The sequence below is a fragment of the Macaca nemestrina genome, chromosome 14, assembly GCF_043159975.1.
Source record: "Macaca nemestrina isolate mMacNem1 chromosome 14, mMacNem.hap1, whole genome shotgun sequence".
NCBI classification, from domain to species: Eukaryota; Metazoa; Chordata; class Mammalia; order Primates; family Cercopithecidae; genus Macaca; species Macaca nemestrina.
Window position 1 is genome coordinate 18,167,102 of NC_092138.1, and position 121,896 is coordinate 18,288,997.

Genomic DNA, 121,896 nt, shown 5'->3' on the forward strand with positions numbered 1-121,896 from the left:
AAACGGGCAAGTGGAAAAGTAACACCTGTAAATAGCAGGGGGTATCCTGCCGGTTCAAAGATTAGAGAACTGGCTGGGGACTTGGGGCAGCCAGGTTAACAGTCAAGCCATGGGGAGTACAGTTGACACATGCTGGTTTCTTCTACCTTCCATAGGGGAGTGTCTCAAATACACTGTGGTTCTGACTGGGCTTATCAGCCTCCTCATGCCCTCCAATACACACACACACACACACACACACACACACACACACACACACACACACCCATTGAGGTTTGGGGCCTCTGTCTTCTAAAGGGAGAGAGCAGCTTAAGTTTAATTTAAAGGGACTGAGCCCCTTCCTCCAGGGGCAAAGTTTGTTCATGGAGATCGCATGTGGAGAAGAACTTGCTTCTTATTTGTCCCCCATCACACCACCTGTGTGTACCAGGTGGGCCTCAGGTGCTCTTTGTGAATGGGGGACTATAAGTGTGACCAGTCACAGCGTTTGTGGTGCTGTCCCCCACGACACCATCTGATCATTGTCCTGGTGGCCTTGGGTGCTTGACTGCTGTGCCAGCACATGAAGGCCTCTCATTATAGCTATGGTGGAATTCACTATAGATGCACTACCTGTGTTTTGTCCAGGTGAGCCAATCATGGACTGATGGAAAAAGGAACCACAAGGACCTCCAACAATAGGAATGTGGTTGCCTCTTCCTGGTGCAACACCTGGGTTCTGGTGCGGTGCATGCCAGGTATTTGGCATGAAGGTGGAACAAGCAGGGATGGTGCCGGTGTTTGTAGCCACAACCAATGTGGTGTGAGCAGGTGAGCCCCAGGCTACCTGACCAAATGGGGGAACAGACTGGTGCTGGCTGTTTCCCTCCATCCTGGTATAGTTTTCGGTGTTCTTGATGTGGAACTGCGGAGACGTGCTAACCCCAATGTTTTCACCATGTCTAAGGTCTCCAGGTCTCATTATCCCCCGTGGGCCTAGAGTAGAACTGTTGACTGATGCAGTTACTGTCTCCGGTACCAGACATCCTGGTGGTATCTCTAAATGTAGATGACTTGGCTGTGCCAATGAGGAAAGCACTTGGGTTTTTAATCATATCTGGCTGCACATTGATAGGCAGGCCAAATGCAAAATATGGTAATGTCACAGTGGTGAGATCTGCTGCCATTACACTGCCACTGTGTGGCTGGGCTGCAAGAACACCTTAGGCCTATAACTGGTGCTGGGGTTGCTGGGTTTCCCAGAATAAAAGAATGCTCTGACTTATCCTGCCCCTGAGAAGCCCCAAATATGGGCTGGGAAGTGGAGCATGGATTTACAGCATGATGGGAAGTTGGGATCGGACCCATGACTGACTGTGCAGGTAAATTGGTGAAGATGTGGGCTGAGACAATGTTGCCACTGGGTTCATGTTCCAGAACCATGAAACACCAGACAAGATAGGATGCACTTCTTCCTTGAGATAGCAGCAGACTGAAAGACAACAGCTTTTCAATAAGGAGTCGTATCCACAGTGCTGCTGCCAATGGTAGGAATGGATGATGATGATGCAGAGGTTCTACTCCCTAAACTGGAGGTGTCTGGAGGAGCCATCACGGGAAGGCTCAGGTACTGGGGAGACAGACTTTCCAACGCTGTCCATCAGGGGCCCCCAGTGTGAGCTGAGCGGTGGCTCCCGGATTTACAATGTGATTAGAAGTTACAGTTGGTCCTATGACTGACTGTGCAGGCAAACTGGTGGAGATGTGAACTGAGGCAATGTTTCTATTGAGTTGTTTGTCTGTAGAAGCAGAGAGCCCCAGGTTAGACAGGATGCACTTCTTCCTTGAGACAGCAGCAGAGTGGAAGATGGCAGCTTTTGAAAAATGGGTGGTATCCATAGCCTCGCTGTCAATGGTAGGAAGCAAAGATGATGTTGCAGAGGTGCTGCTTCCTATACTGGAGGTGTCTGGGAAGTCTCAGAAAACCACTGAGGAGAGAGGCTTTCCACTGCTGACCATCAGGGGCCCACAGTGTGAGCTGAGCAGTGGCTCCCTCATTTTACAGTGTGGCTAGAAATTACAATTGGTCCTACCACTGACTGTGCAGGCAAACTGGTGGAGACACGAACTGAGGCAGTGTTGCCACTGGGCTGTGTATTCCCAGAACCAGGGAGCCCCAGATGAGACAAGGATACACTTCTTCCATGAGACAGAGGCAGACTGGAAGATGACAGCTTTTGAATAAGAGTGGTATCCACAGCACTGCTGTCAATGGTAGGAATGGATGATGATGTTGCAGAGGTGCTGCTCCCTAAAGTGGATGAGTCAAAATGGGATGACTCAGAATAACAGGGGTACTGGGGAGACAAGCTTTCCACTGCTGCCCATTAGGAGCCCCCAGTGTGAGTGGAGCGGTGGCTCCCAGATTTACAGTGTGGTTAGAAGTTGTCATTACTCTCATGACTGGCTGTGCAGGCAAACTGGTGGAGACTTGGGCTGAAGCAATGCCCAAGTCAGGGGTGGGAGGAGGAGCTGGGACCTGGGAAGTGTAGGTGGCCAGGCACAGGGAGTATGAAGTCTCTGCAGGTGTGGAGACAGCAGGTGCAGGCTGGGGGGTGCTGCAGTTTGCCTTGGCCAAATCAGGGGTCCCAAATTTGGGCTGAGGGGTGGGACTGGGGAATAGAAATGTAGCTGGGTGGATGTAGGTTGAGTCTTACCAGGGGGCCCCTGCTGTGCATGGCTATCAACTTGGGAAATTGGGAGAGCTCTCATCCTGGAGCTTGAGGAAGTTCTGAACATTACAGCCGTAGGTGGGAAAGTGGTGTCCCTATCGAGGACCTGAGGATCTGAAGGAGGCTGCAAGGTCTGGTGGGCAGATGTGTTTGCTGTGATGGTGGAAATGACTGCTGTGGAATTCATCTGCTTGCTGGTGATAACAGAGATCCTGGTGGAAGGTCCTGGAAGAAGAGTAGGAGAGGAAAGAGGAGGAAGGGAATGCACACACGTGGCTGAAAGGGACTCGCTTCTGCAGGGAAGCTGGAAGGAGAAAGATGTGGGGCTAGGTGTTGGGGGGTCAGAAGTGGGAGGGACTGAAGCTACTCCAGAATGAGAAGAACCTCCTTCCTCATTAGGTGCAGCCCCAAAAATGGGAACAAGGTCAGTGGGAAGAGACAATGGAGAGTTAGGGATTTGGGATATTCTTGGTGTGAAGGACAGGCAGGATGGGGGATCTGGTAGCCAGCTCAGCCAAGTCAAGAGTGGATTTCCGCATGTGGGGAGACAGCAGGGCCAACCTGGATGGTGCTGCAGTTTGCCTTGGCCTCTGTTTTATCCTCCAAGGTTTCCGTTTTATCCTCCAAGATTTTGCTATTCTGTTTACACCCCATGCTGTTCTCCAAGTTGCCCAGGTATCCCTCAATAGACAGGCAGGGAAGCTTAGCAGGTGGAGACAGCTCACCTCTATTCCACATCAATCACAGGCTGGGGCCAGGGGCAGCAGCGGTAGAATCCACATTTTCCTTTTGCAGGGCCTGTTGCTGGCAGCTCTGGGTGGAGAAGAGTTCCATGATGGAAGAGCTGAAGGCTTCTTGCCCTGCATCTTCTTCCCCTACATCAGCAAGCTTGGAGAGCCGCGTGGGTGGTCTTCATCCAGCACCTTCCTGGCCACCTTCACTGGCAGCAGGGAGCAGCCCGGCGCCGGGGCCGGGAGCACTGCTGGGGCTGGGTCAGGCTTCCCAAGGGGAAGGCCACCTCCAGCAGGGCTGTGTGAGCTGAGGGCTTTGTGGCCCTCCCAGAAGGAGCTACTCATTGGAGACACCTGGGCCTTCTCTCTCAAGTGGTTTTCCGACAAGTAGAGGTGGGCATTTCCCTGCAGAGGCCCTGGCCTGCACCTGAAAGATGTGAGGTCTCCCTGGGTCTCCAGGTCCCTAGTTGTGGATGACGTCTTACTGCCGTGGTTATAGGGGCCCTTTTCTTGTCATCCTGCCCCTGGGTCTCTACGTGATGCTCCTGCGTCACTGTTCTGGGCTCCTCTTTGGCCCTTCCCTCGGTCTCCTTCGGGAGCCTGGCTGGGACCTGCTCAGGTGGTGAAGGCAGCCGGAGAGCGATCTTGTGGCCAGGAGGATGCAGCAGCCTCCGGGAGTTCCTAGCAGGCGGCTCAGAGGTCACAGCCTGCAGGAACCCCAGAGGGTCGCCCTTGTCATGCGGGAGAGGACAAGGGGTGCCACACAAGCTGCCTGGAGAGGAGGGCCTAGGAGGCCGCCGCGGGTTGAACAGGCAGAAAAGGCCTGGGTGTCCCAGGCAGGCGCAGAGGCCTTGAGGGTGAGGGGCGCGCGCTGGCCTGGGAGCCTGCAGCGAGACCAGGGAAGAAACGTGTGAAGTAAATTGCCCATCTCGAGCGAAGGACAGAAGCAGAGGCGACGAACCTCCATCCGGCTACAGGAAAGATTGAGAAAACACCATGTCTCCACGATAAGGAGTCACATGGGCCAGAGCTGAGCTGTGGAATCACACAGCCCGGGTTCACAGCCTGGCTGGGCCACTGCCACCTGAATGACCTGGAGAAGAGTCTCAGGCCCAAATGTTGTTTTAGCAACATCCAGTACAAAACGAAGGAGTGTTGTAGCAAATTTGTAAAAAGAAGCGAGCACAACTCGCTCGAGATGGGCAATTTACATGTATTTTCTCTGGGTACTTTGCATGGTGGCATATATGTAATAAGCATATACACTCCCAGGATGAGGCCTTTACCTCAACTCATAAGTTGACCCTGGCCCGCACTGGGCTCCAGTCCACTAAGAAAATGTAGGGCAGGGACCAGCAGTTGTCACACGGGGTCATGCCACATTTCTCTTCTAATGGAGCCTTGCAGCCCAGATGATCTTTTTGGTCCTGTGTGAAGTATCTAAGTATATAAAGATTATGTTCTAGATCCATTATGGTCTATCCAGAAAGAAATTCACCAGTGGATTATTTCTTATGGATAAGAATCCATGTTCTCCAGTGACAACAGTTGGACACAGGGCGGGGAACATCACACACCGAGGCCTGTCGGGGGGTGGGGGGTTGGGGGAAGGATAGCATTAGGAGAAATACCTAATGCAAATGATGAGTCGATGGGTGCAGCAAACCAACATGGCACATGTATACCTATGTAACAAACCTGTACGTTGTGCACATGCACCCTAGAACTTAAACAATAATAAAATAAAATAAATAAAGAATCCATTACTTGCCAGTTAATATTGGAGTAATGTATTGAATTAAAATATGATCAATACAATTTGGTCATTGTGAGCATGCCAGCTGGACCTACTCTTCACCACACATTATTGTCACCTAAGCATCACTCTAAACCTTCTTAAGCCCAAGAGAGGAGACATGATCTTCAGTGTCAGGACAAGAGAAATGTGTGTGACTGTCCTAGGAACTAGAAGCTTCAGCATGACAAGAAAGATCTGAAAATCCTACAGGAATTTGTCTAGTTCAAATCTTATTTCTCAGGCTTATTTCAGTGATGTGTTTTTCTCTCTTAGGGCTGATGTGGTGTATGAGATATATGACATGCAGAAGTTTCAGAACCAAGAACAGAGCTCTCTAAAAATTTTTCATATAATGTTACATTTTAAAACATCTATTTAAAATAACATTGGACATAATTAACATACTATAAAATTGGTTTTAGCCCTCTCCTCATAAGACTCCTTTTATAGCATGTCAGAGCAAATTCGGAGTTCTATTCCCAACAAGGCTGTGGTTGGTAGAACACAAAATGTTTTGCTCAGTCCCAAATTCTGTTTGAAAAGAGAAGAAATATTATAAGCCCTTTCTAACCAGGATATAAATGGATTACAGTTATGGCATTTAACCATAATTCCTTGCTATCATTTGGAGAGAGTTCAATTAGGAATAATCTCTTGATTTTGTTTTCTGGAACAAAACAAACTGGTACAAATTTTGGACAAAGATTTCCTAGAGGAACTATGAAGAAAGATAATCATATGTCAGACTTACTTACAAATAATAAATTACTATGATATTATTTTCAGTTTTTTTCTCCAAAAAGAAAAAACATTATTAAACATATAATGCATATTTGGACTTCAGGACAATACAAGGAAATTTGGACAAGGATGTTCCACAAAAAATCACCTCTTTCTTTTTTTGAGGGAAAAAAGGAACAATTTTCAATCATAAAAAATGAACCTGGGGTTGGCCAGTTTGGGATGGAGTTGTGGTAGTGACAATAAACCATAGCTGGCAAACTGTGGTTGACACTCTTACTTGCCCTTTTCTTGTCTTGATCACCAACAATCCATTGTAAGTCATATAGAGTCAACATGGGGACATACTGAGTCCTCTGGACTTTACTGACCTATGGAGTTCATTAAATAAACTTTTTCCTCTAAAATACCTTTTGCCTCCTTGCTGTCAGTCACTACACATTCCTCTCCTATGAACAAAAGTTCTCTGAACAAGGAATTTGGTGGAAAGATACTTTATTCCAATGAATAGTTTGGAAACTATAGCCTCCTGTACAAAAGAAAGGAGTGTTCCAGACAACAAAGAGAAGGACTAGGATGGGTTTTAGGTTTGGTGTTGCTTTTATCTTTTTATGTTAGATTTCAGAGGCACATGTGCAGGTTTGTTACCTGGCTATATTGTGTGATGCTGAGGTTTGGGGTACAAATGATCTCATCACCCAGGTACCGAGCATAGTACCTAACAGATTTTAAAGTCTTGCCCATCCTCCATCCGTCACCCCTCCAGTAGTCCCCAGTGTCTATTTGTTGCCTTCTTTATGTCTAGGAGTACCTGAGGTCTAGCTCCCACTTATAAGTGAGAGCATGCAGTATTTAGTTTTTCTGTTCCTGCATTAATTTGCTTAGAATAATGGCCTCCAGCTGAATCCATGTTACTGCAAAGGACATGATTTCTATTTCTTTTTTATGGCTGTATATTGTTCCATAGTGTACATGTACCACATTTTCTTTATTCACTCCACCACTGATGGGCATCTAGGTTGATTCATGACTTTGTTATGGTGAGTAGCACTGAGATAAACATGTGAGGGCATATGTCTTTTTTGTAGAATGATTTGTTTTCTTTTGGATATGTTCCCAGAAATGGGATTGCTAGGTTGAATGGTAGTTCTGTTTGATGTTCTCTGAGAAATCTCCAAACTGTTTCCCACAGTGGCTGAACAAAGTTACATTCCCACCAACACTGTATAAGTGTTCTATTTTCTCCCCAGCCTCACCAACATCTGTCATTTTTTTTTTTTAACTGTTTAGTAATAGCCATTCTGACTGGTGTGAGATGCTATCTCATTATGTTTTTAACCTGCATTTCTCTGATGATTAATGATGATGAGCATTTTTTTTCATGTATGTTGGTTCCTTGTATGTCTTCTTTTGATAAGTGTCTGTTCATGTCTTTTGCTAATTTTTTATGGGGTTGTTTTTTACTTGTTCAATAGTTTAAGTTCCTTATAAAATCTGGATATTAGACCTTTATCAGATGCATAGTTTGTGAACATTTTCTTGTATTTTATAGGTTGTTTAGTCTGTTGAGCTGAGCAGAAGCTTTTTACTTTAATTAGGTCCCACTTGTCAGTTTTTGTTTTTGTTGCCATTGCTTTTGGGGACTTAGTCGTAAATTCTTTTCCAAGGCCCATGTTTGGAATTGTGTTTCCTATGCTTTCTTCTAGGATATGTATAGCTTGAGGTCTTATAGTTAAATCTTTAGTCCATCTGGAGTTAATTTTGTCCAGTTTTATTCTTCTGCATGTGGTGAGACAGCTATCCTAGCACCATTTATTGAATAGGGAGTCCTTTCTCCATTGCTTATTTCTGATGGCTGTAGGTGTGCAGCTTTATTTCTAGGTTCTTCGCTCTTTTCCACTGGTCTATGTGTCTGTTTTTGTGCCACTACCATATTTTTTTGGTTACTGTAGCCTTATCATATAGTTTGAAGTTGGGGAATTTGATGCCTCTGGACTGTTTTGTTTTGTTTTTTATTAGAATTGCTTTGGATATTCTGCCTCTTTTTTGGTTCCATATAAATTTTAGAATAGTTTATTTCAATTATGTGTAATTAAGCTCTGATTTTAGTGAATTTTTTTCTTCTACTAGCTTTGAGATTCATTTGTTCTGTTTTCTAGTTGCTCGAGGTGGGGTAGTAGATTATTAATTTGACATCTAAGTATTTAAGTTAGACCTATAAACTTTCCTCTTAACATTGTTTTTGCTATATCTGAGAGATTTTGGTATGTTGTACCTCTGTTTTCATTTCTTTCAAGTAATTTTTTTTATTTCTGCTTTGATTTTGTTGTTTACCCAAAAGTCATTCAGGAAAAAGTTGTTGAATATCCATGTAATTGTGTAGTTTTGAGAGATCTTCTTAGAATTGATTTTATTTTTATTCCGCTTTGGTCCAAGAGTATGGTTGGTATGAATTCAGTTGTTTGGAATTTATTGAAACTTGCTTTATGACTAAGCGTGTGGTCAATCTTGGATTATGTTCTGCGTGCAGATGAGAAGAATGTGTATTTTGTTGTTGATACTATTCTGGAGATGTCTATTAAGTCCAATTCATCAAGTGTCAAGCTTATGTCCAGAATTTCTTTGTTAGTTTTCTACTTTGATGATACCTGTCTAATGCTTTTAGTGGGGTATTGATGTCCCCCACTATTACTGTGTGGCTGTCTAAGGCTTTTAGTAGATCTAGAAGTACTTGTTTTATGAATCTTGGTGCTCTAATGTTGGGTACACATATATTTAAGATATTTAAGTCTTTTGTTGAGCTGAACCCTTTATCATTATGTAATGCTGTTGTCTTTTTTTTTTTTTTTTTTACTATTGTTGGTTTAAAGTCTCTTTTATCTGGTATGAGAATAGCAACCCCTGCTATTTTTTGTTTTCTATTTGTGTGTTAAATCTTTCTTTAACTCTTTACTTTAAACCTATGGGTGTCATTATGTTGGAGATGGGTCTCTTAAAGGTAGCAGATAGATGGGTCTTATTTTCTTATCCAACTTGCCACTCTATGCGTTTTAACTGGGGCATTTAGCCCATTTATATTAAAGGTTAATATTGATATGTGAGGTTTTCATCCTATTGTGAAGTTGTTAGCTGTTTGCTTTATAGTTTCTATGGGGTTTTTGCTTTATAGGGTCTGCGGGCTATGTACTTAAGCGTGTCTGTGTGGTAGCAGGTATTGTGTTTTCATTACCATGTTTAGAACTCCCTTAAGGATCTCTTGTAAGCCAGGTCTGATGGTAACAAATTCCCTTAGAATTTGCATTTCTGGAAAAGATTTTATTTCTCTTTTGCTTATGAAGGTTAGTTTGACAGGATATGAAATTCTTGGCTGGAATTTCTTCTAAGAATAGTGAAAATAGGCCCCAAATCTCTCCTGGCTTGTAAGGTTTCTGCTGAGAAGTTTGCTGTTAAAATGATGGGGTTGCCTTTCTTCATAATCTGCCCTTTTTCTCTACCTGTCTTTAAGATTTTCCTTTAGCATTGACATTGAATAGTTTGGTGACCATGTGCCTTGGTGATGTTCATTTGGTATAGTGACTTACAGGTGTTCTCTGGACTTTTTGTGTGTGCATGTTGATCTCCCTAGAAAGATTAGGTAAGTCTTCTTCAATTATTCCCTCAAATATATTTCCCAAGTTATTTGCTTTTTCTCTTCTCTCAGGAATACCAATAATTCATAGGTCTTGTTCCTTTACATTATCCCATATTTGTTGAAGATTTTGTTCATCTTTTTACATTATTTTTTCTTTATTTTTGTCAGACTAAGTTAGTTCAAAAACTGGTTATCAGGCTCTAAAATTTTTTCTTCTGCTTGATCCAGTCTATTGATAAAGCTTTCTATTGTACTTTGAAATTGCTTAAGTAAAATTTTCAATTTCAGAAGCTCTGGCCTTTTCTTAAGATGTTTACCTCTTTCTTCATTTCCCAGATTGCTTCTGCAGTTTCTTTGTGTTGATTTCCAACTTTGTCTTGGATCTCATTGAGCTTCCTTGCAATCCATGCTTTGAATTATTCACCTGTTAATTCTGAGTTTCCATTTTGGTTAAGAATCAAACCTAATTAAATCTCTATCCACTGATGGATAGCTAGTGCAATCCTTCGGTAGTGTCACTACATTCAGATTTTTCATGGTTCCAAAATCATTTGACTGGGTTTCTTCTCATCTGGAGACACTGGCACTTCTAACTTTTGTAATTATTTCCATGCAAGTTGTATTTCTTCTTTTTCTTCTTTCTTTCCCTATAATAATAGTATTATTGTTTATTTATTTATTTATTTATTTATTTTTCCCTTTCTACCCTCACCCCTCTTCCTAGGGTCTAGGGGGTGTGACTGTAGAGAATGCTGAGCAGAATCTTTTTTTTTTTTTTTTTTTTTTTTTTAAGACAGAGTCTCACTGTGTCACCCAGCCAGGCTGGAGTGCAATGGCGTGATCTCGGCTCACTGCAACCGCCTCCTCCCAGGTTCAAGCCATTCTCCCGTCTCAGCCTCCCGAGTAGCTGGGATTACAGGTGCCTGCCACCATGCCCGACTAATTTTTTTGTATTTTTAGTAGAGATGGGGTTTCACTATGTTGGCCAGGCTGGTCTCAAACTCCTGACCTCATGATCCACCTACCTCAGACTCCCAAAGTGCTGGGATTACAGGCATGAGAATATAATCTTTTGACTTTGCTTCTATAGCCCCATGTAATTCTCTTGGTGGGTTTTATATTAGGCTGCACAGTTCAACCTACAAGGAAGGCTTGAGTTTTAGAGCAGAAATGTTCTGTCTAGGTTCCCATTCAGGTCCATTTACACAAATGAAAGGTTAGAAACGCTTAATTCAAATTGATCAACACAGCTGAGTTGCAATAGTTTGATGTAACTGAACTCTAGTTAGCTGATGCAGACAACCCCTGCCTGGTTCATACAGCTGAGCCCTGATTGGCCTAGGCAGGCAAGCTCTAATTGGTTGGTTCAGGTGAGCTCTGAAAGTTCCAAAGTTAAAAATGGTGTGGATTTTGAGGGAATTCAAAGTACCTGTGTGACCTCTAGTCAGCCAATGGATGCTTGGATGTATTTTAGATTTAGGCCCAGGTAGCCGATCAGGGTCCAGGATTGGATCTTTCAGGTTCACTTTCTTCACACGCTTCTGCCTTTGACTATACACAAGGTTCAGCAAAAACAGACTGGCTTTGTGCCGTTGCTTCTTAAGATACTCTTCTTGATTGTTTTATTAATTACCCCTCCAGTTCGCTTTTTGTTTTCCAGACGTGTAACAAAACCTTTCTATGGTTGATGACTTCCACAGTCTCTTGACTTTCATTGGTCTACTAATTTTGGTATCTCATATTTTCAGGAGGAACAAAAGGCTAATATGTGTTCATGGTCTATCCTTTTTTACTACAAGTGCCTGCTGATTTTAGTATCCAGCGTTCTCACAGGAGAAAACTAACCTGGGTTAACAGATGTAGCATTTATGATTTCAACTTTTTTTGAGCAATCAATCACTAAGGATTTAGAATACAGTAATTTCTTCTTATTATTATTATTATACTTTAAGTTCTAAGATACATGTGCACAACGTGCGGTTTTGTTACATACGTATACATGTGCCATGTTGGTGTGCTGCACCCATTACCTCATCATTTACACTAGGTGTATCTCCTAATGCTATCCCTCCCCACTCCCCCCACCCCACAACAGGCCCCGGTGTGTTATGTTCCCCTTCCTGTGTCCAAGTGTTTTCATTGTTCAATTCCCACCTATGAGTGAGAACATGCGGTGTTTGGTTTTCTGTCCTTGTGACAGTTTGCTCAGAATGATGGTTTCCAGTTTCATCCATGTCCCTACAAAAGACATAAACTCACCCTTTTTTATGGCTGCGTAGTATTCCATGGTGTATATGTGACACATTTTCTTAATCCAGTCTATCATTGATGGACATTTGGGTTGGTTCCAAGACTTTGCAATCATGAATAGTGCAGCAATAAACATATGTGTGCATGTGTCTTTATAGCAGCATGATTTATAATCCTTTGGGTATATACCCAGTAATGGGATGGCTGGGTCAAATTGTATTTCTAGTTCTAGATCCTTGACGAATCACCACACTGTCTTCCACATGGTTGAAGTAGTTTATAGTCCCAGCAACAGTGTAAAAGTGTTCCTATTTCTCCACATCCTCTCCAGCACTTGTTTCTTGACTTTTTAATGATCACCATTCTAACTGGTATGAGATGGTATATCATTGTGGTTTTGATTTGCATTTCTTTGATGGCCAGTGATGATGAGCATTTTTTCATGTGTCTGTTGGCTGCATAAATGTCTTCTTTTGAGAAGTGTCTGTTCGTATCCTTCATCCACTTTTTGATGGAGTTGATTTTTTTCTTGTAAATTTGTTTAAGTTCTTTGTAGATTCTGGATATTAGCCCTTTGTCAGATGGGTAGATTGCTAAAATTTTCTCCCATTCTATAGGTTGCCTGTTCACTCTGATGGTAGTTTCTTTTGCAGTGCAGAAGCTCTTTATTTTATTAGATCCCATTTGTCAATTTTGGCTTTTGTTGCCATTGCTTTTGGTGTTTTAGACGTGAAGTCCTTGCCCATGCCTATGTCCTGAATGGTATTGCCTAGGTTTTCTTCTAGGTTTTTTATGGTTTTACGTCTGACATTTAAGTCTTTAATCCATCTTGAATTAATTTTTGTATAAGGTGTAAGGAAGGGATCCACTTTCAGCTTTCTACATATGGCTAGCCAGTTTTCCCGGCACCATTTATTAAATAGGGAATCCTTTCCCCATTTCTTGTTTTTGTCAGGTTTGTCAAAAATCAGATGGTTGTAGATGTGTGGTATTATTTCTGAGGGCTCTGTTCTGTTCCATTGGTCTATATCTCTGTTTTGGTACCAGTACCCTACTGTTTTGGTTACAAGATACAGTAATTTCTAATAAGGAAATTATACCTATCCCAAGGAGTTGATTTGAAAGTGAAATGAAATAATTAACATGAAAATGCTTTGTAAAATTATAAGTTCCATAAAAATGCTTTGTGTTATTATTTTTGTTATTACTATATCAATTTTATGTATGATATTGTCTAGGTGACACAGTGCCTTTTTGTTTGTTCTTTTACAAACCAACCATATTTTTCAATATCTCAATGGAAATGTATGACATTGTGAAGGTTGGGAATGAAACCATAGACATTTCTTGACACATCACTTCACAATGTTTTTAGCAACTATTTTCTCATGTATTCCTCTTTCCAATTTTATTGAGGACCTACATCCAGTTATATCCTTTACTTGAAGATTTAGCAAATATTTTCTAGACTTTAAATATTTTAGGCTTTGTAGGCTGTATACAGTTTCTGAAGTTCCCCTTCCTCCTCCTTTTTCTTTTTCTTCGACAACCTTTCAAAATGTAAGAATCATTCTTAGCTCACAGGTCATACAAAAAGATCTATGGGCCATTTTTTGCCCATCACTGATGTATTTCTTTACTGAATAGAAAGAAAATCTTTAAATAAATCACTTCTGTAAAGGAATTGATCTCCCTGATCTTTTTTTTTTAACTTTTCTACAATTTTTAATCAACATTGCATCCAGAGAGATCCTGTTAAAACCTAAATCAGATTGTATCACTCGAACCTCTATAATGGCTTGCTCAAAGCAAAAGCCAAAGTCCTCTAAATGCCTCCAAACCCCTAGCAACCCATGCTCTCCGTTTCCTTGCTGACATCATTTCCTTCTCCTCTCCACTCTGATCCCTCTCTCCCTCACACACTGATGCCCTTTCTGTTCCCTAAATACTCAGGGACACTCTTGCCTCATTGCCTTCCCATTTGGCTGTTCGCTCTGCCTGTAACACTCATTTCCCAGATAAGCCCACTGTTGTTTCCTGGAACACCCTCAGGTTCCTTCTTAAATTTCACCTCCCCCATAATTTCAAATTGCAACCTCCCTCCACCATCTAACACTCTTTATCTCCTTTCCCAGTTTTCTATTTCTCCGTAGCAATTATCTGATGTACTATTTATTTTACCCATCTATTTTTATTCATATATTTATGCCTATGTTTATAAGATTGTTCGTTTGTTTATTTTTGTGTCCCCCTCCAACTACAAGGTGAGGATATTTATCTTTTTTTGGTTATGGCTATATTTCCTCAACATACCTGTGAAACATACCAAAGGACAGTACCTGACATTTGGTAGGGGATTAATAAATTATTGAATGAATAAATGTGTGCATGGATTAGTGAATGAATCCCCATAGTGTCTGAATTGAAGACTAGTGTGAAGAAGAAGGTAGCATGGTTGGGACAGGGTACTGCAAGAAGCAGTGTTTGGAGTTCTCTTCTATGTATGTAAATATATAGGGTTTTGTTCGTTTAGATAATTTTTTTTTTTTTTGAGACAGAGTCTCGCTCTGTCGCCCAGGCTGGAGTGCAGTGGCGCGATCTCGGCTCACTGCAAGCTCCGCCTCCCGGGTTCACGCCATTCTCCTGCCTCAGTCCCCCGAGTAGCTGGGACTACAGACGCCCACAACCGCGCCCGGCTAATTTTTTTTGTATTTTTAGTAGAGACGGGGTTTCACCGTGGTCTCGATCTCCTGACCTTGTGATCCGCCCGCCTCGGCCTCCCAAAGTGCTGGGATTACAGGCGTGAGCCACCGCGCCCGGCCATTTAGATAATTTTAATGGAGTTTGGAACTATTTGAGAGAGACCCATCACCATTTTTTATAGTGCATTCTATAGAATTCATTTTAAGTGCTTGTAAATATTGGAAATATACGCAGGCATATACACATCTATTGAGTTTATTATAAGAGGCCCCTTGAGGTAGACACAGCAAGTATAAGTATCTTTCTTTTTTTGTTTGTTTTGTTTTGTTTTTGAAAATTGAACAACCATTCTTTTATTTAAAAAATAATCTTAGCAAACTAGGGATACAAGAGAATTTCCTCAATCTGTTGAAGGGCATCTTTAAAATATCTACTGCTAACATCCTATGTAATGATGAAAGACTGAATGCTTTCCCTTAAGGGTGAGAATAAGACAGAGATGTCAGCTCTTACCACTCCTATTCAATATTGTACTAGAGATTCTAACCACTGCAATCATTTTTTAATTGGGAGTGGGGAGAAAGAGGGAGGGAAGGAGGATAATAAAATGCCTTTAGATTGAAAATAAATAAGTAAAACTGTCTATTCACAGATATTATCATCTATGTAGAAAACCAAATCCATTACCAAGTTACAGAAACCAACCAGTGAGTTTTGCAACACTGCAGGATGTATAATCGATATACAAAAATCAATTGTGTTTCTATATATTAGAAGTAAACAATTAGGAATTGGAATTTTAAAAATAATACTATTTTCTGGCCGGGCACGGTGGCTCAAGCCTGTAATCCAGCACTTTGGGAGGCCGAGACGGGCGGATCATGAGGTCAGGAGATCGAGACCATCCTGGCTAATATGGTGAAACCCCATCTCTACTAAAAAATACAAAAAACTAGCCAGGCGAGGTGACGGGCGCCTGTAGTCCCAGCTACTCGGGAGGCTGAGGCAGGAAAATGACGTAAACCCAGGAGGCGGAGCTTGCAGTGAGCCGAGATCTGGCCACTGCACCACAGCCTGGGCGACAGAGCAAGACTCCGTCTCAAAAAAAATAAATAAATAATACTATTTTCAATATCATTAAAATATAAAATTATTGGGAATAAACCTGACAAACTATGTGGAATATCTGTACACTGATAACTAAAAAGCACTGCTAAGAAAAATTAAAGAAGACCTAAGTAAATATCTTGTTCATAGGTTGAAAGACTCAACATTGTTATGATGTTAATTCTTTTCCATATTCATCTATAGATATGAAGCAATTTCCATCCCAAGCCAAGCAGGCTTTTGTTTTGTTTTGTTTTGTAGAAATTGAAAACTGGTTGTAAGATTCACATGGCATGCAGATGATCTAGAAGATTCACAATAACTTTCCTGTTGTGTAGCCTGGTTCCTAACAGGTTATGGACCTGTCTGTGGCCTGCAGGTTGGGGACCCCAGTTATAGAAGATCCAGATTTAAATTCAGAAGAAGCTTCATCTACTTCTGTAGTTTCATTTTCTTGCAACACCTGCTCCATCAAACTTGAACTTTGCAGGATTTTCTGAATCTGCTCAATTTGGTCATCTTACTTTTTAATTGTATTTCTTAACATGGAATTTTCTATGTCATGCTTTTGTACATGGCCTTGCGTCTCCTTGGTACGTCTTATAGTCGCTGTAAGTTGATCCTGTATTTCTTGAAATTGACTTCTCATCAGGCCTAATTTCTCCCTTGAATCCTGCATCTCACATTCCAAATGGATGCAGTGACGCAATGAAGCATCCAGCAAAGCTTTTGTTGTTGTTTGTTTAGGACATCATCCCGTTTTGTTGACGTTGTCTCACAACTACTCTTTCTGCTTTCTATCTTTCATATTGACATTGTTTGTCTTTCAAATGATTAAATTCATTGATCAACTTCTTATAGTCTTCTCCTAGCAAAAGATGGTGCTTTCTGCACTCAGTTTGAAGGTTTTGTACTCTAGCATCACATTTGGCTTGAATATCAATTATCGTTTTTTCTTGATTGTCAGCTTTGTTGTGAGCATCATTCAGTTACTGTTGAAGTAACATATTTTGTCTTTGTAGTTGACATAATTTTATTTGCTTTTCTATGCACTTTTCTACTTCCATTTTTGTACATTTTTTCAGTGTCCTTCATTTGACACTGTGTTTGGTTTAGTTCTCTTTGTACGTGTTCAAAAACCAAAGCCTTTTCTTTCAGAGCCTCTCTTGTGTAATGGAGCTCAGTTTTGAGGCCCCTGGACTTACTCTCAGCTTTAGAAAGTTGCTGAGAAAGAATCAGAATAGGAGAATTCAAATTTTCCTGTAAATGACACAATTTATCTACTGTGTAAGTATCTTTCTTTTACAGATGAGCTTAACTTGCTCAAGGCTACATTACAATTTTGTTATAAATGTAATACGAGACTGAGAGTTTTTCAGCAGATCTTCCCTAGAAACTTGCAACTTATAAAAGTGATCCTGGTAACCCACAAAGATTTATTCAGGTTTCAACAATATATACACTACAGATTCAATTATAGCCCATCCATTTTAATGAACGGAAAAAATTATTTAGCAGAAAACAAAGAGTATATTAAATGTTGTACTATATTAATTAGTAATGGGAAATAGGCTCCATCTCTTGTAACATAACTTGAGCCCATCATATCCACATTATGGTCATGTTGATATTTAGTCAGGCTGCCCTTCTCTGTCTCTAGAAGAATTCTCATATAATTGTACTTATTGAAACAGATAAGGGATATTGGGTATTTAAGAGTTTGTCACCTTGATTTTTCCAGAAGTCTTGCCTATAAAGCAAAGATAGTTGGTTTGGACACTTTCAGCTACAAAGAGATTGTTAGGTTCTTAATTTTCATGGTAAATGAAGTGAGCTTATTTCGTCTCTGTAGCCTTCCACATACCTATATTCAGTCCTTGTTCTATGTTTGGAAAGAAGGAAGTATAAATTAAAAATGAAGAAAAGCAAATGATAACTTAAATGATACATGGGATATTTTATTGATTTACATCAGTATACACTGATGTATGCGTGTCTGCATGAATGCAGATGTAGATGTATGCGTGTCTGCATGAATGCGTGTAGAATTCAATGTGATCTAGTTGAAAATTTTATTTTGTTTTAGAGTTGTAGTTGGGGTGGAGCCTTCAAGGTACCAGAAGACAGCAATTCAACTATCCTATTAGAAACTACAGTCCTCATACACCTTTATTTACCAGTTTTGCTCATCTACAGTATCAGAGGTCTGTATCCTACTTTGTTTTCAGAATTTTCCAAATGCCTCTTACTACTCAGTGTGGCAATTTCAATATTGGCAAGCCCTGTACCAGTTACATAGGACAGAAGGATTTTATTTTCTGTTTATGCATCTATGTTCAGGACCCAATGAAAGAACAATTGTGTGGAATTGAGGAGGTCTAGGTTTTTGTCCCAAGTTGGCCAGAAAATAATTGTGGCCCCTTGGAAAAATCAGTTATTCTGGGGCCTCCTTACTTTTGTTTCCACAGAGTCTACTAGATGACCCCAAATAACATTTGTGTTGTCTGCAGTAATAGTTTAGATGTCCTTGGTATTCTAAGATAAATGAACACAATTATACATAAAGCTGTGCAGCATCTCTCACTATGTTTTTAGAGCTTCCTCCATTTTATAGATGATAAGCTGACAGAAATATAGCAGAAGTGAATAATTTGACCAGAGGCTCCATAGTAAATGGAACTAAAACACAAGTTTCTTTCCCTTCTTGAGCTCACATAGCCAACACATAGGTTGTTGAATATTTAACTGTGTTTTAAACGAGGCTATTATTATAGACTTTCCAACCAACAGCAGAAAGTATTGAAATTCCTGAAAGATCCCTAACTTTGTGAGATTTCCAGCTCTATATTCATGTCAAGCATGTTGTATAAGTATCAGATAATAACTTCTCAATGCTTCTCTGAACTAAAGTTCTGAACCTGTTGAGGTTTGCTCCTTACTAGCTTAAGTTTATCCCAGATAGCAAGGAGCAAACCAAGGAGAAAAGAGAAGTTTTCTATTCCAAAATAGAAAAGTGGTTAACTGGGTTTTGATGCCAAACAAGTATTTATATGCTTACCTATAACACATTAATTTATTGTACCTACTACTTGTGTTCTCTCTGGGAAATGCAAAGGTATTTGAGGCATAGGCTGTTGGTTTTTTTCTATTTTTCCGCAGACTGTAAGCTTCTCAGGTAGAACTATATTTCACTAGCATCTGTAACCAGAACCTAACACGATATCCATGAAACAGTCAATAAATATGCAACAGATAAGTTAACAGATAGAGACATGCCTTTATTTCCAAATGATCACATTATTAAGAAAGATCCAAGGCATAAGCAAAGAGAAAAATTGTATTTCCAGTCACAGAGTGGCAACTGATATATAAATGATAGAGATAAGAAGTGCTACAGCGATTTGAAAGAGACATAAAAGTTCTTACTGGATTTCCATAGGATAAACCATGTGAAAAAAAAGGGAGAGATGGATTTTGAGTTATTGGTGGGGGTTGGGGTAGTCACAAACCTAGTCTTGATTTAAAATCAAATTTGCAAAGTGATTATATTACAGGTAATGTAATGACATAACTCACTATACTGAGACTTGCAGAGTTTATGATGGTTGTCCAAGATACAAAAACAAGTAATTGTGGGCCAGAATTTTAACCAAGTCCTGATGATCTCAAAACCCCAAATCCTTCCTCTGTCATTAAGTTGCTTTTGACAGTAATTTTTGGTGGAATGGTAGAAACTGGCTATAGGATGTGGATGGAAAATAATAGCATTGAGGACTGGTGAAATATATATAGGTGGTGCTTTAGAATGAATGGCCCCTGTCCTGTTATCAATGAATGAGGAGAACTCATTAAAAGTTTCAACGAAAAGACTGACAAGAGTGACATTAGCAAAATGGCAGACTGGGAATCTCTAAGCTCTGAAAACACCAAAAACACCAAGGAAGAACCAGAAACTGGCTAAACTAACCTTATAGAAGCTCTGGAAAAAAGTCAAAGATTTACAGCAAATGAATGTTTGCTCAATCAGGAAAAAGCCACCTTCATATGGTAGGATATTTTATGGTGTTTTCACGTGCCTTTGCCCAAATTCCCATCTCCCTTCTTTGTTTCATGGTCTTGGCCTAGAAGAGGTAGCAGCCCAGTTACCAGTTCTCCCCCTCAAACTGGAGAGAGTGGAGAAGATTTTATTTGCAATATTCTAAACTGTCCAGGGGCTGCTCAAAGGCCTGGTTTCTATTTCTCATAACTCACATCTTAGGTGGTAAAAGTATCAGATTCCACTTTTGAAAGCTGCAGGGAGACTTCAGACCTGATGATGTCTATGACAAAAGATTATAGGTGGAGACATGGAATAGACCATCTAAGGCCCTGATGAGAATCTAGGGTAAGACTCTTTGGAAAATTAGGACATTTGAGAGAAGTCATGCATAAGAGTTGAGAAGGCCAATTTCAGACCCTCAAAAGATGAATACTCAGAAAATACCTTAAACTTCCACCTTTAGCTGATCCCTAGGCTCAGAGAAAATCCAGCTAATCAGTGAAGTACTATCCTAGACAGAGTCTTTCTTCAAAAACTGGAAGATGTGTCTGTTTTTCAGATGCCCAGTTTTCAACAATTACAACAAATTACAAGGCATGCAAAGAAACAAGAAAACATGACCTATTCAAGGGAACAAAATAAATTGTCAGAAACTACTGATGAGAAAGCCTACAAAAAAGAATGAAAAAAGTCAAAAAGGCTGAAGATACCTATGGCATCCCATTAAGAGGACCAATATGTGCATTATGAGAGTTCAAGAAGGCAAAGAGAGAGAACAAAGGGCAAAGGGATTAGTTGAAGAAATAATGTCTAAAAATCTCCAAATTTGATTAAAGGTATGAATCTACAAATCCAAGAAACTCAATAAACTCTATGCAAGCTAAACTCAAAGAAACCACACTGAAACACATCATTACCAAACTGTTGAAAAATAAAAACAAGGAAAAAGAAAGGAACATGAAAACAGCAATAAAGAAGTGATTTATCATGTGCCAATCATTAGCAGTAAGATTATCAACCAATTTATTAGGAAGAAACTTTGAAATCCAGAGTCAGTGGGCTAATATATTTAAAGTACTAAAAGAAAAACAAAACTGTAAACTGAGAATTCTATGTGCAGCAAAACTGTCCACCACAATGAGGGAAAAATTCAGACATTTTCAGACAAGCAATAGCTGAGGGGTTTATTCCCACTAGCTCTGCTTTACAAGAAATGATAATGGGAGACTTTCAGATTGAAATTGAAGGATGCTACACAGTAACTCAAAGCCAGGCTTTATCAAACTTTTCTAAAACTCAAAGAGCAGGAAATCACTTTCTACCTTTTCCTATGGGGCCAGTATTATCCTGATGCTGAAGCCAGACAAAAATGCTACAAAAAAATACAGATCAATAAGTCTTGTGAAAATTAACATAAAAAAGTTTAAAACTTCAACAAAATATGAACAAACTGAATTCAGCAGCATATGATTATACACCTGTGATCAAGTGGGATTTATCTCTGAAATGCAAGGATGTTTCAACATATGAAAATTCATCAAATACATCATATAATTTAGCAATTCCACTTCCAAGTATATATGCAAAAGAATTTATATCAGGGACTTGAACATATATTTGTAAACCAATGTTCATAGAAGCATTATTCACAATAGCTAAAAGCTGGAAACTGACCAACTGTCCCATTATGGAATAATGGATCAATAAAATGTGACATATACATGCATATCTTATTTTATTAAAATTTACATTATTGTGCTTCACAGATATTGCATTTTTTGCTAATTGAAGATTTGTGACGACCCTGCATCAAGTAAGTCTATTGGTACCATTTCTCCAATAGCATGTACTCACTTTGTTTCTCTATGTCACATTTTGATAATTGCTACAATATTTCAAACTTTTTCCTTACTATTTTATCTATTATGGTGATTAGTATCAGTAATCTTTGATATTGCTATTATATTTAATACTTTTATAGGTCTGCCATAACAAAACTCAGTTGCCACTCTATATTTGGGGGAAATTGGTTCCAGTACCCCATGAATACCAAACTCCAGGGATGCTCAAGTCTCTTATATAAAGTTGCATAGCATTTATTAGTATAGAACCCAAAAATGCAAAAGCCACAATTATGTTTGCACCAACCTAGTAATTGCTATGGAGCATCACAAACTTCATCCATATAAAATAGCCAACTTAATTAATAAATGTTTTATGTGCTCTGACTGTTCCACGACCAGCAGTTCCCCTGTCTTTTCCCCTCTCCTTGGGTTTTCTTATTCCTTGAAACATAATAATATTGAAATTAGGCCAATCAATAGCCATACGGTGGCTATAAGTGTTCAAGTGAAAGAAAAAGTTTCAAGTCTCTCATTTAAATCAAAAGGATTATGCTTAGTAAGGAATGCATGCCAAAAGTTGAAATAGGCCAAAAGCTAGGCTTCTTGTACCAAACAGCCAAGTTGTGAATGCAAAAGAAAAATTCTTGAAAAAAGTATTACTGCAGTGATAAGAAAGTGAAATAGCCTTATTGCTGATATGGAGAAAGTATTAGTGGTTTGGATAGAAGATCAAACCAGCCATGACATTCCCTTAAGTCAAAGCCTAATCCAGTCCACATCCCTAAATGTCTTCAATTCTTTGAAGGCTGAGAGAGGTGAGGAAACTGCAGAAGAAAAGTTTGAATCTAACACAGGCTTGTTCATAGGTTTAAGGAAAGAAATCATCTTGTAACATAAAAGTACAAAGTGAAGCAGTAAGTACTGATGTAGAAACTGCAGCAAGTTATTCAAAATATCTAGCTAAAATAATTGATGAAGGTGGCTACACTAAACAGCAGACTTTCAATGTAGATGAAACAGACTTCTATTGGAAGATGTCATCTAGGACTTTCATAGCTAGAAGTCAATGCCTGGCTTCAAAGCTTCAAAGGACACAGTGATTCTCTTGTTAGGGGCTAATGCAATTGATGACTTTAAGTTGAAGCCAATGCTCATTTGCTATCCAAAAATCCTAAGGCCCTTAAGAATTATGTTAAATCTACTCCGTCTTCGCTCTATAGATGGAGCAACAAAGTCAGGACAACAGCACATCTGCTTACAGAATGGTTTACTGAATATTTTAAGCCTACTGAAGAGACCTACACTTCAGGAAAAGAAAGATTTCTTTCAAAATATTACTGTTCATTGACACTGCACCTAGTCATTCAAGAGTTCTTGAATGGAGATGTACAAGGAGATTAATATTGTTTTTATGCCTGCTAACACAACATCTACTCTGCAGCCCATGGATCAAGAAGTAATTTCAACTTTCAAATTTTATTATTTAAGAAATACTTTTTGTAAGGCTATAGCTGTCATAGTGATTCCCCTAATGGATCTGAGCAAAGTACATTGAAAACTTCCTGGAAAGGACTCCCCATTATAGATGGCACTACGAACATTTGTGATTTATGGAAGGAGGTGAAAAATCAAAAAGAACAGTAGTATGGATGTTCTTATGCTAACACATTGCCACAGTCACCCCAGCCTTCAATAACCACCACTAGGATCTGTCAGCAGCCATCAAAATCGAGGCAAGACTCTCTGCCAGCAAAGATTACAACTTGGCTGAACAAGGTGGCTCACGCCCGTAATCCCAACACTTTGGGAGGCCAAGGCAGGCAGATCACTTAAGGTCAGGAGTTTGAGACCAGACTGGCCAACATGGTGAAAACCTGTCTCTATTAAAAATACACAAAATTAGCCAGGCATGATGGGGCACACCTGTAATCCTAGCTACTCAGGAGGCTGAGGTGGGAGGATGGCTTGAACCCAGGAGGCAGAGGTTGCAGTAAGCCAAGATCCCAACATTGCACTCCAGCCTGGGTGACAGAGCAAGACTCTGTCACTTCAACTAGGTGGGAGGGAGGTGGCATCTAGGACCAATCTCTAGTTGACAGAGCTTAAGATTACAGCATCACAGATCTAAATAACCACAGCAGAGTCAAGAGTACTTTTTATCCAAGAATTGGAGAGGTTAGTAGAGTAAGAAGATTTCATTAAGAAGCTCTCATTTAGGTAGACTAGAAAAGAGAATAGAGATGCTTGGAGCTAGTTTAATTTTTTTATTTTTTGGAGAGACAGATTCTTGCTATTCAGGCCAGGTTGATGTTGAACTCCTGGCCTCAAGCAATCCTCTTGCCTGGGCCTCCCAAAGTTCTGGGATAACAGGCATGAGCCACCACACCTGGCCTATTTGTGTTTATTTTTATAGTGAACAAAAATATACCACACCAATTCTACTCTTTGCTCTTTAACAATTAAACTGGAGAAATACAAATTTATTATACTTTAACAATTCATAAACATTATTCAAAGCTTTTTATACATTTCTTGCATTTTGATAACCAGCATTTCTGGTTAGAGAGACTTTTGCCACAACTTTTTACTGGTGGAAAGTTGTTTGGAAAAACTTTCTTCCCACTAGTAAGATAGTGATCTATTAATATTACACAAATTTGATAACTTTATAAGCAGGAATTAAGAGAGCCTCCATGGTGATGATATTTCAGTCTAAATATCTCTGTTGTCAGCTATGATAACACAAAAATAACTGAAATCCCATTGACAATATCAACAATTTTATTGCTTATAAATTTAATTGACTTAGTCGTAGTCTTTGGAAGGTTGATTTTTTTTTTCTTGAGCTTTGTCAAGATGGCTGACTACAAACAGCCAGGAAGAGCCTCTCCCATCAGGAGAGACCAGACCATCAGGTAGACTGGTACACTCTGAGCAGATCTGAAAGTAGTTTCTGAATGACTTTTGGGCATTGAGAGTTGACAGAGGGAGGATGCAGGCTGCAGGCTAAAAGGAGAGGTTGCTGGGAAACCTGCATGGGGTTGCTAAGAACCAACACTCATACCTCACCCTTAGCAGCTCCTAGGGAAGGAGCAAGTGAAACAGGTGTGGACTGGCCAACTGTAGCCATGGTCCTCTGGGATTGTAGCTGCAGGAGACCCCATGATCCCCACAGACATCTGAGCTGATAGGGAGAACTGCCCAGAGAGTTTGCACAGGCAGAACTCCAGCCTGCACAGAGCCCAGGAGGTTTGGCATGGGAATGGCTGCAGTGGAGAATGTTTATTGGTGCCCATCCTCCAAAGGTCAACATACTCTCCCAGGTGGCTTTAGCTTTTATTAGCTGCTAGACCTGGACAAAGCCAGGCTGTCTTGCCAGTGGGGTGAGGCTGGAGTGATCTGAACATCCCTATATCTGCCAGCCTCTCCCAGGGTCCCTGCCTGGCTGCACCCATTAGCAGCACAGCCCTGGCTTGCTAGCGGCCACCACCACAGTTCTTTCACTGACAGACATCACCTACCCATCACAACACTTTTGAAGTTAGATCTCCACCAGCATGGACCCACCCACAGCCTTCCTTGTCCTGTGCCCACTCACACTCAGCCTCCCCACAACCAACCCATTGCTGCACATATGCATGGGGCCAGCCACTGCCCCATCAGCATGCATACATGCACAGACTTACAGATGCACATGCACCTGCAGATCCACAACCAGTGCACATGCACACAAGGACCCCTGCTGCTTTGCTGGCATGCATATGTGAGGGAGGTCACCACTGGCCCCCTGGGGTGCTTTTGCCAGCAGCCTCTATTGGAGTTTTGATGCCAGCAGACTGGGAACCCCTTAACCCCTCTAGTGCAGCAGGTGCTTAACCTTGAGGGGACAGAGAACAAAGCTGCAGGTGACCTGATCCCAGCCCCCAAGAGTTAGGGTTTGCAGCCCAGGAGTGCCAAGATAAAATTTGGTCCCCTAAAAGCATGTAGAAATGATGCCACTTGACTAAACCCAACCCATACCACAGTCAAATGCCCAAAGGCATCAAAGAATACAAAAAAAGCCTCATCCAAAAGACAACAACTTCAAAGAATAAGGGAACATTAGACCACCCAGATTGAAATGAACCAGCACAAGAACTTTGGCAACTCCAAAAGCCGGAGTATCTTCTTACCTCCAAATGACTGCACTAACTCCCCAGCAGTGGTTCTTAACTAGGCTGAAATGACAGACATAGAATTCAGAATATTGATGGCAAAGAAACTCATTGAGATAAAATAAGGTTGAAATCCAATCCAAGGAAAGCAATAAAATGGTCCAACAGTGTAAAGATGACATAGACATTTTAAGAAAGCACCAAACTGAACCCTTGGAAATAAAAAATTTGCTATGGAAATTACAAAATTCAACTTGAAGCATTAATGACAGGATAGACCAAGCTGAGGAAAGAATCTCAGAGCTCAAAATTCCTTTGAACTAGAAAAGGCAGTCAAAAAAAACTTTAATGATTTTTAAAAATGAACAAGAACTCCAAGAAATATGGAATTATGTAAAGAGATCAAACCTATGACTCTTTTGCATTCCTGAAATAGATGTGGATGAGAAAACGATTTGGAAAACATTTGAGGATACTGTCCATGAAAATTTTGCCCACCTTGCTAGAGAGGGTGACATGCAAATTCAGGAAATTGAGAGAAGTCCTGCAAAATACTGTACAAGATGGCCATCCCTAAGACACGTAATCCTCAGATTCTACAAAGTCTACACAAAAGAAAAAATAATACAGGCAGATAGAGAGCATGGGCAGGTCACATGTAAAGAGAACACCATCAGGCTAACAGTAGACCATTCTGCAGAAAACTTACAAGCCAGAAGAGATTGGGGCATGTGTTCAGCATCCTTAAAGAAAAGAAATATCAACCATGGCATTTCATATTCAGCAAAGCTAACCTTCAGAAGTGAAGTGGAAATAAAATCCTTTTCAGAGAAGCAAATGCTAAGGGACTTCATTATCACTAGTCCTGCCTTACAAGAGTGCTTAAGGGAGTGCTAAACATGCAAACAAAAAACAGTTCCCTGCTACCACAAAAAAACACTAAGTACATTGCCAACTGACAGTATAAAGCAACTACATAATCAAATTTACGTAACAGTCAGCTAACAACACAACAACAATATCAAATCCTCACATATAAATATTAACATTGAGTATTAACAGGTTAAATGTCCCATTTAAAAGGCACAATGCAACAAATTGGATGAAGAACTAAGACACTATTGTATGCTGTCTTCAAGAGACCCATCTCACATTCAATGACATCCATAGGCTCAAAGACAAGGAATGGAGAGAGAGCTATCAAGCAAATGGAAAACAAAGAACAGAAGTCACCATTCTTATTAAAAAAAAAAAAAAACAACAGATTTTAAACCCATAACAATAAAAAAGACAAAGAAGGGCATTACATGATGATGAAGGGTTCAATTCAATAAGAAGACTCAACTATCTTAAATATATATGCACCAACACTAGGGCATACACATTAAAAAAGCAAGTTCTTAGAGACCTAAGAAGAGACTTAGGTAATGGCACAATAATAGTGGGAGACTTGAACACCACACTGATAATGTTAGACTGATCATCAAGATAGAAAACTAATTAAAATATTTAGGACCCAAACTCAACACTTGACCAAATGGACCTAACAGACATCTACAGAACACTCTACCCTAACAGCAAGAGAATATATATTCTTCTCATCTGCCCATAGCACATACTCTAAGACCAACCCCACAATCGGCCATAAAAAAATTCTCAAAAATTCAAAAAAACCAAACTCGTACCAACCATACTCCTGGACCACAGCACATTAAAAACTTAAATTAATACTAAGAAGTTATTTCAAACCACACAATTAAACAATAATTAAACAGCTTGCTTCTGAATGACTTTTGGGTAAAGAATAAGATGAAGGCAAAAATTAAAATTTTCTTTGCAGCTAATCAAAACAAAGATACAACATACAAGAATCTCTGGCATGCAGCTAAAGCAGTGTTAAGAGGAAAGTTTATAGCATTAAATGCCTACATCAAGAAATTAGAAAGATTTCAAATTAACAAGATAACATCACACTTTCGAGGAATTAGAAAAACAAGAGCAAACCAAAAGAAAAGAAATAACCAGTATTAGAGTTGAATTGGATGAAATTGAGGTAGGAAAAGCCATACAGAAGATGAAACCAAAAGTTGGTTTATTGAAAGAATAAGATTGGTATATCTAGACTAATGAAAAAAAAGAAGATTCAAATAAACACAACCAGAAATGACAAAGATGACATTGCCACTGACCCCACAAAAATACAACAACAAAAAAAATCAGAGTTTCTTATGAATACATCTATGCATACAAACTAGAAAACCTACAAGAAATGAAGAAATTCCTGGAAACATACAAGATCCCAAAGTTGAACCAGGGAGAAATTCAAACTCTGAACAGACCAATAACAAGTTCCAAAATTGAATCAGTAATAAAAAGCCTGCCGATCACAGAAAACCCTGGACCAGACAGATTCACAACTAAATTCTTTCACTTGTATAAAGAGCAGGTGCCAACCCTATTGAAACTATTCCAAAAAATGAAAATAAGGGACTTCTCCCTATCTCATTCTATAATGATAGCATTATTCTGATACCAAAACCTTGCAGAGTCACAGTGAAAAAATAAAACATCCAGCCAATATCCCTGATGAACATAGATGCAAAAATCCTCAACAAAGTATTAGTACACCAAATCCAGCAATATATCAAAAAGCTAACTTACTACAAACAGGTAAGATTTATTCCTAGGATGCAAGTTTTGTTCAACATATGCAAATCAACAAATGTGATTCATCACATAAAACCTAACTGAAAACAAAAAACATATGATCATCTCAATAGATGCAGAAGAGGCTTTCTATAAAATTCAACATCCCTTCATGTTAAGAAAAAAATCCCCAACAAACTAGGCATTGAAAGAATATACCTCAAAATAATAAAAGCCATCTCTGGCAAACCCACAGCCAACATCATAGAGAGCAGACAAAAAATGGAAGTGTTCCCCTTGAGAACCAGAACAAGAGAAGAATGCCCACTCTCACCATTTCTATTCAACATAGTACTGAAAATCTTAGAGCAGTCAGGCAAGAAAAAGAAATATAAGGCATCCAAATAGGAAGAGAGGAAGTCAAACTATCTTTCTTCACAGATTATATGATTCTATACCTAGAAAACCCCATAGTTCTCCTCAGAAGCTCCCAGAATAAAGAACTTCAGCAAAGTTTCAGGATACAAAATCAATTCTATATACCAATTACATCCAAGTTGACTGCCAAATCAAGAATGCAACCACATTCACAATAGACACAAAAATAATAAAATGTCTAGGAATACAGCCAGCTAGGGAGGTGAAAGATCTCTACAATGAGAATTATAAAACACTGCTGGAAGACATCAGAGATGACACAAATAAATGGAAAAACGTGCCATGGTCATGAATAGGAAGAATCAATATTGCTAAAATGGCCTTATTGCTGAAAGGGATTTACAGATTCAATGCTATTTCTATCAAACTACCAATGTCATTTTTGACAGAACTAGAAAAACTATTCTAACCTTTAGATGTTACCAAGTAAGAGACGTAATACCCAAAGTAATCCTAAGCAAAAAGAACAAAGCCAGAGGCATCAGATAACCCAACCTCAAAATATACTACAAGGCTACAGTAACCAAAATGGCATGGTACTGGTACAAAAACAGACACATAGACCAGTGAAACAGGATACAGAACCCAGAAATAAAGATGCACATTGACAACTATCTGATCTTTGGCAAAGTCATCAAAAACAAGCAATGAGGAAACGACTCCCTTTTTAATAAATGGTGCTGGGATAACTGGCTAGCCATATGCAGAAGATTAATATTAGACCCCTTCCTTTTGCCATATACAAAAAGCAACTCAAGAGGGAATAAAGACTTAAATATATGACCTAAAACTATAAAAGCCCTAAAAGAAAACCTAGGGAATATCATTTTGGACGTAGGCCTTGGCAAAGATTTCATGATGAAGATGCTGAAAGCAATTGCAAAAACCAAAAATTGACAAATGGAACTTAATTAAAATAGAGCTTCTGCACAGCAAAAGAAACCAGAAATAAACAGACAGCTACAGAATGGGAGAAAATGTTTGCTAACTATGCATCTGACAAAGGTCTAGTATCTGGAAACTATTAGGAACTTAAGCAAATTGACAGGCAAAAAAAAGAAAATAAAAGAAACCCAAATAACTCCATTCAAAAATGGGCAAAAGGACATGAACACTTCCTTAAAAAGGCATGCATGTGACCAACAAGCATATGAAAAAATGCCCAGCGTCACTAATCTTTGGAGAAATGAAAATCAAAACCACAATGAGATACCATCTCACACCAGTCAGAATGGTTACTATGAAACAACAACAACAACAACAACAAAAGAAAATAACAGATGTTTGTGAGGTTACAGAGAAAAGGGAACACTTATACACTGCTGGTGGGAATGTAAATTAGTGCAGCCACGGTGGAAAGCAGTTTGGAGGCTTCTCGAAGAACTTAGAGCTATCATTCAATTCAGCAATCCCTTTACTGGGTATATACCCAAAGGAATATAAATCATTCTACCAAAGGACACATGCACACATATGTTCATTGCAGGGCTATTCACAATGGCAAAACATGGAATCAACCTAGATGCCCATCAACAGTGAACTGGATAAAGAAAATGTTGTACATTTATACCATGGAATACTACATAGTCATAAAAAAAATGAGATAATGGTGGCTGGAGGCCATCATCCTAACAAATTAATGCAGGAACAGAAAACCAAATACTGCATGTTCTCACTTATAAGTGAGAGCTAAACATTGATTACACATGGACACAAAGAAGGGAACAATAGGCACTGGGGCCTATCAGAGGGTGGAGAGTAGGAGGAGGGTGAGGATCAAAAAACTACCTATCAGATACTATGCTTATGACGTAGCTGACAAAATAATCTGTACACTAAATGCCTGCAACATGTAATTTATCCGTGTAAGAAACCTGCACATGTACTTCTTGAGTCTAAAATAAATGTTGGAAAAAATGAATCCTATAAAAAAAAAAATAGACATTGAGGACTGCTAGAGAGGTAAGTGAGGGAGGGGAAAAAGTGCTAAAAAATTACCTATTGGGTACTATGCTCGCCACCTGGGTGACAGGGTAATTTATACCCCAAACCTTAGCATCATGCAGTATAGCCATGTAACAAACCTGCATATGTACCCCTTAATCTAAAATAAAAGTTGAAATTATAAAACAAAAAGTAGTGCTGAAATTAAGAAACCCTGCTCTAGGATACTTAAAGAGCTAAATCATGACTCGCTCATCATTGTATCTCCAGAATGGTGTCTGGCAATAGAAGGAATTAGATAAATCATTTAAGAGGACCAAAGGCAGTAAGTACTCCATAGAAACTCATCATTTAGGGAGTTATTGAAAAGAGCATGCACTTTCAGGTCATCTGATTTTTATGTCATTTACAACATGCTCTTTCCATTCCAATCCTTTAAATGGTAGGGACCCTGAGAATTTTCTCATTGGTCCTTTTCTTTTCTTGTATTCTCTTATTTCCTCTTTTCCTATTCTTTTTGGAGTCTCATGCTCATAGACTTCCTAAATAATCTCTTCCAATTGTATAACTCACTATGAAATATATATTAAAAGACCACAAAGTTCTATTTTCAGCTCAGACATCCTCTGGGGCTCTAGTATTGCCTACTCACATGTGAACGTTCAGTCTCCTTTCTGTACAGAATCCCTGTACACACCACTCAGGATGAGTACAAGGCATATAAATCAGATCTCCCTCCAAATTCCCTGTTTCAGCAGATGAAGGACCAAAAACCCTGTTTGTTGCCCAACACCGAGACTCTTCTCTGATCTCTCAACCCCATTCTCAATCCTTACCATGTGCTGTAAATTCTACTTCTTAAATAGACTAAATTGATGGTGAATTTATACCTTCTCTTCAGCTTGACCCCTAGAAACACATTTCTTACCTGGATCCTGTCCACTGTCTCTTAGCTTGCCTTCATGTTTCCATTTTTCCTCTTCCAGTTCCTTCTTAGAGTCACCTCCTCGATCTTTCTATAAATATATATCTTCTTATATCCCTCTCTGTCTTAAAATTCTAAGATTTAAGTATATAGATAAAATCTAAACTTCCTAGCTCTAAAATGCAAGACAACTTATGATTTTTTTCAGCTCACCTTTATAAATCTTTTCCTTCTCTCTGAGTTCTTTCTTTCTTTCTCTTTCTTTCTTCCTTCCTTCCTTCTTTCCTTCCTTCCTTCCTTCCTTCCTTCCTCCCTTTCTTTCTTTCTTTCTTTTTTCTATTTTTGCCACCTTCCATCCCACCTGCAACACTCTGACTTTCTTTCAGTGCTTCTGCGCACATGCTGTTCCCAGTGTCTGAAACACCCTCTGCTCACAGTCACCTAGTTAGTGGAGAAAGCTGGATGTTTTCCTTACCATTTGTGATGGTCCATTTCCTGTATCAACTTGGCTAGACTGTAGAACCTAGTTATTCAAACACTAATCTAGGTGTTGCTGTGAAGTATTTTGTAGATTTGATTAATGTCTATAATTAGTTGTCTTCAGAGAAGGGAAATTATCCTGGATAATCTGGGTGGGCTTCATCCAAGTAGTTGAAGGCCTTAAGAGCAAAACTGAAGTTTCCCTGAGGAAGCAAAAACTCCCCCTGTGAACTGTATCAGCCACTGGTTGAGATTTTCAGTTTGCCCTGCCTGATGGTCCACCCTACAGATTCTTGATTAGCCTAGTCAGCCCCCACAATCACGTAAATCTCATTTTACACACACACACACACACACACAAAATGTACATTCTACTGGTTCTGTTTCTCTGTTGAAACCCCGGCTGATATACTACTCATGCCTCTCAATCTGACATTCTGCACACAGGAGGAAGCATTATAATAAACACTTAGGCTTGCTCTCTGTCTTGCTCTCTCACTCTCTCTTGCTGTCTCTCTCTCTCCCTCTCTCTCTCTCTCTCTCTCTTTCTCCCAACTGTCCCCCAAGCTCACTCTTTTCCAAGGAAAGAGGTAGTGACTATGGTAACCAATTTAAATAGCCAGGGCTGGTATTCAAAGGCTCATGCTGTTTTAACCAATGAGTGGAGTTACTCTGTCTAGTAAACTGAAGCAAGACTAGCATCCTGCTCAAGCATGTACACCTGGGCGGGATGCTTCTGTGGTTTAGATATGATTCGTGTGATCCCTGCCAAGTCTCATATTGAAATTTGATCCTCAGTGTTGGAGATGGGGGCTGATGGGAGGTGTTTGGGTCTTGGGAGTAGAATCCCTCATGAATAGCTTGGTGCCATTCTCATGGAAATGAATGAGTTCTTGCTTGATTAGTTCTTATGAGAACTGATGGTTAAAAAGAACTGGGTACCTCCCTGCCTCCCCTCTCTCACTTCCTTTTTCACCACGTGATCTGCACATGCCAGGTCTCCTTCACCTTCCACCGTGAATGGAAGCAGCCTAAAGCTCTCACCAGAAGCAGATGCTGGCACTATATTTCTTTTACAGTCTGCAGAACTGTGAGTTAAATAAACCTCTTTTCTTTATAAGTTCCCCAGCCTCAGGTATTCCTTTGTGGCAACAAAAATGGGCTAAAACGGAAGATTGGTACCAGGGAGTGGGATGTTGCTGTAAAGATACCTGAAAATGTGGAGCAGTTTCAGAACTGGATAATGGGCAGAGGTTGGAAGAGTTTGGAGGGCTTAGAAAAAGAAAGGCAAGGGAAAGTGAAATTTCTTAGAGATTGGTTAAGTGGTTGTAACTAAAATGTTGATAGAAATATGGACAGTGAAGGCCAGGCTGACAAGGTCTCAGATGGAAATGAGGAACTTATTGGGAACTGGAGTCAAAGCCCCTCCTGTTACACTGTAGCAAAGAACTGGGCCACATTGTGTTAATGCCCTAGAGCTTTGTGGAAGGCAAATTTATCAATCTTAATATCAGCCTTCCACAAAGGCTGGAGTGTACAACATGTTCACCTAAACTCAATTGGAAAAATTTTCCATCATGAGGTTCAACATACTGCCATATGCTCCTACCTGAGCCTTACATAAGGCCAAAGCTTCCTCGCCTGAGCCGCTGCTGAGAACTTTCTTGTTTTGAATCCTGACAAGTGAAGGCCTCTGCCTGCCATGGGATTCTCCTCTCAAACTTGCAGGGACTGTGGATTTCTTTAGCTCCGTCTGGCTGACACAACCTCCCCAAACCTGTGGCTCAGTGGTCCCTGAGAAATAATGAACCTGAAGGCTTTTCCTTTTCTCAATTTTCTGGAACAAGAAATGTCTAAGCAGCAAAGCATTCAAGAAACGTCATAGCTGTTTTTAGCAGCTTATGATCAGATACAGGAGCAAAGAAATGACCTAAAATTGGAATTTATTATTAAAAAGTAAACAAGAGTGTAAAAATTTGGAACAACTTGCTAGAGAGATTAGCAAGAATAAAATGGAGCCAGGTGCTAATAGTCAAGACAATAAGGAAAAGGCTCTGAAGGCACTTGAGGAATCTTTGAGGCTACCCTTTCCATTATAATCCCAGAGGCCTAGGAGGACAGAACAGTTTTGGGGAACTGGTCCAGGGTGTCACTGCCCTGTGCCACTTCAGGATGCCGCTCCCTATCTCCATGCCACTCCAGCTCCAGCCACAGCTCAAAAGGACCCCAGGTATTATACAGGCTGCTGCTCCAGAAGGCACAAGTCATAAGCCTTGGCAGCTTCCATATGGAAGCTCTTGAAATCTGCAGACTCCCAGAATTCAAGAGTAATGGAGGCTTAGCAGCTTCTACCTAGATTTCAGAGGATATATAGAAAAGCCTGGGTGCCCAGGTAGAAGCCTGACACAGGAACCCACTAAGGCAATGCCAAGCAGAAATATAGAGTTGGAGCTCCCACAGAGAATGCCCTCCAGAGCCCTGCCTAGTGGAGCTGTGGAGAGGGCTGCCATGCTGCAGACCCCGGAATGATAGAACCACTGGCAGCAACATGCACCCTCAGCCTGGAAGCCGAAGGCTCCAGACTCCAACCCATGAGAGCAGCCACATGGACTGCACACAGCAAAGCCATGGGGGTGTGGATGCCCAACACCTTGGGAGCCCACCGCTCACACCAATGTGCCAGGATATGGGACATGGAGTCAAGGGAGATTATTTTGAAACTTTAAGAATTAATTTCTTGGCTGGGCACAATGGCTCATGCCTGTAATCCCAACACTTTGGAAAACTGTGATCAGAGAACTGCTTGAGGCCAGGAGTTTAAAACCAGCCTGGGCAACATAGTGAGACCCCATTTGTACAAATGGCTTTTTGTTGTTGTTGTTTAATTTTCCAGGTGCGATGATGCACGCCTGTGTCCCAGATACTCGGGAGGCTGAGGTGGGAGGGTTGCTCGAGCTTGGAGATTGAGACTGCAGTGAGCCATGATCATACCACTACACTCTAGCCTTGATAACAAAGCAAGACCCTGCCTCAGAAAAAAAAAAAAAAAAAAAAAAAAAAACAAAGAAAAACATTTAATGTCTGTCCTGCTGAGTTTCAGTCTTGTGTAGGGCCTATTGCCCTTTTCTTTGGGCTGATTTCTCCCTCTTGAAATGGAAATGTTTACCCAATGTCTGTATCACCATTATATCTTGGAAGTAAATTACTTTTTATTTTACAGGCTCACAGTTTAAGAAACTTGCCTTGAGCTTTAGATGCAACTTTACACTTTGGACTTTTGAGTTGATGCTAGAACAAGTTAAGACTTTTAAGGACTATTAGGATGGATGATTGTATTTTGCACGTGAGAAAAACATGAGATTTGGAGGACCAGGGGCAAAATCCTACGGTTTGGGTATGATTCGTTTGGCCCCATCAAGTCTCATGTTGAAATTTGATCTCCAATATTGGAGGCAGGGCCTGATAGGAGGTGTTTGTTTTGTGGGTGCAGATCCCTCATGAATGGCTCCGTGCAGTTCTCAGGTAATGAGTGAGTTGTTGCTCTATTAGTACTTGTGAGAGCTGGTTGTTAAAAAGAGCCTGGCACCTCTCTCCCCTCTCGTTTCCTCTCTTGCCATATAATCTCTGCACACACCAGCTCCCCTTTGCCTTCCACCATGAGTAAAAGCTTCCTGAAGCCCTCACCAGAGACAGATGTTCGTCCCATGCTTTCTGTGCAATCTGCAGAATGAAGAGCCAAATAAACCTCTTTTCTTTACAAACTACTCAGCCTCAGGTATTCCATCATAGCAATACAAACTGGCTAATACTGACACATATCTGCATAGGACCCACAACTGTCTTTTACAGGCAAGCTTTTCGTCCTTGTTTATGGACAAAGGACCAGAGATTCATTTGACCACTTTTAGTAGAAGGCAGGTCTCCATGCTTCCAAAGCAGAAACTAAATGATCAGCTTCCTTTTTCACTCTCACATGCTCAAGAGAAGCATGAGCTTTTTTCTAGTTCCATTGGTTATGGTGAGTGACATGCAGGCCACACTCCTCTCTCTGTTCCAATTCTTCTGTTGCTTACACTGTAGATCATTATGGCAGCTCTAGAAATGACTAGGCCAAGAATCTGGACCTAGCAATCATAGGCCCCAGCAACTGAGATTCATCTGCATCCGTGCCAGGGATCCTAATGCAGTTGGCCACGGGTAGAATCATAACTAAAGGAACTCACTGTTTATTTGGAATATCAAAATGAATAAACAGGGATTTGGTCTGGAGCAGAGATACAGACTTCTCATCTGGCATCAGTTAAGTTTTCTTGGACCGTCTAATTTCTCCAGGAATTCAGGATCTCACAGGGTCTTTCACAGACTACAGCCCTAGAAAGAATAAGGCCTTAGGTCAGGCACAGTGGCTTAAGCCTATAATCCCAGCACTTTGGGAGGCTGAGGCAGGTGGATCACCTGAGGTCGGGAGTTTGAGATCAGCCTGACCAACATGGAGAAACCCCATCTATGCTAAAAAAAAAAAAATACAAAATTAGCTGGATGTGGTGGCACATGCCTGTAATCCCAGCTACTCGGGAGGCTGGAGCAGGAGAATCGTTTGAACCCAGGAGGAGGAGGTTGTGGTGAGCTGAGATCACGCCATTGCACTCCAGCCTGGGGAACAAGAGCAAAACTCTGAAGAAAAAGAAAGAAAGAAAAGGAAGGAAGGAAGGAAGGAAGGAAGGAAGGAAGGAAGGAAGGAAGGAAGGAAGGAAGGAAGGAAGGAAGGAAGGAAGGAAAAGGCCTTTAATAGAGTTAAAGAAGACTCATCTCAAAGGGCCTGGAAACATTCAAATGTTGGAGAATTGACATGGATGAGATGTTTGGAGAGTTGAGCAAGTGAGAGGCAAGGTTACTTGCTTAGTTTTTCCCTTTCGTTCACTGCTATGGATTTAACGTATCAGGACATGGGTTGTTGACAAGGGATTTTGTGCTGCCTCTTGGGCAGCTAAATTTATTCGAAGCCTGGGGGAATTAAGAAAACAAAATTGGAAAAAGGAAAAGCTTTTGGGGTTCTTATTCCTCAGGGACCACTGAATCACATGTTTGGGGGTTTATGTCAGCCAGAATGAGCTAAAGAAATCCACAGTCACTGCAAGTTTGAGAAAAGAAGCACATGGCAGGCAGAGGCCTTCACTTCTCAGGATTCGGAAAGAGAAAGTTCTCAGCAGCGGCACAGGCGAGGAAGCTTTGGCCTTATGTAAGGCTCGGGTAGGAGCATATGGCAGTATGTTGAACCTCATGATGGAAAATTTTTCCAACTGAGTTTAAGTGAACATGTTGTACACTCCAGACAGCTGGCATAGAGTAACTGGCACACAGGCAAATCCAAAGACAAGATGATTTTTCCTTTCATACTTTTTTTTTTTTCCTCTGTGCTACTTCCTCCACATAACAACACCAACTCTCTGCTTTGATCCATTGCTGGCTAAAGTAAGAGGGGAACATCGCTTCTATTTGTGAAATGCTTTTGCTGTGGGGATTATGTATAAATGGTGTTTGTACGGGTCTGATGCTCTGATCAATCATCTTATGAGTCAGGGTGACTTTTTGACCCTTTGGGAACCTGGGACACACTGGAGCTCTGGGGTTGGCTGAATCGACTCTTAGGAGGATACAGCAGCTGCAGCACTTCCCTAGAAATCAGAGCAGCCTGCAACAGCCAGGCAAGACTGACTCTGAGCAGAATGGGAGATGGAGGAGGAAGGTATTTTAGAATTATACATCTTTGGTTGACAAGGGAAAGGGGAGTTCCATTTTTATTTCACTTTTGAGGTCTAATTTCTTCTAGGACTTTAGTAGGGAAGTAAGTTATCTATTCTTGATATTGGGGAATCAATATTGCATTATTTTGATCCAGTCCCTAATCTTGGATAAGCTATTTTGGTTAGTGTGCCTGAGTATTGGCTGAGGAATGAACTCAGCCTAAAATTCAGCTTGGCCTTTGAAATAAGTTAACATCCTTTTGTTACTCTTCTCTATTCTGCTGGAGTAAAAACTGAACTGAAGTGCATGGCACTCTAGGGCCAGGAGACAATCCTCAGGGTCTTGTCAGGTATTGGGCAGTGGCCCAGGAGAAGGAGCAGAGTGGCCCTGGTGCTGCTGACCCCTTTTCTCTGGGGACAGCTGTGTCCTTGGCTGATCATACGTTTAACCATCAATCCAGAGGTGTGAGAGAGAACAGAAAGCTGAGGAGAATTTGGGAACACCTGGCCGCCTCTCGACCTGTTTGTGCTCATGCTGTCTCACCATGCGGGGAAGCGTTGGCAGGAGAGACTCTGTTTTTTCTCCACTCACGTCTTTATCCACTCACCCTTCAGGGATGGAGAGGAAGTCGCTAGCCTAATAGGTGAGAATTTGAGAACCTCAGTTTGCCTCATAGCACTAGTGGGTGCAGTTACTGAACTCACACTCCCACCCCAGCGTCTGGGCCAAGGAAGTGAGATGGTGGGTACTGGGAGATGATAGGAGATGTCCATGTTCATGTTGAGGAATGTTCTATCCCAAACATTGTCTAGAGGTGTCAGAGCATGATGATAATATGAAGCAGAGGACTCTGAGTCAGTACTACCATTGTCTTTAAATTCTCTCCAGACAGTGCACCCCCTATGGCAGGCACCAGGACAGACCACGCCCACTGCCCTTCCTGGGTGCACCACTGGGTAGAGGTCCCCAAGGCTTCCCTCTCATACACCACATTATATTCCAGATTCACCCAGCCCCCTCTGTCTCTTTCTTGCCACCCCTAGCTACCACCATCGTCTGTTTTCTCTTTGGACTTTTTTTTTTTTTTTTTTTTGAGATGGAGTCTCACTCTGTCTCCCAGTCTGGAGTACAATGACACCTTCTTGGCTCACTGCAACCTCTGCCTCCTGGGTTCAAGCAATTCTCCTACCTCAGCCTCCCGAGTAGCTGGAATCACAGGTGTGTGCCACCAGGCCTGGGTAATTTTTTTGTATTTTTAGTAGAGACGGGATTTCACCATGTTGTCCAGGCTGGTCTCGAACTCCTGACCTCAGGTGATCTGCCCACCTCGGCCTCCCAAAGTGCTGCAATTACAGGCATGAGCCACCATGCCCAACCTCTTTTGGACTTCTATAAGATAAGGCCTCCTCATTGTCCTTCCTTCTTCCTATTTGCCCATTTCATTCCATTCTCCTCATACCAAGCAGAGTGAGAATTCTAAACTTAACCTCTGCCCCCCGTAGTGTCCCATCACACTGAAAACCACATCCAGTATCTTTCTGATAACCCTCAAAGCCCTGCTCATTCCAGCCTTCTGTTACCTCCTGGTCACGTGGCTTCAGCCACACTGGTTGCCTTAATCAGTTCAGGCTGATTAACAAAATACCACAGACTGTGTGGCTCACACAATAGGCGCTTATTAAATACCACAGACTGCGTGGTTCACACCATAGGCGCTTATTAAATACCACAGACTGTGTGATTCAAACAATAGGTGCTTATTAAATACCATGGACTGTGTGGTTCAAACAATAGGTGCTTATTAAATACCACGGACTGTGTGGTTCACACAATAGGCGCTTATTAAGTACCACGGACTGTGTGGTTCACACAATAGGCGCTTATTAAATACCACAGACTGTGTGGTTCAAACAATAGGTGCTTATTAAGTACCACGGACTGTGTGGTTCAAACAATAGGCGCTTATTAAATACCACAGACTGTGTGGTTCAAACAATAGACACTTATTAAATACCACCGACTGTGTGGTTCACACAATAGGCGCTTATTAAATACCACGGACTGTGTGGTTCAAACAATAGGCACTTATTAAATACCACAGACTGTGTGGTTCACACAATAGGCACTTATTAAATACCACAGACTGTGTGGTTCAAACAATAGATGCTTATTAAATGCCACAGACTGTGTGGTTCAAACAATAGGCGCCTATTTTCTCACAGTTCTGGAGCCCGGACATCCATGTCAAGGTGGCTACAAGTTTAGTCTCCTCACAGGGTCTTTCCTCTGTGCACATACATCCCTGGGTGTCTTCCTATAGGGATACCAGTTCTATTGGATTAGGGCCCCACCTCTATGACCTCAGAAAACTTTACCACTTTAAAGGCCCTGTCTCCAAATACAGTCACATTGAAGATCAGGGCTTGAACATATGAATTTTGGAAGAACACAGTTCAGTCCCTAACACTGGCTTCCTGCCCCCCAGGACCTTTGGCCATGCTGTACCCTCTGCTTGTAGGACCTCTCCAGGTCTTGGCATGGCCAGCTCTCTCTTGCCATTTAGCATTTAGCTTGAATGTCGTAACTCTGGAGTGACCCTCTGGTCACTGATCCCAATATCCCCCAGCCACTTGCCATCACTTCGCCTGTTTTGATTCCACCACAGTACTTGCTCTCTCCTGCTATTGATCATGTATCTGTGTGTTTGCTTGTTGCCTGCCTTCCTCCATCAAAACAAAAATTCTTTGAGAGCAAAGGCCTTGCCTGCCATGCCCACTGGTCGCTACTGTGTTCCCACAAGCACACAGCAGATGCCCAACAAACATCTATTAAATGAATGAAACAAAATTGCCTTTGCCTTCAGAGTTAAATAGATACATGGATTCATAATGAGGTAAGTCAGACAGCTTTCCAAACTGAAAAATAAACTATCATTGGTGCCCAAAGAAGATCTTCCTCTGATCTAGCGAGCAGAGTGTAGCTCCAGGCCAAGTTGCAGGGCATTAGAAAGTTAAAACACTGGCAAAATTCTTGCTGAAGTGCCTTCCAAAACAAGTGAGATGGTTCACACCACCATCAGGAAGGCACGCGTATGCTGGGTTCCCACCCTCTCACCAATGCCATGTGGGATCAAACTCATAAATATTTATCAATTTTTACCAGTAAAATGATATCCTGTTTTAATTTTCATTTCTTCAGTGATGAGTAAGATTGTGTATCTTTTCATTTGCTTATTAACCCATTGTATTTTTTCCCTGCTGCTTATCTTTTCCTTTACCTAGTTTTACATTTTTTAATTCATCGTTTACTTATTGGTTTGCTGGAACACTGTGAACCTAAAATAAAATGCCTTATTTATCTAACCAAAAATATATGCGTACATTCTTTAAACCAGAAATTATACTTTTAGGCGGTTAACTCGGAGATAGATTTGCCTTAGCGCACAAAAATACATCTGCACAAAGTCCACCGCAGTTTTGCTGTAGTAACCACAAAATAAAATCCACCTAAATGTTCATCACCAGGGACAGGTTGCCAAAAGCTGTTCCTATTAATGAAACTGTTCACAGTGGTTAATAGTTACAGTAATAGAAGAGGAAGCAGGTTAGAAAGAGATCTTAAAGATTCAAAGGGTTTTATGTTTTTTATGACTTTTTTAGAGCAATTCTAGGTTCATAGCAAAATTGAGAGGAAGATACAGAAATATCCAATATATCCCTTGCCCCCATAATGTGAATACAACCTCCCCCATTATCAGCATCCTCCACCAGAGCAGTACATTTGTTGTAACTGACGAACCTACACTGACACATCACATCACCCAAAGTTCACAGAATACAACAGGGTTCGCTCTTGCTGTTGTACATTTCATGGGCTTGGGCAAATGCATAATGACACACATTCATTATACATTTGTGTAATTACAGTATCCTGCAGAGTATTTTCACTACTTTAAAAGTTATCTGTGCCTCACCTAGCAACCCTAACCCCCAACCCCAAACCCTCTGGCAACCATGGACCCTTCTACTGTCTTCATAGTTTTGTCTTTTCCAGAAGAAAGTCATAAAATTGGAATTCTACAGTATCATTTCTTTTTTAATACAGGCCTTAAAGAAGCAAATCTCTTTCCAACATCCCTCTAGCTCTGCAGATATTCAAAATTGCCGATAGAGTTTTCTCCATTACCTATTTCTTTGAAAACATAGAATAGTTCTTTAAATTCTAGAATCAATCTTGACTCATTAAAAAGTATTAATTTTTGCATCAGGCCATTCTCCTGGCACTTATTAAGCCTAGCTGTGAGGGAGGAAGTGCATTAAGGCTTGTAGCTCTGCATGCAATATTATGCCACTAAGGGCACATTACAAGAATCCTACCTGCATTCAAGCATTTCCACACAAAGCAGTGGCTCACATACAGTGTGAAAATTGAGTGTGCACAGCTCTCAAAACTCGGAATTCTTGCCAGGGTTGAAGAGGTTTCCACTGGAGCTAGCTGTTCTGAAAGTATTTGGCATCCGAGCCAACTGCTTTTTGGTAGCCCCCTCTCTGCAGTCCAGGTGTGCATCCCCAGAAAACTATGCACTATTGCATCCTCGGCACACTCCTCACACCCAGGACCTGTGCTCAAGCCACCAAACCATGCTGGTTCCTAAGAGCATCTCTGCAAACCAGACGTCTCTTTGTATGAAACGTGCTGGGAGGATGAGTGGGGCACCAACGTGGAATGAAGTGGTCTCTCCTCCTAGAAATTATACCAGTGAATGCACTTGAGGTGCAACTGCTTGATCTCACAACAACGAAAGGATAAATGGACACAAATTCAGCTGCTTTTGATATGCTGAAGACAGGCCCCTACTTTGATTTATTTCTGAGGCTTAATGATGACAAGAATAGAAAAGTGGAACTATTATTACCACCCTGTGACTTTTGAGCTGGGCATGGTTTGGGGCATTGAAATTAGAGTAGCCTTGACTCATCTACTCCTCATTTCCAACACCATTTTCCATTGCACACTTTCAAAATCTACTCGATTGAAGAGCCATCCACACATCCAACTGAAAAAGATTAACCTTCCCTGGTCTCCACACCTCTCCGAGATTTCCAAGCAGGATAAGACTGCCATCCGTGGCCCCACATCACCACTGTCAGGAATAAAGAGAAAGCCTCAGAGCACTCCCAGCAAGATCCCATCACTCACTGCCCTGCAACACTCCCAGCCTTCTCCTCAGTGCTTACATTGAGAACATCACGGCAAATCTCGTTTTGCCATTCTCTCATGTACATCAAACTTCACAAGGAACCTGTAGCTCCCAATCAACTCTGATCTTCCTGGCCTCTTATATCTATAGTCTCTCTTTTATCAATTATCTCTATAGTCTCCCTTTTCTCATCCACTCTGCCACTCATCCCAAATACCTGAAACCAGTCCACACTGTCTTCTGGAAGTCATGCTCAATTGTTAGCTTCTCCTTACTTCTTCTCAGAACTTTTTTTCACTTCTTGCTGTAAATGGACAGACTCTCAGGAAACCACTTGCTTTTACCCAGCAGTCTGAAAGTGGTAGCTGTGGTGTCTTGCAAGGTTCTCGTAATGCCTGATCTGGAGGTAGGGGCAGGTGTTCTGCTTTCATACTGCCACTTGAACATCCTTTTTTCCCACCACAAGAACAAATAACAACACAAAGTTTTCATCTTTTAATACCATGTGATTAGTCCTTATCAATCACCATTTTAGCTTACTGCTGTTACCTACAGACCCACAGGTCACTCCCCTAATTCCTTGAAGATTTTAGCACCTAACTCACCACCACTTCTCCAACATATTTGGTAATTTCAATATCCATATATATATGATCTTTCCAATGTCCTAGACTCTTGGTTTTTCGAGGCCCTCTTTTCCAGCTCTCACATTTTCCACCCTGCCTCAACCACTCTCTCCACAAGCCGTACTCTGGCCTTATCATTACCAGCAAAGCCATCCATAATTGCAATTTCAACCATTCTGTCTTTCCAGCTCACTCTCACCAATGTCCCAACTCCAAGAAACCCTGACCCCACTAGGAGCAATTAGCCATTGACTACTTAAGCTTTTCTTGGTCCCTCAATTTTCTCCCCGGCCTAGATTAGATCTGATGGTCCATCATCTCACACTCTTGCATACATTCTTAACAATCTTGTCAAGAAGATTAACAAGACCCCAGGCCAGGTTAAATCAACTCGGTTTACTCTGCACACCAACACAGATGGCCATGGCTGGAGAAAGCCACACAGCTTGCTGACTGATCTCATTTTAAGTTGATAACCCTTACCTTCAAAAAGGTCTCAAGCTCTGCCCATCAACCATTCAATATTTCCATAATCCATTCATTCTCCTGTTACTCTAAACTGATGATTTTCAAACTTGAGGCTGCCACAGAATCATCTGGAGGATGTGTGGAAACTCAGATTGCTAGGTCCTGACCCTTGAAGTGTCTGAATCAATCTAAGGTGGACTGAAGAAACTGCATTTCGAACAAGTTCCCAGATGATGCTGACCCTGCTAATCTGGACCATGCATTGATAACCACTGCCCTAGATGATTATTTCATGACTTTTTCTTTCTTCTCAAACTTCCAACACATATTTTTCCATCCTTACTCTCCACTGATGACTTAACTTGCACTCACGCACATGCACACATACACACATCAGAAAAGAGCTTCCCAAGCTCCTGACCCCAAATCTCCTTCCTTACTGGGAACAGTGTCCATATGTTTGTCCTTCCCTCCTGCCGCTGCAGCTGAACTGTCTAAGCTTCTCCCTAAAGCCAACACTTCACATGCGTCCTAGATTCCATCTCCTCTCTCTCACAGAAACCTGACTCCTGAAACTTCTCCTCTCCCATTGCTCTCCCTACATCAAGAATTTCTTCCTCTCTATTGGGTCATGCCCATCAGTGTCAAGTGTCTTATAAAGAACCCCTTCCTTACCCCCATATTATCCTCTAGTTCCCCTTTACAGCAACATTCCATGAAATTTGACCTCCTCAGTTTTCTTCCAACTCAACCAGGTACACCCTTACCTCATGGTCTTTGACCAGATTTGTCTCCATTCCGAAGATTCTATAAGGCTGACTTGAAACTCTCCTTCAAGGCCTTAATCAAATGCCATCTTGTCAATGACATTGACCAACCCATTAAAAATGGCAACATCTGTTTCCCAATGGCCAGCAGCTCCCACCTCTCAACCCCACCGACCACCAGTCTCCACTCCTCCTCTCACCTTTACTACTCACAGTCTGAAATTCAATCGCAGTTGGAATTAGGTAATAATTGGCATTAGGCAAAACTAACATCTTTCAGACAGGGCTTCTAAGAATGCTCTTTGACAACATCTAAATTGGTTAAGGCCTTCCTATTGTTTCATCCTCTTTGTTTCCACACTTTGTGATGAAGTTCATGACCAATTGGACACTTCATGGCTTTGTCTTCAGTGATATTTAAATGCCACTGGGCCTGGGAGACTAACAGATTTCTCCTGAGGCCTCTTCAAATGTAGCTTAATTCTTAATGTTTTTGTGGCTTTTGTTAATTTAAAAGACAGATCTGTAAGACCTACCTCGTCTTCCTTTCTGTCTACTCATCCATCTCCATATTAAATCCTGCCTGGATACACCAGGAAAGAAAAAGAAGAAAAAAAAAAAAATGGCATATCCTTGTCCTAAAAGAATCACCATGGCAGTGGTGTCAGAGGAATTCCTATGTCATTCAAGAGGTGCTCAAGTACTCTTAAGAAGTCTAGCACTGGCTTCGAGCAAGATCCCTGGTACATCACAACACCTTCCACACAGTGAACCAGAGGGGAATGAATTTAGCTGAATCCAGCAGAAAAGGTATGCTGTGTAGTACTCGGGAAAGAAAATAATCAAAGTGACAAAACCAACAGATCACCCTGAAGACTGAAGGGCATGCAATTTCTCCTCCGCACAGTGCCCAGATAAAGGAGAGGTCATACGAAAACCCCAGACATTAATGAAGGAAAAAATGATAATTAAAACATTTGCGGACTCTCTTTCTAACAAGAACTCTACCACTTTAGCTTGTGGGGGTAGTTGGTCAGCAATAAGAAAAAAATGAAATCTCCATGTAAAAGACTTAAAAGTTAGGTGAATTTTACATACCATGGTTTCTCTACTTGAGTGATCTAAAAAATAAATAAATAAGTAAAGACTCACTGAGGCTTTAAGTGCCACAAGTACCCCAGGCAGAAAGATCAGGCTTGGTTAAACTATTACATAGTCCGCCATTTGTGTATCATGTCATCGAAGGTGTCAGGGAGGAAAAGAAATGTACCTCTTCCTTCGTGTTGGCCAAAGTGACAGAAATCGGTGTTCAGAACTGAAATGACAAACCCTTCAGTTTAGAAGAATGCACATTAGAGCATAGACCTTTCAGTTCTCTTATGTTAAAACAAAATAAATAAAATAAAAACACAAAATTTTAAAGGAAGAAGGGAAAATGCTAGGGCAATCTGATCAGGAAGATAAAATCTCCCCCTCTGGCAAGGTTCAGGAACATTCTGCAGCAGAAGTTCTCCACTTGTCAGAAGAATTTATTTTTCCAATTCCTTTCTCTTGGGGAGCATGCATTTCCCCAGCAGATATGAGAATGACCTGATTCTCCCAAGGTAGCAAACTCTCAACTGGAACTCTGTTGCAGTCGCTCGTAGAAAATTTCCTGTTCCATTATTGCACCAAATGAGCTCTGGGCTAATCAGACCCTCTAGGGAAAGGATAAAAAATAAAAAGCACCCATCCCCTAAAGCGAGACTCTGAGCTGCTTTGAACTACATTTACAGCCTTAATATAACCCAAGAGATTTCACAATTCACATGAGAAGCTAAACCCTTCTTCTAATGAAATATTTATTGGGTTCATCATGGAGAAAAGGAGAACAATTTTTGATGAGCATATTCTTCTATTTATTGTGTTCATTAGAAGTGCCAGTGAGAGGTTTCAAAGTAATTTTTTTTATTGTTGCTTGGGATGAAACATATAATTTTCATCATAAGCAAGATGACCGTAAATAGAATACAATTCTTGCTTGAGTGCTGCCCAAGTGTTTGGTGAAGAGGAGGGAAATGTATATCAAATGCCTCCTCCTGCACCTTACTGACTAAGCCTTATGTTGGCAACTCACCCCTGGTATGCACTCTCTGCATTCTGTAGCTTAGTGAAGGATTTTGTCAGGCCAAAACAAAATGACACTAGCAAAGAAATCAAGATCCCAAAGCAAGCGACTAGTGAAAAACACACTGGGGAGACGGTGCTGCTTGCCCCTGGAGCCTTGAGAAGACAGAGGGTTGCAGCCAAGCAGTCCTGGTGTCCACCGGACAGGAGAGGGAAGCTTTAAAACTCCACCGATTTTGTGGTGCTCTCTTTTGCCTAATAATATGTGTATGTTTCACCCTCACTTCATACTGAGAAAAAGTAACAGACTCATTATTTTATTACAGGCAGATATTCGTACTCCGTTTTTTTTTGTTTTGGTGAAAAGTGTGCCGACACAGCACTGAGCGTTCCTCGGCTTCCAACTGCCACCTCTTCTCCCAAGGGGTAAGAAAGCTGTTATCACTTCGATGCTAATAATAGAAAATTTAGCACAACTGCCTTCCCGTCTTTCAAACCACTTCAATATTTTAAAAACAAAAAACAAAACCCCCTTGGCTCAAGAGGAAGAAAGAAAAGAAAAATTAGATTCCAGTTGATCAGATCTGAAAGCAGTTGTCTAACGTCTCTGTGCAAGCTTTTTTTCCTGTAATTAAAAGAGAAAATTTTTTGATGTCTCACTTTTGTCCTATCAATTATGAGAAAACTGAAGCACCCACATTATACTCCTTGTCCTGCATTTCCTGCCTGTCCCACCAGGCTGTTATTTATTTTTTCCTTAGACATCAACTCTCACCTAATGAATGGGTGCTGTTATGAAAAAGAAATTTAATTTATATAAACATTAATGTAATACCCAAGGAACTTGCTGAAAAATAATGGTTTTTTTTTTGTTTTTTTTTTTTGAGATGGAGTCTCACTGTGTTGCCCAGGCTGGAGTGCAACAGCGCAATCTCAGCTTATTTCAACCTCTGCCTCCCAGGTTCAAGCGATTCTCCTGCCTCAGCCTCCCAAGTAGCTGGGACTACAGGAGCCTGCCACCAAGTCTGGCTAATTTTTGTATTTTCAGTAGAGATGGGGTTCCACCATGTTAGCCAGGGTGGTCTTGAACTCCTGACCTCAGGTGATCTGCCTCCCTCGGCCTCCTAAAGTGCTGGGATTACAGGTGTGAGGCACCGTGCCTGGCCAAGATATAAATTTTAAGTTCATCTCTGGTTCATAGTCCAAGTAAGTACAGCTCACTGGGTCATGTAAATTTTTTGTCCCTCAATATTAAAATATAAGATTATTACAAAAATATAATCATGGCACTATTTAGAATTTAGATGACACCTTTCCTCTTAGGAAAAACATATCTGGAAATAGATGGTCTTATTTCATATTCATTACAGTCTTGTATGTTAGAAGAGGTATTCTATGCTAGTATCCCTATATCATAAGGAAGAAAGAGGAGTCTTAAAAACTCAAGCATCTTACATACTAGAATGGAATTTGAGCACCAGAGTTAAAATATTGCATGGGAAATTCATAGAAGTAAGGCTACTCAGTCATTCATTGAGTTCAGGGTTTGTAATGACCCCCACATGGTGCTAAAAACTTAAACCTCCAAAGTGTTCCCAGTCCTCCAGACCAGCACATTTGTCTAAAGCAATTTTTTGACCCAAAGAAGGACCAACTGAACCAACTGAATTAGAATTCAACATGGTCCAATTAGCTAGGCTTGGTGCTGCATGTTCTTCCCAGGATGTCTGGCTGGCAAGAACTCTACCCTCACTGGCAAAATGGGGGATGGAAGGACTGTAGAATTAAGCTCTAAGGGTAGAACAAAAACTGCTCTGAATATTCACGTTTCCTTTCTTTTGTCTCTCAAATGTTATTGTAAATGAAGTTATGTCAGAGTAAAATACTAACAAACCAAAGTGGGTTTTTGTTTTCCTACTACGGAGAGCAACCAGTCAGCTTTACACTAGCTAGATGTGGTTTTCCAGTCCTGGTTTAAAAAGCAATGCAGGTATGTAGTCATTTACTTTCAGCCTGCAAGTCCTTTTGATAAAAGAAGCCCTTTGCAAGAAGCATTTCTCTCCTGTCCTTATAAATCAAATAAATAAAAATAAAAATTTCTGCCAAGCCATATGCTTCTGCTTCTCTCCTTCAACTGGCCTAAAATAAAAAAGATTACCCCTCTCTGTTCTTTTTCCTATCCTTCTACTTGAGGGGGAAAAAAGAGCTAGAGAAAGAAAAAGAGAGAGAGAGAAATCAAACAACTGTCTAAACAAATCAATCCAACATTTCCAAGGGCTTTTGACCTGCAGCAATGTCAATCTCATCTTTTTTTCCCTTTCTTTCTTTGAATCAACATAACCTATGATTCTGATCACTCCAATATGTCAGTGCCTGCTGAGGGCACGTTTTATTGTTCATAAAGCCCCAGACGATAATGAAAAATAAGCAGGGAAATGATAAATTCATCAAAGTTGCGAGAATATTCGAGGAAAAAAGGAATTTCCCGAGGTAACTGTCCTTGACCCGGCTCTTTAATCGAGTGAAATTTCATCACTTTATCTAATATCATGCTTCATGCTTCAGGCTCCCAGCAATTCTATTTTAGTGTGGTCTAATGGGCAGCTGACACATCCACTCAGCACCAGACGGCATAATATGTGCTGACACACTGTGTGGCAAACTGCCTTGCAGGGGCTGTTTATTTGAGCCTCGCCAGGAAAAATGTCATCACAAAAAGGTTCTTTATAATTCTGGCCTCAGCTTTCCGGGACTGGGTGGACTTCCCACTTTAAGAGGTCTGGGAGCCCTTGCGGGAAGGCAGGCAGTGATTTGGGTGGCTGTGCACATTTGACTTTGGGTGAGGGTTGGGAAAGCCCCGGTTATGGTTGTCTGAAACCTGAATCTAGATAGTGTAATGAAGAGTGTCATTCTAACGGCTTTGCAGGCTGGTCTTCTCAGAACCTCTGATTCAATTTGATATTCTGAGGTTAACGTGCTGTATTGGGCCTGAAAACAGGAATGCACATGAAAAGCTTTTATACTTATTCAGTTCAGTAAGCATGGCAAACTCATCAACAGCTATTTGTACACTGTAGGCATGATGGGACTTACTTTGATGTTCTGATTTATGCTTGCTATTTTCCCCTCAGTGTTACTTTGGAGTTGAAATGCACTTAAAAAAAAAAAAAAAAAAAAAAAAAAAAAAGTCAGCTTTTGACATAATAGCTAAGGATATTATCATAAATGAAGCAACACACACACACATGCACACACAAATATAGAAATGCCACAATCTTTGACTCTAAATTTCCAATGTAGACAAACTTCAAATTTGAAAAAAATATAAAGGAGATTAAAGATAACTAGATGAAATGTGTGACCCTGGGCTGAATTCAGTGCCACAGAATGGAAAAAAATGCTATCAAGGACGTTATTAGGACAACTGACAAAACATGAACCGTAGATTAAAGTATTGTATCAAATGATAAGTTTCCTGAATTTAATTACTTGTTGTGATTATGTAAGAAAATGTGTTTTCTTAGACAATTCACAGTGAATTAAAGCTACTAAAGAGTATGGGGCATGGTGCATACAAATTACTCTCAAAGGGTTCAGAAAAATTTAATTAGAGAAAGAGGGAATGATAAAGGATATGTGGCAAAATGTTAAACATTACCAAATCAGCAGAGCAATGCAAAGTAATTCTTGTCGAGAAGGAGTAAATAAATTCTGTCAAGTAGAGGTTCAATTGTCTTCCCTCCACTTCTGCAGAAGAAGCTAGTTTGCATCCATATGCAAATGTATTTCGATATTCCTGATCTATAAATGAACCTTTGAACTAGCTGTAATAGTCGCCTGTTTCCCTCACTAAAGATGAGCTAAAACCTCTAGCACATGTTCCTTCAAAATAAAATTGGTTAATCCAAATAAAGTCTTTAATTCTCTAAACCAGTCTTGTGACACTTTCATAAGTCTGAAATCATTGCAAAATAAATATTTTCTAAAATTACTATAAACAGAAAATAACTATGAGTGGGGAACTGGTGTAAGAATAAATACCTGCTGCATGTGCACGTATTAAATAGAAATGTGCTTTACAGGGAGATAATGTGCTTACTCCAAAACTGTGGCACCAGTAAGGTTAAGCAAGCTATGGTCAGTCTAATACTACCACGACTCTGATCATAATGGAGTTCTGTGATTTGTGGCCTCATTAGAACCCTGGGATGGCTATTTAGATCTCCGTGTATGCTATGCCTTGCTTCACCTCACAACCTTTATATTTAAGAAACTGAAGTAGAGTCGCTTTACATTTCCCAGAAAGATCAAATTTAATCTCAAATGGAGTAAGACATTTCTATCTTATGCAAAGTAAGAAGTCACACTGGGACTGGCCTAGTGATCCCCACAGTCTATCTACAGAGGAAGAGTCTTTTGTCACAAAATACTGGTAGTTGCAGTTAGGGAGGAAGAGCATGGTGGGGTGGGATGTTAAAGCCGCAAAGACATCTGTCCATCAAAAGGTTGAAAGCAGGGCATTTCTTCAGTGGTGAAATAAGAACATTGTTCTGTCTTACAAATGCCAACATTTACACCACAAACATCTTTCACTTTAAGCAGGAGTGCTTTGGTAAGGCCGATCAAATATTCCTTCCCCAGTGATTTCCAGCTTTGCTTTTTCTAGAAAGGAATTAGTACTGGTAGCAGTATAATAGGAGCCATAATGAAAATAGCCTTTATATTAGATTGAGCCCTTACAATGTGCCATACACTCTGTCAACAACATCACATTACCCCTTTATTCTTCACAGTTTTCTGAACCAGATATTATTAGCCCCATTTCACAAAGCAGTAAACTGAGGGACAAGGAGGCTAAGTGATTGTGAGCTAAGCTCACAAGAGCTAAGCAGTGGCAGAGTTAGATTTCATATTAGGTGAAGTCTGGTTCCAAATCCAGAATGCTTGCATTTGCACTACACAACCTCTAGAACGCAGACTTGATGAAAACAAGCTTACAAATTGCTTTATTAAAAGCTCATTGGTTCGGGTGTGGTGGCTCATGTCTGTAATCCCAGCACTTTGGGAGGCCGAGACGGGTGATCACCTGAGGTCGGGAGTACAAGACCAGCCTGACCAACATGGATAAACCCTATCTCTACTAAAAATACAAAATTAGCTGGGAGTGGTGGTGCATACCTGTAATCCTAGCTACTTGGGAGGCTGAGGCAGGATAATTGCTTGAACTCAGGAGGCAGAGGTTGCAGTGAGCCGAGATTGTGCCATTGCACTCCAGCCTGGGCAACAGGAGCAAAACTATTCAAACAACAACAACAACTCATTGAAGAAAACAATACAAATTAGGTGTTCACAATATGGTACTGTTCATGTCATGGCCATGGTGATCAATGGTCTTGTGGAACATCATGCCAATGAAATAACTAGTTTAAATAAAGCAGTTTGATTATTTTGAACAAATAATGCAGAGCAATAAAAAGGTTATTTCCTTTTATTTCCTTAGATTAGCTAAAGTTACTAAGAACAGAAAAAAGGAACTACTATTTAATTTTCCATTTTGAAGATTTTTTCTTTCCTCGAGATGGCATCTTGCTCTGTCGCCCAGGCTGGAGTGCAATGGCACAATCTAGGCTCACTGTAACCTCTGCCTCCTGGGTTCAAGTGATTCTCCTGCCTCAGCCTCCCAAGTAGCTGGGATTACAGGAACGCACCACCACGCCCGGCTAATTTTTTGTATTTTTAGTAGAGACAGGTTTCACCATGTTGGCCAGGCTGGTGTTGAACTCCTGACCTCATGATCCGCCTGCCTTGGCCTCTCAAAGTGCTGGGATTACAGGCATGAGCCACTGAGCCCGGCCCATTTTGAAGATTTTAATACTCTACTTGGAGAGACCCTATATTTTCTAAAACTACAAAACAAAACTGTCAAATTATGAGAAATTTTTAAAAGCAAGCTTCAAGTGTTGTTGTTTTAGTAATGGTAATAAACTATATCAACATTTTTTCTAGTAAAAGCAATAATTTTTCTAAAGGGGAAAACTTTAATTTATAAAGACTTTCACTAGTCAAATCATGGCTAGAAGTATTTGGGGTCTGATATTTTAAGTAAATTGATTGTATCTCAAAATTAATCCTGTCCACCATTTTATGTGAATGCCAATTTTCTTTAATTACTGGAAAGTATCAAGTCTTATCAATGAGACTTTTAAAAAGTCTAAGAGAACATAAGTCAAATAAAACGGTGACTTTGGATATTATTTCATTTGTTGTCTGCCTGTTGGGTCCTTCGTTCAGCTAAGAGACAAACACTTATTGAATGTGTTTTGATTCTTGCTCTCAATAATCTTAAAATACAAAGATGAGATACAAATAAACAGTTGGCTGTAACAGAGGGCAAATGAAAGTACCCAATAGAGAATGTAATGAATAAAAACTACTTTTTTTGGAAAACTGTTTCTCACTCTACATGATTCTACCTGTTCATCACATGACCCAACCTCCTTCATCATAGAAACAAGCTTATGACCTGGACTGGCCAATCAGAGAACCCAGGCTTCCCAGAAACAATGATAGCCCCAAGATAGACACATGCCCCACCTCCAAACAATCCAAGTCATATGAAGAGTTGATATAAACGCTGTGAAAGAGGATTTCTCTCCTTCGGAGACTGAGAGCTAAAAATACTATGTAAATCTGGAGCTTCTGAGAACCGCTTTCCCATCATGTATGAGTGTAGGGTCTGCTTAAGACTGAACCCAACATGGAGAAAACCAGAGCCAGGAAATAAAATAAGGGACAGATCTCTGAGAACATTAGCCAGGTACTGAATTCAGACAGCTCAACTACTGGATTTTCAGTTACACGAGCCAATAAATACATATTTTATTTACCCTCGTTTGTATCTTTCATTGAAAACTAAATTGCCTCTCCAATACCAAGATGATCCCTGAATGGAGATGGATTGAAGTGTAAAACTTTTTCCATCTCTAACATCATATTAATTTACTTCACATGGGGGATAGAGGAAAGAACAATTACCTTCAGCTGAGTAATACACTCAGGGTTTCATGGAAGAAGTGATATTTGAGTTGAGCTAGGATTTCCAAAACTGTAAAAGCAGAGTAAGGACTTTTGGGATGAGGAATTAACATGAACAAAAACAAAGAAATATGAAAGTATCCAGTGCATTTGTGTAACTCAGTGGTACAGAAATATAACAAGGAATGGAGGAGAAGTTGAGAATGGGAAGGTATTTGAGAAGTCAATGATAAAAGATCTTGAATATTTGCCAGGTAGTCCTAACTCTTATTATATAAACAAATGCAAACCATTGAAGGCTTTGGAAGAAAAAAAAATTCAGGATGTGTCGTATTTCCTGGGAAAATAATCCTGCTAACAGCCTAAAGAAATAATTAAATTAGTAAAGATTGGAACAGAAAGCAACCTAGGACCTTGGTGAGAGGTGTTAAGGACATAAAGAAAGTGCCTAGAGGGATGGATAAAAGCAGATATATTCAAGAGACATTTTAGAAATAAAATTAATAGAGCAAGGTAACTAAAGTTAAACCTTTTAAATGATAATATCTGCCAAGAGAGAATTTTAAAAAAGAAATTGTGATCTGATGAAGTTTTGAGGCAACAGTTTTTAATGGTTCAAAACACGATCTTTCAGGCAAAGTGGAACTAACCTTTGAGAAATGCTTAGAAATGATCCAAAACAGGCAGATGTACTACGCTCACTCTAGTATCAGGAAGTGAAAGAATTTTACTTCTAAGTTTTGACTTTATAACACATTTTAAACTGCAGACAAATGAGCTGGCATAATGATAGAGTCACAAAATGAATTGCAAGTTGAATGTTAAATGATGCTTGCTTCCTTTGGGTTTTCATGTGGTCGGGCTTAATCTCAGGACAGCAACCAAATGTGGGTGCAGACTGTCTTCATTTCCTTCCTTCCTCCCTTCTCTTTTCTTCCTCTGGCTCTCTTCCTTTTTTCTTTTCTCTTTCTTTCTCAGTCTATCCTCTTACTCCCCCATTATCATTAAATTCGTAGCCACATTTAGACAGAAAACTTTTTATTTTCATAGTGGAAATTAATCAGCATGTTGTTTCAAAACAACACAAGAAAAATTAGCAAAGTTTTCCATGACTTTAAGAGTGGGTGACCTTTTAAATTTTAATGAAGCAAATATTTATAGAGTGCTTACAATGTGGCAAGCACCGTGCCAAGTGTAGTCATTGTCTCCAAAGACTCAGTGCCCAGAATCTTCACTTAGAGAGTGATGATTTGTCAAATTTAATAATTAGAAATTTTCTATTTCAGCAAAATTACACTTCTAATCATAATACGAAATTTTAGGATGATTTTCTTTCCTGAATTGACTATATTATCATTTGAATTCAAATAGGGAGTATGGCAACATTCCAGAAGTTTCCATACTAATTTTTATAAAGGTATATGCAAATGTTGATTTCAAGTTGTAACCCCTGGGATGGGGGGTGGTGCTTCATAGCCAGTTTTTAACTTTCAGGTGGATAGTAGGCATTAATTGGTCATATTTAGGCAGGCATTGAACTTAATAACAAACTGTAGTATTCATTATGTACTGTGAACTAACAAGTGCTCGGGGCGGGCGGGGGGGGCTCACGCCTGTAATCCCAGCACTTTGGGAGGCTGAGGCTGGCAGATCACCTGAGGTCAAGAGTTCAAGACCAGCCTGACCAACATGGTGAAACCCCATCTCTACTAAAAATACCAAAATTAGCCAGGCATGATGACACATGCCTGTAATCCCAGCTACTGGCAAGGCTGAGGCAGGAGAATTGCTTGAAGCCAGGAGTCAGAGGTTGCAGTGAGCTGAGATCGCACCATTGTACTCCAGCCTGGGCAACAAGAGTAAAACTCCGTCTCAAACAAACAAACAAACAAAAAAACAAGTGCTCATGTCAGGGAGGGACAGTAAGCGGTAACTACAGGATGACCGAAGTTGAAGGGAGAACAAAAAGGAAATCTAGTTGTCAGTACCAGAAATCAGTTGGCAACCATCATCCATTAGCTACCTCAGTGATTTATTTTTTTCTTTTTTTTTTTTTGAGACGGAATCTCGCTCTGTCTTCCAGGCTGGAGTGCAGTGGGGAGATCTCGGTTCACTGCAACCTCCACCTCGCGGATTCAAGCAATTCTCTGCCACAGCCTCTAGAGTAGCTGGAATTACAAGCGCCCACCACCACACCTGGCTAATTTTTGTATTTTTAGTAGAGACAGGGTTTCACCATCTTGGCCAGGCTGGTCTTGAACTCCTGACCTCATGATCCACCCACCTCGACCTCCCAAAGTGCTGGGATTACAGTGATTTTTTTTTTTTTTTTTTTTTGAGACGGAGTCTCGCTCTGTCACCCAGGCTGGAGTGCAGTGGCCGGATCTCAGCTCACTGCAAGCTCCGCCTCCCGGGTTCACGCCATTCTCCTGCCTCAGCCTCCCGAGTAGCTGGGACTACAGGCGCCTGCCACCTCGCCCGGCTAAGTTTTTGTATTTTTAGTAGAGACGGGGTTTCACTGTGTTAGCCAGGATGGTCTCGATCTCCTGACCTCGTGATCCGCCCGTCTCGGCCTCCCAAAGTGCTGGGATTACAGGCTTGAGCCACCTCGCCCGGCCTACAGTGATATTTTTAACTGTACCTAAATCTAATACCATTTAAAAAAATAAGAATTAAAATTTTCTTAACTCATAGTATCTTTTCAGGTAAATACCATATACTATTATTATTACTCTAAGTAATCATCTAGGAGTTTACACACAGATAATGTTTTCTTCATCTTCAAAATGCAAAGAGGAAAAAAAATGAATTCCTATAATCATCTTCAAATTCTCCCTCAAAAAAAAAGTAGGAAGCTGGGATACAAGCCAAGAGAAAAATCCAATTTTAGAACTTCAAGATCAAGTACCTAGGCCAAGGGTGAAAAAGGCATCCTTAAAGAGACCGAAGTCTTAGAAACCAGTTCTGAGGAACTTGAACATGGTTTTCTCACAAAGTTGAACTTGGCCGGGCGCGGTGGCTCATGCCTGTAATTCTAGCACTTTGGGAGGCTGAGGCGGATAATTCCAGCCCTTTAGGAGGCTGAGGTAAGAGGATCACTTGAGCCTAGGAGTTGGAGATCAGCCTGAGCAACATAGGAAGACCCTATCTCTACAAAAGATTATTTAAAAAAAAAACAAAACACCTAGCTAGACCTGGTGGCACTTGCCTGTAGTCCCACCTACTCAATAGGATGAGGTAGGAGGATTGCTTGGGCCCAGGAGCTCCAGGTGGCAGTGAGCCATAATCATGCCATGCACTGCAGCCTGGGCAGCAGAGCGAGAGCCTGTCTCAAAACATCTATATATATATATAAAAAAACAAAAAGTCGAACTCATTAAACTGTCCCAGATGAACAAACCGGTTAACATTATTAAAAACACTTTTCAATAAAATATAACTTCTAAATTACAATATCACACAGATCAGTGCATTAATTAAAAAATAAAAGATATATTTAACTCAATCAAAATTCTTGAGCTTTCAGATCTTAAAGAAAATTATGTTCTTACAATTTCCTTTTTCAACTTCATAATCAACTAACAGTTTAACAAAAGGCAGAGGAGAAATCTGTAGCATGCATTAAACTTTCACTTTCATTAGCAAAACAAACACTGAATGAATGTGCTTTTACCACATCTGCTTAACCTTGAAGACTCTGTATTTTGTTCACTCTTCTTCTGGAAGTTTTAAATGGCAAAAACATTCCTGGTTTCATTTGCAGTCTGAATGAGTAATTTCAGTGATAACAATGACATTTGAAATATTTGTGGTTTTGTGCAGCCTTTCCTCCAGGAATAATAAATAAGCCAAGAACATTGAATAATGCAAAGAAGACCTTCCTTAAGAACCATAGAGGAAAGCAAGATCCTGTGCAAAAGTCATTTGTTCTGGCCTTGTAGCCCCGTTCGGAGTGGAATTCATACTACCCAGACTCTTGGGGTTTTTTTGGACAATTAATTTATTAATAATAAATTTAATTAAACAACCAACGAATCAGTATTTAGGTCTCCATTTCTGAGCTGATAATATTTGTCCAGCAGTGCTTAAAGTCCGGTTGTTATTTGTTTAAATTTAGACTTATATAGATTCTGCATGTTCAGAGGATCTTTATCTTTTACTGTCCTCTCTGTTGGCCAACATTTGAGCATGGGAGTTGGGGAGTGGTGTGTGATATTCTAGTTCAAAGGCTCTTTTAGCCAAACTGAGCTTAAATATGTACATAGGCATATTTTAAGGTGAGTACACAGTATTAGCTGGTCTCTCAAGCTATATATGTTTAGATAAAAAACACTTATACTAAATACAAATCCTTTCTGAAGTAATCAGACCACCAACCACAATGTCAAAACACTTTCAAGGAAACTTCACAAAAACACCAAGCTTCAATTGTCTCCTTTACTCGTAGCAAAATGAAATAAACAGGGCCAAAGGAAATTTCCCCCAAGCCAACACATAGACAGGAAAAGACTTCAGAAATCCAGGAGCAATGACAAACATTTTTTAAATAACATTGGATTTTCAATTAAAGTCTTAACTAAAAGTGGTTCTAAAAAATCAATGTGTTCTCCTTAAGGGAAAGAGGGAAGACTCCAACACACTTGTAAGCACACAGTAGGCATTCAAGAAATCATTGTTGATTGCTAGCAAAGCAGTGACAAAAATCTTATGTTTTTCTAGAATAGAGGCTGAATCAAGGCTTTCTCTCTGTCTGCATAGTTTGGATGTTCCAGAGAGTGTAACAGTGAAAGGACAAGAAAGTAAGAAAGAAGCACTTAAGGGAGTGAAGAGACTTTGGAATTAACAAAGACAAGATCCGTTTCTCATTTCCCTATCCCTTCAAAACAGTTGGGGAGGGGGACTAGTTATCTCATCATTGTAATAAAGGAATTGATCTAGATGTATTCTATAGAGGGCTGTAAACTGCCCAGTAGACATCATTCAATCGATTCTCACTATATTATTTTATAATTTTTTGAAAAAAATGATGGTATTTTCTCTATGTTCCTCATAGCATGGAGAAAGATCTAACAAGGACCTAAGAGCTCCCTAATCAATTGGTCCTCATTGTTCCAGGAAGTTAATAGATAAGAGATTGCTTCCAGTTTGGGGGAAATTATTGAGTCATTCAATTCTTTCACCTCTCCAGATCCTTCTCGATATCCAAAGTAAATAAAATGCAGAGATAATGGGACCACCGGAGGAACTCTCCCCACTGTTCCTTTAATATCCAGTTGAATGGCACTGTCTAGTCTCCAGGTAAATATCATTGCTCCATGCATGTGCTTTAACCATACGTGGAGAAGGTGTGACCCTGAGAAGACTGAAGAAGAGAGAAGCTAAATAATCACTGTTATAGACAACACAGAAGATTTCAGGTGGCATGTTCATAAAAATCAAGGACTTTTTCCAAGCTCACTGTTCAAGCAGGTAGACAATACATGCAGATTCATTGCACTCTAGACACAGCCACCGGTGTTTCCCTGTCTTAAAGCGTTACCATTAAAAAGGAATTATCCTACTTAGAAAAAAAGGCTGTGTGTATTTAACTTGAAAACAAGATTTGACAAGGTGACCATCTGTTTTCTCTTTCCCATTTAATTACAAAAGGAATGGTACTTGAAGCCAACCAAATACCCAGGGAGGAATTGGGATTATGACATATTCATTTTCTCTGCAAAGTGCAAACCTAACACTTGCTCATATGGCCACATTGAAGGGGAGCAGAATTAGCGCAGCTGCAGCTGATCTCCCACCACAGCCACTGGGACTGAAGTTAGTTAACCTGAAAACCTGACGCCACTCAATGTAAGCACATTGAAGGGCACCCAAACCATTGGTAAAGCCTCCCCTTGGGAAGAACAAATGTTCCACTGGATAACATCTTATTTCACCTGCTTGCATGGGGTCATCTCCACTCAAGGTCTGAGTTTCTTGTCTTTCCCTTTTCTTTTCTTTCCTTTTCTTTTCTTTCTCTCTTTTCCTTTCCTTTCCCTTTCTCCTTCCTTCCCTTCCTTCCCTCCCTCCCTCCCTTCCTCCCTCCCTCCCTCTCTTCCTTCCTCCCTCCCTCCCTACCTCCCTCCCTCTCTTTCTTTCTTGACAGAGTCTCACTCTGTCACCCAGACTGGAGTGCAGTGGCGCTATCTTGGCTTACTGCAACCTCCTCCTCCCGGGTTAAAGCGCTTCTTCTGCCTCAGCCTTCTGTATAGCTGGGACTACAGGCATGCTCCACCACGCCCCACTAATTTTTTGCATTTTAGTAGAGATGGGCTTTCACCATACTGGCCAGGCTGGTCTCGATCTCCTGACCTCATGATCCGTCCTTCTCAGTCTCCCAAAGTACTGGGATTACAGGCGTGAGGCACCATGCCCTCAGTCTGAGTTTCTATCAGCAGAGTTTTTTTGGTGAAATATGGTTGAATCCAATTGTATAGAAACAACCCCTTGTAATGGAAAACACAGAAGACTGAAAGTCACAAAATCTAGGTACCAGTTCCAGGTAAGTCACTCCTTACCTATGTGGCCCCAAGCAAGTTATACAAACTCCCTGAGTCTCAATTTCTTCATCTATAAAATGGGAACGCTAATACCAACTCTGCTTACCTTATAGGATGTCTAGAAAAGTTTTATAAGCTAATTGGAAACTGATAGGTAAAATATAAATTATTTTACCAATATAAAATATTAATAAAAATATCAACAAAAATATGGTCACAGTAAACCTAAGTAAACTTAAGAAGAATCCCATAAGGGACATTTCTACATCATACGTAAATACTCCTTGCAATAATAAGATAATTTTTCTAGCTGCTCCTTTTTGTTTAAGCAGAGATCTCCTGACCAGCTTCCAAAAGGCCACAAAAATAGTCAAACTGTCCCAGAGAAGTAATTACTTCAGAATATTTGCACTTGTATAGACATGACTTTTTGCAAGAGCAAAAAGTGAATTCTGTTCACTTAAGTGTATTCCCTTAATTCTTTGGTATTTTCCTGAAAATATAGTTACCTTCATTCCAGTGCTGGCCTATGCAGTAAGGGAGCCAGCAGCCACATATGCCTGTTTAAAATTAAATTAATTAAAATTAAATAAAATTAAAATGTTAGTTGCTGAGTCACACTAACCACATTTCAAGTACTCAATAGTCCCAGGTAGCTACTGGCTATATCACAGCAGACAGCTCAGATGGAGAACATTTTCATCAGAGAACGTTCTATTGGACAGCACACGTAAGGCTTTAAAAAGTAAGGCTTTACTGGGATCAAACTGGGGAAGGAAATATACTATGTGCCTTCAAATTCAAACTTTGACTCAATTCTGCCTTTCACTTGAGTGAATGTTAAGTTTAAATCCCCTAAGTCTCAGTTTTCTTCATCAGTATAATGGGGACAATAACAGCAAGTCTTCATAAAGTAATTATAGTAATTATGAAGACTAAGTGAAATAAGTAAAGCATCAAGCATATTATACATACTCAATAAATGTTATTTATTACTGAATTTCATCAAGTCTAAGATGCAGAACTTTTCACATTTTAACATATCTCAAATTCGCATGTAATTTATAACCAGTGCCAAAAGAAACTTGGCAGGGGAGGGAGTTGTGACATAGATGTCAATGCCTGCACATGTGCAAATTTAGCATGTGTGTAGAAGGTTAGAGATTCATCTGAGTCTCACCTAAGCTGAGATATAAGCCTTGTTAGTATGGCATGTTGTTGAACCTTTTTTTAAATTTGGATTCCAATTGTCATTTAAAATGTCTTCGAAAAGAACATATGAAAATTTTACAGAGAAACAAATGAGTATTGTCTTTGCAGAATTGTCGTGCTCTATGTAGTACAATTACATGCAATAGCAATTGCCAAATCTCTTAGGATGGGCATGTGTTTCTCAAAACTATGAGGATTTGATGATGTCTGTTCTTGAATTCTAAATGACTATCAATCTGATACCATCATGCATCCATCAGAAATTCCCAGCTGACTCTTAAGAACTGTTTAATGTCCATCAATATGTGATTCAATTAAAAGGGAAAAAAATGTAATGATGATTTTAACCACATGGGAACTGTTCATGAAGTCTGAAATGCTGCGATATGCCTTGAAATTAGTCTTTTGTTCCTAACCATGCTAAAGAGGAATAGATTATAAAACTCAAGTTCTGAGAAGTGGAGTCACCATGATCCCACGGACAGTGTCCAAATAGACTCAGGACAATATTTGGACTTTAAATGCAAAAAAGCTTATGCTCAAACCAAACTTATGAACTGAAGAATATATATCTGTCAGGAAAAAGAAAGTTGTATGATTTCATAGGTACCTATTTTTTCTGAAAAGCTGTTATTCAGTTCATGATGTATTTAGCAACTTATGGTGTCTGCTGTCAAGGAAATGTGGGATTATCAACAAGAAAAGACATATGATGAGAGAAGAAAGAGATAAATCCCCAAATCTCCTAATCTTAGCTCTAGAGGAGAGAATTTATTCAGTTTTTTTTCTTTTTTTTTTTAGTTTTGTTATTATTAATATGTTTCATCAAACCCGATAACTTAGCTGAAGAACACAGTTATTTTAATAGCCACCAACGAAAAAAAACTTACCAATTAAACTGATAAAAATGCCTTTGTATTATTTAGATTTTATTTTATACTTATTGAAATTATTTAACACTTATTTTTCCAGACTCCTCTGTATCCAAAACAATGAAAGTGTTAGCTAAAATGCTACCAGTTAAGACACTACAAAAAAAAAAAAAAAAAAAAAATTCTTCATGGAAAGAACCCAAAAGGCCTTTCCAAGCTCATCTTGAGAATATTATACCTGGGTAATCTGGAGAACAACCAATAAGGATTAGAGAAAATCCCCCATGAGTCAGCATCAAAGACTGCCAGAGTCAGGGGTGGATGGGTTGCTTGCTTCACAAGCAGGAAGAAGCAGGGTCCATTGACACAAAGACTGTCGAGGGACTCCACAGTCAAGAAATATAATTCACCCCCAGTCAGTGAGCCTGAGGACATCCAGAGCTTCTCTTACAAATGCCATCCCACAACCCGGCATATCAGTCTTCTGACACGACGCCTTTACAAAAATAATATTTACTGGGTTTTGTGGGGTTTTCTTCTGGTTTTGAAAAGGATCCTTGTTTATTGTAAAGAATCCAGAAAAACAAAAATAAAATATAAATGAAAAAATAAGTGTCCCAGAATCTCATCATTGGTAGCAATTTGATATATTTCTTTCCAATCTTCTCCCTGGGTGTCAATTAGGATAATATTGATTTTGCAGTGCTGTTTCTTATCATTTTCATTTAATATTTCCCAAAGCTAATAAATATTCTGAAAAAAATTCTAAGAAAAAAATTCAGCAGGAATCACTTTTATACACAAAGTCATCAATTATATGCCTTGAAATTAGTCTTTCTATGTTTTCTTTTTCTTCTCTTTTTTTTTTTTTTTTTTTTTTTTTTTTTTTTTTTTGCGATGGAGTCTTGCTCTGTGGCCAGGCTGGAGTGCAGTGGCACTATCTTGGCTCACTTCAACCTCTGCCTCCCATGTTCAAGTGATTCTCCTGCCTCATCCTCCTGAGTAGCTGGCATTACAGGTACACACCACCATGCCCAACTAATTTTTGTATTTTTAGTAGAAATGAAGTTTCACAATGTTGGCCAGGCTGGTCTTAAACTCCTGACCTCATGATCCACCCGCCTCAGCCTCCCAAAATGCTGGGATTATAGGCGTGAGCCACCGTGCCTGGCCTCTATGATTTTTTAAATAGTCTATCTATGTTTTTCTATACTATTTATTGAAAGATAATACATACCTTGAATATACCACAATAGAATACTCCTCTATTGACTATGGAATTTTCTTCCAAAGGACTGACAACCAGTTGGCAAGTGTTGATACTGGTACTTCCTTGATCTTTTCAGGCAATATCAGGACACACATTCCTTTCTCAAATGTTCTTACTTGGCTTGCTGTCACCAATATCAAGGAGTTATTGAGGTCTAGTCGTGAATATATCAAATTTATACCCCTCTGTTCTGTTTCTGTGTTTCTGCACACACAGTAATTTTTCCTTTCAATACATAATCATAGCGTAGTCTTTTTGAAAAAAAAATGTATGGCCAATAAACTCAGCACACGTAATACCACACAACTCAATTGATGCAATAACAATATAAATAGCCAAGACAAGTTTACACAGGCTGGGCAATGACAAGAGTATCATAACTGTCACCTGAGAAATTATAATATAATGTCTTTGATGATAAGATGTGTCCTAATTTCAATTTGTGAAAAATGCTATCTTAAAAATAAATGATTATCAATTTATAAGGAAATATAAAGGACATGATGAATGAACACCACAGGGATCCAACTGGCAAAACCCAGACTACAGGAAACTGCAGGTCAAACAAGCTGTCTTCTTCAACAAGAAAATTGCAAGAGAGAAGAGAGAAACAATAGATTAAAAGTGACTTAACATATACTTTTAAAACATAATCAATTTCAATGCATCATGATATTCATGAGACAATTGAAAACTTCAACACTGGATATTTGAGAATATTTTTGACATATTTGGTTATGTATTTTTTGAAGGAGCTCTTATCTTTTAGGCATGTATGTTGAAATATTTACAGAAGAGACGACATGAAATCTGGGATTTGCTTTAAAATAATGTTGGAGAGTAGAGATGAATGGAGGCATGGTAGGCCGACTTCGGAAGTGGCCTCCAAGGATTCCTGCCTCCTGGCACGTGATCCCCTCCCCCTGGGTGTGGGCTGGACCTAGTGACGTTTTTCTAAGGAATAGATATGGCAAGGGCGGTCAGGTACCTCTTTCGTGAGACTGAATCTTCCTCTCTTGCTCGCTCTCCTTTGCTCTCTCTTTCTTGCTGGCACTCTGATGAAGCAAACTCCATATTGTAAGATGCTCTCTGTAGAGCTGCCCACGTGAAAGGGAACAGAGGGAGGTCTACAGCCAACAACTAATGAGGAACTGAATCGGGTCTAGGAAATGGATCCTTTCCAGGTGAGTCTTGAGACGACTGCAGCCTGTGAGAGAACCACAGGCAAAGGACCCAAATAAGCCTGATGCAAAGACCAAATCCACAGAAACTGTGAAATAATAGATGTATTTTGTTTTAAGCTGCTACAATATGGGATGACTCATTTCATCTTAATAGGTAATTAATACAGTCTAGACAAGGCCACGGATGGTTGGCTTTTGGGGCTGAGTGACAAGTATATGTTCATTTACTATTCTTTCTACTTTCGTATATGTTTGAAATTCTCCATGAAAAGAGTTCTTAAAAAGGAATCCGTGAAATATGGGATTAACAATTCACCATTCTTTCTGTCCTGTACCATTTAATGGCAGTAGAGTTCTTTTCCATATAGCTAAGTTTTGTCTATCTCTTCTGTTTTGATGTGTTTTCTACTCTGATTTGTCAACTGAGCTCTGTATGACAGTAAACATTTGCTGAGTGTCTAATAACTACTAACAAAGAAATGGCCTAATGCACAGATTAAAATAGAAAAGAAGAGGAAAGATTCTTCTTATATTACTTTTATATCAAATTTGGGGAATTGTAGCAGGATAAATGGAGATAAACTGAAGGGAAGATTTTAAAAATGTATAAATAAAGGAGGAAAGGAACTCCAGCATTGGACTAAGATAACACAAATAAGGGCAAATTTGTTAGTTCATTTTTCAGGCTGTGGATTATTTGGTGTCTCTGTTTTTATTTTGTTTTGTTTTGCTCAATGTTTTTGACTCGACCATTTCACTAGTTTTTAAACCTCCACTAGCAGAACAAGAGAGAGAGAAAAAAAGGTGAGCGGTAGTCAGATATTTCTCCTTGTCACCACATGTAGGAAATGTTAAAGATGATGGAAACAAATAGCAAAATTAAACACTGAGTTAATTAATTCAAAGTGAATATTGAGTGGGGATTTGGATTCCTAGTGAGCATGTAGCTTGCTGATACATTATAGGTCTAAGTTTATAAGGTCACAGCTCGATAAAATTTAACAAGTGTTTTAGAAGAGATGTAAAATGTTTTTTATCAAACCCACACGTAATTTTCTTATCTTCTCTTGACAGGGATAATTTTAAATTAGCTATTTGCCACTTTGTTCTCATAAAACGATTATAGGATGTGACTCATTGAGGTCTAAATTATGTGAAAGTGCTAGAAAGAAATCTGCTGAGCATCGGCTGTTGAGGACCAATAACAGTTCAGAGCCCGGGAGCAGGCTTCCTTCCACTGTGATTCAGCCACAGAGGGAGAACTATGCAGAAAGACTTCAACATACAGGCTCTGGCTGAAACCACTGCCACCCGCAAAGGGTACGAGCTTGGGAAAGCAGTTTAAATGCTCAAAACTTCAGTGTACTCATCTGATAAGAAAGCAAGGTAATAATATAGTTAACCTCTACATTTGTCGTGAGGAGCAAGTGAAATAACACACATAGGTGACTTAGTACATGGCTCGGTTTCTCAGTAAATGAGAACTAATATTGTTGCTATTACCAAAACAAACATGATCTTGCATCCTTGGCCACCCAAACTCACATGCTTAGGATGTATGAATGTGAATTATGGTGTAGAGTACAAGAAGCATCCTCCTCCTATTCAGTTGATATTTTGATGTTAAAACTGAGGAGGTAAAGTTGGGAGGATGGGTTTATGCGTACAATTTGCTTCTTTATGATATTTCAATGTAATATCCTTCTAGGACCTGTGTATGCCCCTAACTCAGTGGTTCTCCACTGGGGGCAATTTTGGGATATCCAATTTTTGGGATATTCAGTTTGGGACATGTGGAGAGATTTTCATTGTCATGACTGGGGAGGTACCAAACATCCTAAAATGCACAGAACTGCCCCCAATAACAAAGAGTGATCTGATCCAAAATGTCAAGAGTACCAAGGCTGAGAAATTCTGCCCTAGCTACAGCCAAGGACAGAATTCTTTTATGTTTGGGGCAAACATTTCACAACGTCTTTAAAGGTTTGGGGCAAACATTTCACAACAGCTAAGACTGCTTTTAAACTCTCTTACTTTCAGCCAGTGGAATTACTCATGATCCTTTCATTACACTGACCAAGACTTCAGAGGACCTCTTTTTGGTGGGTGCTGTTAGCCAAATCAGATTTTACTGGGAGAAAAAACAGGGAACAAATAGACATGCCATGAGTGAACAAAAGCCTTTCATTATTCCTCAGCATTGTGGCCTGGGAACATAGATGCATATTGCACTTTCTCTATGATAAATGTATAGCATATAACTACAACTGATGTGCTATTTTACACCTTCCAGTGCCTAGAACTTGTGGTCCACATGACCCAATACCATTGAAAGTGAAGGATGGGCAGGAGAAGGTAGGAACTGAGCACCACTGAGATCCCCTCAGTAGCTCTGATCTTCCAACCCATCTTCCTCTCCACTCCAACCAAAACACTTCTAACAGTCTCTATGGGTGTTTTTACACTAAAACCAACAACAGATCCCCACCACCATCAGCTTCCACAGCATTTCACAACACCTATTATTTGAAGAGCTTGAAACCAGAAGCCCTGTTTTTCCACACTGAAAATATTTGAATGGGCTGTCAAAAAGCCTCTCAGAAATACGCCCCATCCAACAGCAACAAACCCTGTGCAAACAAATCAAGTGGTGCAGAAATCCTTTGCACAAGATGATAGGGAGGCCTCCATGCTGACACTGTAGGCGAGCCAAGTTTTCATGTACTTGGATGGCTGACCTCCAACTTCTGACATATTCATTATATTCCAGCATGTCGGCTGCAGATTGCATTGAAGTGATGACAGCTACAAGACAGCCAACGAGGAATATGGCCATTCTGGCAACAGGTGGCCTTTCACTTGTACTGGGAAAGTTAATCTAGTTTATCATCAAAGTATATTGTGTTCAAGGAGTGTCATGTTTTGAGAGCTCTAGTGACAGATCAAATAGAGAAAGCATTCTTCCGTGGAACGTGACATTTTGGGGAGACCAACCCTTTCAAACCACTTCATTGTTTATGCTTGATTCAAGTCTGTTAAGTTACTCAGTTGTTTCAAGGTTTACATTACAGGTTCTGAATTATGGTTTGTGTCTTCTGTCAAAGGCTGACAGAGGTATCCACAGTCTTACCTTAAATAATCAACTGCCTCTACTGCAAGGAATTTTTAATGGCCCTAATTTGTCGGCAGAATAATATATTGAAGAAAAGGCCAGCAGCAAAAGTATATTCCTATCCATGCAAACTGACTATCACATTTCCAGTCACATTTTCAAATTATAGATGTTCAAAACCAACTCTGCCTCCTAACAATCAAAATACAATTTTAAAGTAATCAATGAAATTACATGGACCCAGAGGGTGGAATCATAGACATTGGAGACTTGGCAGCGTGTGATGGTGGGATGGTGGAGGTGAGGGATGAAATACTAGCATTGGGTACAATGTACACGATTCTGGCTAGAAGCCCAGACTTCACCACTAAGCAATATATCCATGTAACAAAACTGCACTTTTACTCCCTAAATCTATCATTAAAATAAATAAATAAATAATAGTCTATGAAGGTTCATAATGGAGGCACAGTGGCCCCTGGACTGGACTGCCTTCTCTCTGGGTTTAAATTTAGAATTTGGCAAGAAATCCCTCCCCAACCTTGCCCACGTCCTACTAAAGCCTGAGAGAAATGATGCTAGATGGTAGTATTTATTCAGTCATCCCATTCCATGGCTGTCTTCCAAGTGGAATGATTATGTTCTGCTGCACTTCGGACCTCATCTGAAGAACTCTTAAGATGTCTACAACATAGGGAAATAATCCAAATGCTCCTTTGCCTTGTGAAAAATAATTTTCCTTTGTTTGAAAGTCTTCTACTCTATTGGGTCATACTTTATGAAGAGTCTTAGTATAAGAGTAATGGAATTGCACTGTTTAATTTTCATTCCTACATGAACTCCTTTTTGCCCAGGAACAGTCCAAGACATTGAATCTCTAAAAGCAAATTCATCTCTCTAATCCACAACTACCTTTCTGTACTTGAAAGGATGGCAATAGTCCCATGAACATATAGAGAGAAGGCCACCTATTCATGATACTTCTCTACTATTCTTGGGCTCTACTGAAGAATCTATGAGTAGGCATCAGCTGACTCATCTCAGATGTTGATGATTCTGAAGCAGTAACCTCACACCCTACCAGTACTACAAGTGCTTCCTTGGATATTGGTCAAGTTGAGGACCCTTCAGGCTAACAATCTCAGATTTTGCAGTTCAGCTGGTTACTGAATACTTCAGAGAAAAAGAAATATTGGCATATGTAAGAAGATGGAGCGACACGATTTAGTTTGCTTTGTAATTACACCATTCACTTTTTGCTTTAAAAATGTATTATGCATTTTATTTCAGTCAAACAATCACTTAGATAGCAATTAGTAGACATTGTTCTCAGTGCTATCTATCAATCTATCTATACCTATATATACATATATATATGTGTGTGTATATGTGTGTGTGTGTGTATATATCCTCATAAAAATGCCATGGGGTAGATACTATTGTATCCTTTTTGCAAATGAGAAACTGAGGCATAAGAGGTTACATGCCTTCCCAAGGCCACAGAACTAGTAAGTTGCAGGCCAAGTTTGAACCAACAACTCTTACACCAGAGTCCACAATATTAACTATCATGTTTTGCTATGTCCACCAATAAAATAGCAACAATATTAATAATATCTAAAATGCAATGATCCAGGCTAGCCACTGTGCAGAGTATGCTGAATCCTTACCACAGCCCAATGAGGAAGGTACAATTATTACTCCATTTATACATGAGGAAACTGAGTATTCGGGAGATTCAATAATTTGTCCAAAAACTCACAACCAGCAAGTGGTGGAGCTTGGGCTGAATACTGTGGAGATAAAGAGATGAAATGAAAATTTTTTCTGTTCAAGTTTATAATCGTTTATAAAAGGAGATATTTGTTGGTCTGGAAGCATTGGGAACATTTTTAGAAGTGTGATTTTTACTATCCCTAGAAATGGAAAGCAAAAAGTGAAATTTTGCTTTTCTGGCCTTCCTGAGATATTATGTCTCATTCCTAAAGGATCCGGAGATTTAGTTGTTACTCTGTTAAGTTAATAAGATCCTGAATCTTTAAAAATATCCAAAGCTAATTTACTCATGATAGGAAACTCAAATAATTGAATTCTTTCACAAAGGTAAAATTACATTTCCTTTAAGAATCCCAGTGTTTATCATCTTTTTTTGAAAGGAAAATAATTAGATATGTAAGACATCGACTTTAGAAAATACGATAAAAAATAAATAATACTAGCAAATGTCATTGTTTCATTAGGAAAAATACAAGCCTCCCAGGAAAAAAATAACACAAATTTTAAAATTTTCAATAAAATATTAAGTGTAAAGGCTATACATATGTTTAAATATTAAACAAGCATTTAAAATTGTGTTTATGAAGATTTTTATAAAGTTGGGGTAATATGCATTTATGTTAAAGAAAAAAGTAGCCTAAAGCTCTGTACACAGAGTATAATTAAATTCTTCTAAAAATCCATTCATTTAGTAATTTATATGCATAGAAAGCTTAAGTGGGAACTGGTAACACCATGCACCAAAATGCTAACAAAGGATACCCCTGAGTGTTAGAAGTGGAATACCCACTGAACAAGGGATACCCACTGACTTAGAAGAGTGCGTATTTTCTTCTTTATATTCTTTTCATTTTTCAATTTCCTCAATTACTTATTACTTTTTGTCAGAAAAAAAAACCCTAATTAGAAAACGATAGAATAACTATCCCAATCTACACAGGCCCTGATTCCAGACTGACTACTGCGAGCTCTGCACCTTCTCAGCCCAGGTCCCGGGAGTACTGGAGACAGATTCTTAAACTGGACTGAAAGTACCTAGAGAGGGATGTTTAACTGAAGAAAAACATAGTATAAAGGAACAATAAAAATCAAACACATGAAGTCAATCAACAGATGTTTCAATGTCATATGTGGAAACACAACAGCATCTGCCCTATGGGGTATGAGGAGGAAAGTCCAAAACCAGAAAGACCAGAAGCAGAAGTGGAGAGCTGGAGCCGAGCAGGGGTAAGTTCGGAAAGAGGACCAGGTATCACAGGAAGCTACAGAGCTTCCCTGGATGGACTGCTGGTGCATGTTTCTAAGATGGTCATGGTAGCTTAAGGGAGCTATGCAAGTCAGGACCAGCTCATGGCTGGTTTCCTAACACTACCAACTACCATGTGTGCCAGTTATGCAGCAGGGAAGGATAAGTCCTTGACACCTACAGCAGAAACACCAAAGGAGGCCCCTGTCTTCTCTCATATCTTTGAATTCAGGACAGCTTTAGCATTCCAAGAACCATCCAGACACTCAAGCCTGTACAGAACAAGGTTGGCGGGTCCAGCGACCATAGCTACTTTTGGAAAGCTAAAATGATGTGGATTTTAGTACAAGTTTAAAAAGAAAAAAATTCTTAAGAGATTTACAAATTCCAAGAAATGAATCACCCTGAAGTGAACTACCCAAGTTATAGGGATCCCTGAGTTGTTCCTGAAGAGAACCAAAATTAGCCTCGTTCAAGGGAACTCCTAATCACAAAGCAGGCGAGATGAATAGCCTATCCCACCCCCAGATGTAACCAAATACATTGAGCTTGTTCAGATACAGATACAGCTTCTTGGAAATACTGTTAGTGATACTTCATTTCTCTAAAGTCCTTTTCTTTCCAGCCTGCTATCTTTCTTTTAATTATCCCTCAGTTCTCTTTTGTTGTTGATTTATTCCTTGATTGTGTTGTGGTTAAAGTAATCTGTGGATTACCAATCCTTTGAAATTTGTTGAGTCTTGTTTTCTGGTCCAGTACATGGATAGTTTTTATAAATGTTGTACACATGTTTTAAAGGACACCATTTTGCAGGAGTCTATGTATTTCCATTAAATAAAACCTCTTAATAACACTGCTCAAATCTTTTATACTTGAAGTTTTGTCTACTTGATCAGTCCATTAAAGGGAAAAGTATATTACAATCCACACTATGACCATTAAATTATCCTCTGCTCCTTGAAATTTACATCATTTTCTTTATTAGGTATTCATGTCCAACTTTTAATTTTCCCACCCATACCTGCTACTTCTCTGCTGTTCTCCTTCTCAGTAACTGACAACTCTTGTTTTTCCGGTGCTCAAACTAGAATGTGTGAGGTTATTGTCTGCATTCCTCTTTTTCTCTCACATCAAATCCCATGGACTCTATTTTGAAATTTACCAAAACCTGATTCCTTCTCCTCACCTCCAGTGGTCCAAGTCACAAACGTGTGTCATCTGGACTATTGCAATAGCACTCATACTGGTCTTTCTGTTTCTTTCCTTGCCCTCGGAACAGTCCAAACTCTGTACTACAGCCCAAGTAAGTCTTTTAAAACAAAACACACCTTTGCTCAAAGACTTTCTATCTCACTCTGAAAAAAAAAAAACATCCAAAATTGCTACAATGGCCATCAAGGTCTCAGTAATCTGACCCCCTGTGACTTTTTGGATATTATTTCTTGCCACTTACTGCATGATACACTCCCCTCCTATCATACTGACTTCCTCCCTGTCCCATGAACACATTAGGCATACTCTTACCTGAAGGACATTGCACTTGCTAATCCCTATGCTGTGAAAGATCTTCCCTCATATGTTTACATTGCTTATGCCTGCTCTTCCTTTGGGCCTTAGCTCAAATGTCATCGTATTTTTAAAACTTTCTTTCACCACCCTATGAAAAGTAGTACCCCTGTATTGTTTTTCTTTCTCCTCTCACACTATTTCATTATTTTTCATAGCACATATTACCTCCTGAAAATTTTTCTTTGAGATGGGGTCTTGAACTGTTAACCAAGTTAGAGTACAGCAACAAGATCATAGCTCACTGTAATCTTGAATTCCTGGGCTCAAGTGATCTCTCGCCTCAGCCTCCTAAGCAGCTAGGACTTCAGGTACATGCCACAGCACCCAGCTAATTTATTATTATTATTATTATTATTATTATTATTATTATTATTTAGAGATGGTGTCTCACTGTATTGTCCAGGCTGGTTTCCAACTCCTGGCCTCAAGCAATCCTCTTGCCTTAGCTTCCCAAAGTGTTGGAATTACAGGCATGAGCCATTGCACCAGGTCTAGTAATCCTTTTAACCCTAAAGACCTTCTTGGCCAGAATCAAATGTAGCTATACCAGCTTACTCCAAGTTAATGTTTCTGTTGCATATATTATCCCATTCCTTTCCATTCAGCATTCCTCAATCCTACATTCCCCTACAAATCCTTTGTGTTTGCCTCTGTCAGACCACCAAGGGATATTATCAGACCCAGACTGATGTTGACCATAAATTCTTGACTTGCAGATTACAAAATTATAAAAGTAGTGTAACAACGTACTTGAGTGTAGAGCCATAATTATGATATCACACTTTTTCCCCCACCCAGAACACAAGTCAAAAAAACAAGATTGTTTTCCCCCTCTCCTTGGGCTGGAAGGTAGCTTTGTAGTTTGGTATTTACTTCTTCATATTTGCTTAGTTGTCTTCTCCTACACCGTTTTCATTTGTTAGGTTCCTATATGTGGAGATTTAAGATAAAGTCCTTTTCTCTTCTAATTCCACTCCTTACACAGACCAGAGATTCAGCTCCTCTTGTCCTTCTGATGGTCATTAAAATATATGCCCATAGTTTTCAGAATCAGCACTCCACCTCCATCCCAAAGCAGTCAAAAGTTAACTCTCACATTCAGCTCAGTTCCTCAGGCTCCTTTTCGTCTTTGGTCCCTAGGACTCCTTTGACTTTCTGCAATGGTCAGATCTTCATTTAGAAATGCCTTTGCTATACTTTATCAAACAGTTTCAGCTGTTTTATAGCCCAAGATTTTCTTGCTATTGTTATTTTTATGCCATCTAGTCTGCCATATATTGCCAGAAACTGAAATCCCAATCATCTGTCTTTAAAATGTATTTCCTTTCCCTTTGTAATCTTCTGCTACTACAAATTCAAGCACCCTTTCGTGTGTAATTTACTTTTGATCTTACTTAAAATGTCTTCATTCTTTATGGTTGGAGTTGGCACAGTCAGCCTCTGCCTTGATTTGGCTGTATGCCTGGTTGAGATTTTCTCCAATGCCATGTGTCCTGCAGTCTGAGTCTCTTTCAAAGTGATGTTCTTTTCCTCCCTTTCTCCTTTCATAGGTGTCAAACCTTTATTATGATCTGAAGGCTTTCTCCACCTGTATCTGTTCCCTATGCTTTTTATCATTCCAGACACTTTCCCCAATATTTCTTAATATATCTGTCTTGGCATCTGGCCCATTCAACCCATTACACTCAGTGAAAATGAAGTTTGCTCCTTATGCTTGTTCATCTTTGTCATATAAATTTCATGGTACTTTTGCTTAAATTGCAATAACCTCTGTCAGATTTTCTGTATTTCTCTGAAGCTAGTCTTCCATTGTTATTACTCCCTCACCAGGACTCACGTGCTCCAAACTGATTTGGAGAAACTGCGGATCATGAAATACTTATGGTCAGTGTTATATTTGCAGGATAACCTTCCTAAATAGTTGCGGAACCTCCTTGCACAATTGCCATCCTATGGCTTGATAAAAAGAACAGTGATTTGGGTTGGACATGCTTCACAGTTTGTCCATGTAGGAAAGCTTTGTTCTTTACACACCTTCCATGGGTTCTCCACATAGCCACTGGTTAGGGAGGTTTGGATAGAATAAAAATCCCTTGTGTCTCAGGAGTTCTCCCTGACACACTCCCTAGCCCACTCCCAAAACAGTTAGCCTGTTTATCAAATTATACTTCATCATAAAAGTTTGATTACAATTTTGGTATTTATATAGTATTACTTGTGACACTCAGATGGTCCAATTCTCCAATTAAAATGAGGTTTAGATAAATTAATCAACATTGTATAAGTCTATGTTTTGCCTCTTTCATTTTGATTATTCTTTGAATGCAATGAGTTTACCTGGTATTTCTATTTACACTGCACAACCCAGATGATCATTACATATTTGATTAGATGTCAAATTAAAACCTAAAAATGATTTACTTTTCTACTCATTATATTTAATGGCCAGGTTTCCCAAAAATTAAACTAAGTTTTATAAAGAAATATGCAGAGATTAAGCACTTTTACTGGAAGTGTTAATGGGTATAAAAATTTTGAAGTAATAATAATTCCTTTTTATTTTATAGATGATTCAAAAGAGAATCTTAATTTATTTCTATTTTTATATAAATTGGTTCAGATTTTGAAATTACCCGTTAGGTGTAATCCTTTGGAGAAGAATTTAATATAATATCTTTCAGTTTGTAAGCAATTCAGAAAATATATTTGAGAAAGTAACCACATAATTCAGTCTATTTCTTCAAATTAACATTTCACTATTTAACTGCCACATTAACTAATTTTCAATTAAAAGAATGTACTTTTAATTTAATAAATAAGAAATTAAGTTTCACTAACGTGTCCTATTAAATACTAACACAATACACAAATAGAAAGACACAATGGAGGAAATAAGTATTCACTGACCTTTGGTATTATAATGAAACATATATTAATTGGATTATTTTTAATAACATAATACCAAAAAATGTATTATGTAGATTTTTAAAGATCAATATAAAGGAAAAAATAAAAGAACTATGTGTTTCCAGAGTCTCTTTTTATTAGAAAGCTTTTTGTTTTGGGATGCTATTTTAATCTAAACTTCAGATAAACGATGTGCCAAGATGTTCAGAGCAGTCTTACATGTAACAATTTAATCAACCACAACCTAAATATTAGCTATGATTTGAAATGTTTAGCAAATTATTTAACATGGATGGAATGGGATATAATCTGAAACAAAGATGTTAATAATATTCTAATATAGAAAATACTTACGATTACTATTATACTAGTAGGATAATCTTCTTGAATATTCATGGAAACTCTTTTCAGAATTAACAGACTAGAGCAGCATTCTAGAAACTCCTATGGATTAATAAAATGAGAAATGATTTGGGCAGGTGCCCTTCATGTTCCGTCACTGTAGGAAAGCTTTGTTCTATACATTCCTAGAGCAAGCAAGAAGAATGAATAATGCTCTTATCATATGATAAAAGTCAAGATTATTAGTTCCCATTGCATAAGATGAAAATATTGAGAAAGAGAAAAGAAAAATTATCAAACAGACCATAAGGAAAGTAGCAAAAATTAGATAAACTCTAACTACAGGCCAGAGTTAAAAGTTTGACTCCCCTTTTATCATCTCACCCCTCAAGACCTCTGCAGAGGCAGCAGAAATCAGGAGGTAGAGAAGCTTTGGCATTCACTGAGCAGATACAGTGTAAAATTGGCAAAGTGCAAAGAGTTCTCTGAATATCATTATTTCCGTATTGAGGAGTAGCCTATTCTGTGAAATGCAAGAGATGGGGAGGAAAGAGAATTGAAGTGGGGGAGAGGATTCCTATAAAGGAGGTAGCTATGGGCTGTGGAAAAGGAAGGCGAGAAAGGATGGATGTCAGAGAAGAAAGGTAGTGCAGAGAACTGTGGAATGCTTTTTTTTTTTTGGATGGAGTCTCACTCTGTTGCCCAGGCTGGAGTGCAGTGGCATGATCTTGGTTCACTGCAAGCTCCGCCTGCCAGGTTCATGCCATTCTCCTGCCTCAGCCTCCCAAGTAGCTGGGATTATAGCTGCCTTCCACCATGCCCGGCTAATTTTTTGTATTTTTAGTAGAGACGGGGTTTCACTGTGTTAGCCAGGATGGTCTTGATCTCCCGAGTTGTTGCCTTACGTTGACATTTGCCTTTTGGTGTTAAGACTGATTACCAAGACTAAATAGAGGCCAGATGTTTATTGACTCCGGGTGACAAACATAACTCTGAAGTTCCTTTTTAATCTGTGCATAACAAAAGATCAAAATTTCCATGAAATTCCCTTCTACAATTTTTAGAATCCTGTCTTCTCACCTAATACTTTGGTAGTGAGGTCTCCTGTGTTATACAAGGTAACCAGATTAGAGTGCAATACTTGATCTACCAACCCACCCTCATACTGCCACACCCTATCTCCAAGGGGCATTGACAATCACTACCTAAACCCCTTCTTTCAGAGACGTGCTGGTAAAGAATTACCTGGCCCATGGAGAAGAATGGTTCCCTTTCTCCATGGCTGTTGATAGATATTGACCACCTCCTTAGAGTTGGTTAAGGATATCCATCTGTGAAAAGCTATGGACCCGCGAGTGTTGAGAAGTCAGGACAAACTCACAGCAACTACAGTAAATCCAACATTGCTAAATTCTTTTTTACCACTCCTTCATATCCCAGAGTAAGTAAAAATAACCCTCAGGGATAAAAGAGGTTAGGGAGCACATGCGTTGAAAATACCAGCAAAAACAAAATTCATACTGTGTTTAATGACATCATGTTCAAATTAAATAGCAAAATATGTTTACTTATAAGCATATTATTTTTGTTGTTGTTGTTGTTTGTTTGTTTGTTTATGAGACAGAGTTTCATTCTGTTGCCCAGGCTGGAGTGCAGTGATGTGATCTTGGCTCACTGCAACCTCCACCTCCCAGGTTAAAGCAATTTTCCTGCCTCAGCCTCCAGTGTAGCTGGAACAACAGGCAGACACCACCATGCCAGGCTAATTTTTATATTTTTAGTAGAGACAGGACTTCACCATGTTAGCCAGGCTGGTCTCAAATTCCTGACATCAAGGGATCCGCCTGCGTTGGCGTCCCAAAGTGCTGGGATTACAGGCGTGAGCCACGGCACTCGGCCTACTTATAAGCATATTATGTCTTCCCATATAATACAGGTATTTTCACACCCTTTTTGAATCAATGTACAACACCCTCTTTCCTTTTGTGTAGTCAGACAAGTCAGCCTCAGGGTCCATGCTGCTGTGGAAACAGTAGGAGAGGGGAAGAATAGAGCAGGGAAATCATAATAGAATATGCATGTATCTTTATTGGCTTATATAGAAAAGTGGTTAATCACATCATTTTCCCTTAATTCCTCCTGAGTCTACAGGTTGGAGAATAGAAACACAATGACACAATTCAATGTGGTTTTCTAGCAAGTGAGCTGCTACCTCCTCCTCTTATTTTCTCACTTAAGCCAGATAAGGAGTATAAGATGAATGGGGCAGAATTACAGGGAATGCTTTGCAGAACTTTTTGTAAGAACAGAATGCTCTATATGTTGAAGTGAGCAAGAAGACCAAAAAAAAAAAAAAAAAAACTTGGAAAACAATAGCTCTATTTACATATTATTATTATTATTATTATTTTTACAAAGTTTAAAAGTACTTTTTATTGCAGACATTTTCATATACAACGTTAGTGAAATCACGTCCCCCCGCCATGGTGAAGACATATATTCCTATCTTATAAAAACATTCAAGTAACCCTGGGCGTTTTCATGTTACTCTTTTTTAGTACCTGGGGATTGGCTTTGGCTAGATTTTCTATTTTAACCCATGCTTCTTCCCGTTCTTTCATTTTTAGCTTCTCTTTTAGTTTCTTTGCTTTGAACTGTTGTGTACAGTCATCAAATAGCTTTTGGTCCATCTCCATGAAGAGCTTCAGGGCGTTGTATATCAAGCCATGTATTGTCTTGTTCCAATGGGTCTTTGAGTTGCGGTACAAGGAAGGAAACACGATGGGCAGAATCTTCGCTGCGTTGTCACTGATTAAACTCATGATGTATTCATTATTCCAGTAATAGAGAGCTCGCTCTGCCACCTGGAAGTGTGGGCTGGAGACACATTTGGCCAACTGCCGGAAGAGGGGCTCCATGATCTTCACAAATTCTGATGGTTCAATGACATCTAAAATCTCTTCTAATTCATTTAAGAACATTACTTCTTTTGGACTGTGAGTCTTTGGCCAGTATTTGAGAAGTGCCATCACCACTGGTTCCGTGAGGGTGCTGTCCTTTTCTAAAAACTGCACTACACAGTATGCCAGCTGGGGATGGTAGACACTCAGAGATTTCACTTTGTGCAAAGGTAGTAACACCTTCAATAAGAAAATCTTGTGCTCTTCTTTGAGTGGTAAGGCAAATCCATTAATTATACTTCCCAATATTTCCAGTAACTCTGCTATGCCATTATGATGCTCTGTTTCATAAATAAACCTATAAAATATATTATTATCTGTTTTCTGATGTAAGCTCTCAAGCCTAGGAATTTCCCATAGATTCTGTGAAGGGTGGTTTTAAGAAAATCTCTCTCCCAAGGATCTTCACTGTCAAAGAGCTCTAAAAGCTGCAATACAAACTTCTGATCAATATATTTCTTTGCTATATTAGGTTGGAAATCTGGAGACTCTAAAAATCTTAAGAAAAATTCATAAACAAGCTGTAGATGAGGCCAGGCTGCTTCTAACGTTGGTTTGTCTTCCTCTGGGTCAAATTCTGCTCCCGTAGGATTGGAGGAAGGTGGTAATGTTCGAAACATGTTAACTGCAAACATATGGACTACTTCTGGGTAAATAGGCTCTGTGATCACATTCCGATTATAGGTGATATATTCCACCATTTCACTTAAAGCAGCTCGTTTTACCTCCTTCCACTTTAGGTCACTTAGTGGATCAGAAACAAAGTCAAAGAGGACGCAACACTGACGTAACTTCTGGATAAAAAGCTTCTCTTGATCAGCAGGAGGAACATCTCGAATATGGAGAAGGGCCACGGGCTGGAAAGGCCCATTGGAGTTGGCCGCATCCACCACCATCCTGCTGCCCGCTTTATTACATGTCAACATCTAGACTTCAGCGGGAAAGGCAATGGGCTCCTTAAGGCAAGAAACCAGCCTCCATTTTAGTTTAAAAAAAAAAGGCAAACTGAAGCTCTCTGCAGCTGGAGGGAACTGCTACATATTATTTTTAAATTCTTTATCTAGGAAAAAAAAAAAGACTAGAAGGAAATACTTTCAAAATAATTCCTTTGGGTTTCATAACTCTTTTTGTCTTCTTTTCACTGTTCTGTTTGTTCCAAATTCCCTTTCATGAGCAAGTATTGCTAAAACTTTTAATATATTTAATAAAATTTAAGAAATACTTGTTTAAGAACCAAGGTATATGGTGATTTCAATAGATTTTAAAACTGGTAATTTTAAAATGTTCTTTTTTCTTAACAAGCAATATAATTTTTATCTCAATTTGATACATTTATCCTAAGAAAATGAGAAGAACTTTGCCTCTTGGAACAAACATCTTTATAGTTGAAGCTGGGCACCTGTGCGTGGAATATACTTAACTACTTTTAGCACAGTTTTTCTACTTAGGCCCAGCATTAGAAAGACTCCAGAGACCCTCTGGAACAGAGCTTTATAGATGCTGTAGATCTACCTCCCCAAAGGCTGAAAAGAATTAACATGCACCCAGCAGTATCCAGAGCAGTGATTTCAGCGCTATTGTCTTTGTTGTGCAACATTCAGAAGGTGGAAACGATGTTAAATCATTTTGTATAATTTTTAGCAAACTGTCAAAACAGAAAGTACTAATGCAAAATCTTGGAAGGCATTTTTAAGCACAGTCGTAGAGGGAGCATCATAAAACTAAACAGGCACTGAGAGATAAATATACAAATGGACAATGGCTGGACCATATGTAAAAGTAGAATGCTGACCCACAACCTGAAGCAACCTGCCCAGGAAACCAACTCTTTACCTACCATAAGCAGCCCAGGAAACCAGCCTAATAGAAATCAGACTTGTAGAAAGTCAGACTCCTATCTCTAGTAACAATCCAAGAAGCTTAATGATAACTTCAATAACAGCACAAAATGGCAAGGATTTGGTTAACCTGACAGCTTCCCTCATTTTTGTCCCCATTTCTAATTTAAGACCAATCAGACAAAGCCAAATATGTACCCCTAACCAATCACGTAGGATGCCCCACTTCTAGTTACCCTGCCTACCAGCTTCCCCATGCCAACAACCTTCAGTCAGAATATACCTGAAACCTTCCCTTTTTTCCACTATAGAGCTTTCCTACCCTTCTGCTTGCCTTTCAGTCTTTGCTAAAATGCAAGCAATGGTAGCTGACTCCCTTGCTATAACAATCTCTGAATAAACAGTCTCTACTTTTGGTTGGTCTTCATATATTTCCACACCATGGAAGAACAGAAAATTCCATGACCAACTTGTAGAAGAATTCATTGAAAGGCACAAGAATTTAGCAACTGCAAATTGTGTACATGAAATTTACACCTAAATATGACATACAAGGTAATAAACACACGTACACTTCATAGAGCACTCCTTGGGGAATCACTACAGCATCTCTTTTTAAAATGCATTCTCACATACAGTGATCTTCAAGCATTTTTAATTCAGTATGCCATCAATAAATGTTTAGCAAGCATTCCAGAAATATAGATACTTATTTATACATCTTACACACATAGCAAATTTAGAAAATTTAAAAGATGAAATAAAGTGTGTGTTAGTTCACTTGTGTGTTGCTATAAATACCTGAGGCTGTGTAATTCATAAAGAAAAGAGGTTTATTTGGCTCACCATTCTGCAGGCTGTACAAGAAGCATGGTACCTGCATCTGCTTCTCATGAGGGTTTCAGGCTGCTTTCTTTTATGACAGAAAGCAAACAGGAGCAGGCATGTGCAGAGATCACACAGCAAGAAAGAGGAAGCAAGAGAAGGTGGGGCCTCTTTTTAACAACCAGCTCTCTGGGGGACTAATACAGCAAGAACTCACTCATCAACCTCAAGGACAGTACCAAGCCATAAGTGAAAGATCCACCCTTGTGACCCAAACACATCACATTAGGCCTCACCTACAACACTGGGGATCAAACTTTAACATGAGACTTAGAGGACTGAAACAAAACAAACTATACCAAAGTTAAATAAAACTACTTGTAAACATTCTGCAAATTATGATGACTTCATACTATTAGTAGCTAATACCTTTGTTATGGGTATCAATTCACATGTCAAAAAGTCTTCTAGAACATTTTCAAGCTTTATGTCCAAGAATTAGATCATTAGATTGTCATTGCTTTTACTTCTTAAGTGACGAACCATGAACTCATATTGTAGGGGGTAGCAAAAATGTCAGCTCTGCTTTTTTTTTTCTGACCCTTGTCTGTTGTTTACATCGTTTTTAATATATTTCATCTTTGGTATCTTTGCAAGAATCTTTTAGTCCACTTGCCATATAAAGGTTGAGATGCACACAGGATAAAATTGTCTATAAAACCATATAAGGCCAGGAGAGGTGGCTCATACCTATAATCCCTGCATTTTGGAAGGCCAAGGCAGGAGGATAGCTTGAGCCTAGGAGTTTGAGACCAGCCTGGACAAGATAGCAAGACCCCATCTCTACAAAATTCAAAAAGAAAAAGTTAGCCAAGCATGGTGGCACATGCTTGCAGTCCTATTTGGGAAGCTGAGGTGAGAGGATCACTTGAGCCCAGGAGTTTGAGGCTGCAGTGAGCTATGATTGTACCACTGCAGCCCAGCCTGGACAACAGAGTGAGACCCCCATTTCTAAAAAATTAATTGCTTACTTTTACAAAATAGAGCCACTTAACAGATTGGCTATAAAATGTTGCAAGATGCTGAAAGCAAGCAAGTCATCAATCGTCTACCAACATGTCCTGTTGTGGAACACTGAAATAAATATATCCAAGCCAACCAATACATTAAATTTCAGTAAATTTAGTTCATTTCTCATTTTGGAGAATATATTAATAGAAGTAGAAGATTAAGAGATAAAGGGAAGTGCTACTGCTTTTCTCCCGTATTTCAATTGATCCCTCTGTGGAGACATGCTTTGGAGTCTAGACAGTCCTCCATATTATTTCCCTGAGTTTGATAAACTAACACAGCTTTTTTCCCTTTTTGCAAACAAGAGTGAGAAGGAAATGAGATGAAGAATGTGCCTACATTTTCTTAGCTTAAATTCACATCAGATAAGGGATTATGCATAATCCTTTTCAACTATTGGCCTTCTGAGCTAAAGTGGAGAGGGGTCAACTTAAAGAATAAAACCATAGAGCTGGTGCCTTCAAATATTTGTTACTGAAATTTCCCTCCTTTCTTTCTTTGAAAATTGGCAGCTCCAGAGTTCAATGCATTTAGATATTTAGTTCATGTTAAATCAGCACAATTATCTTATAAAAATTATGCATCATAAGTAGTTTGGTAAACACATTAGCTAATTCTTGTATTACCCAAGAGAGGAGGCATACCAACCAGATGTGCTGATATATCTAAGTTCCAAGTACAGACTGTCATTTATCTGCATTTTTAGTAGCCATGTTTGCAATTTTCTTCATTCTTCATTGGTGGTCTAAACTCTCCTTTATTTTCTTTCATAATTACCGAATTTAAACACTAGAAGATCAGCCATTTTAGAGTCATTCATGTTATGTCCATCTCTGCTGATTATTGAACTTTTCAAAAACTTTTATCTATTTCTTCCCTGATATATTTGTGAAAGTCCCATTATCACTATCTCCCTCTGCTAACAAACTCCATTTGCGTTTTGGCTATTATCTTTTCCTTGTCAGTCAGAACTAATGGGGCAGAATCTTGTTTAATTTTTTCCCATCTATTCTATTCCTGTCATGCATTTATTACCCCCTACATATAGATCTTAAAATAAGTCAAAGGAACCAGTTCATTAAAAAATTATTTGAATGCTTCTCACAGCACACAGGCTTTCATTTTGGTGTCAGCTCAGATTCTTTATCTCATTCTTATTCTCCCAATTGGATCTTTTTCTTGCTGTAGAATACAAGGAAACTCTTTAAAATAATTTTTCTTAAAATCTGATACCCAATGTTATAATCTGTAAAACCAATCTGTATGATAGTCAGCATTGAGTTAGCCATGGTAACTGGGGAAACATTGACCTGTCCTAATTAATGGAAAGCTCTCAAAAGAAGCTGGAATTCAGGTACAGTATAGCTCTTTACCCTCCACCAAACCTGCGCTAATATTCACATAAATACCTGAATTCAAGAGATATCATTCTAAATGTGTTCATCTATTTTCCCATAGGCATGCTAATAAACATTCAATTAAGTAAAAGACGGTCAAAAACAATAGCTGAAAAGGAAGGATAGATCACTGACACCAATTCTTAAATGTGGTTGCTTCTGGGGAAGAGTGCGTGACTGAAGAGTGGGAGAGAAGATAAAAGAGGATGTTCAATTTCTATTGTATCTTCCTCTATATCAATGTAACATTTTACAAAAGGCATGTATTTTCTATAATTTAAAATAATATAAAGAAAAAGAAGGGGGTATATGAAAAAATAATTACCTTTTTAAGTTAATTACCTGTATAAACAATAACATTAGAATATATTGTCAGCAATTTCCAACAAAGTGTATACGACTGTGTGGCCAGCCACCATCCTCTTTAAGATAGTAGGACTGAGAAGACAGCAAGGCACCGCGAGCAGCTTGGGACACATGGAAGTGAGGTCTGGATTGGGTTTAGAAAAAAGCAAGCTAAAATAATAACCAAAACGTACCTGTGCCAAGTGTTTGTGACTTGGATATTTTGCTGAAAGCCAACCCTACTGGAGACTTGCTGCTATATATGCTTCCACACAGTCACCAGTCACCCAAATAGACATGTCATTTTCTAGACTTCCTCTCTGCCTCAAAGGAGACAGGCACATATTTGGATCAAGCCTGGTGGGAGATGTGCTATTGCTGGTGTCAGTGAGACTCTGCACATTCCAGGAATTAAAGACAGGATATGCATAGCTCCTCTGTAAATGCTTTATGGGCAATTGGTACAAGCACCAACATCACAGAAGGAATTTTTTTCTTATGATTCCCCAAATGAGACTATTCTGTCTTGTGGAAAAAAAAAAAATGTACAAAGTAAATTCAGATGGAAGAGACAATGGCAGAGGTGGGGGTGAGGAGAGACTCTCCTGCTGATAGTCGAGTTTTTGGAAAATGTTCTCAAATCATACTTGGCCACAGTCCTCAGACAAAATCCTTTGTCATACGCATCTCTCAGCAAGGTAAAAACGCAAGAACAAAGCGTAAGTCAGAAGCACAGTAGAGCAAAGAGGGAGGCATCTCCTGCTTCACTCAGAAAAATTAGGTTCTGGCAATTCTGTAAATTCATCCTAAAAATGACATCTTTATTTTGATTGAGTGACAAATAACATCTTATGACTTTAAGCAGAAATTTATGTATATGCTCCCAGCAGTCAATTCTTCAGGGTAGAGCATTTGAGAATAAAAATTTTCCATTGCAGCCCCTTGCTCCTTACTAATACTGTTGCTAAGTTTGGCAGAAATGTTCCTTGATGTTCTTAGGTAACAATGGGGAAATTACACAGAGGAGCATCAGGAAAAAATGATGGGAAAACCATTGGGCTACCCTGATAGAATAATACAGAAACTGAAACAATGTCATCCAAGCCACAATCAAAATATCCTATCTATCCAACTGAGTTACCTGAGAAAGGGACACTCGTGATTAAGACAGTATTTAAACCAAGAGAGTCTGTAAGAGTTGGAAGGTGGCAACATTTGATGATGATCATTTGAGTTGAGATCACTCGAAGAGTAAAAATATCTGCCCAGTGGAGTCTAATCATGAAGTTAAAAACAGCCACAGCTTGGACAATATGTGCCTTCATTCTCTCTTTTAGTGAATCAGTCAGTCAACATACACCACATCAAGAATCTGAACCTTTAAGAATAAACTATAGGTTTGGTATCCCCATCTTAAAGACAAGAAAAATAAAACCAGAGATGTTAAAGAACTGCTGTAAGTCGTTTCTCGAATAGAACAAACTCAAGAAAGACTACCTTAAATGCTATCAGCTTTTCATTCCCTGTCCCTTGACAATACCTGAGGTAGATTTTACAGATTTTCAGTCATTTTTGGGCAATGAAAGAATTTCATTTTCAGGTATTAAAAAGTCCAATCCAGCCAGGTGTGGTGGCTCATGCCTGTAATCCCAGCACTTTGGGAGGCCGAGGCAGGTGGATCACGAGGTCAGGAGGTTGAGACCAGCCTGTCCAACGTGGTGAAACTCTGTCTCTACTAAAATACAAAAAATTAGCCAGGCATGGTGGTGCAAGCCCGTAGTCCCAGCTACTCGGGAGGCTGAAGCAGGGAAATCGCTTGAACCTGGGAGGTGGAGATTGTAGTGAGCCGTGATCGCGCCATTGCACTCCAGCCTGGTGACAGCAAGACTCCATCTCAAAAAACAAAAAACAAAAAAAAAAAAAAAGGAAAAGTTCAATCCAGTCCAAATCAAAACTTCAATCTCTTTAGCAATTAAGAATTTCTCCCATCCTGCACCCTTAATCTGAACCCACCATTTCTCAGACCATGAGTGGACAGTAGAGGACACATGGTCTCTTCTCTGCCTATCCTTAATCCAACTCCTCACCTACTCATCCTGTTGGCTGTAGCTCCTCCACAGTCAAGAGCAGTAAATGGAATAAGTGTTAAAGGAGCAAAAGCTTTTTTTCTTAGCTGATGCTTTTTATAGCTCTTTTTTATATGCCTAATAGCTCTTGCAAAGCAGTCATTCAAACTCTGGCTCTTCTGTGGGGTTCACTGTAAATGTTTTCAGCTCCTCCTCAGAGATCTCCCCACCACCCCATTTCCCCAGGGCAAGGAATGCAATTTCAAGCTTGTCTCTTTTACTCCACCTTAATTCCTACCCTCTATTTGTACACCGTATACAATCTCTTTCTGTGGGGACCCCATCGTCCCAGAAAACGTTTCTCCTGGACAGCTTTTTCCAACAGAGTTCACTCTTGGCTGTCCTGCTCAGGGTCAATTAGCCTCCAGGAAACACTGCGAATCCTTGTCCCAACAAACAAACAATTCAAGTGCAGGCCTCTGCATGACTTTGTCTGAGTTCCCTAAAAGTAGGGCCTGAGACAGAGGCTTGCATGCAGGTAGTTCACCTGGGATTATGATTCTAGAAAGCAAGAGAGCAGGTGAGCTAGAAAGAGACAGAATGAGGCAGAGCCACAGCAGTTATGCTTTATGAAGTTGAGCCCAGTGAAGGACAGGGGTAGTCATCCTGTCATGGCTGACTATGGACCTTTATGAAATGCACCTTGGAGCTGAGCGGATGGTGGCCGGGGTTGGGGGGTGGCAGGTAAGCTGAGGAAAGCAGAAAACATGTATCTATCGTCTCTCATTCTTGGTTGACCACATGTGGCCCCACTGGTATTAACCCTCCACAATTCCAAGTTGCGTATAAATGAGTTGAGGGTCACTATATCAGAGAAACCAAAGGCCAGGAAGGGAAGGCTATGCAGTTTGGGCCTGAGGCCAGGACCTGTCTCACTGAACCTGTAGGAAACACAAGCAGTGACTGGAATGAGAGGTAGGTGGCCAAGAAACCTTTGAAGTGATGCACAAGAGATGCCCAACACATTTTCTCTAAGTCCTCTCTCCTTTCCTGGCTGTTAAAGAATAATTGCTTTCAAAAGGATAAAATTGTCAGGTACAGTGGTTTACACCTGAGATCCCAGCACTTTGAGAGGCCAAGGTGGGTGGATTGCTTGAGCCCAGGAGTTGAAGACCAGCCTAGGCAACATAGAGAGAACCCATCTCTACAAAAACTATTTAAAAAGTTAGCTGAGTGTGATAGTGTGCACCTGTAGTCCCAGCTACTTGGGAGGCTGAGGTGGGAGGATAGCTTGAGCCTGGGATGCAGAGGTTGCAGTGAGTCAAGATCACACTACTGCATTCCAGCCTGGATGAAATGTCTCAAAAAAAAAATTAAATAATAAATAAAAGGATGATATCATGACTCTCACATAAATATAAAATGAACATGCATAGGCCAGGCGCAGTGACTCTTGCCTGTAATCCCAGCAATTTGGGAAGCTGAGGTAGGCAGATCACCTGAGGTCAGGAGTTTGATACCAACCTGGCCAACATGGTGAAACCTCATCTCTACAAAAATGCAAAAATTAGCTGGACATGATGGTGGGTGCCTGTATTCCCAGCTACTGAGGAGCCTGAGGAGGGAGAATCACCTGAACCCGGGAGGCAGAGGTTGCTGTGAACCAAGGTGGCATCATTGCACTCCAGCCTGGGCAAGAGGATGGACTCTATCTCAAAAAAAGAAAAAAAAAAGAACATGCATAAAGATTATCTGCAAGTCATTAATTAATGAGGGAACCAGTAAGATGTTAGAATCACTTCAAAAAAGAATCCAAAATGCAGATTTATACTTAGGCCCTTAATAATGCTGAAGTAAAAATAATTTCCTTAGATATAAAACTGGTTTCTTTGGAGAAGGGAGGGAAATCAAGCACCTCTCCATTAGACAAAGTTCACTTGCATGTCTATGGACAGGACCAATGTGCATGACTCAGTTTTCTATAAGTTACAGCATTGTAAAGTTACTCAAAGCAGATGGAAGAGACCCCATGAAATCACACAACTATGGAGAATGTTCTAGGAAATGCCTAGCTTTCTATTTAAAAAGACCCAGTTATCTTTTTTGCTCCTTTCAAAACCTTTTACAATTTTTCCCAACAAGGCCGTCATAAGATACTCTGGTCTTTATTTTCCCATATACCCATCAGACATTCTTCCAGGAGTTCATTTGTGATCCAACCAAAAGAACTAAAGGATAAATCTGTAAGTCAGGGGTCAGCAAACTATGACCCACAGGCCAAATCTGACCAGTCTATTTTTGAAGACAAAATTGTATTGGAATACAGCCATATTTATGTATTATCTATGATGCCTTTCACTCTACAACAGCAGAGATGAATAGTTGCAACGAGGACCTATGGCCCACAATACCTGAAATATTTACTATTTGGCTCTTTGCAAAAAAGTTTGCTGATATCTGCTCTAGTCCATAAAGCTAACAGGATTGTGAAATGTCCGTTGTTCTTTGTGTCAGATGGCCCTTGTCTCTAACAATGGTTTTTGAGAGATTGAGGCCAAGAAGGGAGTACAGGAGAAAAACGCTGGCATTTCCTAAGCCTGTTATGCCCTTCAATGAATCCTCCTCTTCTCTACCGTATCCGCTAACTTTTCCTTATCTAGAATGAAGCTGGGCAATGGGGACAAATTGTGAAACGATGAGTCTGGCCGCTTTCTAAGGAAGTCTACATAGAAATGTCAGCACTTCTTGCAAAGTATGGGCACTTACCACCCATTGTTACAGTTTATGAGACTTCACTGAAATTCCTAGATCTCGGGAAAGGTCTTATGCTACACTACGTTCCATAACTATGCAAAGGTAAAGCTGCTTAATTAAGGTATTAGGACTGAGATTCAAATCCAGGTCTGACCTAATTCAAAGCTTGTCCCGCTCTCAGTATAGGCACGATTCATAAATAGAGAGCTGAGCTCGTAGGAACCGACCTCGGGCTGACGTCATAGACTTTCAGAGCCATTTTGCTGCTATTTTAAAAGACATTGGATATGGCAAGAGCATTAGGGTGAGAAAAAATGTTTTGGGTGGAAAGCTTGATACCTCCTTTCTGCTTCCTCCGATATTCAGAAGAGGGAGGAGGCACGGGTCGGCTTCCACACCAGCCTGGCAGAGGAAACAGACATCTGTCTCAGGACGGTATTTCTTACTATCGATAGCAGCCAGGAGTGCTTTCTGATCCAAAAGAAAAAATGTGCCTCAGCTAAGAAATGTGAGATTAAAATTCAAGCATATTGAAACTAAACTTTGAATTAAGTTTCTTTCTTTCCTTTTTTTTTTTTTTTTTTTAAGAACTGCTTAACAACAACAAAAAGAATCTTCACATTTCTAAAGCACCAGGTAGCGTGTTTCTAATGAAGACTTAAGAGAAAAAGCATCCGGAAGCCAATTAGTGTAAGGCGAGGGGAGACCCACATCATCAAGGTGCAGCATTTTCACCTTTCTTTCAACACACAGAAAAACCAGCATAGTGATTCCCTTCTAAAATTACTATTATTGTTAATATTGTTATTATTTATTATTATGGTTATAACAGGAGAATGAAAGATACGGATTTTGAGGCAATTATTTTATAGTGCAAATAGGGACTCTCAATCTGAATGTCAAGACTGTATCTTGGGCTGACATTTGAAAACCTTAACTTGCTTTCCTGGTTTTCTGTGAGGGTGTTTCCTCTGGTTATTTTCACTTAGGGAGGTCAAATGTCACATTTAAAGTGCTTGTGGGAATGTCTTGCCCCACTCTTTCTTGAGTCATCATGAAATAATCAGGGGATACCATATAAAGTATGGTGTTTATAGTACAGTGGCAGAAAGGTATGGTGACTTTCTTTTCCCATCAAAAGGGTCACAGCTGACACTTCTATAAGAAAAAATAGATTAACACAAGAAAAGCATAACAAATATATTTAATCCAAATTTTACGTAGCATGGGAGCCTTTAGAAATGAAGACCCAGGCAGGGCATGGTGGCTCACACCTGTAATCCCAGCACTTTGGGAGGCTGAGGCGGGTAGATCACCTGAGGGCAGGAGTTTAAGATCAACCTGGCCAACATGGTGAAACCCTGTCTCTACTAAAAATTACAAAAATTAGCTGGGCGTGGTGGTGGGCGCCTGTAATCCCAGCTACTGGGGAGACTGAGGCAGGAGAATTGCTTGAACCTGGGAGGTGGAGGTTGCAGTGAGCCAAGATTGCTCCAGGGTAGGCGACAGAGTGAGACTTGGTCTCAAAAAAAAAAAAGAAAGTGAAGACCCAGAGATCAAAGGAGGTTGGGGGGCGGGGTGGGGACGGCGGCGGCGCAGAATCTATCTGTTTTTAAGCTTAGATTCGAAGAAGAATGAACAGCGTGTAGAAATGTGATTGGACAGAGGGTATAATCTAATGAAAATAGACTGAGGAAGGAAGTCTGGCCAGGCCTGTCTGTTCAGACTCTTCTTGGCCTCTCTGGTTAGCATTCCTTCCCCCAGGGTATGGGGCAGGTCCCCTCTGGAAAAAGAGTCTTCAAGGGAGAAGAGAGAGAGTGACCTTTCTAGGTTTTATGACTTGCTTTGTGAGAGAGAGGTTCTATCTTCTATGACCTCCTTGGGGAAGAGGAATTTTGGTTTCCATGTCTTGTTTTGGAGAAGAAACACAGTGGAAGATAGGAAAGCAAGAGAAGTTTCAAGAGAACTTTTCTTCTCAGGCTGCTTCTGAGGCCCTCCAATCTGCTTTCAATGTATTCAGGATGCCAAAGCACCATACTTTGGGGCATTTTTTTTCTGAGCCCTCACATTAGTAAACTGGAAACAAGTTAAGCTTTTAGATTTGAATTTGGGTTCAAATCCTGGCTCTGCCATTTCATATCTTTGAACTTTAGTTTTCTCATCTGTGAGTTAGGGACAATGATAACTTCTTAGTTTTATTGTGAGATATAAATGAGAAAAATTAGGAAAATCTTACCACAGAGACTGTTATATGGTAGATATTTCTTTGTTTGTTTGTTCATTTGTTTGTTGAGATAGGGTCTTACTTTGACACTCAGGCTAGAGTGCAGTGGTAGGATCACAGCTCACTGTAGCTTCAACCTCCCTGGGCTGAGGTGATCCTCCAACCTCAGCCTCCAAAGTAGCTGGGACTACAGGTGCACACCACCATGCCTGGTCAATTTTTGTTTTTCTTGTAGGGACAGGGTTTTACCATGTTGCCCAGGCTGGTCTCAAGCTCCCAAGCTCAAGCGATCTACCTGCCTCAGCCTCCCCAAGTACATGGTAGGTATTTCAATAAGAGTATGCTCCTTCTCTCTCTTGCTATTCTACTATACTCAGAAGTTATTATGCTTCAGAGAAATTTTATAAGTTTGCATATTGCCATTACCCAAAGATGCACTCCACTACATTATTAATTTCTCCTGTTTTCTATCCCATTCCTATCACAGATGCATCTGTATTTCTCCTCAGGTTAGCTGGCAACTTCTTGACCAAGGAAAACAAAAGAGAACTCAAACTAATTGCCCATAACAAAACCCATCACCAGGGTTGGGTCTGATTGAGAAATTTTTCTGTTGGTTTTAATACCAAAGGGCCCTCAAGAGACAGTGACACAGTTGAAGACAATTAGTAATGACTGGCATTTGAGAACAGTGGAGAACATGGATGTAAGAAGAGGAGGCTGAGCTTTGCAAAGTTAATGACGCTTTGTGTGTGCAACAGACCATCAGCTGCTTTCACTTTCATGGAGGGTAGTTTCAGAACCTACCCTTGGGTGTCTTGAATTCAAAAGGAAAAAGAGTCCTAAACAGCATGACAACAAAACATATCAAATATGCAGAAAGTCTAGAAGCAAACAGTCTATGAAAAGACGTTGGCTGTTTATTTTGGTTTAGATGGACTTTTCCAAAAGGAAAAGTCACATAGTCAAAATAATAAACACTGGTGGGGTGTGGCTTTATGTTGATTTTTAAGTTCTTCAATGGATTGGAAATAAAAGCTACATAACAATTTAAAATGTGACTTTCTGTATTTTTCCAAGCCAAATAATTTTACAAATTACACTAGGGTTAGAATTCGCTGGAGGCCAAAAATGTCCTCGTACATAACCCAAAATAAGGAATAGTATGTACTCAATATAAATAACACCAAAGGTGTCTGCTTTCAAGTGTATGAATGGCTTCATGGTATTTTTTCCAGTTATTCCTCTAGAAAGTCTCTATTAACATTACCAAACAACCCCAGACCAAGAAAAAAGTCTATCAAAATTAATCTAAAATCTAGGAACCTGGCTCACAGCGATCCAGTTTAATCAACAATGCATGTATGAGAGCCAAGGAGACCAAACAAAGTAATGTGATACTTCCTGGTTATTTTATCTTGGCATCTGCTTCAAGCAGATTTTCTGCCATTAATAGCTGTCATCATAGAGGACTTCCCAATTGCAACCTACTCAGTGCAATATGTATCAAAAGGGAAAATTATTTTCTCATCAATTGTGCTACCTTAATTCCAAGAACAAAGAGCTACTCTCGCCAAGTCAAGAGAGGTGGGGAATGTCTGTGGCTCCAGCTGCTAATAGTTACTCACTCTCTCCTAAACACTCATCTTCAGAACACATATTTTATGTTAATATAAATTTATACAATAATACTTGAATTTCTCTGGTGATGACTGCCAGTTGAAAATAAATTTCACAAGCATAAAACCACTAAATAATTTAAGCTATAACTGTATCCTTAGCTCTTAGAAGAATGCCTGGCACACAGAAGGCATTCAATAAATGTTTGCAGTGTTAATGGTTGCTGGCAATAAATAGTAATTAAGCCAAATGAGGGGATAAGCTCACCCTTGGAGAGTGTAGGGAAAGAGAAAGGAAGGGAAATATGGTAATAAAAAGGAAGACAAAGGAAGGAAAATAGGGCCTTCAAAGTAACCATGGAAACCACCAAAAAGTAAGTTAGAGCAAAAAGAGACTACCAAACAAACTGAGTAAGGGAAGCCCAACAGATGGAGAAAACCCCCAAAATACAAGACGTTGTGGAAGAGTAACATTAGACTCTTTTAGGGAAGTGTACAATATTTCCTCCCTTTTAACTAGCCTTTTCCTTTCTCTAGTGTCTTCTAAATAAGCAAATATACCCATTTTCAACTTCAAATTTATTTTGATCCTTTGTAATAAAAAATGTTACGTATCTATAATTCTACTGACAGAAAACAAAAAATAGTAAAATAGAATTAATTGTGACGGAAACACTTTTCTCTCACATTGAGAAAGAGAGAATAGATAGATGAATATGTAAACCAAATTAAAATTCCAAGACTGCCCCCAGCCAACTGAACAGACTTTCCTCTCAGCCAAAGAGATTTTAAAGAAACCCGAAAAACTAGCTCAGGAAGTGATAGGAAGGACGGGTCAGACATGCCTCATTATACCCTCTCCCTTTTGGATTTCAGACACAACTGGCCAACATTAACATTAAAATAGAGATTCTAAGACTAACAGAACAGACTCTTTGTAGCAATAAGACACCAACTTCAACCTGACCCTAGTATAACACCACATGACAGATAATAAGTCCTAAAGGAAATCAAAGTATTTTACCCCTAAGATCTACTTTTTGACATATTTTGAAATGGCCCTGCAAAGCTATCTCTTGTCAGAGAAATCTACATTCTGTAGAGAATTCCCTTCCCTTTCCTGGTCTTTTCCTGATCCAGGAGAGAATTAACTAAGAGTCTGAAACCTTGTGAAGTCCAATAAGAGATATTCACCATCTATCTATTCTCTCTGAAGCCTGCTACCCAGAGGCTTTATCTACATGACAAGAACCTTGGTTTCCACAACCAATCCCACCCCTTACCTTAACTCAAGCTGACTTCAACTCTTCAGGCCGAGCTTAACTCTTTCAACCAATTGCCAATTAGGAAATCTTTGAATCTACTTATGACCTGAAAGTCCCCATTTCGAGATGTCCCACCTTTCTAGGCTTAACTAATGTATACCTAACATGTATTGATTTATGTCTTTGCCTGTATCTTCTGTCTCCCTAAAATGTATAAAATCAAGCTGTAACCCAGCCACCTTGGGCACATGTTCTCAGGATCTCCTGAGGCTGTCTCACGGGCCATTGTCCTTAACCTTGGCAAAATAAATCTCTAAATTGAGACTTGTCTTGGGTACTTTTTGGTAAATAGATAGATAGGCACATAGACACTAGATGGATTATACAGATAGATGTGATATATAAATGGTTTAGCTCATCCTTGATGATACCAATTTAATTTTCATAGAAAGTACCCTGAATAAAACAAGAGTTTTCTAGCAACAATGCAGAAGCTGCCTCACCTTTTATCACCAGCCTTGGAAACCACACAGCATCCCTTCTGCATACTCCATTGGTTGAAGCTATTACAAGTCCACCCAGATTCAAGAGGAGGAGAATCAGACTCAACCTCTTAATAGGAGAGGAGAAGGTCACATTGCAGAAAAGCATGAGAGACAAGAGATTGTAGTAGCTGTCTTTGGAAAATGCCATCTGCCACAATGGCATTCTGAAATTCCAGGTAGGGTCAAAGTTCGGGGTCCATCTTTTACTGCAGGACTTAACCCTGCTGCCTTCTCTGGGAATGTCTATTACTTTCAGAGTAAGAATTCTTTAATCGCCACAGACTTTCTTGCTCAGCTGGAATTGTATTCAAAACCATCAACTTAATTCCTCAATCACTCAGTCTCCAGACCACAGAAAGAAAAATTACTTTTTCATGTCCAGAGCTTGTGAAATATTGCCGTGGACCAAAACTCCTTCTCCTAAACACAGGAGCCTGAACTCCCTTCACTCCCATCCTAATAGAAATAGGCCCTCCTTCCCTTATGCCTCATTCTGTAGCTCTTATGATTGATTGTTCTTATCAAATTGTATTGCAAAGGTCCTGGTTTTCCTGTCTCCCAGATGAACTTCCAAACAGCCCTTGAAAACAGGGAAGATGTCTCATTTATATTTTATATTGGTATATAATAATTACACATAATTATGGGGTACATTTGATAAATCTGATACATGCATACAATGTGTAGCGATCAAATAAGGATATTTATTAATAGAATACCTATCATCATAACTATTTAGCATTTCTTTGTGTTGGGAACATTTCAAATCTTCTCTTCTGGCTATTTTGAAATATACAACAAATTACTATTAACTGTAGCCATTCTACATAGCTATTGGACACTAGAATTTATTCCTTCTAACTCTATGTTTTTGCCCATTAACCAACCTTGATTTCAAGGAGGTAGAGAGTAGAATAATATCTCATTTTTCTTTGTATCTCCAGGGCTAGGCCTAGCTAATCACTCCTATCTTGAAAATCATAATGCTGTAACACAGAAGTCAGGACTCAGGTAGAGAATACCTGGGTTCCTAAACTAGTTCTTCAGTATACCAGCAGGATGATGCTGGAAAATTCACTGAACCTCTCTGAGCCTCAATTTTCTCATTATTAACATGGGGATGTAAAAACTTGACCGGCCTGTATCACACAAGGTTATTCTGAGAATCAACTGAGATGATAAACTATGAAACTACAAAGCATTGTTTTCTAACATTAGTTTCTAAATGAATATAGGTCTTTACCCTTTATTGCCAAAGCTTGTGAAATTTCAGTACTTTGCACTACATATTTTCTCTGCCACATCAACCATACCAGACTTCATACACTGTTGACTTTAAGTGTTTAGGGTCATAAATCTAAGCTGCACAGACTATAACTCTTAAATATGCATTTTAATTAACTAAATAAAGGTTTAAAACAGATATAGAAAGTAATTTCTCCATGGAGTATTTCATTTCAAAGCAGAAAAAAATTCTAGTATATAAAGAAAAGACTACTAAGAAGCACAGAGGAAATGGAAGGGGTATAGTACATGACTATGATTGTACTAAAGCAATATGCATATTGCTTTTCTAGGGATTTTGCCTGGCATTTTGCACTTAGAAATAGTCTTCTTGAAAATACTTGTCCCAAAAAATACATCATCATCCCTCACTCGTTGTAAACTATACTTTTTAGAGAAATAAAACAATTCACCTTCAAGTCAATGAACATTTCTTACTTCAAAAGCAATAACATTTAAGTCATGCTAATAGCTGCCCTCTCTTCTTCCAACTCTCAAATCTTATTTTCATAAAACAAATACTTACAGATCATAAAACTTTTAAGGTTACTGCATTTAACAAAAGCAAGAACCAAATTCTGAATATTCACAGCAATAAAGAATTGGCTTGATTTCTCTCTGGGGGATTTGCAACTCAAAAATATAAGAGAATATATGATGAATCAAATGCAATGTTTTTACTCATTTTCTCTAATGTCAAGAAATGTTGGTTGTAAAATTAAAATGCAATTGAGAAAAACAGAGATTAAATAATATTTATGTGCAATTAGTTCTCACACAGGAAAGTTTTCCAACCAATTTTCAATCTATCAAGGGGAGCTATCCCACTCATACTAACATATATCTAAACCTGTAACTAACCCAGCTGAGGAACTGGATTGCTGTCTCTAAAGTTGATATGAACCAGAAGTTTCACAATCCTCACCAGGAACTAAGAAACTTACAATGTCACCACATGACAATCAAACAGCCTTGGAAACCATGGCCTGAGCTACATTCCATTTCCAACCTCCTTCCTGCCATTTCTTCTGTCTGTCTTCCCAAAACTCTAACACCCATTTAGCAACCTGCCTTGTTCTTCCAGCTCACCTTGTCGCTCTGTCTTTCTCCCAAGTGTGATTTAGGTACCATAACATGCTGATATTCTCAGAGTTAACACTGACAGTTTTGATTCTTCGGAACCGTGGAGGGCTGGCCAAAAGGCAAAGAAATTTGTCATGTTGCCAAAGCAGGAATTTGAATCCTATGTATTGCAAAGCCACTGTGAGGGCAGAACTCAGTTTAACAGGGGATTGTGTTCACTTAGCTTCTCTGCATGGCCCTCAACACATCCCGTAGGCAATAACTCTGGTCCTCAAAAAAATTCCAATGATTACTGCCAGTAACACAGCGAAAAGAACGTGAAGAAGATTCTTATGTATTATGTGGGTTCTTAACCAGAAAACAGAAGCTCACCAAACAGTCCATGTAGTAGATTGGTCACATTTCTATGTCTCTAGAACTTTGCCCTTTGCCATGTAGCTGTGCACGACCTCTGATGGTGAACAAGGTGATCTCCCTCACCCCTTCACTCTGAGCTCAGCCATGTGACTTGTTTCAACCAGTAAAATGAAGTGTAGAGTTGCCAGATCTCACAAATAAAAAATACAGGACATCCAGGTAGAAATGAGGTGTGTGTGTTCCAAGCCTAAACCTCAAGAGTCCTTGCATATTTTCATTCACTTTTATGTCTCTATCTGCCTGAGCTACACTGTTATAAAAGATATATATGAGGTTGGGCACTGTGGCTCAAGTTTGTCATCCCAGCACTTTGGGAGGCTGAAGTGGGTGAATCAATTGAGACCAGGAGTTCGAAACTAGACTGGCCAACACAGTGAAACCCCGTCTCTACTAAAAACACAAAAATTAACCAGGCATGATGGTGCATGCCCATAATCCCAGCTACTTGGGAGGCTGAGGCAGGAGAATCACTTGAAGCCAGACAGCAGAGGTTGCAGCAAGCCAAGATGGCACCACTGCACTCCAGCCTGGGCAACACAGTGAGACTCTGTCTCAAATAATACTAATAATAAATAAACAAATAAAATATATCTATGGACCAGAGTAAAATCTCCACTGTTGCTACAACTAAGGTAAGCCTCAATCACCCATCAAATGTTTATTCAAGTGAGTGAGCCCAGCCAGATCAGCAGAACCATCTGCCTGACCCCCAGTCGACCCCCTGAATCATGAGCAACACATATTGCCTGTTATGTGCCACCAAGCCTGCGGTTATTTGTATTGTAGCATTATTATATTAAAAGATAGCCAAATAGCCCATAAGGGAAATATGTGATAGTGAAACTTATGAACTTATTGATTAGAGAAGGAATCTAGTGATTTCCCCCTAAATGCAATGAATATGCTCCTCTCCCTTCCTACCACATTCCATACATTGAAACACTAGGGAGAAAACATCCTCACGTTTTCTATCTCTCCTCTCACAACAATGAGCTAAAACCCTTCCTACATGCTCATTACCCTCCCCTCCTCTACATCCAAGAATTGGGTAGAAATACTGGCATTGCCTTGTGCTTCTTTGTTGTTGTTGAGACGGAGTCTCATTCTGTCACGAGACTGGAGTGCAATGGGACTATCTCAGCTCACTGCAACCTCTGCCTCCTGGGTTCAAGCGATTCTCCTGTCTCAGCCTCCTGAGTAGCTGGGATTACAGGCGCTGTCACTATAACCGGCTAATTTTTTTTTTTAGTATTTTTAGTAGAGATGGGGTTTTACCATGTTGGCCAGGCTGGTCTCAAACTCTTGACCTCAGGTGATTCGCCTGCCTCTGCCTTCCAGAGTGCTGGGATTACAGGTGTGAGCCACCTCGCCCAGCTGCCTTTTGCTCTTAATAAAAAGGACTGGTCACCATAGGTGTATTCTTCTGTGGCTTCTGAAGTTGGCAGTCCCAAATGGCTTGCCCAATATTGCTGGGCAAGGACAGACTTAAAGGCCCATCACTTTCTAGTCAGAGCTACTTTGGGTAACATGTGCAGCCATATGTGAGAACTGAATTCTTCCAGCCTCAGCTTTGACTTGGATAAAACAACAGATACAGAATATCAAAGTGAATAAAACAAGACCTTCACCTCCTTATACAAGTGGAAAAAGAACATAGCCTCAAAACCTTGTCCCATGAATCTTCAACCTTCTAGCCAGATCAAAATGATAAAAGGACATCAGAGAAGGTAGACGAAGAAAACTGGCAAGGGCTTTTTTGTTTGTTTGAGAGAGGTGTTGCTATACTGTGAACCTCCATTCTCCTTTTTTTGGGAAATGATGAGGGGACAAAGGTATAGGATGACAGGCTGGTGAAGGAGATGTCTAAAACCCCACAGTACCTTTTGCAATATGTTCCCTGCAGTTGGTAGAGGACCGGTTCCTGACTCATGACTGAGAAAGCCAAAGTGAAGCATTGTCTAAGGCCTGCCCTCCAGTGGGGAACAAGGAACTGTCTCACTCTTTCATGACAAAGCCAAGAGAGTGCTCCGCGTGGGGTCGGCCTGCACGCCCAGGACTTGTTGGGCAAAAGATCCTGGGGACTGGGGTGAGCCATGCCCCTGGACAGAGACCCAGCTCATCTTGTCTTGGGTCCTGCCCAAGAGGGTAACAGAAGGGTGGGAAGACCTCAGCAGGAGTTGAAAGGGTACAGCTGGATCCTACAGGCTGATTGAGAAGTTAGAAGTGGCCACCTAAAAGAGAGAAATCCATACAGGCAAAGGAAGCCACAGGAGAAGGAGCTCAGCAGGGTACCTCAAAGACCCCAAAAAAGCACCCGTGGAGAAAGGGTCTGTTTTAATCATCTTGTTTTCCACAACCTACCTAGAGACAGCAGCCTCAGGCCCAAAGATAACCCACAACCTACCTAGAGACAGCAGCCTCAGGCCCAAAGATAACAGAGCTATCCAGCCTTGTAAAAACCACAATGAGCCCTTATCTCTCCTTCTCCCACCTTTGACCCTGGCAAGGAACCAGAAGAAAGAAAAAATGTACAGGAAGAAGAGGTGAGCAGGGAGAGGCAGTTGAGAAAGAATCAACCAGAGGATGGAGCCCGATGCAGGTCAGCACTGAAGAGATGGAAATGATTCAGTGCTATCACGTTCAAAGTTTTGATGAGCATCTTTACCATGACATTCTAATTACTGAATTGAGATTGTGTTTGCAAACTGCAGTGACCTTGGAGTACCTTTTGTATAAGAATGGAGGCAAAAGCAGTAAGATCCACAGAGCTGACATCCCAAGCCAGGGGAAAATTAATCACACTTAATTGAGCTTCAAGATATGCTGGGTGAAATACTATAATGCTGTGTTTTGCTTATGACCCAACTGATTCTTGTAAAACCCACTGGTTACATATGCAAGAAGCTGTATTTTCTACTCCTGATTTATACTTATTGTTTTCCGGTGTCTTGCCAGCACTTAGGGACAGGTGAAATTCTTGTGCTTTCAGTTACTGAATCCTGGTTGTGATCAGAAAGAGACTAAAGAGGATGAAAATTCTTAAAGATCAAAGACCACTGGGGCCTGAAATATCCAAGATGGATTGGAAGGACTAGGGGACATTTCATGTCTCCTTTATTGCCCCTGTGGCCTGATTGAGATATGTTGGATCATTCCAGTCATCTGCTTCCAAATGCCTCTTTTCTCCTGCATCTTCCACAGCCCAGACGGCCCAGCTGAGTCACCAGGAGCTGAGGAGAAACTCCTTCCCCAAGCCCTCAGACTTCTATCTCTCCAAGCCCTCAGACTTCCCTCTCTCTCTCCCTCCCTCTCTCTCTCTCTCTCTCCCTCTCTTCCTGTCTCCCCCTTCCCCAAATCCAGGTGCCACTTAAGAAAGTAGAGATGGGAATCAGTGTCAAGAAAGAAATTGTCTAATATTTCAGTTAGGGGGCCACTGCTGATATAGAACACCCCCTGTTTTAAAACAAATGGTCTAAAACAAGATGAAAACATTAACGTAGGAAGAGAAGAATTTCTGTATTAGCTTTTCATTTGTGAACTATTGCGCCCAGTCCTTAAGATATACAAAAGCAAGCACAGATTATTATTTTAAACAGCAAAGGCAAGCTTTGCCTTGGGGTTGGTAAGGCTAATCCCCAACCAGCTGGTATGAAAGGAAACTTGTTGCTTACGTTGTCTTATCTTCTCCTGGCGCCAAACAAGTCCAAGCCTGGTGGCCAGATGAGATTCTCCCTCACAGGGAAAGGAGGTCAGCACTGCACTCCAGACTAAGAGAGAGGAGACAGAGGAGAGCAGCCCTGCAGGAGCCCAGAGAGCCCCTCCCCTCCACTGACAAAAGAAGCTCTGCTATAACCCAAAGATAATGCCAGAAAAAGGAATGCTCTTCAGTTAATCTGAAAAAGCAAGAAGGACAAACAGACCATATAGGAGAAAACAATGAAAATGATAGATTGCTCAGGAAGGAAACAGATCTACACTGGCTTGATGTAGAAATCAAACTTGCAAATGTGTCTACTCCCTGGGGGCCTCGTCTATTTCTGCCTCAATCCACCACCCAAATCTACACATTTTCAAAAATATTTGATGTTCTCACTTCAACCTGGACTATGGCAGATTTTTAATCTGCTTCAATTCAACAAGAGGTCATTGGGCATTCACTTTGTACAAGGCACTGTGAAGGGTGATATGGAGGCAGCAATGATGAGGAAAATATGAATCCTACCCTCAGGGATATTTTAGTCCAGGTAAGATGTGAACACAAATAACAAAGATAAATACAATATAGTCTTTGGTGTGTGCCATAATACAGGAAGCACAAAGGAAAGATTAAATCCAGCTCCAGAGAGGAGGAAACGATATTGGAGAAGCCTTGCAGACTAGTAGCCTCTGACACGCACCTTGAAGTGTGTAAAGTATTTCAAGAGGTGGGAGAGGAAAAAGGAGGATGGAAGAGCCTGTTTGACTGCCTGACAATAGGTGAATTCCCAATGTTGCCAACCTGCATTGGACTAACCCATGCTAAGGGGCTAAATGGATGGAATTCCTAAAGGTCATGGCATTGGGGGAAAATTGGAAACACACAATGTGTTGTTACTAGAGTCATGGGGTAAGACCAGAGCAGAGAATCAGACCCTGCTCCTTTTCCATCCTTAAAAACGCCAGTTGTCACAGATAACTCAGCATTCTTTGGCTCATACGTGAGCAAATCCAGTGCTGTCTAGCCTGGCCCCCGGGTGGCACTTCACCTATGCCAGCTACTATAAAAAACAGCATGGTGACAACACTTGGGATTAACAGCCTAGGGTTTGAACCACTTGCCTTCATCAATTTTACCTGCCTTCCACATTCTCTCTTACTCACTTTACTCCAATTTTTCAATATTGTCTGCCAGCATCCCAACAAGAATCTCGGTTTACCATGCTACTACAGCAGATCACCTGCTTTGATCATCCTATCTCAGTTCAACCAGACCTCAGCTCTAGGCATCCTACCCTGGTCATGTTGTCAATCAAATTTGAATCAGGTTCTTCTGGGTTCAAAGAGCAGGAGCAGATCCCAAATGCAGTTCAGGGGCTGTTACCATGCTGCCCAAATTATTCCTGATTGCCTATGGAGTAACTTGATGTTTAATTTTAAAATCTTCCTTTATTTTACAGTAATACATGTCTTCGTCCGTTTTGTGTTGCTATAAAATAATACCTGAGACTGAGTAATTTATAAAGAAAAGAGGTTTATTCAGCTCACAGTTCTGTAAGCTGTACAAGAAGCATGGCTCCTACATCCGCTTGGCTTCTGGTAAGGTCTTCTGTGATGAGTCAAAACACATCAGAGAAAGTCAAAGGAGAAGCAGGTATGTGCAAAGAAGGGACAAACCTGGGGACACCAAGCCATTCATGAGGGATCCATTCTCATGATCCAAATATGCCCCACCAGGCTACACCTGTAATATTGCCACTCCAGGGATCAAATTTCAGCATGAGATTTGGTGGGGACCAATAAACCATATCCAAACCATAGCAGCATTCCAGAAGATATAATACGCAATTTTGGAATTTGCTTCACAAATGTATTCAAACTGAACAGACTATCAAGAGTGCTTTAAAAAGTCATTTGAGAAGAGATGCATGTTGGTGCCCTTGCTTTGGAAGGAAATGTGAGATGTTTTACAGAACCACAGGCATGAGGTCAGAGACTGAGAAAAGCTCTTAAAATTACAGGTGTCCTCCATAAACACAACCGTCTAGGCCATCTGCTCTACGACTTACAGGATCTATTATCAGCGATGTCTCCTGGTGGTACTCTCCTCCACTGTTCAGACTGTCTGTCATTGTGTGAAACAAACATACTAATTGCTTAGTGAGCAAATGGTGCAGGCTAGATCATTTAGGAAAAATTCACTGGAAACTGAGGTCTTCAAGTCAATAGCTGTAAAACATAAAGGATCCCTAGCAATAGAAGAGCGCGAAGAAAGCTTTGCCTCTCTCTGTCTCAGTTTCTTCCTTTGTGCACTGGGGCTAAAAATGGTGCCCACTTCATGGAGATGCTGTGAGGAATAAATGAGCTAAGACCTGCAGAGCACTTGAAAAACAAAATGTGTCACATAATAAGTACTCAGTAAATGTGCACACAGGGCAAAGGAATAAAAGGTCGGCCATTAATCTTTCCAAGGCAGCTGTATTATTGGAATTAATACCAAAGGCATTCATTTCAGTGGTAAGATTGCCCCATCTGAGTGACGTGGGAGTGATGGAGGCTGAGCGGAATTTGATTCCCACCTCTCTTCTGCCCCAAAAACCACACACGAAGAGAGATGAGAAGCCTTTCTAAAGAAAGAATACTTCCTCTATGGTAATAGCCTCAGCTCTCCCCTTCACATCCAAACCGACCCCCTGCACTGTGACTGCCTCATCTACGAGTGTGTTTTTTTTAAAATGACCACACACCCCAGGAATCCCTTCCTTGGCTGGTCAGGTACCTCAGGCAAGCTCAGACTCTGCCACCTCAGATCATAAGCAATAAGGAGATTGGGAAGTTTACAGAAGCCTCACCTCGAGGCACTTACAAACCTTCAGTGATCACTCCTGAACAGAATCAGATAAGTGCTATTTAGCTTTATGTTTCTGCTTTAAGAGAACACACACCAATAAGCTCACTCCATAAGAGAAACCCTAACAATGCCGAATGTCTTGCAATGAGGATATAATACTTTTCACCTTCTCTTCCCTAATTTCCTAGGGATTTCTGCCTGGAATCTAGAGTGAAAGCATATCCATCAGGTGCTGCAGGGGACGGCTGTAAAGGCCAAGAGGGCTAATCCCACTGAATCTCCACTGTATATCAGACTCTGCTGAGCTTTTTTCTATCAATTAACAAAGTCTCTAGATGTTGATGTTGGCTTCCATTTGTACTTTCTCAAGTGAGTCTGGCTTTGGGCTATTAAACAGAACATGTGTAGTAAATCCTTAATCATATGGAGATTAAGTCTGAGGGACTGAGGAAGGGGTTTCTGTTAGCTCCTGCTGACTCAGCAGGGGCTTTCGTGTGTCCATTTTACTGGTGAAGAAACTGAGTCTCAATTAGGTTAAACAATATCTGAAGGTTACACCAATGCTAAGCTCACAAGTCAGGTGGATCAAAACTGCCATCTGCCAACTTCAAGTTCAGCACTGTCCTCCTTCCACTCCTCCCTCCTCCATTCGCCCGAGCAACTGTGGTTCACACAGGAACAAAACAAAAGGCAGAACAGAAAGTGGTCACCAGAGTTCGTCTGCAGGGGTCTGTCATGGAGACGAATTCAGGCTGGAAGCACCTGACCTATGGTTAGGTGGAGCTCTGCTGATCATTTTTGATGCAGAGAGACTTTTTTTTAATGTCTCTGGTGACTGCTTGGTCCGGCATAAAGACAGATGGAGGTACATGATAGGCCAGCAACAGTGGCAAGAAGACAAAGTGAGTCAGTGCTTTAGGAATGAACCCCAAAGGGTTCTCTCTGCTTTCTTTCTCCAAGTGGAGTGACCATAGATCAACAACCAACGTGGGGAACCTGGAAACAATAAAAGCAAAACTCCTAATGAGCACGCTGCATTGGAATCTTGGAGAAGTACCAGGGGACTCCAGCCAGGTCAGCGCTCACTGCCCTGGTCACAGGGGGGAACCCCTAGACAAGGCAGGCTTGGATGAGGAGTCCTGGAAAGGGAGCATCCTGCTTTCTGGGGGCAGACAATGAGGATGGACCGCAGAGCGGATATTCTGGGTGGAAGCCAGATGTTTGTACAATCATGACAATAATGCATGGTCTCTATCTGTGCATGCCTCTCCCTCTGCTAACTGAATTTTGTTCCATAAACTTGTACTTCAAATGCCAATAAAAGATTTGCCAATCCCTGCCTATCTGGAACAGGCATTCCCGGGGAACAGAAGAGGAGATAATAAACCTAACCCAGGGCTCTGACAGCGGTTCACAATGGCACACTTGTGGCAACGTAATCCTGTAGAGATGGTACTCAACACTTCCCAAACTTTGGTTTTGTAGCCCGGTGTGTGGACTTGGCTGCCTGCCAGCACCTCTCCTCCTCATGAAGTGGCAGTGTGAGCTGCAAATGGAACTGGGGCCGCAGAGCTGATGAGTGATTTAATTGACTGCTCATGAAAAGTGGACTTCTCCATAGATTCATGGGTAAAGAAAGATGTTACATTTAAACCCAGAAATTTTTCTGCCTGCTAAGAAAAGCAACAGAATAGATAATTAAAACAGTCCTTTTTAAGAACTCAGAAGGAAAAGACAGCCCAGATGAAAGGCTGGCTTCTCATCCTAGGCTCTTTTTCTATCCCTCTGTGTTATTAGAGGTTAAAGCTGTTAGGCATGAAGTCTGGCCCACTTCAAAAGCTGGAGGACTTGCCTTAAGGGGTCATGATTATTTTAGTTCCAACCTTCTGTAGTATCAGCCACGGCATAAGAAGCGAAAATGCCTAGAATTGAGGATTTTTTTAATGACATTAAAAATATACAAGGTATAAAACTGTAAAGTACACAAGGCATGAACTCTAAAATGTAAAAAAAAAAAAAAAGGTGTGTCAGTACTATGATAAAATGTAATGGAGAAGAAACGTAGAAAGCTTGATCTTGTGTGAACACCAGAACACCACTTTACTTTAATGCCTTTACTATTTCTTTAGAAAATATTTATTTACTATTCCTTCAGGTTATTCATCCTGCCTATTTAATGTCAAAGCAGCAACACTGAAAAAAAAAAAGTTACACTGATAAAATTCCATCTATTTCATCCAGACCCAGGATGGGTGTTTGAGCTGGTCTATCTTTGTGTAATGGATGGAGTAAGGGAACATTTTAAGTGAACAAAATTTGGACACAGTACCGCAAATTTGTAAGGAAATGCTCCTATTTATGTGTATTTAGGTATTCGGCAAATTATTAGGTTTTCAGTAATTATTTTGTAATGGGATCCGTCTTTTTGTAGAGGCATTATCATTCTACATATATAAATTTTCACATACTGAGATTTCCTACAGCGAGGTAGGCCTGAGTTTTATCATCTTATTACTTCTGATTGGCTTGATTTTTGTAAGAGTCTTGTACAATTTGTACTGCTAGTATAAAACATAACTACACGGGGCCTGACCCCATAAGCGAGCAGAGAATAAATTGGAGGCCACTGGGGTACAATTCGGTATATTAACTCACCCCTGATTTATATTCCAGCCTAATGGAATGAAATCACAGCTGGGTGGAGAGAAGACGGTTTCCTGCCAGTCCATGGGGCTGCCCAGGCAGGATGAAAACGGACCGGACCGGAGCATCCTGGGCAATGGCTAAGGCTGAGCATGCGCGAAAGGGTTAAAGGGCTCCGGGCTCACCTAGAGTCGCATAGGCGCACATGCGCACCAGCCGGATTGTAGTGCTCAGTAGAAATTTAGCTGCGGGCAACACAGATCCAAAAAGAAGCTTTCAGAAAGGAATTTATTTCTCACACATAAACGGGCAATTCAAGACTGTTGGGTGGCTCCTCCTTTATCTGGGACTCAGGGTGCCTCTGTCCTTTCTCTCCTCTGTTGCTGGGACATGATTGCCACCCTCATGGCCCAGGATGTGATACCAGCAATCATTCCACTTTCGAAGCAATGTTGCATAAGACAGTCTATGGGAGGAACTTCATACCGTTATATCTGTTCTCCTTTCCCAAGCTAGTGGAAGCTACGTGGCCATCTGAACTAAAAATCACATTCCCGGTGCTGCAACTAGAACTTCTGGCTAAGGGGACATGAGGGAGTTTCCTGGCTGTTTCATTAAAGGCAGTGTCTGCAGGGGGCTTCTCCCTCCCTTTCCTCCATCTTGGACAATGAGGTCAAAGTCCCCTGGGACCTTCACTGGAGCCAGGACACCAGCCCCACTCTGCCTATAGTAAGGCTTTTGCTTACGCATGAAATGAACTTCTATCTTTTTAGCCACTGTCCTTTGAGTCTCTGTTGAATGCTGTGGAACTAAATCTTATCTAATACACCCATCTTAAGGGAAATTTCATGAGAGGAGAAAAATCGGCATTTTAATTTACTTGAGTCCAGTGGTTAGCCCAATAATCTGACCACTGGCCCTTTTCATTTGTGCATTTAATACACATTTATCTAGTATCTGCAATGTGCCAGGCCCTTAAGGTGATGCAAAATGAGAGTGCCCTCATCCCATCCCTCAAGGAACTTCATAGCAAATGGAAGACAGAAAGAAGGGATTAATGGATTGAATGATAGCGATATGCCAGGTACTGCTGTCATGGTTTTCACATAGTTGTTGTTTTTTTGTTGTTGTTGTTGTTTTGTTTTTTTGGTTTTTTTTTTGCATTTGCTTCTCATAAAATGTCTGTGTGATCCTCATCTGATAGAAGTGGACTTTAAAGCTCCAAGAGGTTATAGAATTTGCCCAGGGTTACACCTAGAATAAGGGATGGAGTCAAAATTTAAGTTCAGATTTCTGACTCATGAGTCAACGACTGCACCAGGCTGCTTCATGGACATGTACAGGAAAAACAAGAATACGTGACTCCATGTGACAAGTGCCCAACACATCAAATGCCTTAGCTGATGTGTAACTAACTCCTCTGAGAGGCCACTCAGATATCATAGTTTTTCCAATGTCACTATGTGTCTTACATCAAGCAAGTATAGTCTTATTCCTACCCACTCTGTAGAGAAGAATAAACTCATGTAGGATCACCATGCCTACATCATGGACACAAAAGTGTCACCTTACAGGTTCCATTACTATGACTACAATCTGTAATTTTATATATTTTTTAATGTCTGCCAAAAAAAAATCACTGGAAAACTCCCCTTCTGACTATCATTTTTGCCTGCTCATTCACTTTGGTTTCTAGCCTTTTTCCCTTGGCTCATTTCTCTCCCCACATTCCACACACACAAAATAGCGTTTGTGGCCTGTATTTCCCCTCATCCAATGGGTTTATTATGTGTAATCTACCCTGAAGCATAAAAAGTAGCCTGTCCAGACTTTTGCAGAATTATTATGCCATCTCCTAAATCATATCACACCTTCTGCTAAAAATACCCAGCAATTATTTTACCATTTGCAAAGGTAAACCAATGTTCAAAATTCCAGACACCCAAAAAAGTCTAAATGGGATCCATTGTTTTAATCAATCAAAGCATTTTTGTGTGCCAAATTATAATACCAATTCTGAATGATCACTCAACACATGGGCAGAGCCTGACTTGCCTAGCCACTTTAAAGGTAGTGAGAAAAGATGACAAGCCTCTTTTTTACACCAGTCTGAAAGACTTGTCCTAGAGCATTATCTGAATTCAACCCAGCAGAGTTCCTGGTCAGAAGTATCTTTGAAGAAAGGAACTATGATCTTTTATTTTTTTTGATGGTTACTAACACTAGCTCATGAAACTAACAACCTCCAAATCTCACTGACTTCATAAAATAAAGGCTCATTTCTTGCTCACATCATCATCCAATTGGGTTTTCAGTGGTCAGCCTTCAATGTGGTGATTTGGGAACACAGGCTCCTAACATCTGTTGGCTCCTCAGAGTGGTTCCTCTGCATTTGGCTAAAAGAAAGAGATGTAAGAAACTATGAAATATTCGGCTGCTGTTCCACCATCAGGCTTGGACATCACATCCTGTGTAACATGTTCCATTATCCAGAACTTAGACCCCATAGCCCTAACCTAAGTAGCCTTGCAGTGTGCACTGGACAAGGAAATGGGGCTGGAGAACAAAGAGCCAGTTTCTGCCCCACGTTTGAGGACAACACTGTAGAGGTTGGCTTCACCAACCACGTCAGATGATTGGCATGTGTTTTCTCATGCCCTCAATTGCCTGGATGCAGGTATGTCCAACAAAAATGATTGGCCAGCATCCTCTGTGAAACACAAAGAAAAGGGGAGGTCCTGGGCATAAATATGCAACCCCCAGTGGTCATGTTTTCCAATAAGCTTGGATTTCTGTTGATATCCCTGCCCGCCATTCCCTACCCATCTTTAGTGCCACCCCAACATGACATTCTACAGTTCTGGGAAGTAGAACAGTGAGCCTTTCACCCCTGCAGATAACAGACAAAATCCATGAACCTTTATCCAGATAAGAGGCTTTTACTCCATGAGGATGACTTTTGTTTGGACTGAGTATCCTGTCTTCTTCAGAAGGAATTCTCTCCTAAGACCATCAAGATCATCAAGAAAGAAGCCTTTTTTAAGTCAGCACTTTGTATCTTTATTAGAGTTGTAATGGAAAATAAGCACAAATGTGTGTTCTTCTAGAGCATGGGATAGAAGCAGCAGCAATGAACTCAAAATTTAGCTATGGTTATACGGTAGTCATTATGGCCTTTAAGTCTGTCCACAAATACTCAGGTTCTCTTTCTACAGACAAAGTGAGATTGTACTTTTCTGACATCTTTGAAGTTAGCAGGGCCTTAGGACTTGACTTGGCCAATGCAATGTGAGTGGAAGTGACATGTCATATCCAGATAGAAACCTGAAGAGCCAGTGCTTGACTCATCATGTTCCTGTCCTCCTTCCCTGCCCCAACTCTGTCATGATCTGGTGATAACTTTCCCACAGGCAGTAATCACAGAATCTCTTTTCCATAGAAACCCTTGAGTCTGGGTCCCCAAGTTACCACCATAATCAGAGGTCCCTAATGACTCTCAATGGACATGTAGCATGAGAGAGAAAAAAATTTTACTTCATTAAGTCACTGAGAATTTGAAGAATAAGCCAATGAGACATATAGGTCCCATGTGATTTGTTTTTAGTCATACTCTTCCATGTACTCATATTTTGTTATAAAAATTTCACACTTGCAAATTATATATAACATACCTGCCTAATTTTTAAAATGCACACATGAACCTACAACCCACTTTCAGAAATAGAACATGATCAGTTCCTTCAAGCTCCACTGGTGACTAACCTCGACTGATTGCCTCTTCCCAAAAGATGACCACTATCTCACTTTGTGTTAATAATTCACTTGCATTTCTTAATCATTTTATCTCACATCTAGAATCTCTGTGTTTTACACATTGTTTAACTTTATGCAAATGGAATCTTCCTGTATGTATTCTTCTCAAACTTACTTTTCAATCTAATATTAAGATTCATCCATGCTGATGCATGTAGCAGAATACTATATTGTGTGAGCATAAGAAAATGAATTTACTCTTTCTCTTATTAGATGGTCATTTGGGTTTACTGTTTGGGATTTTTGCTATTAAAAACTACACTAATAAGAATATTCTTGCATATATTCTAGTGCATATAAACAATAACCTCCTTAGGGTATACACCCAGGAGGGGAAATGCTGAATTGTGTAGTATTCAGATGCTCTACTTTATGAGATAAGATGAAATTGTTTTCCAAAGTGGCTGTGCCAATTCACACTTCCACCAGCTTGTATAAGTGTCTTTGCAAAACACCCTCACCAACACTTGGTATTGTTGGCCTTTTTCTCTTTTTGGCACTGTGGTGGCTGCAAAATGGTATCTCGTTGTGGTTTTAATTTGTATTTTCTTTAGGGCATACCTTTCATCATATATGAATTGAAGAAACCAAAATGAGAAACATTTGAAACATTTTACCACCTGTATCCCTAAAAACCAGAAAAACTTCACAAATTAGGCCCCTTCTTAGAGGAGAGGCTGAATAACTGGAAAAAGCACAGTTATTCATTTTCTGGATATTAGAAAATACCAAAGGGCTTATGCTACTGTTTGTGTTGTAGGTTAAACAGCTATTTCTTAAATGGCTCATCCTAGGGGGTATTATCAAAAGCTGTGAGAAAAGCAAATACATTTCAGGGAAATCATAAACATTCCTTTTATCTTACCAGATAAAGAGATTTAGTATAAATCCTAATGCACCCACTTGGCTGTAGACAATTTATAGCAGAGGAAGAGTTTGAAACACTTTCATGTAAACAATCCTAGATTTTTTTCCCTGAAGGTTGCTAAAAGGCTGTTTGACACTCTTTGTAAGTGGGGAACATCTCAGAGTAAGAACCTGTTCTGGTTAATATCAGAACTCATTTCCCACTAGCAAAGCAGCTCCATTAAGCACTGTTTTCATCTCTACAGTCTTTACTTTTATGTAATGTTTACATCATTGACACCTTCTCTTAGTGAATCCCTTATATAAACAAGGGGTATATTTTAACAAGATTTAAATACATTAAGCCCTAATGTATTTTAACAAGATTTAAAAGGATGTGGCCTTGGGATGAGAATAGCCAAATGGAGTACAGACTAAAACAAAAGTTGTATAATACTTCCATCTCTTATGACAAAGACAGCTCCATAATTTAAGCCTGGGAGAAAAATAGTCTCCTGTGTTTATTCATCAATTATAATTTGATGGCCTCCAAATGTCATCTGACCAGCCAAATTTCACAACACAACCTTTTAGCAGAAAATTATAAACTCAGCCCGGTTTGGAAGAGAGACATGAAAGTAAATTTGCTTTGCTCCATGATATCTACATACTCATGGGAACTGTAAGTTTCATGAACCACAACAGTAATACATGAGGAGCAAATCTTTGTAATTCATCATCCTAATGCAATAGAAGACAAACCATCCACCTGATCTATTTAAGCTGAAAAGGGTCATTTGAAAGTGTGTTTAGTAACTGTTTGACCAATCTAGATAGAAGAGGTGGCTTCTGATTAACTTGCATGTCCATGCCTTTATTCTCTGTAAGGCTCGTGGTGTTTCCCTGGCAAAGATCTTTGAGTTCTAGGCAGCAACAGTGACTATTCTGGATTAGAAAGGCCAGTGAACTGGAGAGGTATGGTCTGGATGAATGCTACTCTAATGTGGTCCATGGACTGGTACCAGCCCAGGGACTCTTGTTACCAGTGTCCAATAAGAAATGTACACAAGTTAGAGTAAGTTTTTTAAAAAACTGTTGTAGCAGTTGGACATTCCTGCAGCAGGCCAGTGAGGGATCACTGGATTTGTCTTGCTGAATAAGAAATTTTCTAAAAGAATGGGTCAGTGACAAACTTAAAACAAAAACAAGAAATTTAGCTCCTTCTCCACAGATGGTTTAGAAAGCACTGGTCTGACTCATCTAGGGATCTTGTCAAAATGCAGATTCTTTACTTGACAAATAATAATTGTATATATTTGTGGGGTTTTATGGGGTACAATGTGATGTTTTGATAAATGTTTACATTGTGGAATGATTAAATCAAGCTAATTAGCATATCTATAACTTCACATACTTATTTTTTGTGATTAGAACTTTTAAAATCTACTCTTCTAGCAATTTTGAAATATGCATTATTATAACTAAAATCGTCATGCTGTGATGATTCTGAAATCATGACTCGAAGTTTAGATCTCTAAAACTTACTCCTCCTGTCTAACTGAATCACTTCTTTCCCTCCCTATCCCTCCCTCCCTAGCCCACAGTTCTGGTAACTATCATTCTACTGTCTACTTTTACCAGCTCGACTTTTTTCAGATTCTGCATGTAAGTAAGATCACACAGTATTTGTCTTTCTGTGCCTGGCTCATTTCACTTAACGTAATGTCCTCTAGGCTAATCTGTGTTGTTGCCAATGACAAAGAAGAAGTTCTTTCTTTTTTAGAGCTTAATAGAATTCCATTGTGTATATAAACCATGTACACATTTTCTTTACCATTTATCTGTTGATGCACACTTAGCTTGATTTTATATCTTGGCTATTGTGAAAAATGCTGCAATGGTGAACATAAGAGCTCATATATCTCTTCAAAATGCAGATTTTTTTTTTCTTTAAAATCACCAACCCCAGTAATTCTGATTCACTAGATTTGGAGGGAAGCTTGTGAATTTGAATTTATTTTTTTGTTTGTTTGTTCAAGACGGAGTTTCACTGTTGTTGCCCAGGCTATAGTGAAATGGCGCAATCTCAGCTCACTACAACCTCTGCCTCCCGGGTTCAAGCAAGTCTCCTGCCTCAGCCTCCCAAGTAGCTGGGATTACAGGTATGCGACACCATGCCCGGCTAATTTTGTATTTTTAGTAGAGACGGGGTTTCACCATGTTGGTCAGGCTGGTATTGAACTCCAGACCTCAGATGATCCACCCGCCTTGGCCTCCCAAAGTGCTGGGATTACAGGCGTGAGCCACTGCACCCGGTTGTGAATTTGCATTTCTAACAGGATCCCAGGTGATGCTTCTAGTGGGGGCCACGCTCTGAGCAGCACTGGTCTAGAGTAAACAAAATGCAAGGTGCTCCCCACCATTTGTCACTGATGATTAACAAACCTGGACATTTTAATTTTGTGGTTTCAGAACATAACACCTTTTAGACATTTATATTTGCCACCTTCTGTGCTTTTAGGAGAATGCAGGAATTAACATTTGTTATCCTCAGAGTGTTCTGCTCTTCAAGATTTTTCTGTGTTGTCACCTTCTACCCTCACAGAATTGACGCTATGGTGGCATTTTTCAGAATTTATAAAGCTCCCTGTTTTATTATTAGTATTTGAAAGATTTGCCAATGTGTTAGCAGCATAGAGCATGCTGGGTCTAATGACCATAGCAGGCATTGCCTTCATGCAATAGACATAGATTATAACTGGCATCAGCACTGACCTGAACTTTTAAGACATACTCATAAAAGAAGGGTGGGGGTTGATCTCTCACACAGAAAACCAGTTGTGCCTGCCTATCCAAAATGCTCAAGTAATTTAGGATGTCTTCTCTGAGTTTCTTTGCTATGGTTTCTAGAACACCAGCCAATCGAGGTTCCCTTCAAAATGAACAAAGCTTAGCACTTAGAAAATTAACTGCCTCGGCCAGGCATGGCAGCTCACGCCTGTAATCCCAGCGGCTCACGCCTGTAATCCCAGCACTTTGAGAGGCTGAGGCGGATGAATCACCTGAGGTCTGGAGTTCGAGACCAGCCTGACCAACATGGAGAAACCCCATCTCTATTAAAAATACAAAATTAGCCGGGTGTGGTGGCCCATGCCTGTAATTTTAGCTACCCGGGAGGCTGAGGCAGGAGAATCACTTGAACTTGGGAGGTGGAGGTTGCAGGTGAATCAAGATTGCACCGTTGCACTCCACCCTGGGCAACAAGAGCAAAACTCCATCTCAGAAAAAAAAAAAAAGAAAAAGAAAAGAAAATTAACTGCCTCAGGATGCAATGGTCACCTTCTCTCCTATGTGAACAGATATCTAGGAAGTGCAACCCAGCTGTTCCCGAGACTTCAAGTCTTCCATCAGTGTCTCTGGCATAGAAAAGCAGGAACTTTCTTCCAGAGCAATTCCATTGCTAGGTCAATTACCACAGGGTGTGGCAGGCTTTTAAAAGAGATTAAACTGCCCTTTCTACTGAAAGAAAATGATGAATTCTCAAATGGGACCCCTCTAATAATCCATTTGCTCAGATACAATGTACTCCTGTTGGCCAATTATCTGGTTTCATCTACATAGTTTGAATAAATGCCTTAGAATTCTGGGAAGGGATGTACAATTCAGAAAGCAGCTTGCACACAAAAACGAGGCCAGTGTCCTAAGAGGATGAAAACATTCTCAGAAGTCCAAATAATTGAAATCAAATCTCTAAATCAAAGCCATTTAAATAAAGTTCTGAAAGACTAAGTTTTAAATTCTGTGTATATCTCAATTGCAGTTGTTCCTTTAATTTGATTTAGCGGCTACTAAATATCTGTGTACATGCCTCTATGCCTCAGTTTCCTCATCTGTAAAATGCAGATAATTGTACCTACTTTATAGGATTGTGGTAAGGTTAGATGAAATAATAAATGTCAAGTCTTGAAAAACATTCCTGGTACATAATAAGTATGATACAAAATTTCCGAGGATGTAAGTTATGAAGAGTTTTATGACTTAGTGCACCCTGACCTCACCCCATACACACACCTGGTAATTGGCATGCCTAGCCTGTGTATGAACACAATCCACGCTGAGTACAGTGGAAAGAGTGTAGACCAGCTCTGTCAAATTATAGAAATACAATGTGAGTCAATGATATGTTTTGGCTGTGTCCCCACCCAAATCTCACCTTGACTTGTAATAATCCCCAAGTGTTGAGGGCAGGGCCAGGTGGAGTGGTTTTCCCAGTAATGTTCTCATGGTAGTGAATAAGTCTTATGAGATCTGATGGTTTTGTAAATGGGAGTTCCCCTGAACACAGTCTCCTGCCTGCCGCCATGTAAGACACAACTTTGCTCCTCATTCACCTTCTGACGTGATTATGAGGCCTCCCCAGCCATGTGGAACTGAGTCAATTAAATCTCTTTACTTTATAAATTACCCAGTCTCAGGTATGTCTTTATTAGCAATGTTAGAACAGACTAATACAGTAAATTGGTACCAGGAATGGGGTGTTGCTGTAAAGATACCTGAAAATGTGAAGGCAACTTTGGGACCAGGTAACAGGCAGAGGTTAGAACAGTTGGGAGGACTCAGAAGAAGACAGAAAAATGTGAGAAACTTTGGAACTTCCTAGAAACTTGAAGGGCTCAAAAGACAGGAAGATGTGGGAAAGTTTGGAACTTCCTAGAGACTTATTGAACGGCTTTGACCAAAATGCTAATAGTGATATGGACAATAAAATTCAGGCTGATGTGGTCTCATGTAAAGATGAGGAAATTGTTGGGAACTGGAATAAAAGTCACTCTTGCTACACAAAGATACTGGAGGCTTTTTGCTCCTGCCCTAGAGATCCATGGAACTTTGAACTTGAGAGAGATGATTTAGGGTATCTGGCAGAAGAAATTTACTGTTTTTGTTTTATTTTTGAGACAAAGTTTCACTCTGTCACCCAGGCTGGAGTGCAGTGCTGCAATCTTGGCTCACTGCAACCTCCTCCTCCCCAGCGCAAGTGATTCTCATGCCTCAGCTTCCCGAGTAGCTGGGATTATAGGCATGCACCACCATGCCCAGCTTATTTTTGCATTTTTAGTAGAGATGGGGTTTCGCTACATTGGCCGGGTTGTTCTTGAACTCCTGACCTCAAGCAATCTGCTCGCCTCAGCCTCCCAAAGTACTGGGATGACAGGTGAGAGCCACCACATGTAGCTTTTTTTTAAACCAAGACCAAGTCTCGCTCTGTTGCCCAGGCTGGAGTTCAGTAACATTATCTCAGCTCACTGCAACCTCTGTCTCCCAGGTTCAGGCAATTCTCCTGCCTCAGCCTCCTGAGTAGCTGGAACTACAGGCACATGCCACCACGCCCAGCTAATTTTTGTACTTTTTGGTTGAGATGCGGTTTCACCATGTTGGCCAGGCTGGTCTTGAACTCCTGACTTTAAGAGATTGGCAGAAGAAATTTCTAAGTGGCAAAACCTTCAAGAGGAAGCAGCACAAAAAAGTTTATAAAATTGGCAGCCTGACAATATGATAGTAAAGAAAAACTGATTTTTGGGGGAGAAATTCAAGCCAGCTGCAGAAATTTACGTAAGTAATGGGGAACCAAATGTTAATCACCAAGACAAGGGCAAATATGTCTCCAGGGCATGTCAGAGACCTTCACAGCAGCCCCTATCATCACAGGCCTGGAGGCCTGGGAGGGAAAAATGATTTTGTAGGCCAGGCCCAGGGCCCCCCTGCTCTATACAGCATTGGGACATGGTGCCCTGTGTCCCAGCTGCTTTAGCTCCAGCTGTGGCTAAAAGGGGCCAACATACAGCTCAGGCCATTGCTTCAAAGTGTGCAAGGCCCAAGTCTTGGTGGCTTACATGTGGTGTTGGGCCTATGAGTGCACAGAAGTGAAAAATTGAGGTTTGGGAACTTCTGCATAGATTTCAGAGGATGTATAAAAATGCCTGGATGTCCAGGCAGAAGTTTGCTTCGGGGTGGGCCCCTCATGGAGAACTTCTACAAGGGCAATGTAGAAGGGAAATGTGGGGTTGGTGCGCCCACACAGAATCCCTACTGGGGCACTGCCTAGTGGAGCTGTGAGAAGAGGGCTACTGTCCTCCAGACCCTAGAATGGTATATTCACTAACAGCCTGCACTGTGCACCTGGAAAAGTTGCAGACACTCAATGCCAGCCTGTGAAAGCAGGCAGGAGAAAGTCATAGGGGCAGAGCTGCACAAGGCCGTGGGAGCCCATCTCTTGCATCAACACACCCTGGATGTGAGGATGGAATCAAAAGAGTTCATTTTGGAACTTTAAGGTTTCATGACTGCCCTATTGGACTTCAGACTTGCATGGGGCCTGTAGCCCCTTTGTTCGGGACGGTTTCTTCCATTTGGAGCAGGTATATTTACCCAATTCCTGTACCCCCATTGCATCTGGGAAGTAACCAACTTGAACTTGCTTTTGATTTTACAGGCTCCTAGGCAGAAGGGACTTGTCTTGTCTTAGACCAGACTTTGGACTGTAGACTTCTGAATTAATGCTAAAATGAGTTAAGACTTTGGGGTACTGTTGGGAAGCCGTGATTGTTTTGAAATGTGAGGAAATGAGATTTGGGAGGGGCCAGGAGCAGAATAATAGGGTTTGGTACTGTCCCCACCCAAATCTCACCTTGAATTGTAATAATACCCATATGTCAAGGGCGGGGCCAGATGGAGATAATTGAATCATGGGGGTGGTTTTCCCAATACTGTTCTCATGGTAGCAAATAAGTCTCATGAGATCTGAAGGTTTTATAAATGGAAGTTCCCTTGAACACACTCTCTTGCCTGCCACCCTGTAAGACATTACTTTGCTCCTCATTCACCTTCCACCATGATTGTGAGGCCTCCCCAATCATGTGAAACTGTGAGTCAATTAAACCTGTTTCCTTTATAAATTACCCAGCCTTGGGTATATTTCTTATTAGCAGTGTGAGAATAGACTAATACAGTCACATGTAAAATGTTAAATATTTTTAAAGTGAAAAGAGGCAAAACTAATTTCAATATTTTAAATTTTAACCCAATATATCCAAAATATATCATTTCAACATTATTTTACATTCTTTTTTCACAATAAGTCTTCAAAATGTGTTTATTTTACATGTAAGACACATTATGGTTTAGATGCTAAGTTTTCATTAGAAATACTTGATGAGAGGTTGGATGCAGTGGACTCATGCCTGAACTCAGCATTTTGGCAAAGGTGGGAGGATCCCTTGAACTCAGGAATTCAAGACCATCTTGGGCAATGTAGTGAGACCTTGTCTCTATTAAAAAAAAATAGCTGGGTGTGGTGGCATGTACCTGGAGTCCCAGCTACTTGGGAGGCTGAGGCAGGAGAATTGCTTGAGGCTGGGAGGTCAAGGCTGCAGTGAGCTATGATCACAACTCTGCACTCCAGTTTGGGCAACAGAGTGAGACCCTGTGTCAAAAAAAAATTTTTTTTTTTTAAGAACTACTTGATGCGGCCAGGTGCAGTAGTTCACACCTATAATCCCAGTACTTTGGGAGGCCGAGGCTGGAGAATGGTTTGAGCCCAGGTGTTTGAGACCAGCCTGGGCAACAAAGTGAGAACTTGTCTTACAAAAACTTTTTTTAAATTAGCCAGGTCTGGTGGCACACACCTGTGGTCCCAGCTACACAGGAGGTTGAGGCAGGACAATTGCTTGAACCCAAGAGGTCGAGGCTGCAGTGAGCCAAGATCATGCCATTGCATGCCGGACTGGGCAACAGAGCAAGGCCCTGCATCAAAAAATATATATATTTAGTGAGTACTTAGATTTCATAAAACTTACCATTGAAAATGTAGATTCACTTACCCAAGTTGTTGCAAACATACTTGAAATTTTGCAGTAACTAAATTGAATTTTTCAATAACTGAATTGAACATTGGTTTTCTAATTTAAATTAAATTAAATTATAAATTCAGTTATTCAGTCAAACTAGTCACATTTAAACAAGAGCAACATGTGGCTGTGGGTTCCATATTAGATAGTATAGTTCCATATTAGATAGTATCTTTGCAAACAGATAGGCTTGCCATTTAATCATATGGTCTTGGACATGTTAATGGAATTGTCTTAGTCCCGATTTCCTAATTTACAATTTACAAATGTACTAATCCACAAAAAATATATATCCGCCATGAATTATTCTCTTCAGTATGTAAGGTAATGTATCAACTCTGCATAGCACAACAACTAACAGATTTTAGTAAGTCCTCAATAAATAGTGACTATTTTTTACTTAATATTTTAAGAACAAAACTGAAACACCACTAAAGCTAAAGAATTATACAATGAATGCCTATACACTAATTTCCTAGATTCTACAATTGTTAACATTTTGTTATATTTGCCTTATTATGTATCTAAATATCCATTCATCAGTTCATCTTAACTTTTTCATGTATTTCAGAGTAAACTACAGACATCAGTACACTTCACCTCTAAAACTCCAGCATGTGTATCATTAACTAAAGTTTAATATTTGGTTTTGGTTCTTTCTCTTCCTTTCTTCTTTCCTTCCTTCCTTTTGTTTATCCTTTCTTTTCTTTACTTTACTTTTTTCTTCCTTGTTTTCTTCTTTCCTTCTCTCTCTTTGCTTACTTCCTTCCTTCCTTCCCTCTCTCATGCTTTCCTTATTTACTTTTAAATCAAATGTGTGTCTAGTGAAATGCAAATATATTAAATGAACCACTGGCTAAGTACTGTCAATGTGCTTATCTGTGTGAGCCAAATCTCTATGAAGGTATAGAACAGGCCCATTATCTAGACAGTTCCCTCACACGCCTTCCTTGTTAATTCCAGCCCCACTGCACTGCCTGCCCCCCCACCAGGCAATGATTGTCCCAGTTTCCCTCCATAGATTAATTAAGCCTAATCTGGAGTTTCAAGTAAATGGAATCATACAATATGTAGCCTTTTGTGTAAGGCATCTTTCACTCAGCATTATGTTTTTGAGACTCATTCATGTTGTGTATTTACATCTTTTTACTACTGAGCAGTAATTGTGTCTATTTTTAATCAAGGGAACTGATGCCTGACCCCATCAACAGTTCATTCCATTCTTTCACAGCAAAAAAATTTCTTCATCCGGTCAACCCAACATGGATCTCCCTAAGACTTGCAGGTTTTGATGCTAGCTCAACTTCTTAGTATTAATGAAATAAAAGTACTTTTTTTCGTGTGACATCCTCTGAAATTTACATAGCGGTAAGAACTTCTTCTGAGCCTTCTATGAAAAAGACAACTATCTTCCTAATTCCTTTAGCCTTTCTGTACACAATTGTGTTTTAGGTTCTTTCAGTTTCTGTCTCATTCTCTGTGTTCACTCTCTTAGCACAATTTGTAATTTATATTGTTTTCTTGTTTATTGGATATCTTCCCCGCTAGACTGTAGGTTCCAAAGGAAAATACTATGTCTATTTTATGCACCAGTATACATCCAGCACCTAATACAGTGCCTGGCACTCAACAAATATTTGTTGAATGAATAAGTGACTATGTGAAGGAAGGAGGAAACTCACCTGTGAGCATGTTTAATTTTGTCAATATGTTAAGTGTGTCTGGAGCAGCAAAGCAGATCTTCCAGGGGCCAGAGGCTGGAGTTTGTAGGAAACACTAATTCCCAAGAGATACACCTTAGGGTAGGTACCAACCAAATGCACTGACTTCATTCTTGGCCAGAAGAAGAAACTTGAGTCACTATCTCCATTGCTTTTTTACTGACCTGAATGAATAGCCTAGATCAAAACCTGAAATTTCACTTAAAATCTAAAATCAGTCATAATTATCTGGGCCCTTGCTTTTATGTTCCAACCCCCTCAGATCTCCAGAAATAAGCAGACACTGTTCAAGAGTGTTTCACCCACATGCCCAAAGTCCAAATGTAAGAGATAATTATCCAAAACATAGATTTGTTTTGCACTTGTTGTATTTTTCTTTCCCCTCTTCCAAGAACATAGCCAGACCTTTGTGTTCACTTTCTTGTTTGTGATCCATAAAAGCAGGAATTGCATTTAGATAATTTGACTCTGGCTTGTTTTACCAGAATCATAGGACTCCTGAAGGAATTATGCTAGGGATGGTGAGGCAGGAGGGATTTGAAGATAGTAATGGAAGCAGAGATATTGCCCCCAGACTGGGAATGGGTTGGGGTTGTCAAATTCTTCAAACAGTA

At 40.1% G+C, this 121,896-nt stretch overlaps 1 long non-coding RNA gene and 2 pseudogenes across 2 annotated transcripts; all 3 read right to left on the reverse strand.

Annotated features, from left to right (window-relative positions):
• Positions 1–15,563: 15,563 nt before the first annotated feature.
• Positions 15,564–21,377, reverse strand: LOC105498728 (ankyrin repeat domain-containing protein 36B pseudogene; annotated as a pseudogene).
• A 25,450-nt stretch (positions 21,378–46,827) lies between these two features.
• Positions 46,828–107,124, reverse strand: LOC139358097 (uncharacterized). 2 transcript variants are annotated; one of them, XR_011612407.1, is made up of 3 exons: positions 107,011–107,124; positions 50,148–50,208; positions 46,828–47,679 (listed from the first exon to the last, which is right to left on the reverse strand). It is a non-coding gene; the product is annotated as an uncharacterized lncRNA (long non-coding RNA). The 2 variants fall into 2 exon arrangements; XR_011612408.1 differs by lacking the exon at positions 46,828–47,679 and adding an exon at positions 49,565–50,042.
• Positions 78,526–80,101, reverse strand: LOC105498727 (serine/threonine-protein phosphatase 2A 56 kDa regulatory subunit gamma isoform pseudogene; annotated as a pseudogene).
• Positions 107,125–121,896: the final 14,772 nt, after the last annotated feature.